A 144,179-nucleotide genomic window follows, 5' to 3' on the forward strand; every position below is an offset into this window, starting at 1 on the left:
ACCTACACCTTCTACGTCAGCATGTACTGCAGCATTTTCTTCCTGACTTGTCTCAGCATATCGCGCTACTTGGCCATGGCACACTACGCGAAGCATCAAAGGATGTTCACTTTCCGACGGTGCATTATCGCATGCATCGGCATCTGGCTGTTTGTGTGCGTGAGCGCGGCCCCCTTCCTTTTGGCAGGGAGCAGGCGCTCTGAAGGTAAGATCAAATGCTTTGAGCCCATGTTGGTGGTTTCCTGGAGCCGCATCGCGAAGATGAACTACTTTGCCTTGACTGTTGGATTCCTCGCTCCCTTTGCGATCATTCTTGTCTGTTACTCATTGATGATAAAGCACTTAATGCAAAGGGGCTGGCAGACACGGCGAGTCAAGAGGGACGTGGCCATGATCGTGCTGGTTCTGGGCGTGTTTTTCCTCTGCTTTCTACCTTACCACATCCAGAGGACGGTGCACTTGCATTTCCTGGTCTTCCACCATCGCACCGACTGCGACCTGGAATATGTCCTCCGCAAGTCCGTCGTGGCCACCCTGTGTCTGGCGGTGGCCAACAGCTGTTTTGATCCCCTACTGTACATTTTCGTGGGGCAAGGGTTCCGGACGTTTGTCAAAGTCTGGCTGAAGAAGAAGGAACCCAGTACCGCATACAGCTCTTCTAGCAGCAAGATGTTCGTCAGTGTGTCGTTCGTGCAACAGGGCCGGAAGCTGGAATCCGCATTGACAGAGAGGCTGAAGGCAGCCGAGACCTTGCCCCACACGGGAGACGAAGGAGAGCAGAACGGGACACACAGCATGGAAAGTGTACTTTAACATCCAGCAAAGCCGCCCACAGTGTCTTCACAAATTCCCACCCATCAACCCTCCCCCCTCCCATCATCCTCATTAGATTATAAGATTTTTATATAAGTTTATTTATTACTGTCACAAGTAAGCTTACATTAACACTGCAATGAAGTTCCTGTGAAAGTCCCCTAGTCGCCACACTCCGGCGCCTGTTCGGGTAACACTGAGGGAGAATTTAGCATGGCCAATGCACCTAACCAGCACGTCTTTCGAACTGTGGGAGGAAGCCAGATCACCCAGAGGAAACCCACGCAGACACGGGGAGAACGTGTAAACTCCACTCGGACAATGACCCAAGCTGGGAATTGAATCCAGGCCCCTGCGCTGTGAGGCACCAGTGTTAACCACTGTGCCACTGCGCTGCCCATTAGGAGAGAAATGGGAAAGATTAGGAGAGGATTCTGCTCTTGGGAAATTGGTTGACTAACCATTTATTTTAAGTGCTTTGAACAATAAATAGCAGAGTGGCAAGGTGTAGACAAGTGGGAAAATGGGAATTTTCCCACAATTCACCACATTGTCGAGAGACCCACATTGCCTGTTATCCAAAAGTGTGGGGATGCAAGGGGGGGAGGGGGGATTAGAAGGGTTGCCATCCTAGTCATTTCTCCTTTTTTATTATTTGTTCACAGGATATGGCTAGGCCAGCATTTATTACCCATTCCTAATTACCCTGGAGAAGATGCTGATGAGCTGCCTTCTTGAATCCCTGCAGTCCATGGAGTGTCGGTGCATCCACAGCGCTGTTAGGGAGGGAATCCCAGGATTTTTGACCCAGTGAAAGTGAAGAAATGGCAATATCATTCCGAGTCAGGATGGGGAGTGACTTGGAGGGAACCCGTCAGCGGTGGTGGCCCCCTGTGCCTCCTTCCCTTGTCCTCCTAGACAGTAGAGGTCACAGGTGCTATCGAAGGAGTTGCTGCAGTGCATTTTCTGGAGGGGACACACTCCTGCAACTGTGTATCAGTGGGTATATTGATTGTACAACCACATTAGCAGAGGCCATGCTGGGGAGTGACTCTAAAAGGACGGAAGATAAAGAAATCTCCTTAATCAAATATGTTCAAAGATATATAAATGTAAAACAAAAACTGCCACATACGTACTTTTCTGTTATTTGTCTGGACATTTTTATGTTTCAGTTCTCCAAAGACATTTAATTATGTATCATTGTTGACCTTTCACATATGAACATACATGTGAACATACAAATTAGAAGCAGGGGTAGGTCACTTGGCCCCTCGAGCCTGCTCTGCCATTCAATAAGATTGTAGCTGATCTGATTGTAACCTTGCCCCCACACTCCTGCCTACCCCGACAACCTTTCACCCCACCCCACCCTCTTGTAATCATGAATCTATCTACCTCCGCCTTAACATATATTCAAAGATTCTGCTTCCACTGCCTTTTGAGGAAGAGAATTCCAGAGACTCACTACTCTCTGACAGAAAAATGTTCTCCTCATCTCTGTCTTCAATGAATGACCCCTTATTTTTTAAACAGCGGCCTTCAAAAGATTCTGTGGGCCAATCTCACCATGTGCTTTGCCTTAAGCCCTACACAACCAAAGAAGGTCTTATGGCGTAGTTGGTAGTGACGCTGTCTCTGAGTCAGAAGTTCTGGGTTCAATTCCCACTCCAGCACTTGATGGCCAAGGAAGGTGCGTTCATAGCGTGACCAAAGAGTTCGAGTATCAACCAAACACACCACTGATACACAGTTGCAGGAGTGTGTCCCCTCCAGAAATGATTGGCAGTAAGAGTGGGAGAGACTCCTGATCGGTCATGCTTGATGCGGTGCGGTGCCGCTGGTGATGGACTAGTGACCTATTCCAGGAGTAACTAGCTGGGGAAACAGACAGAAGTCTACCTGAATGTGCCGCTAGGTGTGGGAAGAGAATTGGAATTGGAATACACAACCAAAGTATTCCAGGTTGAAACCTAGGCTGTGGTGATGCTACTATTCGCCACTAAGGAGATCATTTAGACCCTCAATGTCAGCATACATCTACTGGGCAGAATGGTCTGTTTCTGTGTCATATTACTTATGTAATTCTATGTGTTGCCATCTATAAGAAGTGTTACTAAGCACAAGATATTTGGGGTTTGGGGGGTAATGAATAACTCGCAATTGAAGGGTGAAGCAATCTCTAAATTGTGTGAGCACTGCGGACTGCAGAGAGATTGTATGGAGGGATAAAGGAACCCAGGTCCCCACATTAGATCTACCACCAGAGGGAGGAAGAAGCAACATGAAGGCATGTCTGTACATCACCGAATTAACAACTCCCTATCACCCCCATCTTCCAGAAAGCAGCTGTGTGCGCCAATTAATTAATGTCCTATCAGTGCCTTTACTTCTGAAATGCTTCACATATAACTGGAAAAAGTTTTATTTTTTATGATTGTGAGTGTAACCCAATGATTTTAATAAATTGTTAATTTACAAAGCGTAAAGCATTTTTTTTTCTAAATGTTCCTGTGATATTAAAGTGTTATAGAAACATACAGAAACACAGAAACTAGAAGCAGGAGGAGGCCATTCAGCCCTTCGAGCCTTCTCCACCATTCACTTTGATCACGGCTGATCATCAAATTCAATATCCTGATTCCCCCCTTCCCCGATATTCCTTGATCCCTTTAGCCCCAAGAGCTATATCTAATTTTTTCTTGAAATCAGACAATGTTTTGGCCTCAACTACATTCTGTGGGAGTGAATTCCACACATTCACCACCCTCTGGGTGAAGAAATTTCTCCTCAACTCAGTTCTAAAAGGTTTACCCCTTATTTTCAAACTATGACCTCTAGTTCTGGACTCCCCCACCATTGGGAACATTCTTTCTGAATCTACCCTGTCTAACCCTGTTAGAATTTTATAAGTTTCTATGGGATCCCCTCTCGTCTAAACTCCAGTGAATACAATCCTAACCGATTTAGTCTCTCCTCATATGACTGACCTACCATCCTGGGAATCAGCCTGGTAAACCTTCGCTGCACTCCCTCTATAGCAAGGACATCCTTCCTCAGATAAGGACATCAAAACTGCACCCAACACTCCAGGTGTGGCCTCACCAACGCCCTAAACAATTGCAGTAAAACATCCCTATTCCTAGACTCAAATCCTCTCGCTATGAAGGCCAACATTCCATTTGCCTTCTTTACTGCCTGCTGTACTTGCGCGCTTACGTTCAGCGACTGATGCACAAGGACTCCAAGGTCTCATTGAGTATCCACCTCTCTCAATTTACACCCATTCAAGTAATAATCTGCCTTCCTATTATTGCTACCAAAGTAAATAACCTAACACGTATCCACATTATACTGCATCTGCCATGCAGATGGCCACATACTCAGACTGTCCAAATCATGCTGAAGCATCTCTGCATTCTCCTCACAGCTCACCCTCCCACCCAACTTTGTATCAACTGCAAATTTGGAGATAATACATTCAGTTCCTTCTTCCAAATCGTTAATATATGATGTGAACCGTTGGGGTCCTATCCTAGCACAGATCCCTGTCACTGACTGCCAATCAGAAAAAGACCATTTATACAACTCTTTGCTTCCTATCTGCTAACCACCTTTCTATGTATCTCAAGACATTACCTGCAGTCCCATGTGTTATGTATTCACTTTGTAAATGCAAAACCTCAAAAATTGTTGCTCTTATGTAATGCATTGGATATTTTTGTTTTATACACGATACTAAATTACGAAGGCGTTTATCTTCCTTTGCCAGCTATAGCACATTTTGCTTCTGTAGCAGAAGTTCATGATCTGTACCAGGTCTCATTCTGAATCCTTTGAACATATAATAAAGGCTGACTCTTGATTGTGTCATCCTGAGCCCCAAGGTGCAGTCTTTTGAGATGGAAACAGAGAAACTAGAAGCAGGAGTAGGTCATTCGGCCCTTCAAACCTGCTCCGCCATTCATTATGATCATGGGTGATCATCGAATTCAATATCCTGATCCCCCCTTCCCCCTCCATATCCCTTGATCCTTTTAGACAAAGGGATGTTAGCTGTTAATCTGAGTTCTGCTTGCTAGCCGCTTCGGTGAGCCTAAAGATCCCTTGGCACTATTGCAGAAAGATTATCCTGGTCAATAGGTTTTCCCTCAACCAACATCTGGTTGTTATAACATTGTTGTTTGTGGGATCTTGCTTTGCATATAGTGCACACACAAAAAGAATTTAATTGGCTGTAAAGTGCCTTGGAATGACCTTGAGGTCATAAAAGGCACTATATAAATGCAAGTTTTTTTAACGTACAACATAATTATCAATCTTTTCTACATTAGCCTTCATTTCTGTACATTCTCGATAAATACAGACATGGGAATTCTGCCTTGGGAAAGGAAACAATGTGCTTACCGAAAGTGTGCCTCCCATACAGACAACGCTCCACTGACGGGTGGGGGGAGGGAGAGGGGGGCAGGTGGAGGAGAATGGTGTAAGCTGTCATTAATGGAGTGGCACGGTGGGGCAGCAAAATATGTTTAAAGTTTATTTATTAGTGTCACAAGAAGGCTTACATTAACACTGCAATGAAGTTACTATGAAAATACCCTAGTCGCCAGACTCCGGCTCCTGTTCGGGTAAACCACTGTGCCACCATGCTACTTTATGCACACAGCAAGCCCCCAAAAACAATTTGAGGAGATTTCTCAGAGGTCTTGTGGTGCAGTGGGTAGCGACCCTGTCTCTGGGTTCGAGTCCAAACCCGAAACCTAATGACCAAGGAAGTTGTGTTCATAACATGGTCAAATATGCCAATGGCTGCTGGTGAGGGTGGGAGAGACTCCTGGTCAGCCATACTTGCTGTCTAGTGGTGCCCCTTAAACTGTCTCTGGCAACAGGCTAGCAGCCTGTTTTGGGAATTAGTAGCTATAGAAACAGATGAAAGTTTGCCTCAATGCACCATTGGGTGCGGGAAGAGAATTGGAATTGGAACTAGATTATGGGCAGCACAGTGGCACAGTGGTTAGCACTGCTGCCTCACAGCGCCAGGGATCCGGGTTCAATTTCGACCTGGGGTCACTGTCTGTGTGGAGTTTGCACATTCTCCCCGTGTCTGCGTGGGTTTCCTCCGGGTGCTCCGGTTTCCTCCCACAGTCCAAAGATGTGCGGGTTTAGGTGGATTGGCCACGCTAAATTGACCCTAGTGTCAGGGGGATTAGCAGGGTAAATATGTGGGGATAGGGCCTGGGTGGGATTGTTGTCGGTGCAGACTCCATGGGCCGAATGACCTCCTGCTGCACTGTAGGGATTCTATGGCTCAGCAGGTCAGGCAGTATCTGGAGAAAGAGAGAGTTAATGATTCAAGTTGATGTTCCCTCAGTGAAAGTTGAAAAATTGGTTCTGACACATTGTGACTGAAAAGGCTGACATTGGTAATGAGGGCCGCTGGGTCTCAGATTTAATTAATGAAGGCCATCTCATAAAATTTCAAAGCATTGAGTTTCTCTTGACACAACATGTCGTGAGTGAATCTATCCTTCAGGGGCTTTGAAAGTTCAATAATTGTTTAACAGAAGTAGAGGAAAGCAGGACAGAAGAAAGAGCATTTACTGATCAGGAAAAATGAGTAAAAAGAGAGGAATTAAAATTAACGGCTTACTTCGGTCTTTTCCGGCTAGGGCGATGAAATCTTGGGAAGTAAGTTAAGGGATACTTTGTTAATGGAATAGGGGAGGGGTGCTGGTGACCATGAGAGTGGGGGTAGTTTGGGGGGTGGGGGTTAGCACTGGAGAGGATGATCATAATGGGCGGCCAAAGGCCAGGGTGTGAAAGTTCATGAAGAAAATCAGTGAGACAAAGCAAAGAGAAGACTCACAAGCGTCTCCGAGAAATAAAGGACAAAAGGAATCCCTGTAGGGATTTTAATATGATTTGATTTATTATTGTCACGTGTATTAACATACAGTGAAAAGTATTGTTTCTCATGCGCTATACAGACAAAGCATACTATTCATAGAGAAGGAAAGGAGAGAGTGCAGCATGTAGTGCTACAGTCATAGCTAGGGTGTAGAGAAAGATCAACTTAATACGAGGTAAGTCCATTCAAAAGTCGGGTGGCAGCAAGGAAGAAGCTGTTCTTGAGTCGGCTGGTATGCGACCTCAGACTTTCCCCCAACGGAAAAAGGTGGAAGAGAGTATGTCCGGGGTGCGTGGGGTCCTTGATTATATTGGCTGCTTTTCAGAAGCAGTGGGAAGTGTAGACGGAGTCAATGGATGGGAGGCTGGTTTGCATGATGGATTGGGCTTCGTTCATGACCCTTTGTAGTTTCTTGCAGTCTTGAATAGAGCAGGAGACATACCAATGCAGATACAGGACAGTCAAAGTAAGGGACAATCCTTTAAAATATGGGAAAATTGATCAACCTGCTTCCAGTCCACAATACGCCTCCCAGCAGGTCTGGCCGAACTCAGAGTTCTTGTTGATGTTCCCCAACCCAGGGTCCTGACCAAAATGACAGGTTGGGTCATGATACTACAATGGTGGCCTGATCCCGGGAGGATGCGATCAATACTCCAAGGGGAAAAATATGCGGCACAATGGGGAAAGAGCAGAGGGATTGGGACTAATGGAATAGCTCTGCCTGTGAGCCGATACAAAAACAATGGGCCAAAAGGCCTCGTTCTGTGCTCTATGATCCTTGGCTTCCAAGACCCTGCAGTCTTTCTGCGGATGTCTTGCTCAACACTGGCAGTTTAATCAGAGAGGTCCTCATTGTGTCCATCATGAGGAGGCTGGGAATTCAAATCAGGAGCCTCATACCTTATTTACCTTCTGTCCATAAAGATTGGAAGATTTATACAGGCATTGTTGTTATACACAGGAGTATAATTTAACTGTAACTGTTAGCATTAGAGCAATAAAACTTTAAGAGGTTAAATATTATGAAAGGTTTTGATAGAGTAAATCAAGTGAAACATTAACGATGCAAGGAGACATTGGTTTTCAATAGTCTAGCAATAATATAGCTCTGTGGAGGTGAGGGCCGAATGGTATTATCGCTAAACTATTTATCCAGAAACTCAGCTTATGTTCTGGAGACCCGGATTCGAATCCCACCATCGCACCTGGCTCCAACCGAGAGTCTGCTCTATCCCAGGATGCACGCCCTTGCTCCTGATTGGCCAGGCTTCCTGCGTGGCCACTCCATAGGGTCTGGCCCGATCACGTGGCCTGCAAATGATCACCCTTTAAACGGGCCATGTTACCACACTCTCATTGGCACTGAGAGTGCGCGAGGCAAAGGCAATCAATCTCTGCTGATCTTTATCTGACACATGAGAGATCACAGCTCCTACTCCATATGGTAGAGGCGTCACATTGCTAGCTTAATTTTTCTGCACACATTGAAATGTACAAGCATTGTACCATTTGTTAATTTACAATTACACAGCTGGAATGCTTTGTCACACATCTCTATCCAATTTCATGGAAAACACTTCCTCAGGAGTTTGTTCGATGGATGGAATAAAGTTGCCAAATTTGGCTTGAAGTTACTGTAGCAATTTAGTAAGCCTGAAAAGATCTGAGCTCAGAGATATTCCGAGGGTGAGGCACATTTTCGATCATACAAACATATAAAGCGTGATTTTATGGCCTCGTTCATCCTGAAACTGTAAAATCCCATCCAAGATCGATGGTCCTTTCCATGGTCCGCCCCTCACCCGGTCCGATCCCGTGGTGGGCGGGATGGTAAAATTTCGGCCATAAAATAGGAGCGGATGTAAGCCATTCAGCCCCTTGAGCCTGTTCCATCATTAAATAGGATCATGGCTGACCTGTTTGTGTTTCAGGTTGCACATTCCCACCTACACCTGATAACCTTTCATTCCCTTGCCTAACAAGAATCTATCTACATCAGCCTTAAAAATGTTCAATAACCCCGCGACTACCACCTTCTGAGGCAGAGTTCCAAAGTCACACGGCCCTCTGAGAGAAAAAATATCTCTTCATCTGTTTGAAAAGGGTGAAGGGCGACCCCCTAATTTTAAAACAGTGCCCCTCAATCCTAGACTCACCCACAAGAGGAAACATCGTTTCCATGTCCACCTTATCAATAGCATTCAGGATCTTATAGACTTCAATCAAGTCACTCCTCACTCTACCAAACTCCAGTGGAAACAACCCCAATTTGTCTAGCCTTTCCTCATCAGATAACCCACACATTCCAGGTATCAATCCAGTAAATTTCCTTTGAGGTATGCCTTTGCTTGAGCTGCATGCTTTTTTCAAATACTGGAGTATCTTACTCAGCCAGTCACCTTGGGTTTAGAACTGAGAGACCAACCAGAGAGAGCAAGATTTTACCTGCAAGCAGCAGGCGTACCTAGTCGATGTTCTTCAACTATAACCCTCACAGTGCACAATATCACTCGTTCAGCTCTGCGTCTGGTCAATGGCAACCCCCAGGATGTTGATGATTGAGCGATTCAGTGATGGTACTGCCATGGAATGTCAAGGGATCTCTGGATCAGTAGCCCGCTAATATTACCACTACACCACTGTCTCACCCAGTGCCCCTCGATCTTTACACTCACATTGGACGGCAGAGTTTCAGTTTGACACCTGACCAGAAAGTCAACAGCTGTGAAGTTAGTGTTCAAATTTCTAGGGTGAGACATGAACCCATATTTATGTTAAAGTTCATTTATTAGTGTCACAAGTAGATTTACATTAACACTGCAATGAAGTTACTGTGAAAATCCCCTAGTCGCCACACTCTGGCGACTGTTCAGGTACACTCTGGGAGAATTTAGCATGGCCAATGCACCTAACTGCAAGTCTTTCAGACTGTGGGAGGGAACCAGAGTCCCTGAAGGAAACCCATGCAGGCATGGGGAGAATGTGCAGACTCTGCACAGACAGTGACCCAAGCTGGGAATCGAACCCAGGTCCCTGGCGCTGTGAGGCAGCAGTGCTCACCACTGTGCCACCGGTGGAAGTGTTGCCAACGCCGCCATGGCTGACATTCTCAAGGTGATGCCAATGCAAAGTTAAAGTTGAAGGAAAAATTACTGCCTACATTTTTGCACACAAACCATTGTCTTAGTGTTTCATGTGGTCAGTTAGAATGAGGAACTGGAGAAGGTGAGAGGAAGCAGCACTCAAGAAGGCGCTGTCCTTACTTTTGTATTCTTCCATGGCGTGTGAGCATCGCTGGTTGTAGGCCAGTGCTTATTCCCGTCTCTAACTTCCCTTGCAAAGGAGGTGGCGAGCTACCTTCTTGAACTGCTGCAATCCATGTGGTGTAGGTACACCCACAGTGCTGTTAGGGCGGGAGTTCCAGGGCTTTGAGGAGAATGTGCTGAGGACATAGCAGTTCTGGTTTAGGAAGGAAGACAAACCAAATGTCATGTGTTATTCTCAGCACAGCAACATCACGCAGTGGCACATTGAAGGAAGCCATCACACAGGAAACCAATGCGCACAAACCTGTTTATCACATGACAGTCTTTAAGTCGCAATGTGCCCCATTGCCACCTCTAGAAAAACATAAACACCCAGTGGTTACCAGACCTTAACAGAGAATTCAACATTTGTTTCTAAACCTCAACACATTTACTATAGCTGTCAATTCTTAAACTTTATTCGCTCCTGTACATGCTTCAGTGAAAGACAACTTGCTTTCATTTTTATTTTTGTGTGTGTTCGTCAACATTAAGGATAGGAAAGTCCATGGCCTGGTGATATTATCGCTAGACTATTAACCCAGAAGCTCAGTTAATGTTCTGGGCACCCGAGTTCAAATCCCACCACAGCAGATGGTGAAATTTGAACTTAATAAAACAAAATATCTGGAATTAAGAATCTACTGATGACCATGGAACCATTGTTGATTATCAGAAAAACCCACCTGGTTCATTAATGTTCTTTAGGCAAGGAAATCTGCCGTCCTTACCCGGTCTGGCCTACATGTGATTCCAGAGCCACAGCAATGTGGTTGACTCTCAACAGCCCTCGGGCAACTCGGGATGGGCAATAAATGCTTAATCGTAGAATCATAGAATCCATACAACACAGAAGGAGGTCGTTTGGTCCATCAGGTCTGCATCGACCACGATGCCACCCAGGCGCGATCACCATAACCCCTCATATTTACCCTGCTAAACTTCCTGACACTGAGAGACAATTTAGCGTGGCCAATCCACCTAAGCCACACCTCTTTGGACTGTGGGAGGAAACCGGAGCACCCGGAGGAAACCCACGCAGACATGGGGAGAACGTGCAGACTCCACACAGACAGTGACCCAAGTTGGGAATTGAACCCGGGTCCCTGGTACTGTGAGGCAGCAGTGCTAACCACTGTGCCACTATGCCATCACTGCTGGCCAGCCAGGGATGCTCATGTCCCACAAATTAATAAAAATGAATAATAATAAAAAAGGATGTTAAATCTGGCTACTGTAGTTCTTCACTGGCAGTGCCAAACACAGTAAGAAGTTTAACAACACCAGGTTAAAGTCCAACAGGTTTATTTGTTAGCAAAAGCCACACAAGCTTTCGGAGCCCCAAGCCCCTTCTTCAGGTGAGTGGGAATTCTGTTCACAAAGAGGGCATTAAAGACACAAACTCAATTTACAGAATAATGGTTAGAATGCGAATACTTGCAGCTAATCAAGTCTTTAAGATACAAACAATGTGAGTGGAGAGAGCATCAAGACAGGCTAAAGAGATGTGTATTGTCTCCAGACAGGACAGCCAGTGAGACTCTGCAGGTCCAGGCAAGCTGTGGGTGCCCTGTCTGGAGACAATACACATCTCTTTAGCCTGTCTTGATGCTTTCTCCACTCACATTGTTTGTATCTTAAAGACTTGATTAGCTGTAAGTATTCGCATTCCAACCATTATTCATGTACATTGAGTTTGTGTCTTTAATGCCCTGTTTGTGAACAGAATTTCCACTCACCTGAAGAAGGGGCTTGGGGCTCCGAAAGCTCATGTGGCTTTTGCTACCAAATAAACCTGTTGGACTTTAACCTGGTGTTGTTAAACTTCTTACTGTGTTCACCCCAGTCTAACGCCGGCATCTCCACATCGTGCCAAACACCACCAGATGCAACCTGATATGCAATAAAACTTCCTCAACTTTTCCCATTAGAGATCCTTCAGCACCAATCCCAGACCAACACCCACCACGCTTCCTTGTGCTTTGACCAAGTGGCAATTATCCAGGCGTAACCCCTTTGCACGAGTGGTGTTTTGATATTTGACTGTGAAATGTATCGCATCCCCACCCCCCTGTCCACCACCTGAAATCACATGCACGCTTTCAGCTCGGCAAAGCAGAACAGAAACCCTGGTTTACTTTCCTCCTCACTTTAACCCAGGAATAACGAGGTCCATTGTATAATCTCTCCGACCAGAACAGTTTGGAGAGTCTCAGACAAGACGGTGTAGCTTTCAAATCAGAGCCAGGCCATTTAGGGGAGTAGTTTGGTCAAACTTTCAGTGCTGGTAGAAGCCTGGGACTCTCTTCCACAATAGTGATAGCACAATTAATGAACTTAAACCAGTGTTGGGTCCATTCATTCGTGTGAATAGACAAGGGAACAGCACTGATACGAGTTTAAAAAATGGTTTCTTTTATTGGACAGAACTTAAAAGGATTAACATGACAGAAGTGAAAAGAGAAAGAAAACTTGGATACTGGCCTATTACTGCCAACCCCTGTACTGAGCTTGAACATACTGAACTGGATCTCGAAAACAACCTGAAAACACACACATTAAAATCTAAACTATATGTCAGCCCTTATCTCTTCATTGGAAATGTTCTTCGCACTCTGTCTCCATCTTAGAAAAACAATCCTTGCAGCTGCGGTTATGAAAAACTTGTTTGCCTGAATTGTGTACCCTTCAGGAATGCAGTCAATTTCTAGCTAACCTTTAGCCTGCCAATTCTACATGTAATCACCTGAGGAAGGAGCAGCGCTCCAATAGCTCGTGATACCAAATAAACCTGTTGGACTTTAACCTGGTGTTGGGAAACCATAGAACATAGAATCCGTACAGTACAGAAGGAGGCCATTCGGCCCATCGAGCCTGCACCGACCACAACGCCACTCAGGCCCTATTCTTGTAACACCACATATTTACCCTGCTAATCCCCCTGACACTAGGAGCAATTTAGTATGGCCAATCAACCACATCTTTGGAGTGTGGGAGGAAACCAGAGCACTCGGAGGAAACCCACGCAGACACGGGGAGAATCTGCAAACTCCACACAGACAGTGACCCGAGGCCAGAATTGAACGCAGGTCCCTGGCGCTGTGAGGGAGCAGTGTAACGCTGTGCCACTATGCCGCCCCATGTAGTCAAGTTAGCAGTCAATTTTTCCAGCTTAGCACAGGCACAGGCAGAAATATCTTAAAATGAAGTCTTTCCATGGACAGAAGCAAACAGGACTAAGCATACATAGGATTTCTCAACAGAGATCAATAGGTGCATTGACACGAACAGGTGCCGGACGGTGGTGACTAGGGGAATTTCACAGTAACTTCATTGCAGTGTTAATGTAAGCCTTACTTGTGACTAATAAATAAACTTTTAACTTTAGATGTTTGCTCATCAGACGTTTGAAAGAATATACCTCTAAAACTAGGGGGCATGCACTTAGGTGAGGGAGGGAAGTTCAAAGGAGATGTGAAGGGCAAGTTTATTACACAGAGAGTGATAGGTGTCTGGAACGTGTTGCCAGGGGTGGCAGTGCAGGCAGATAGGATAGGGACATTTAAGCAGCTTTTACATAAGCACATGAATATGCAAGGAATAGAGGGATATGGACCAAGGGCAGGCAGAAGGGATTAGTTTAATTTGGCGTCATGCTTGGCACAACATCATGGGCCGAAGGGCCTGTTCCTGCTCTATGTTCTATGTTCTAATATGGAGCAAAGGTGCCACAATCTCATTGAAGCAGAGCAGTTTTCGGAGTGAATAGTCTACTCCTATACCTACACCCCTATCAGTTAATGCAATATCAGCTGACAGGCTGTTTGTTCAGGGCAATGGCAGCCTCGTGGCTATATCATTAGATTAGCAAGCAAGGTCCAAACAAATAAATCAAAGATTATGGACACAGTTAGGGTTGATAGGAAGAAACCCCTGAATAGAGGAGTCAGTAACCATGGGGCATAGATTTAAGGTAAGAGGCAGGGGTTTAAAGGGGATTTGAGAAAAATCCTTTTCACCCAGAGGATGGTGAGAATCTGGAACTCACTGCCTGTATGTATCACTTGTAAAGGGGTCAATTAGAATCAATAGGTAATAAGGAATACTAGTCCATCCGACCTGGCAACCCTTGACCTGGAAACAGTCCCAATAGCAAGGAACTTAAGACATGGAGGCAGACAGAAGAATTGAGGAAAGGACAGAGCTGGACTGAGGTGTCAAAGCAGGAGGCTGAGTCAGGGAGCTGGATTCCTGAACACTGGCGAAACAAGCTTAGGGCTCGTGCTAGTAAAAATAGAAAGTGCTGGAAAATCTCAGCAGGTCTGACAGCAACTGTGGAGAGAGCACCAGAGTTAATGCTTCAAATGCATATAACTTCTTCAGACTAAGGAGCATCTGTGTTATTTTATCTTTATTGTATGACTGCTACATTTCTTTCACCTTCGAGCGATTGAACGCCGGGAATTGGCTACACTGTGCAAAAGAAACGTTGATGTTGGTAGATCCGTGCTGCCACTTCTGACAGGAGCTGGGAAGGTTCTGGAAACAAGTGTGCCATTGTGTGGAAGATTGTACGAGCGGCACCCTGTTAGAAGTCTGGAAGATGGCGATGATAAATAGGCCAAGTAACTCTGAGCGATCAGCCAGAATTTTACTGCCATGCCTGCCCCAGAATCGGGGCGGGCGAGGCTCGCAGGACCTGCACTCTCCATTGGCCTCAGACAGGATCTTACAAGCCTCGGGCGAGCCGGTAAAATTCCAGCAATAGTCTTTGAGGTATTTGGCATTCCATATATACTGACCAAGGTTTGCCCATTAATTTGTCTAATTTATGCAGATTCTAAATAATTTTAAAGTTACAAAATGTCAAATCTGGTTCGGCAAATGTCTTCATCTCGGGGTAAACAGAGAAACATAGAAACACAGTGATGCACCATCAATCGAGCAAAGACTAGTTTGTGTGCAAGAACAAATAGGCTTTTATTAGCAAAAGACTTGGAGCACACCCATGCCGATGAACTGGTCCAGACTGAGGCAGGGGGGTGGGGAGCAGTCGCCTTTATACCTGGACCAGGGGGGGGAGGAGTCTCGGGTAGGGCCGGCAGGGATGTGTCCAGGCATGTCACATATGCAGGCAATAAGCTAACAGTGGTTTACCACATTCACCCCCTGTTTTAAAAAAGAGTCCGGCGGGGGTGAGGTGGGTGGAACGATATTTACAGAATTACAAATTTAGTCTCTCTGGGGGCTTGATCTGCCGCTGCGACTGCCGTAGTGCCGGTTGTGGTGTCGGTTCCGGTGGCCGCGGTGTTGGTTCAGGCACCAGGTCGTAGTCGCTCGAGTCGTCTGTAGTCCCTTCAAATTGTCGGGTTCGTGGTGGCGGCTCCTGGGGCTCAGGCGTGCTGTATACGGGGGCTAGGGGAGTGTGCTGTGGCCCTGGTGCTGTATGGACAACGTTGGGGGTTGGGGGTGTGGGGTTGTGGGTCGTAGTGGTCCCTGAGGCACCTGCGGGTGCCAGGTCTCGAATAGAGACCGTGTCCTCCCGCCCGTCGGGGTACGCCACATAGGCATATTCGGGGTTGGCGTGGAGGAGTTGGATCCTTTCGACCAGGGGGTCCGACTTATGGGTCCTCACGTGCTTCCGGAGCAGGACAGGGCCTGGGGACATCAGCCATGACGGTAGTGAGGCCCCCGAGGAGGACTTTCTGGGGAAAACAAACATTCTTTCATGAGGGGTAGCATTGGTAGCTGTGCAAAGGAGTGATCTAATCGAGTGTAGTGCATCAGGGAGGACCTCTTGCCAGCGGGTGACTGGAAGACCTTTAGATCTCAGAGCTAATAAAACGGCCTTCCAGACTGTCACGTTCTCCCTCTCTACCTGTCCGTTCCCCCTGGGGTTGTAGCTGGTGGTCCTACTCGAGGCTATGCCTTTGGAGAGCAGGTACTGTCGCAGCTCATCACTCATAAAGGAGGATCCCCGGTCGCTATGGGTATTGCTAGGGAAACCGAACAGGTTGAAGAGGCTGTGCAGGGCCCTGACGACCGTGACCGAGGTCATATCCGGGCAGGGAATAGCGAAGGGAAAACGTGAATATTCGTCAATGACGTTGAGGAAGTATATGTTGCGGTCAGAAGAGGGGAGGGGGCCTTTGAAGTCGACGCTTAGGCGTTCGAAAGGGCGGGTGGCTTTTATGAGGTGTGCTCTGTCTGGCCGATAGAAGTGCGGCTTACACTCTGTGCAGACCTGGCAGTGTCTGGTTATAGACCTGACTTCCTCAACGGAGTAGGGCAGGTTACGGGCTTTAATGAAGTGAAAAAACCTGGTGACCCCCCGGGTGGTAGAGGTCGTTGTGGAGAGTCTGCAATTGGTCTATTTGTGCGCTGGCACATATTCCCATGGACAGGTCATCTGGGGGCTCATTGAGCTTCCTAAGCCGGTATAAGATGTCGTAATTGTAGGTGGAGAGCTCGATTCTCCACCTCAATATTTTATCGTTTTTGATCTTGCCCCGCTGCATGTTATTAAACATGAATGCAACTGACCGTTGGTCCGTGAGTAGGGTGAATCGTTTACCAGCTAAGTAGTGGCGCCAGTGCCATACAGCTTCCACTATGGCTTGGGCCTCCTTTTCGACAGAGGAGTGTCGAATTTCAGGGCCTTCGAGGGTTCATGAGAAGAAGGCCACGGGTCTGCCCGCCTGGTTATGGGTGGCGGCTCGGGCGAAGTCAGATGCATCGCTCTCCACCTGGAACGGGATGGATTCGTCTACAGCGTGCATCGTGGCCTTCGCAATGTCTGCTTTATGCGGTCGAAGGCCAGGCGGGCCTCTGCCATCAGGGGAAAAGAGGTGGATTTGATGAGCGGACGGGCTTTATCCGCATAATTGGGGACCCACTGGGCGTAATACGAGAAGAAGCCCAGGCATCTCCTCAGTGCTTTGAGGCTGGTGGGGAGGGGGAGTTCCAGGAGGGGATGCATGCGGTCGGGATCGGGACCGATGACCCCATTTTCAACCAAGGATGGCGAGGTGGTGTGTGCGGAATACGCACTTCTCCTTATTATAGGTCAGATTTAGGAGTGTGGTGGTGTGGAGGAATTTGTGGGGGTTGACGTCGTGGTCCTGCTGATCATGGCCGGAGATGGTGACATTATCCAGGTATGGGGAGGTGGCCCGCAGCCCGTTCTGGTCTACCATTCGGTCCATCTCACGCTGGAAAACCGAGACCCCGTTGGTGACGCTGAAGGGGACCCTAAGGAAGTGATAGAGGGGCCATCCGCCTCGAAGGCAGTATATTAGCGGTCCTCTGGGCGGATAGGGAGCTGGTGGTATGCAGATTTTAAGTCGATGGTGGAGAACACCCGATATTGCGCAATCTGATTTACCATGTCAGATATGCGGGGAAGTGGGTACGCGTCCAGCTGTGTGTATTGGTTAATAGTCTGACTGTAATCAATGACCATGCGATGTTTCTCCCCAGTCTTAACAACTACTACTTGGGCTCTCCAGGGGCTGGTACTGGCCTCGATGATCCCCTTCCCTAGGAGCCGTTGCACTTCAGACCTGATAAAAGCTCTGTCTCCAGCACTGTACCGTCTGTTCCTGGTGGCGATGGGCTTGCAATCGGGGGTGAGATTTTCAAACAGTGAGGGAGGGACGACTTTAAGGTTCGAGAGGCTGCAGGTGGTGCGCGGTGGGCGATCTAAGAACTGCTGATTGCAAACGGACAGCGGGGGAAAAGGCCCATTATACTCCATGGTGACGCTCTTAAGGTGACTCAGGAAATCTAGCCCCAGGAGTACGGCAGCGCAGAGTTGTGGCAGCACGAGGAGCCTGAAATCTTTGTACACTGTGCCCCGTACAGTCAGGGTCGCCACGCAGTACCCGAGGACATCCACCGAGTGGGACTTTGAAGCCATGGAGATCGTTTGCTTCACTGGCAGCACTGAAAGGACGTAGCGACTCACTGTGTTAGGGTGAATAAAGCTCTCCGTACTCCCACAGTCGAACAAACAGTTTATAATGCGACCGTTTACCTTGATGTCCATCATGGACCTGGCGAGTTGGTGAGGCCTGGATTGATCCAGCGTAATCGAAGCCACCGTTGGATTTTGCGAGTAGTCGCACGCGGCTGACGGTGTCCAAGATGGCGGCCCGCACGGCCCACATGCAGCTGATGGCGTCCAAGGTGGTGGCCCACACGGCCCACACGCGGCTGATGGTGTCTAAGGTGGCGGCCCGCACGGCCCACACGCTGCTGATGGCATCCAAGATGGCGGCCCGCATGGCTCACACGCAGCTACTGACGCCCAAGATGGTGGCCCCCGCGGATCGCACGTGGCGCTACTGGGCTTGGAGGTCGATTTCGCTCTGCATACCTTCACGTAATGGCCCTTCTTTCCACACCCGGAGCAGATCGCATCCTTCGCTAGGCAGTGTTGTCGGGGGTGCTTCCCCAGGCCGCAGAAGTAGCACTTCGGGCCTCCGGAGACTGCCGCAGCGGTCGGGTCATTGGTGGGACGTGGCGTGGCGTAGGCCTGTGGCCCTCCCGAGTACAGAGGTGGCGGCGGCCGCGGTGTCCACGATGCGCCCCCGTGGTCGGGGGTGTAGGCCTCGAGATTACGGAAGGCCACCTCTAACGAGTTTTTTGTAGGTCCAGCCCACCCTGTTCCAGCAGTCGTTGTCGGATATAATTTGACCTGATACCTGTGACATAGGCATCTCTGATTAAGTCCTCAGTGTTCTGGGCGGCTGTGACGGTCTTGCAGTTGCAGGCCCTGCCAAGTGCTCCCAACGCACGCAGGAATTGATCACCCGATTCTCCTGGCTGTTGTCTGCGAGTAGCCAGAAGATGTCTGGCGTAGATTACATTGGACTGTTTGTTGTACTGGCTTTTTAAAAGTTCGATCACATCCTTGTAAGTTTCAGCGTCTCTAATCATCGGGAATACTTGATCGCTTACCCGGGCGTGGAGCACGTGTAGCTTGTCGGTTTCGGACTGGACGACGGAGGAGGAGGTGAGGAAAGTTTCGAAACAGCGCAGCCAGTGATCGAAGCTGTTAGATGCTCCTACAGCTCGAGGGTCCAGTTCGAGTTTGTCGGGTTTTAGTATCTGCTCCATCCCAAAACTTTTGCTAATAAAATTGATGCACCATCAATCGAGTAAAGACTAGTTTGTATGCAAGAACAAATAGGCTTTTATTCGCAAAAGACTTGGAGCACACCCATGCCGATGAACTGGTCCAGACTGAGGTAGGGGGGTGGGGAGCAATCGCCTTTATACCTGGACCGGGGGGGGAGGAGTCTCGGGTAGGACCGGCAGGGATGTGTCCAGGCATGTCACACACACACAGGCAATAAGCTAACAGTAGTTTACCACACATAGAAGATAGGAGCAGGTGGAGGCCATTTGGCCCTTTGAACCTGCTCCGCCATTCATTAAGATCATGGCTGATCGTCCAACTCAAGCGCCTAATCCTGCTTTCTCCCATTCGCCCCAAGTGCTCTATCCAGCCGCCTCTTGAATGCATTCAATGTTTTGGCATCAACTACTTCCCGTGGTAATGAATTCCACAGGCTCACCACTCTTCGGGTGAAGAAATGTCTCCTCACCTCCGTCCTAAATGGTCTACCCTGAATCCTCAGACTGTGACCCTTCGTTCTGGACACCCCTACCATCGGGAACATCCTCCCTGCATCTATCCTCTCTAGAACTGTTAGAATTTTATAAGTGCTAAAGGTGTTTATAAGGGTAGTTTGTTAAATTAGGTTCGTTTGATTTATCCCTCACATGGGGATTGTAACATCGTGTTATCCAGTTATACCAATGAGGTCATGTGCTCTGCATTTTCAGAGGAATGTTTTATCCTCATTCTTCCACCTCCCTCTCCTGGGCAATGCACCACATAAATCCAAGATCAGGCCAGCAAGAGAGACTTCTTTCATCTCAATTAGCCCTGGCTTAACAGATTAGTCCATAAAGTCATATCCTTGGTTACTTTGCTCCCATTCCCATTGTCTGCATAACCATTAGAATTGTCAAATATCTTTCCCAATGTGTGACATTAGTGGTCTAATGAGTACTTTTTTAGGGCAAGGAGGTAATGTTGGAGCTGTACAGGGCATTGGGTAGGCCACAACTGGAGTACTGTGTGCGGTTCTAATCACCTCACTTTAGGAAAGATGTGATTGCACTAGAGGGTTTACAGAGGAGATTCACCAGGTGTTGCCTGGAATGGAACATTTGAGCTACAAGGAGAGACTGGATAGGCTTGGATTGTTTTCTCTCGAGCAGAGAGGGCTGAGGGGAGACATGATTGAGATGTATAAGATTATGAGGGTTATGGACAGGGTGTATAGGTAGCAGCTGTTCGCCTTCTTTGAGGGGTCAATCAGGAGAGTTTTAGTCTATGGAGCAGGAGATTCAGAGGGGATTTGGGAAAAAACAGTCGATCAGTAAATCAGAACTTTGGCAATTCCTTGGAGTAAATCCAACCATGTTAAAGTAAAGACAAACACCAGAATTCCAACATTCAGCCTGCCACGCAATCGGAGTGGGCGAGGGGCAGACAACAGAAATATTTGCTGACCTCAGGCGGGAATTTCCGGTCTCGCTCGAGCGAGGACGTAAGATCCCACCCAAAATGTTCAGTTAGCCAAGACGGGACACTTGATAGAAATCTTGGCTACCTGTTCACTCTGCTCATTATCTGAAGCTGAATAGGAAACACTTTAGCTTTCAGTGTCAGCTCTGTCCCCTCAGGTCCAATCAGTGCGTTAGGCTAGCTGATTACTTAGCAACAATGCAGTTATCCAGTTCAGGCATTGAGGCTTCCACAGGCAATCAACATAGTTCCAATTATGAGGCATCGCGTCTCACAATCAAAATGACCTCAGAGACATTGCTTCCCAACCTCGAAGAGGATAGTCACGAGTAACGTAACTCATTCTGTAGTCCATGATCAAAACATGATGTTGGAAAATCACTTTCGCAACCTCGGATTCCACGAAGGCCTTTGCTCATTCAATTTTTCTAGCCAAAACCCACTTGAGATCATTTTCAGTCAAGCCTCAAGCCACAAGTTCTACAACTAGTATAAATAAAGCAATTGCTTCATATTTCATTTATGCATTCTGGATTAACGTCATTTTAATGTTGTCCTTGGGCAGAAAGGAATTGTATTCTCGTGCATTTGGGTCCTTTTGTGCTGTTGCTGCTCTTAGCGCAAGTTTCCGCGATCTTTTCGACAATGTAAATCTTATGTCTGTCAAAGCCTATCACAGAACATCTCCAGGATCGCCCTGTTAAAGTACCCCAAGTCTCCTCCTTTAACTCCTTTCCTGCTATAATGGCCCATGAGGTTGGCCTCTTAGAGTATGAGCTCCCTGATTGAGGTAATGTTTGCCTGCCCAATCAGAATCTCACCTGTGTATATATTCAAAGAATCCCGACAGTGCAAAAGGGGGCCATTTGGCCCATCGAGCCTGCACTGACAACAATCTCATCCAGACCCTATCCCAGTAACCCCACGTACCCTGTTAATCCCCCTGACACTAAGGGGCAGTTTAGCATGGACAATCAACCTAACCTGCAAATCTTTGGAGTGTGGGAGGAAACCGGAGCACTCGAAGGAAACCCACGCAGACACGGGGAGAACATGTAAACTCTGCACAGACAGTGATCTGAGGTTGAAATCGAATCCAGGTCCCTGGCACTGTGAGGCAGCAATGCTTGCCACTGTGCCACCCAATATATTGATTCTGTATTCTGATTTTGTACCTAAAGCACTCTTAGGAGTGGAAGTAAGTTTGTAAACAAAGGGAATCTGGTGAAGGGACACCGGCTTCTGAGGAGTTATTTCACCTAATCGTGGGCCGAAGGGCCTGTTCTATGCTGTACTGTTCTATGTTCTAGAACAGGTGCATCCTTACCCAGCAGCTTCAACCTATCACACGAGACCACTAAGTGCGGAGTTAAGAAGAACAAAGAACAGTACAGCACAGGAACAGGCCCTTTGACTCACCAACCCTGCGCCGACATATGACATCTTTCTAAAGATCTTTTGTCCCTACGTGGTCCATATCCCTCTATTCCCTGCCTGTATCTGTCAGGATACCTGTTAAACATTGCTATTGCATCTGCCTCTACCACCTCCTCTGGCAGCGCATCCCAGGCACTTACCACCCTCTGTGTAAAAACTTGCCTCTCACATCTCCTTTAATCTTCCCCCCTTTTACCTTAAACCTGTGTCCCCTAGTAATTGACATTTCTACCCTGGGAAAAGGACTCTGACTATCCATTCTATCCACGCCCCTCATAATTTTGTCAACTTCTATCAGGTCGCCCTCAGCCTTTGACGTTCAAGTGAAAACAAACCAGGTTTTTCCAATCTCTCCTCAAAGCTAACACCCTCCAAACCAGGCAACATCCTGTTAAACCTTTTCTGTACCCTTTCTGTTGGTGAGCTGGAGAGGGCACCAAGTTGACCGATTACAGTCTTCCCATGGACATTTTTTGATCCCTTTTTTCATGTTGTTTTGTCACGGACACCTGCATTTCACTTTAATATGGTGTCTTCCACGTCCAAATTGTAGGATGTGCCCAAACCTCACACCCTAACATAGAGCCGGGTTGAGTTTGTAAAAGGGGTGTCTTTCCCTCATGGGTGCAGCAGTCTCTGTTGTCCAAGGCTAGAAGCAGACAGCAAGGCCAAAGGTTTCCACCCTCATCCGGGGCTGAGATTTTCCGGTGCCGCTGCACGTAATGGTGTTGTAGGAGGGAAATAAAATGAGCCGAGCCTTGGAGACCATGTCAAACTTCAAGAAAAGCTTTTATTCCACATGCATGAGGGAGAGCTGATCTCAGGCCTGAAATCTCAGGTTACCTGCGAGTCCTCTCTGCCTTGGTAGGTTTGATACAGGTTAATATACTGTTTTGAGTCACAAAGGTTTACATGAACATATTATTTTTTTGAGTTGGGTACAGAATGGCTCTTTCAATCTCATTATGCAGTCTACATTGTTCAGTACAACTTTGTTACTCAGTCTCTTGGGCAGTTCCGTTTACCCGATTATAATGTCGAAGCGTTGTATCTGCGCAACTGCATTGATGTGTTAATCATTATCCTCCTTTGCTAGATGGTCGTGTTTTATAGAAGACTATACCCTCCCTGGACTATATGGAGCCTGGCAGTCTTACTGCCAGTTCTCCCATTGTTGTGATAATCTCCTGCACATCAAAAGTTGATAGCCTGCGTTAATCATTATCTGTTGGCAGAGCAGGCCTCCAGCTGTCTGCATTAACCCTTTCCTTCCCTCTGCTGAGGTCTGGCTCTCTGGGCTTGCTCTATGTAGCCCTGCAGTGTACTGAAATTAAATAAAATATGAACAGAAATATAAATTAAAGTATAAAAGATACAATCCCCGATATTGCCCTACAACAGTGTTTTGGCTGGAAGGCCAAATTTTCCGTTCTCGCTTACAATGGACCCTGCCTCGGACAAGACTGGAGAATTCCTGTCCTATAGGAGAGAAATCCACCTGCTTCTCCCTCCCTGAGCAAAATGGCCTAAAATGATTGCTCCGAGCAGCTGTGCAGCCAACAGCTGGGTCGCTGTTATGAATAGGTGTATTTTTCAAAATTAAATAATTCATACTTTTAAGAATTATGTCCAGCCCTCTACTACATGGGAATCGGAGCGGGCGGGACACAAACCATGCAAGGTCTGCTGATCTCGGGCGCCATTTTCTGGTCTTGGGGAGAGTGAGGCCAGAAAATCCGGCACAGAGTCTGTAATAATAGGCAATATCCGTAGAACACCAACAAACCACCTCCCATCATGTTTTGATGTTTTCTGAACACTCGTTAGTGTCACAGACATAGTCAGAGCCTAAACAACGACTGACTGCTTTTATATGATTATTTCCTCGCTCGACTGATGCCTGTCTGTATATTCCAGATTATGGCTCAGTGCACAGCACGCCCAACTCATTGCAGTTATGATTATGGTTTCAAAACCATGGGGCGGCACGGCACAGTGGTTAGCATTGCTGCCTCGCAGTCAGGGACCCAGGTTCAATTCCCGGCTTGGGTCACTGTTTATGTGGAGTTTGCACGTCCTCCCCGTGTCTGCGTGGGTTTCCTCTGGGTGCTCCGGATTCCTCCCACAGTCCGAGAGACATGCTGGTTAGGTACATCGGCCATGATAAATTCTCCCTCAATGTACCCGAGCAGACGCCGGAGTGTGGCGACTAGGGGGTTTTCACAGTAACTTTATTGCAGTGTTAATGTAAGCCTACTTGTGACACTAATAAATAAAAAAACTTTAAAATTCCACTCCAGAGGCTAGAACACAACAGCAATGCTAACACTCTCAGTGCAGTACAGAGGGAGTGCTGCACTGTCAGAGGTGCAGTCATTTCGATAAAATGGCCCAAATTGTCCGACTCAAATTGACATCGCCCGGACGCGTTAGGACACTGAGTTCTACCATGCCCAGATTGCTCATAATTCCTAGCACAGGAGGATAAGATGGTGGGCATCACATATACGTGGGCTGTTAGTGTTATATGTAACCTGGCTTTGACAGGGGGCTTTGCATAGCAAGGTCAAAGCCAAATTAGTGAGTGAACAGGATGCCAAAGCATTCCAGCAATCTTGGCAAAGTACACTGCCACACCCACCCCATGCCAACAATGTTCACCCTGCCCCCACTGCCCCCCCCCCCCCCCCACTCAACCCCCTTCCACACCCCTCACTCCCAAATTCCTACCTCTTCTCCAGCCAATATCAGGAGAGTCAACAACGGTCTGTAACTTCCTCGGAATGGCAGTCACTGGTTGGGTTGCCATTCTGTAGTGACTTACCTTTGTTGGAATTCCAAAGCCCAACACATTCCTCGCTCAGGCCCGGGTGAGGCAAGGGCAGCGAATCATCTCCAGGACTCAATTAACATGTTGCCAATGGAGCAGAGCAAAAAACTGACCTGCCCCCTTTCTACAGCATTAGCGACCGTAGAGTTTAAAGGAACCATTGAAAGGGGCAAGGTAAGTTTCAAATGTAAGTGAATGGAGTGTGGGGGTTTGGACATTGGCAGGGAGGTGGGACGGGAGGGGGGGGGTCAGGGGGGAGGCTGTTGAGTCAGGTAGGAGGGTCAGTCTGGGTGTTCAGGTCAGGGGGGGTGGGCTGGGGGGGCGGTGCAGAGTGGAGGGTGACCATAGCTAGTTACTCATAGAATCATAGAATCCCTACAATGCAGAAAGAGGCCATTCAGCCCATCGAGTCTGCACCGACCACAATCCCACCCAGGCACTATTCCCATAACCCCACATATTTACCCTGCTAATCCCCTAACACGAGGGTCAATTTAGCATGGCCAATCAACCTAACCCGCACATCCTTGGACTGTGGGAGGAAACTGGAGCAGCCGAGGAAAGCCACGCAGACACGGGGAGGGTGCGCAAACTCCACGCAGACAGTGACCTGAGGGTGGAATTGAACCCGGGTCCCTGGCACAGTGAGGCAGCAGTGCTAACCACTGTGCCACCGTGCCGCCCTCTGGAGTTAGAAGTGCTTTTGTTTCTTTCTAACTCCTTCAGAGCAACTATGATTCCAAACCTGGTAGAACTTCCCAAAGTTAATGATTTAAATCACTTTGTCAGATGGTTCCCAGCCCAGTGCAATTGTCCAGGGGAAGTAAGTCTTTCTGGACAATCGCCTTATATGGGAAATTCTGAAAGGAATTCCCCAGTGCATCATTGAAGTACCCCCTATCTGCCACACTACTGTTATTCTTGTTGTGAAGTGCAGGGGTCGGGATGGGGGTGGGAGGGGAAGGTCTGTGAGTGGATGTTGAGCAATGTTTATGGTAACAACTCCATTTAAAACGATGCAAGTCAATGAACTGAAGACGTATTAAGCGGTGGGGGGACGGGGGGGGAATTGGTCGGAATCTTCAATATAAGATGAGAAAAAGGGACTTGGTTTCACTGGAGTTACACTCGATAGTTGGCCACCCAATTCTTCATCCCTGCATTGCTGCTGGGGTCAGCATCGGAAGATACAAAGGCTCTTGTGTAAAATGGTAAGTGGGCAGATTAAAATGTCAACTCAGGGTTGGCCATAACCTCTCCAATGCTGAACAGAAGACCTGGGACATAGTCAATGTCATACTGAGGGAACCCGGCTTTTCCCAAATCGCCTTTCCTGCATTACAGCAGCGACCACACCTTAATATACTTCCCTGGTTTAAATCACCTGGAAAGGTCCTGAGGTCAAGAAAGGTCTTTTGTGAATGCAAGTATTTCTCTTTTCTCTTTCCAAGAGTCAATATTAAAATTGATGTGATTGCATTGGAAGGGGAGCAGAGAAGATTCACCAGGATGCTACCTGGGATGGAGCGTTTTAAGTTATGAAAAGAGGTTGGATAGGATTGGGTGAAGTGGGCATGGAGAAGATGTTTCCATTCTTAGGAGAGACTATGATCCGAGGGCACAGCCTCAGAGTATAGGGACGACCCTTTAGAACCGAGATAAGGAGGAATTTCTTCAGCCAGAGGGTGCTGAAACAATGGAACTCATTGCCACAGAAGGCTGGGAGGCCAAGTCAGTGAGAATATTTAAGACCGAGATAGATAGGTTTTTGATTGGTGAGGGGATCAAAGCTTACGGGGAAAAGGCAGGAGAATGGGGTTGAGGAGCATATTAACCATGATCGAATAGCAGAGCAGACTTGATGGACCCAATGTTTAATTTTGCTCCTACATCTTATGGTTTTATTGTCTTGTGGGCTGCTTTTGTTGGAACAGAGAAGACTGAGGGGCGACCTGATTGAGGTGTACGAGATCATGAGGGGCATGGACAGAGTGGATAAGGAGCAGCTGTTCCCCTTAGTTAAAGGGTCAGTCATAAGGGTACATGGGTGAGGGGGCAAGAGGCTAAGGGGGGGAAAGTGAAAAGAAATGTTTTTACCCAGAGGGTGGTGAGGGTCTGGAATGCGCTGCCTGGGAGGGTGGTGGAGGCGGGATGCCTCACATGCTTTAAAAAGTACTTGGATGAACACTTGGCACATCATAACATTCAAGGCTATGGACCCGGTGCTCGTAAATGGGACAGGATAGGTCAGGAGTTTCTCACGTGTCAGTGCAGATTTGATGGGCTGAAGGGTCTCTTTTGCACTGTGTGATACTGTGAATATAAACGCTGATGATTTCCCCCCCATAGCTCAGGAGAGGCATGGCCAATGGTAGCTGCTCTGACCCAAATCAATTGCACCAAGAGGAGAACAGGGATCAACCCTGGGTTCCCCTCAAGTTGCAAATCCCTATGCAACAACGTACAGTTCAGGGCTAGATTATGAACAGGACAGAGGGGGTTTATAGTGGAGAATGCCTGTCCAGTCTTTGAAGGATTCAGGTAACATGTTGTAACTATCGGACATCACTCCAAACAATCTGCAACACTTACTTTATTGCAGTGAAGCTATCAGTAACAACAACGTGCATTTATGTAGTGCCTGGGAGTGTTTCAAAATAGTGAGGGATAAGGAAACCTAGGTGTTGAGCTGATGGCAGCATGGTGGCACAGTAGTTAGCACTGCTGACCCAAGTTCAATTCCCAACTTGGGTCACTATGTGTGGAGTTTGCATGTTCTCCCCGTATCTGCGTGGGTTTCCTCTGAGTGCTCTGGTTTTTTCCCACAGTCTGAAAGATGTGCTGGTTAGGTGCAATGGCCATGCTAAATTCTCCCTCAGTTTGGGTGCGGGAGTGTGGCGACTAGGGGATTTTCACAGTAACTTCATTGCAGTGTTAATGTAAGCCTACTTGTTACAAGTAAATAAACTTCTATATAGAATCCCTATAGTGCAGAATGAGGCCATTTAGCCCATCGAACCTGCACCAACACCAATCCCACCCAGGCCCTATCCCCATAACCCCATGTATTTACCCTGCTAATCCCCCTGTCACTAAGGGAGAATTTAGCATGGCCAATCCACCTCACCTGCACAGGATTGTGGGAGGAAACCGGAGCACCTGGAGGAAACCCACGTAGACACGGAGAGAACGAGCAAACTCCACACAGTCACCCAAGGCCAGAATCGAACCCGGGTCCCTGGCGCTGTGAGGCAGCAGTGCTAACCACTGTGCCACCCAGGAAGAGAAGTTAGATGGAGTGTGAGAAACCTTGGTCAAAGCGGCAGGATTTAACAAGGATCTTGAAGCAAGGGAGGGAATTCAAGAGGCAAAAGGACTTTCAGAGTACAACATCACACTCAAGAGGATTTGAAGAGAAGAGAGAATTTTTTTACACAAAATTTTATTCTTTATGTTGGGTTACAAATTGAACAAGTGAACACATATAGTATGTGTTTATGCACAGTCAGCACGTAAACAGAGAACAAGGTTAATACACAACATGGCACTTGATTATTATCCATTATGTTACAGGTACACCTAGAGCACAGTGACAGCGCTGGAACAGATAGGATAAAAAGAGAACGGGGCAATAATAGTTGGGTTGAGGATGAGAGGCAAGCACAAAGAATGTGCTAATAGGAGCTATCCGACTGGGTTTAGGGGTCAGTCATCCTGGTGCTAAGGGTAATATTCAGAAATGAGAAAAGGAAGATAACATTTTAGAAATAAATTCACATCGCAGCTCCGCTGATACGTTAGTTGATCTGTTCAGTGTCTGGGCACTGCATCATCGATTGGGTACACTGGCCGTGGAGTAGATGCACTGGAATCAATCCAGGCTTTCAAGGGTTAAATTATGAGGACACACTGCATGGAAGAGGCTTCTATCCCTTTACAAGAAAAGGTCTAATCAATTAAGGGGATTACAGTATTTAACAGACAAACCATTTCCTCTTGTGGGGGAGAGTCCGGAATAAGAGGGTCAAAACCTTTAAATGAGAGCCCGTCTGCTCAGAGGGGATACCGGAAGCACTGCCTCACACAAGAGTACGACAATATAATTCCGAGTCGGGATGGTGAGTGACTTGGAAGGGAATCTCCGGGTGGTGGTGTTCCCAGATAGTTTCTGCCCTTGTCCTTCTAGAGGTGGTGGGTTTGGAAATGAAGAAGGGTGCAGCCTCCTTCGATAGCAAGTGTTATGTCACATGAAATAGGGGGAGCAGGAGTAGCCCATTCAGCACCTTGGGTCTGCTCAGCCATTCAATAAGGTCATGGCCGATCTGTTTGTGTTGTGTTCCACATTCCCATCTACTCCCGAGAACCTTTGATTTCCTTGCCCAATAAGAATCTATCACCTCCACCTTAAAAATATTGAATTAATTTCAGGCAACACGGTCAGTGCAGGCTTGGAGGGCTGAAGGGCCTGTTGCTGTGCTGTAGCTTTCTTTGTTCTTTGTTGATCCCGCTTCCACCACCTTCTAAGGCAGAGAGTTCCAAAGTCTCACAACCCTCGAAGAGAAAAAAAAACTCTCCTCATCTCTGTTCTAAAAGGGTGACCCCCTAATTTTAAAACAGTGCCCCCTAGTTGTGGACTCACCCACAAGAGGAAACATCCTTTCCACATTCACCTTGTCAAGACCGTTCAGGATCTTATAGATTTCAATCAAGTCACCCCTCACTCTTCTAAACTCCAATGGCAACAAGCACACTCTGCCCAACTTTTCCTCAAATAACAACTCACTTATTCCAGGTATCAATTTGGTAAACCCCTCCTCCAACCACCCCAATGCATTTACATTCTTTCTTAAATAAGGAGACACAAACTGCACACAGTATCCGAGATGTGGTCTCGCCAATGGCTTATATAACTGAAGCATAACATTCTTACTTTGATGTTCAATTCCTCTCATAATAAAGGATAGCATTCCATTAGCCTTTTAAATTTCACCCATGTCAGAGGCAGGGAGGAGATACAAGGAAAGGAAATCCAACGCCAGTAGTTTATCCAAAACTCAATCATCTGCAGAAAAACCTTCGGGGTGTGGATCAGCCTCAGAAGCCACCTACGTAACCCCACCGGAACCTTTCCAAACACCCCAGGTGATGGACGCGGCCATTTTCACCTCTTAAAGATGAACAACATTCAGCAAGCTTGTAGATGGAGGTCAGCAAGGTTTAATTGGTAGAATAGGCTTGAGGGGCCAAATGTCCTCTTCCTTCGGGAACTGGATCGGGCAAATGGTCACGAGAATGATCAAGTTCCCCGTATTGGTTCCAAGTAATGACAATCAACCCCCTCCTTACTCAGTGATTGATTTTAAGTCTCCCATTTAAAATGATCAAATCTGAGTGAATCAAGTTTACAGTTAAATACAATGATAACTGTGGGGGATGAACATTAAAAAAAAACTTCCAACAATTCACAGGAATGGAAGTACTGCGGGTACTTGAGTGGGATGTCTGGGGGAGGAGGGGGAATATTAAAAATCTATTTACAAATTCTTTCTCAGCCAGTCAATATAATGGCTCACCATTTTCTGGCCAATTGCAAAATCAGTTGGCCACGTGATGAACATGAATGCACCGTGGAAGGAGTCCTCAAAATGCTCGTGCGTGACCTGGACGCCCGCCTTCTTCAGTCTCGTGGCGTACATGGCCCCGTCATCCCGCAGGACGTCAAACTCGCAGGTTGCGATGTAGGCCCGGGGCAGGGCCTTGAGCTTTTCGTCCCCCACCAGGAGCGGGGCGGCCCTGGGATCGAAGACCCCAGGAATCTTCACGGAAGAGTCGGCGTTCCCGCCACCCGGGAGGATGTACTTGTAGTCCTTCCTGAACTTCTCCGGCAGGTGGACGCTCCAGTTGACAAAGTTACTCAAGCCCCTCGATTCGAGGGTGGTGTGGCTGTTAGCCATCATGTCCTTCAGCAGCAACTTGTCGCAGCTGAAGTATTCACTCCAAAACCTGACCATTAGTGTCTTGGGCAGGATTGGCATGTTCTCATTTTGCTGGTACGAAGGGGTGTTAAAGTCAATGGTCTGAAGTGCCGGGTAGATTAATGCCTGAATCTTGATCTCAACTTCAACCTCTGGGTCTTCCTTGATCTGCAAATATAAAACAGATTTAAATCAGTCCACTTGCCCACCAATCACCATGCTTTTCCCATGCAATATAAAAGTTGTTGCTTCCCCTGACATTGATATTCTTGTGATGGGCCTGATGAGTGCACAGTGAAAAGTTTTGACAAAATATATTTTTTTCAGCAATACTCATTTCCAATTTCATGACAGATGGCATTAACTTGGTTATCGTCAAAGATACTTGAGTCACTGGTGTGTTAAGAGTAATATGGTGCATGTTAGCCCTTCTGTTCCCATATAACTGACCTCCCACCTCAGGCTATTTACTGCTATTAGGACCTTTTGGCTGAGTAGACAAGTCCTAATTACCCAAACCATGCCCTGGAGAGACAGCAGAGCAACGCAGAAGCTTAATCAAGAGGATGGTCTAGTTTGGACCAGGGAGCGGCACGGGCTTGGAGGGCCGAAGGGCCTGTTCCTGTGCTGTATTGTTCTTTGTTCTTTGACCACTAGTGGGCAGCAGCACCCTTTTGCTTCCGGACTCGCTTAAATTCAAGAGAGTTCAAGAGAACGGTGACACAGTGGTCAGCACTGCTGCCTCACAGTGCCAGAGACCCAGGTTCAATTCCGACCTCGGGTCACTGTCTGTGTGGAGTTTGCACATTCTCCCTGTGTCTGCATGGGTTTCCTCCGGGTGCTCCGGTTTCCTCCCACAGTCCAAAGATGTGCGGGTTAGGTGGATTAGCCATGCTAAATTACCTATTAGTGTCAGGGGGATTGGCAGGGTAAATGTGTGGGGTTACAGGAATAGGGCCTGGGTGGGATTGTGATCAGTACAGACTTGATGGGCTGAATGGCCTCCTTCTGTACTGTAGGGATTCTATGATTCTATGAGATGAGAACCAAACGTAAGCATGCAGGGATAAAGGGAAAGGTGCACTTATTAGATGGTTCTTTTGAAATGCACAATGGGTGGCATGGTGGTACAGTGGTTAACACTGCTGCCTCACAGCGCTAGGGACCCGGGTTCGATTCCCAGCCTTGGATCACTGTCTGTGTGGCATCTGCACGTTCCCCCATGTTTGCGTGGGTTTCTTCCGGGTGCTCCGGTTTCCTCCCACAGTCCAAAGATGTGCAGGTTAGGTGGATTGGCCATGGTCAATGCGTGGGGTTACGGGGATAGGGTGGAGCGAAGTGCCTGAGTGGAATGCTCTTTCGGAGAGATGGTGCAGATCCGATGGGCCGAAAGGTCTCCTTTTGCACTGTGGGGATTCTATGGTTCTATGAAATGGCCTCGTTCTGTGCTGTAGTGATTCTGTACCAAGCAAAGAAAGGGCCCCAATTCTACAAGAGCCAGAGGGAAAAATAAGTAAATGGTCCCGTCAGGTTGGAGAAACAGGCATTTCAAAAGCATCACTTCAGCAAGTCAGGAATGTGCAGGGTGGAGAACTGTCATGAGCTAATAGTGATACTTGCAACTGTACCTGCTGGGCTACTGCAGCAGCCAAGTTCCCGCCGGCGCTATCTCCTGACACGGCAACTCTACCTGGATCCACGGAGTATTGAACCAGCACATCCCGCTGTAAGAAGTACTTCACCACAGTGTAAACATCAAAGTACTGGTCAGGGAAATGGTACTCCGGCGCTAGGCGGTATCTGGAAAATTAAATGGGTGTGAGGACATGGCTGATACCTATCGGGACTCTGCACAGTACTGATAAATGTTGCATGCTGGCTCTCGAGGGAACGTCACTGTGATCTCACAACAACTTACCACCTATCAACATAAAAAAAAACAATTTGGGTGTTACAGAATTTAACTGCCTCAGTCCTAAGCTCTTGAATCTCTTCACTAACTCTCTCTGTTTCTTTTCCCTCTGATAGGTTTGATAGTTATACAGGGCCTTGGCGAGGCCACACCTTGAGTACTGTGTGCAGTTTTGGCCGCCGAGTATGTAACTACACAGGATTGGTTGTCCAACACACGGCCCTGACAGCGTTTTACCAAAGGCAGGAATGGAAGCTGACCCATCAGAGGAGGTGGGCAGCTGATTTACATAATTAAAGGTCCACCTTTTTTAACAGTGTCAACTAAATGGAGGCAGTCTTTCAGCGGCAACCCAGCAGAAAGGTCTCTTGTAGTTTGGAGAGGTCTTCAGGCAGGAAGGCAGCCCTCGGGTCCCACCCCCACCCGCTGATGGTCCTGGGGGCAGAACCCCAACCATCTCCAGAAAACTCATCCCAGAATATTAATGGTTGCATTGTCTTTATATACTCACAGAATGAATGGGAGTGAACCAATTGGCTTGTTGAATGCAAATGAAATTCAATGACATTACCATGCTGAATTCCCCCCACTATCAACATCCTGGGGGCTTACTATCGACCAAAAACTGAACTGGACTCGTCATATAAATACTGTGGCTATTAGAGCAGGAATCCTGTGGTGAGTAACTCACCTCCTGACTGCCTAAAGTCTGTCCACCATCTACAAGGCACAAGTCAGCAGTGTGATGGAATACTCTCCACTTGCCTGGATGAGTGCAGCTCTAGGTGGTATGGTAGCACAGTGGTCAGCACTGCAGCCTCACAGCACCAGGGACCCGGGTTCGATTCCCGGTTTGGGTCACTGTCTGTGCGGAGTCTGCACGTTCTATCTGTGTCTGTGTGGATTTCCCTCAGGTGCTCCAGTTTCCTCCCACAGTCTAAAAGACGTGCTGGTTGGGTGCATTGGCCGTGCTAAATTCTGCCTCAGCGTACCCGAACAGGCACCGGAGTGTGGCAACTAGGGGATTTTCACAGTAACTTCATTGCAGTGTTAAGGTAAGCCTACTTGTGTCACCAGTAAATAAACTTTAAAACCAACAACACACAAGAAGCTCGATGCCATCCAGGACAAATCAGCCCAATTGATTGCTACCCCTTTCACAAACATTCACTCACTCCACCACTGATGAACAGTGGAAGCAGTGTGTATCATCTACAAGATGCACTGCAGAAACTCACCAAGGTTCTTTGGACAGCACCTCCCTAATCAATAACCACGACCATATAGAAGAACAAGGGTAGCGTATACCTGGAAACAGCGCCACCTGGAGGTTCCCCTCCAAACGACACACCATCCTGACTTGGAAATGAATCCAATTCCTGGAGCTCTCTCCCTAACAGCACTGTGAGTGTACCTACATCACGGACTGTCATGGTTCAAGAAAGCAGCTCACCACCACCCTCTCGAGGGCAATTAGAGACGTGTAATAAATGCTGGCCTTGCCAGCGACACCCACATCCCAAAGATGAATAAATAATATGGTAAGGTCTCCGAACACAAGTGATTACTCAAGGTCTTTAAGTTTATGGAGGGACTCAATAGGATAGGTGCAGAGAACATGTTTTCACTTGTGGGACAGAGAATGCGGGAGGAGCCCAAAGCACATAAATATAAAATGGTTACGAATAATTCCAGTGAAAGAAAATTCAGAAGAAACTTCTTTTCCCCAAGCTGTAGTTGAGGTGAACAGCATTTGTCGATACCCTCAAGGTGACGTTTGATAATTTGATAAGCCAGAAAGTAACAGAAGGATATGTTGATGAATTAAAACAGGAGGCAATTAAATACTGGAACAGACCAGTTGGGCTGAATGGCCTGATTCTGACTGTTCTGTAGATTCCATGTAAAAATTGCACTGTGTCAATGTGCACAAGTCAAGGGAAATGTTGTTTCTTTGTAGAATCAGAGTCCTTACAGTGAAAGGAAGCCATTCGGCCCATCGAGTCTGGACCAACTCTCTGACAGAACATCTCACCCAGGCCCTATCCCCATAACCCCACATATTTACCCCGCTAATCCTCCTAACCTACACATCTTGAGACACTAAGGGGCAATTTAGCATGGCCAATCCACCCAACCTGAACATTTTTGGACACTAAGGGGCAATTTAGCATGGCCAATCCACCTATCCTGCACATCTTTGGAAACTAAGGGGCAATTTAGCATGGTCAATCCAACTAACCAGAACATCTTTGGACACTAAGGGGCAATTTAGCATGGCCATTCCACCTATCCTGCACATCTATAGACACTCAGGGGCAATTTAGCATGACCAATCCACCTAACCTGCACATCTTTGACCTGTGGGAGGAGACCCGGGGAGCACCCGGAGGAAACCCACGCAGACACAGGGAGAATATGCAAACTCCACACAGTCACCCAAAGCCAGAATTGAACTTGTTTCCCTGGCGCTGTGAAGCAACAGTGCTAATCACTGTGCCACCATGCCACACATTTTTGGAGAGGATGGGGGAGAGCTGGGCGGGGTGGCGGCAATGAGTGGTTCGATGGACCAAATGGCCTCTTCTGCGTGGTAGGGATTTTTTGGTTGATCAATCAGATGCCTTTTCTTTACTGCAGCTTCTGTTTCCCTTTCTGAAGAACTGGTCTTTACGTGTTTGAATTATTTTGTCAATTCCCTGATTCACATGTGCCACATTGTTGTTGGCAGTCTGTCATAAATGTTCTGAGCAATTATAATAAAATAAAATCATCCTTCGCAATTTTCATAAATCTATCACAATTGTGCTTTATTGTCTTTTGGTCCTATTCAAATTGTGCTTGACAATCCCGGGAGCCACTTAACAAGTGCGTTTTGAATACTTTGTGTGGTCATAGGGTCCAAAGTAATTTGATCACCCGCTCCCCACCAGTGTCCCATTATGAGAACCAAGTACAACAGGTTCTTACTCAACAGAAACAATGACTGCATTCAGTTCGGCTGCACTCTTTCTCGACAGGAGATCGTACGGCTGCATTTCTGAAAAAGAGATGGAAAGGTTACATCAGCCACAGTATCAAAACCATTTCAACTGGCTCAATTCCCCATGCCGACACTATAGTTAAGAAAGCCCACCAACGCCTCTACTTTCTCAGAAGACTAAGGAAATTTGGTATGTCAGCTACGGCTCTCACCAACTTTTACAGATGCACCATAGAAAGCATTCTTTCTGGTTGTATCACAGCTTGGTATGTCTCCTGCTCTGCCCAAGACTGCAAGGAACTACAAAAGGTCGTGAATGTAGCCCAATCCATCACGCAAACCAGCCTCCCATCCATTGACTCTGTCTACACTTCCCGCTGCCTCGGCAAAGTAGCCAGCATAATTAAGGACCCCACGCACCCCGGAGTTTCTCTCTTCCACCTTCTTTCTTCGGGAAAAAGATATGAAAGTCTGAGGTCACGTACCAACCGATTCAAGAACAGCTTCTTCCCTGCTGCTGTCAGACTTTTGAATGGACTTACTTTGCATTAAGTTGATCTTTCTCTACACCCTAGCTATGACTGCAACATTACATTCTGCACTCTTTCGTTTCCTTCTCTATGAACAGTCTGCTTTGTCTGTATAGCGCGCAAGAAACAATACTTTCCACTGTATGTTAATACATGTAACAATAATACATCAGATCAAATCAAATCAAAATCAATATAACTCGCAAAGAACATATGGACCAACTCCTCCCCCCTCCCCCCCACTCCCACTGCAAACCCAGGGGGTGTAGCTGGATCCACATGAAGCAAGAACCAGCATGTAATCCTCACCCAATGTTTCACATCCATGTCCCGCATGCTGTTAATGAGATTACTGACTAGTTAATCACTCACATGGTCATGGGCATCACTGGTAAAGTCAACATTTACTGCCCTCCTCTCAGAGAGATAATGGCAAGTTGATGACTTGTTAACAGAGTGGCTTGCCGGCCTGTTAAATGGTCAGCGTTGCTCATGGGTCTGGAATCACGTATAGGACAGACAGGGTAACAAAAACAGATTACATTCCCCAAAGCACATGGTGAATCAGCTGAGTGCTTCCAAAAATCCAGTGTCATCATACCATCCCTACAGTGCAGAAGGAGGCTATTCAGCCCATCGAGTCAGCACCAATCTCCCTTCCGACAGAGCATCCCACCCCCTGCCCCATCCCTGTAATCCCACTAACTTTCACATCTGGGGACGGCAAGGGGCAATTTAGCATGGCCAACCTACCTAACCTGCACATCTTTCTACTGTGTGAGGGAACCGGAGCACCCGGAGGAAACCCATGCAGACACAGAGAGAACGTGCAAACTCCAGACAGACAGTGAACCAGGCCGGGAATTGAACCCGGGTCCCTGGTGCTGTGAGGCAGCAGTGCTAACCACTGTGTCGCCATAGATACACGGTCATCAATGCTGAAACAGCACTAGCTTTCTTAATCTGAAATGTATTTAATTGTCTGAATTTAAAATCTCCCAGCAGCCAGAGAGGGGTTTGAACTCACGCCTCGCTATTCCAGGCCTCTGGATTACCGACTGGTAACATAACCACCGCGTGACTGCATCCACAGACTTTTACCTGAACCAGATGACTGAGCGACCTCACAGGTCTTATTCAAACTGCAGCGTGGGATCATTCCCCTCAGGTTTCCTCAGAAACGTGTGTTGCCAACTGCGGTTGGAGTTATTCCAGGAGGGGTCAGCGTATGACCCCCACCTACTGACTACCTGAGGCGTCCTATTTGCACTCTGCCAATTTGTCAGCCAAAAGGAAGGCAAATCGGCTCCTGATTACCCATTTGAAATACCCTCAACTGTCAACCAAGCAGCCTTTTACCCAAAGGCAACATGATTCTTTCCCCATTCATGAACGGAAATGTTCAAAGAGAATGAAGAAAAAAACAAACTCACAAAGAAAAGTACAGCACAGGAACAGACCCTTTGGCCCTCCAAGCCCATGCCAATCATGATGCCTTAACTAAGCTACAAAAAATAACCTTCTGCCTTTACTCAGACCATATCCCTCTATTTCCTCCCTATTCACGTCCATTCAGATGCCTCTTAAATGTTGCTAACGTGCCTGCTTCCACCACCTCCTCTGGCAGTGCGTTCCAGGCACCCATCATGCTCTGTGTGAAAAACTTCCTCCACACATCTCCCTTAAATTTTCCCCCTCTCACCTTGAACCTGTGCCCCCTTGTAATTGACACTTCCACCCTGGGAAAAAGCCTCTGACTATCCATCCTGTCTGCCTCTCACAATTTTGAAGACCTCTATCAGTAGCTTTTTGGCCTCCGTCTTTCCAGTGAAAACAGTCCAAGTTTATTCAACCTCTCCTCATAGTCAATGCCCTTGAGACCAGGCAACACCCTGATGAACCTTCTTTGGACTCTCTCCAAAGCTTCCATGTCCTTCTGATAGGGTGGTGACCAGAATTGCACGCAATATTCCAAATGCAGTCTAATCACGGTTTTAAATAGCTGCAACATGATTTCCCAACTCTTGTACTCAATGTCCTGACTGATGAAGGCAAGCATGCCTTCTTAATCACCTTGGCCACCTGTGTTGCCACTTGTAGGCAACTGTGGACCTGCACGCCCAGATCCCTCTGTATGTTAGTGTTCCTAAGGGTTCTGCCATTTACAGTATAATTCACACCTAAATTTGATCCTCCAAAATGCATCATCTCACATTTGCCTGGATTAAACAGACACATTTTTGTTAACAGCCTGGGGATTGTTCACCAGAGTTGCTGTCAGCAGTGAGCTGAAGCTTAGTTATTGGATTAAGTTAATATTAGATTAGGGGGAAGACCTCAGGGTTTGGCAACTCTTGATTCAATCCGCATTCTGCAAATCAGAGAGTGCGACAGTGGGGCTGAGACCACAATGAAAAGTAAATAGCCAGATATCCGGTAATATCTTTTGCTGCCACTAACTAGCGCTGTTGCGCTTCATCGCGACTGCAATAAGCAGTTTGAGGAAGCAATGTGCAGATATCTGGCAACAGATAGCCATCAGTATGCAAGGAATTCTTCATGGCAAAAAGCTACCAGATCAAATCAGAATGATGCTTCTAAAAAAATGGAATGGATTCAAGGGCAATTTGGCAAATCAAATACAAAATTGGCTTAGAGGCAGAGGGTGATGGTCCAAAGATGTTTTTTGTGACTGGCAGCTTGTGTCCAGTAGTGTACCACAGGGGTCACGACTGGGTCCCTTGCTGTTTGTAGTGTACATTAATGATCGAGATGTGAATGTGGGCAGTATGGTTATTAAGTTTGCAGATGACACAAAAACTGGTGGTGTGGTAAATAGCGAGGAGGAAAGACTTAGATTACAGGACGATATAGATGGGCTGGTCAGATGAGCAAAACAGTGGCAAATGGAATTTAACCCTGAAAAGGTTGAGGTGATGCATTTTGGGAGGACTAACAAGACAAGGGAATGCACAATGAATGCTCGGATGCCAGGAAGTACAGAGGACCAGAGGAACTTTGGGGTTGCTTGTCCAAAGATCCCAGAAGGCAGCAGGACAGGTAGATAAGGTGGTTAAGAAGGCACATGGGATACTTGCCTTTCGTAGCCGAGGCATAGAATATGAAAGCGGGGAGGTTACGATGGAGCTGTATCAAGCGCTTGTTAGACCACAGCTGGAGTACTGTGTGCAGTTCTGGTCACCCACAGTATAAGAAGGATGTGATTTGCACTGGAGAGGGTGCAGAGGAGATTCACCAGGATGTTGCCTGGGCTGGAGCGTTTCAGCTATGAAGAGGGGCTGGACAGACTGGGGTTGTTTTCCTTCAAGCAGAGAAGGCTGAGGGGGAACGTGAGGTGTACAAAATCATGAGGGACATCGATAGAGTAGATAGGAAGGAGGTTTTCCCCTTAGCAGAGTGATCAATAACCAAGAGCCATAGATTTAAGGATAGGGGCAGGAGATTTAGGGGGGATTTGAGGAAAATCTTTTTCACCCAGAGGGTGGTGGGAATCTGGAACTCACTGCCTGAAAGAGAGGTAGAGGCAGGAACCTTCACAACATTTAAGTAGCATTTAGATGCACACTTGAAACACCATATTACAAGGCTGCGGACCAAGTGATGAAAAATGGAATTAAAATAGATAAATGCTCGATGGCTGGTGAAGACATGAAGGCCCCCTTTCTGTGCTGTAAAACTCTACGACTCTATGGCACAATGAAAGTTATGTTTATTCAATGAAGAAGATATTATTCAATGTGTTATTTGCCCAGGAGGATGGTTGATCAGTTTGTGGCTGGACAGCTGTGAGAATAATGGGGCTGAAGCCTGAGAGCAGACACGGGGCTCGACAGGGTCACAATCTGGATTTCAGACTGACTAGGCCCAGCACATGTGCTCCTGAGGATATCTGGCTCCTAGCAATGGGACTATACAGACACAAGTTGTCCTAATGAAGATATCCCCATAAAGCTGATAGGGACGGAGTTTAGGATTTTGACCCAGTGACCACGAAGGAACAGCGAAACATGTCCAAGTCAAGACGCTGACTTGAAGGGGAACTTGGAGGTAGAATCACAGAATCCCTCCAGTGCAGAAGGAGGACATTGGGCCCATCGAGTCTGCACCGACCACAATCCCATCCAGGCCCTATTCCCGTAGCGCCATGTATTTACTTGCTAGTCCCCGTGACACTAAGTGGCAATTTAGCGTGGCCAATCAACCTAACCCACACATCTTTGGACTGTGGGAGGAAACTGGAGCACCCGGAGGAAACCCACGCAGACACGGGGAGAATGTGCAAACTCCACACAGACAGTGACCCGAAGCTGGGAATCGAACTCAGGTCCCTGGCGCTGTGAGGCAGCAGTGCTAACCACTGTGCCACCGTGCCTCCCCTAATGGTCATGTTGTTTCTAAGAACTCTTTGCCTTTGTTTGTTGTGTAGGTGCTGCTGAGGAGTTGCTCGGATTACGAGCAGGAGTCGGCCATTCAACCCTTCGAGCTTTCTCCGCCATTTAGTATTATCATGGCTGATCTGTTTGTGATCATGACTCCACCTTCCTGTCTGCCCCATGCAGCTATGGTGTGTCCGTGCTGGCATGACTGGGTTGAGGCTGTGGATGTATCGATCGATACATCGCCTGCATTGTCCTGGATGGTGTGAAGCTTCTAGGATACTACTGAACCCACCCAGGCAAGTGAACTGTATTCAAGCAGACTTGGCACAAACGTGCAATAAATGTCAAAAACAGCTGTTTTACAGGCATGTTTCTGTTTATCTCAAGAACTGGCTATAAAGAGTCATTGAAGATGCAATATCTGTTCCAGGGGTGTCCGCTGTAACGACTTCAATGAGGCCGATGAGGTTGGACTCTTGGAGCTCCCTGCCTGCCTCAGGTACCCTCACCTGTGTATAAATATGAGAGCACAGGTCCACTGACACTCCGGATTCTGACTTTGTACCTGAAGCAGTCTCGGAGTGGAATAGAGTTTATAAATAACGGGAATCTGGTGAAGGGACACCGGCCTCTAAGGAGTTATTTCATCCACTAAATTCGAAAGTGTATAAAACCTCCTTTTACTTCTAAGGGAACAGGAGTCAGGAAGGGACTGAAAAGTCCCTGAATATAATTAACTTCTTTGCCTGGTTCAACAACGGTGAGATGGCACGGTGGCACAGCGGTTAGCACTGCTGCCTCCCAGCGCCAGGGACCCGGGTTCAATTCCCGGCTTGGGTCACTGTCCACGTGGAGTCTGTACATTCTCCCTGTGTCTGGGTGCATTTCCTCCGGGTGCTACAGTTTCCTCCCACAGTCCAAAAGACGTGCTGGTTAGGTGCATTGGCCATGCTAAATTCTCCCTCAGTGTACCCGAACAGGCGTCAGCGTGTGGCGACTAAGGGATTTTCACAGTAACTTCATTGCTGTATTAATGTAAGCCTACTTGTGACTAATAAATAAACTTTAACTTTACTCTAACATTAAACAATGATTTATCAAAATTAACTTAGCAGGAACTTCATAAATTCCAATTAAGAATAGCCATTTTGTGTGCACATCTCCAGAAAGAACACAGAGGAACAAATTCACAACTTCTTGCCTGAGGAAGGAGGCATTAAAGGATTTACTATTGTTTTGTGAAAGAATCCAAGCAATCTACAAGTGCCATAACCGCAGACTTAGTGAGGAACAGGGAAGCATCTCTCAATCTCTCCCAAAAACCTGCTGAATCCATCTGAAAAGACAAAGCGCTGATTATTCGAAGTCATCACAGCTGCTAATCCCAACCTCGAGTTTCAACCCTTCACTTCGGAAAAAAGGAATTCAAACGACACGACAATATCTCACAGGGATCCATCTGAAATCTAGGGTGGGATTTACCGCCTCGCTCGTCCCATAAAACCCTGCCCAAGGTCAACAGACCTTCCCGTTGTCCACCCCTCGCCCACTTTGACTCCTGTGGCGGGCAGGACCGTAAAATTCCAGCCCTAATCTTTAAGAATCTTTTTATCTTTTATCTCCTTTTTACCTTCGCACCTGTATTTTAGTTAATAACTTTATCACTGACTTAAATAACACACACACACATTCACACACTCTCTTGGCTCACGACCACTTTAGGTGGAGTATTCGCTCTGCCCAGCCGTCCGTACCAATAGCCATGGTGTTTAGATGGCTGGTCTAGTTGAGTTTCTGGTTAATGGTGACTCCAGCATGAGGATAGTGGTGATTTGACAATGGTTAATGTTGTTATTGTCTGCCTGAGTGCATATTGTGTGGAGAACACTTGTATCACATGTTGTCTGAAGGTTAAGTGATTCTTACCTGCACTTAAATGTTCAGATCATTACTGGAGCTCTGATATTCTCTCAGCAATGAAACACCCTTTAGCAGGGGGCAGAGTTTGCACATTCTCCCCATGTCTGCGTGGGTTTCCTTCGGGTGCTCCGGTTTCCTCCCACAGTCCGAAAGGCGTGCTGGTTAGGTGCGTTGGCCATTCTCCCTCAGTGGCGATCAGGGGATTTTCACAGTAACTTCATTGCAGTGTTAATGTGAGCCTACTCATGTCACTAATAAATAAACTTATTCAGCGGCTTAATCCCAAAATCATTCAATTTAATTTCAGACAGTGAACAATTGAGACAAAAACAGAAAAAGCTGGAAAATCTCAGGAGGTCTGATAGCATCTGTGGAGAGAGAATGGAGCCAACGTTTCGAGTCTGGATGATCCTATGTCAGAGCTGTGAGACCGGCTGAGATTTCCCAGCATTTTCTGTTTCAGATTCCAGCATCATCAGTATCCTGCTTTTTTCTTATTGTAGTAAGTCCTTAGAGGCAGAAGTCCCTTCACCAAAATCCCTTTATTTACAAGTCTGACAGCAGCACACAGAGTGCTTTCAATTTGCAGCCTCCACTCGGAGTCCCAGAGGAACTGACACACCTGGTTACGTACAAAGCAAGAGGCTCCCTGATTGGCCCTTCAATTTAGCCTTAAATCAGGGAGTTCATATTCTAACAGGCTCACCCCAATTGCCTGATTAAAGTCGTTACACTTATTAAACACCAACTCATCCATTTTAGCTTGTACATCATTCAGTAAAATTGGAGTTTTGGTTTTTTTCTCTCCATCAGTAAGGGTGTTTCCTCAAGCTCGCTGTTAGCTTTTACTTTCTCAGAAGACCAAGGAAATTTGGCATGTCCGCTATGACTCTCACCAACTTTTACAGATGCACCATAGAAAGCATTCTTTCTGGTTGCATCACAGCTTTGGTATGGCTCCTGCTCTGCCCAAGACCGCGAGGAACTACAAAGGGTTGTGAACGAAGCCCAGTCCATCATGCAAACCAGCCTCCCATCCATTGACTCTGTCTACACTTCCCGTTGCCTCGGGAAAAGCAGCCAGCATAACTCAGGACCCCACGCACCCCAGACATTCTCTCTTCCACCTTCGTCTGTCGGGAAAAAGGTACAAAAGTCTGAGGTCGTGTACCAACCGACTCAAGAACAACTTCTTCCCTGCTGCCATCAGACTTTTGAATGGGCCTACCTCGCACTAAGTTGTTCTTTCTCTGCACCTGAGCTATGACTGTAACACTATATTTTGCAGTCTCTCCTTTCTTCTCTTTGGACGGTATGCTTTGTCTGTGTAGTGCGCAAGAAACAATACTTTTCACTGTATATGTGACAATAATAAATCAAATCACATCAAAATCAAATCAAAATTCTCTTCAGCCACGCATTCAGTCATTGCAACCCCACCCTCAAAACTCGGGGTTCAATACACCTTCTGTGTGGCAGCATGGGGATGTTTAGCCATGTCGATGGTGTTGTGCAAGGCTAACTTGTAAAAGTAATACACATTCGAATTGTCCCACACAACCTGCACAGAAGTGTTAGACATGATGTGGAGATGCCGGCGTTGGACTGAGATGGGCACAGTCAGAAGCCTCACAACACCAGGTTAAAGTCCAACAGGTTTATTTGGGACCATGAGCTTTTGGAGCGCTGCCCCGTCATCAGATGGGTGGTCCACTCACCTGATGAAGGAGCAACGCTCTGAAAGCTCGTGATCCAAATAAACCTGTTGGACTTTTAACCTGGGGTTGTGAGGCTCCTCAGAAATGTTAGAGACATGGCAAAAAGATTCTGCCACAGTGGCAGCAAAGAATAAATTGCAGTGACAATGGGGGAAATGCTTTCGTCAATTACACAGGATGTTTCACCCCCTGGATTTACCAGAAATGGAGACACTCCTACTCACCACTGCACCAGTAATGCCACACTCACACTGCCAGCCGTGCCAGTAACGCCACACTCACACTGCCAGCCGTGCCAGTAACGCCACACTCACACTGCCAGCCGTGCCAGTAACGCCACACTCACACTGCCAGCCATGCCAGTAACGCCACACTCACACTGCCAGCCATGCCAGTAACGCCACACTCACACTGCCAGCCGTGCCAGTAACGCCACACTCACACTGCCAGCCGTGCCAGTAACGCCACACTCACACTGCCAGCCGTGCCAGTAACGCCACACTCACACTGCCAGCCATGCCAGTAACGCCACACTCACACTGCCAGCCATGCCAGTAACGCCACACTCACACTGCCAGCCATGCAACACATTGGGTGCCCGCCCCCATATTTTACATGTTCCAAGGGGCGTTATTCTTCCAAACCTCATGCGCCATCCAAATCGGTACAAAGGTAAACTGTGTGTTGAGCCCCAGGGTGAATTGACTTCCATAATATAAGCAAGTAGACATTACTGAGTGAAAAACAAGCTCCCCATTATCAAATTATGAAATTACTGGGCACATGTCCAGCTTGCTGTGATCATTAACCATTTCATTTCAAAATGTGATCCATTACGCACTTCACTGTAATGCAGCCTGAAAAAATATATCACAGCTAATGGAATCAAATGCTAACACTTAACTTGGTAATAGCTCATGTGAATGTGCAAAATCTTCCAACCCATTATACCACAGACATTAATTAACCTGTTCCAAATAACATCAAAAAGAGAGGCTTCCATTAAAATAGGGATGGAATTTCACAAACAATGCCTCAAGTGTTTTACATAATAAGTAGTCTAACAACACCAGGTTAAATTCTACTCACCTGATGAAGGGGCAGCGCTCCGAAAGCTGGTGCTACCAAATAAACCTGTTGGACTTTAACCTGGTGTTGTGAGACTACTTACTGTGCCCACCCCAGTCCAACGCCGGCATCTCCACCTCAGTGTTTTACATGTTAGTCGGCAATCCTGACCCCTAACACCAACACAGGCTGACTGGTCATTTACGGCACCCAGTGCATGTGGGATCTTCCTGTGCATGAATGGGTGCGAAAAGCACTCCAAGTTCTTTCTTTCCTCTTTCAGACTGAGCCATCCCTTCACCGCCTGTTTACTTTGACCAAGCGGAGCTGGGAATGCAGGTGGGTTCTGAGCCTCTCACAAAGCTCGCAGAACTTGCCTCTTTCTGTGAGAGTGGCACGCCCACTCCTTCCAATGTTTCTCCCTCATTTCTTCACTCACCAATTCCTCAGATGACGGAGACCAGAAAGTTGGAGTGGCGGAAGTGGTGGGGTGAGGGTGGGGTGGGGGGGGGGGGGTGGGTTGGGGGGGGGGGTCGGTTTGTGGCAGAGAGAGGGGGCATTGGGGGAGGAGAAGTGGGGGGCTGGGGCACTCCTGCAGAATTTGATCTTCTCCCGCAGTTATCGCTTAACTGTTCCACAGTTCAGTGGATAGCACACTCACATTTGGGTCACAAGGTCACGGGTTACAGGCAGCACGGTGGCACAGTGATTAGCACTGCTGCCTCCCAGCGCCAGGGCCCCGGGTTCGATTCTCGGCTTGGGTCACTGTCTGTGTGGAGTCTGCACGTTCTCCCCGTGTCTGCGTGGGTTTCCTCCGGGTGCTCCAGTTTCCTCCCACAGTCCAAAAGCCGTGCTGGTTAGGGTACGTTGACCATTCTGAATTCTCCCTCAGTGTACCCGCACAGCTGCCGGAGTGTGGCGACTAGGGGGTTTTCACAGTAACTTCATTGCAGTGTTAACGTAAGCCTACTTGTGACTAATAAATAAAAATTTAAAAAAATAAAGATTAAAGTTCCACTCCACAGGATTTTTCTTTTTTCTTTCATGGGATGTGAGAACCGTGGTAGCTAATTTGCATCCAGCAAACTCCCACAATCAGCAGTGAAGATAAACAAAGTGATAATCATTAGATGCTGTTAGGCTATTAATCCAGAAACTCAGCTAATGTTCTGGGGACCCGGATTCGAATCCCACCACGGCAGGTGGTGGAATTTGAATAAAAAATATCTGGAATTAAAATTCTACTGGGAATGTAGGTGGTTTCTGAGCCTCTGACAATACTCGCGGAATTTGCTGCTTACTGTGAGGGCAGCACGCTCACCTTGGACTTCTTCCAATATTTTCCCTCAGTTCTTCTCTCAGCACTTCCTCAGGTGGGTTTGATGGAGACCAGAAACTCAGTGGCGGAGGTGGGGGGGGAGGGAGGGGAGCATTTATTGCCCAACGCTAATTGCCCTTGAACTGAGGGGCTTGCTAGGTCATTTCAGAGGGCATTTAAGAGTCAACCACATTGCTGTGGATCTGGAGTCACATGTAGGCCAGACTGGGTAAGGATGGCAGATTTCCTTCCCTAAAGGACATGAGTGAACCAGATGGGTTTTTCCGAAAATCAACAATGGTTTCATGGTCATCAGTAGATTCCTAATTCCAGATATTTTTTATTCAAATTCCACCGTCTGTCGTGGCGGGATTCGAACCCGGGTCCCCAGAACATTAGTTGAGGTTCTGGATTAATAGTCTGATGATACCTAATGATTATCACTTTATCTTGCTGCTGATTGTGGGAGTTTGCTGGATGCAAATTAGCCACCACAGTTCCCACATCATTAGATTGAATAGGCTTCAAAAGTTCTTCATTAGTTGCAAAGTGCTTTGGGACACGGTGGATGGGCACACAAATACAAATCTTTCCGTCATTGTTCCGAAGGTAATTTTTACAACTTACTTGCACTTCCTAAACACCATCCGCCGCCGTGCATATAAATCACAGCTCGCCTCAGTCCCGGCCGCTGGCTGCTCGGCTCGTAAACCCGAACTGGGACCTCGTTAAACGTGGTGTCCGTCACGTTGACATTTTCATCGGATGAAGGAGCCACCGACTCAGCCACAGTGAGGACCATCATCATCTCCATGTAATGCTTGAACCCAATGAGTTCAGTCAGTTCTGCCTAGATTCGGACAAAGAGAAGCAGACATGCTGGTTACCCTGACATTCAGAACAGGTGAATTAGCTTCCTCCAGCCCGACAACCCCCCCTCCCCCTCACCGCCCCCCCCCCCCGGCAAAAGATCCGCTCCTCCAATTTTGGCCCCCGATTTCCCTGGCTCTGTTACTGTCTGTGACGGCTTCAGCTGCCAAGGCTTTAAACTCTGGAATTCTCTAAACCTCTCCACCCCACTTATCTCTCTCTCCTCCTTTAAGTCTCATAGAATCATTGAATCAAAGAATCCCTACAGTGAGGAAGGAGGCCATCCCACCCAGGCCCTATCCCCATTTCCCCTAGCTAGTCCCTCTCGTGTAAGACCCAACCACTTTGACCAAGTTTTAATCTTTGATTGGAGTTTATTTGATTTTTTATTGTCCCATGTTTTAAGCGGTACGGTGGCACAGTTGTTAGCACTGCTGCCTCACAGTGCCGGGAACCCGGGTTCGATTCCCGGCTTGGGTCACTGTCTTGTGGAGTTAGCATGTTCTCCCCGTGCCTGCGTGGGCTTCCTCCGGTTGCCCCGGTTTCCTCCCACGGTCCAAAGATGTGCGGGTTAGGTAGATTGGCCATGCTAAATTGCCCGTTAATGTCAGGGGGACTAAGATATATGCATGGGCTTATGGGGATAGGGCCAGAATGGGATTGTGGTCGGTGTAGACTCGATGGGCTGAATGGTCTCCTTCTGCACTATAGGAATCTATGTATTGGTATACAATGAAAAGTATTGTTTCTTACCCACTATACAGACGCCTACTCTATTATCTCCGTATGTATCTCGGTGTCAAATTGTGTTTGTCAGTACTCCTATAAAGAGTCTTGGGACATTTTATTCTAATAATACAGGATGTTGTTGACATGACCTTTGGTAACACAGTTAAAACCACGGACAGAAACAGTATGGGCGGGATTTTATGTCCTTGCTCATCCTAAAACCCTAAAATTCCGCCTGAGGTCAATGGACCTTCCCATTGTCTGTCCCTCGCCCGCTCCGATTCCTGTGGCGGGCGGGGCAGTAAAATTCTGGTGTATGATTTACTTTTCATCTGATTTCAGTTTCCACTATGGTATCAAACAGGCTTCTAATTCAATCATTTCCATTTTGCAAGCCAAGGACCCATTTTATGCCCACCGCCCTACTTACCATAGAATTGCAAGTAACAGTGCAATGAAGTTACAGTGAAAATCCTCCAGTCAGCACACTCCGGCGACTGTTCGGATACAATGAGGGAGAATTTAGCATGGCCAATGTACCTAATCAGCACGTCTTTCGGACTGTGGGGGGAAACCAGAGCACCCGGAGGAAACCCGCGCAGACACGGGGAGAACGTGCAGACTCCACACAGACAGTGGCCCAAGTTGGGAATCGAACCTGGGTCCCTGATGCGGTGAAGCAGCAGTGCGAACCACTGTGCCACCGTGCCGCCCTCGCAAGCAGGGGAGAAAGGAATAAATGGATATGTTGATAAGACAAATTGAACCTCAAGTGGAGCATAAACGGGTGGCACGGTAGCACAGTGGTTAGCACTGCTGCTTCACAGCTCCTGGGACCTGCGTTCGATTCCCGGCTCGGGTCACTGTCTGTGTCGAGTTTGCACATTCTCCTCGTGTCTGCGTGGGTTTCCTCCGGGTGCTCCGGTTTCCTCCCACGGTCCAAAAATGTGTGGGTTAGGTTGATTGGCCATGCAAAAATTGCCCTTTAGTGTCCTGAGGTGCGTAGGTTAGAGGGATTAGCGGGTAAATATGTAGGGATATGGGGTTAGGGCCTGGATGGGATTGTGGTCGGTGCAGACTCGAAGGGCCGAATGGCCTCTTTCTGTGCTGTAGGGTTTCTATGATTCTATGATAAACACCAGCATTGGTGAGTTAAAAGGCCTGTGCGTGTGTGCGTGCATGCGTGCATACGTGTGTGCGTGCGTGTGTGCATTTGTGCGTGTGCGTGCGTATGTTTGTGTGCGCGTGTGTGTGAGATAAAATGCTTTGCAATTTTACATTAATTAACTGGTCCCCTTTTCTTTCTCTTCCAGTGTTAAATATAGTTATTATAAAATGACATTTAAAACTAAATTATGGGTAGAAATCTGATCCAGGCAGCTAAGCGCCAAAACGTGCAATTTTCTTTGAAAAGTCATTACTATTCTTGGTCCATAAGCTGCTATTTAAACCCAAACCATGTATGCAACTGAGAGGTTGCCCACCTTCCAATCCAGTTAATACAATGCCCTGTGGCACCCTGACGCTACAGGCAGGAAAGCACATCTGTGCCGCTCAACAATTTCATGCCTTGACTGTCCCCAAGCCCCGTCACGCAGTCAGGCACACTTGCCACCACAATGTAGTGTGTGTGCAATGCTCTATATGCTTTATAATGTGCTATACCTACGGCAGCATAAAAACAATGCCAGAAAAAGCTCACTGTCAGCTCAATCCCAAGTCAGTTGACGCATGAAACCTGACACGAGAATCATGGGGCGGGATTTTCCCATCCCGCCCGCCAGGGGAACCGTAACAGGCGGGACACGGACCATGCAAGGGTTCATTAACTTTGGGAGGGAGTTTCTTGACTTGGGGCGAAAGCAGCCAGGATGTCCCGCCCATAGCATCCCCAAACTGCAGAAGGAGGCCAATTGACCCATCGAGCCTGCGCCAACAACAATACCACCCAGGCCCTATTCCTGTAAAACCAAATAAAATCAAAACTGTGCCCTGCTAGTCCCCCTGACACTAAGGGGCAATTTAGCATGGCCAATCAACCTAACCCGCACATCTTTGGACTGTGGGAGGAAACCGGAGCACCCGGAGGAAACCCACGCAGACAGGGGGAGAATGTGTAAACTCCACACAGACAGTGACCCGAGGCTGGAATCGAACGCGGGTCCCTGGTCTAACCTGGTGTTGTTAAACTTCTTGCTGTGAGGCAGCAGTGCTAACCACTGTGCCACCGTGCTGCTCCCAGTATTGGTTTTGCTAGTAGGGGTGTTCACAGAATGCAGCTTTTCAGAGGTCTGCCCAGCGGCCCACCAGTGTCTTTATATGAAAAGAAAATTAAATAGAATAATTAACCAATTACCAAGTTAATAAAAGTGATATAGACCCTTAAAGGGACACTGCAACCAAAGACAAAGGGGGCTGTTCTCAGGCCTCATTCGCGCAGACGCGAATCCTGTTATGGCCAGCGACTCTCATGAGTACTCATTAAGCTTCCCCTGGCTGGCGACATAATCTGGTTCATGCCCTCACTGGACATGAATCAGATTTTTCTTTATTCATTCGTGGGACATGGGCGTCGCTGGCTAGGCCAGCATTTATTGCCCATCCCTAGCTGCCCTTGAGAAGGTGGTGGTGAGCTGCCTTCTTGAATCGCTGCAGTCCATGTTCTGTGGGTTGACCCACAATGCCGTTAGGGAGGGAATTCCAGGATTTTGACCCTGCAACTGTGAAGGAACAGTGATATATTTCCAAGTCAGGATGGTGAGTGGCTTGGACGGCTTGAAGATTTAGATGTTAGTACATTTAAATCTTCATTTAAATAGGCAGGATCTGTTTTAAACCGGGTTCAGCTGGCTCCTGGGATTCACTCGGCTGCCCTCTGCTGACCACTTTCGCTCGGCCCAGGAACAGGCCCATCTGCCCTCACAATGAAACAATGCCCTTATACACCCTCACAATATAGTGAACATTCACTGCACAGGTGGTAATGTGGTAAAGTGGATCGCTCGTACATATGGAATCTGCCTGATTTTCAATTCAATCCCATTAAGTTTGTGGTTCAATCATTCACCATCAGTCCTCTGGAGTACAGCCCAATGGAAATCAAAACGGTCTATGTGCCCACATTTCTACTCTTTTAGATGAATTCAAATGCTGATTACCTATTGCAAGCTTCCCCTTCCTCTTGCGCATTTTTACATTATACTAACAGCCTGTAGAATTGTAGGCCGGAACTCTACCAACTCACCCGCCACGGATTCGTCGCGGGCGAGTGCCCGACAACGGTAAACTCCATCAACCTCGGGCGGGAATTTCCGGTCTCGCCCGAGCGAAGCCGTAAAATCTCGTCCATAGAATCCAACTATCTTTCAAACCCAAATGAAATTGTTTCGCAAAAGCAGAACAGTCACTCATTGTTGGGCCTTGTGGGCCCTCCTTGTGGGCCGGCTCTTGAGCCAGGCCAAGGTGGCCATTGACAGGCCCGGCCCAACTGTCTATCCCTCTTCCAAAGCCACGTTCATGGGCAAGTGTCCCTGAAGAGAGACCACACCTGGAAATTTTCATAAGCGTAGGGCACCGAGGGGTCACCATCAGCCTTGGGAATGACATTTAAACTTCATTCATGAAGCTTCCTTTAAACATTTTGCCTTTTGCTGCAGTTTTCCTTTATAAAATATTGAAACATAGAAAACAGAAACAGAAGCAGGAGGAGGCCATTCAGCCCTTCGAGCCTGCTCCACCATTCATTTTGATCATGGCTGATCATTGAATTCAATATCCCGATTCCCCCCTTCCCCCCATATCCCTTGATCCTTTTAGCCCCAAGAGCTATAGCTAATTTATTCTTGAAATCACACAATATTTTGACCTCAGCTACATTCTGTGGTAGTGAATTCCACAAATTCACCACTCTCTGGGTGAAGGAATTTCTCCTCACCTCAGTTCTAAATTCTCAAACTATGACCCCTCGTTCTGGACTCCCCCACCATTTGGAACATTCTTTTTGAATCTACCCTGTCTATGACTATAATTTAACTTAATAATTTGTTCAACTTGGCTAATTAGTTCGCTTCACTGTGTCGTACATTAGTTCTCCTCGTAGCTTAGTAGATAACATCTATCCTGTTAGTCTCACTCGCCTCGCTCTGACCGATGTAGCACGAAGATGTACAAACCGGGAAAGGTCAAGATTCCCAACTTGCACTGGGTCAAAGGGACAACCTTCAATTGGCCTCAGCACCACTGAGGCACAACCTCAGGCTAAAGAGACGATCCTTTAAAACAGAGATGAGGAGGAATTTCTTCAGCCAGAGAGTGGTGAATCTGTGGAACTGTTTGCCGCAGAAGGCTGTGGAGGCCAGGTCATTGAGTGTCTTTAAGACAGAGATAGATAGGTTCTTGATTATTAAGGGGATCAGGGGTTATGGGGAAAAGGCAGGAGAATGGGGATGAGAAAAATATCAGCCATGGTTGAATGGTGGAAAAACTCGATGGACCGAGTGGCCTAATTCTGCTCCTATGTCTTACGGTCTCATGATTTAGGGGCATGGAAAACTTGGAAGCTTTCCTGGATCAGATAATATGAACAACCCAACTGGAAAGGATGCACAGGGGACTTCAGGTGAAGCTAGAGCTACTCTGTTTTCAATATCCTTCACAATTGAATAAATAAATTTATCCCCCAACAGTAATTTCTGGCTTCTTGGTCACAGGATTCTTGCATGAAAAATCAGCACTTGCCTAAGGTTTCTGAAGACCTTGTGCCACCCAAAAACTTTGGCAAAGGAGGGGTAACAACCCCTCTCAGACTTTTGTATCTATTTCCCAATGAAAGAAGGTGAAAGAGAGAATGTCCGAGGTGCGTGGGGTCCTTGATTATGCCGGCTGTTTTTCCAAGGCAGCGGAAAGTGTAGACAGAGTCAATGGATGAGAGGCTGGTTTGTGTGATGGGCTGGACTACGTTCACAACCCTTTATAGTTGCTTGCAGTCTTGGCAGAGCAGAAGCCATACCGAGCTTTGAAACATCCAGAAAGGATGCTTTCTATGGTGCATCTGTAAAAGTTGGTGAGAGTTGCAGCGGCCGAATTTCCTCAGCCTCCTGAGAAAGTAGAGATGTTGGTGGAGCTTCTAACCCAGGCCCACCCCCTGCCCTATCCTCATAACCCGGTGCATTTGCCATGACTAATCCCCCTAAGCTACAGATCTTGGGACACTAAGGTGCAATTTAGCATGACCAATCCAGCTAACCTGCACATCTTTGGACTGTGGGAGGAAACCGGAGCACCCGGAGGAAACCCACGCAGACACGGGGAGAACGTGCAGACACCGCACAGACAGTAACCCAAGCTGGAAATTGAACCCGGGTCCCTGGCACTGTGAGGCAGCAGGGCGAACCACTGTGTCACCATGCCACCATATTAAATTGCCCTCAGCATAACAAAGGCATGGTTCCAAATTCCAAACTCAAACTGAAAGAGCATAAAAGAAAAATCAACAATCTTCCCCTTGCATTGAAATATATTGGAAAAAAATAGGGAGAGAACCAAGTTATAAAAAGAAAGCCGTGCAGATTAAACTTTGATACCATTTCTGCATGGCAGATTGCTCACTCCATTCAATGCAGCTGTTCCTAGAGTTAGCCAACGTGAGATTTAATCTCGGCAATGAGATACATGATTATTTACACCAGCACTGTCACACTCAATTTAGAACGCAACATGGGAACTGGAGCTCACTCAACTTCGGTTGCAAAAAGATGCAAATGCTGGCAAGATCTAATCTTGCGAATTACATATAAATATAAAACAAACGTTTCTTCATGAATAAGGTGGGAGCATCTTCTCCAAAAAAGGGAGGACTGAGAGATGGCCTGACAAGAGGTATTTAAAATGATGAAGAGGCTCAGTAGATTAGATGTAACGCAAATGTCCCCCATTGTGTGGGCAGTCCAATACGAGACACCAGAAAAATAACAGCCATCAATAAACCCAATAGGAATTCAGGAGAAATTAGATTAGAATGTAGACCTCATTACCATATAGAGTAGTTAAGATGAATACATTCAAGGGGAAGCTAGATAAACATGAGAACAGAGGAGAAGGATATGCTGATCGAGTGGGAGTTTGTGTGGAAAATAAACACGACATAAATCAGTGCAGCAAGCTGCCTCATGCTTAAGGTTTCTATTTTTTAAATCCGTACACGGGATCTGGACACCGCTGGCAGCCATTTTGTCCATCCCTAATTGCACGCGATTTACAAAGCCTGTGTGCAGAGTGGACAGGGCAAGCCTTAATCCATCTCATTGCTTGATCCAAAAATCCAGTTCAAATTAAAATTGAATCAAATTTTTTTTGAAGCTTGCCCTCTCTGAGGAAGTAATGTAGGAACATTGGAATTCGGAGCAGATTCAGTCCTTTGAGTCTGCTCCACCATTCAATCAGATCATGACTAATCTTTCCCTGGCCTCAAAATCTACCTCCTCATATGTTCCCCATATCCCTTTACTCGTTTTTTATTAGTGATACATCTCTCTCCTTCTTGAAACCATTTAATGATTCAGACTCCACCGTGCTATGGGGCAGCGAGTTCCACAAATTCACCACCCTCTGTGAGAAGTAGCCCCTCATCTGGGTGTTAAATCTACCACCTCACAACCTATACCTGTGAAGTCTTGTTCTAGATTGCCCCATAACAGGAAATATTTGGTCAATGCTTACTCTATCAATCCCTTTTATAGATCCCCTCTCATCCTTTTAAACTCCAGTGAGTACAAGCCCAAACCTGTTTAATGTCTACTCATACGTCAATCCTTTCATCCCCGGAATCAATCTGGTGAACCTCCTCTGAACTGCCTCCAATGCCACCACATCCTTCCTCAAATAAGGAGACCAAAACTGGACACAATATTCCAGATGTGGTCTCACCAACACCCGACAAAGAATTATTCCCAGGTGGGGACCCGAATCTGTGCCTCAGTGGTGAGAAAATGCCAAGTCCTTACCAGCTAGACCATCAGTGAGGGTGTTGATGAGCTGTGTCATCTTCTCAAAGCAACTCTGAAGGGGCTTGCGATGTCAGTTCAGTGGAAAATCAAGGGCCAACAACATTGCTATGGGTCTGGTGCCACATGTAGGCCAGATTGAGTAATGATAGGGCGGCACAGTGGTTAGCACTGCTGCCTCACAGTGCTAGGGACCTGAGTTCGATTCCTGGCTTGGGTTACTGTCTGTGTGAAGTTTGCACGTTCTCCCCATGTCTGCGTGGGTTTCCTCCAGGTGCTCTGGTTTCCTCCCACAGTCTGAAAAACGTGCTGGTTAGATACATTGACCCGAACAGGCCCCAGAATGTGGCAACTAGGGCAATTTCACAGTAACTTCATTGCAGTGTTAATGTAAGCCTACTTGTGACACTAATAAATAAAAAAAACTTTCAGGGTGACATGGTGGCACAGTGATTAGCGCTGCTGCCGCACAGCCCCAGGGACTCGGAGTTCAATTTCGGCCTCGGGTGACAATCTGTGTGGAGTCTGCACATTCTCCCCGTGTCTGCGTGGGTTTCCTCCGGGTGCTCCGGTTTCCTCCCACAGTCCAAAAGATGTCCTGGTTAGGGTGCATTGGTCATGCTAAATTCTCCCTCAGTGTACCCGAACAGGCGCCAGAGTGTGGTGACTGGGGGATTCTCACAGTCACTTCATTGCAGTGTTAATGTAAACCTACTTGGGACACTAATAAATAAACTTTAAACTTTAATTTTCTTTCCCAAAGGGCATTAGTGAATCAGATGGGTCTCTGCAAGAATCCAGCAATTTCCTGATTACCGTGCCTGATATTAAAGTGTTTTTTTCAGATTTAACTAGTTAACCAAATTTAAATTCCACGGCAGCCATGGTGGGATTTGAAACTTAAGTCTTTGGATCATTAATTCAGGCCCCGAGATTACTAGCCCAGTTGTAGAAGCGACAAAGAGGAGGAATGAGAGGGGTCTTGCCCACCAGTTGAAGCCCAGTGTCACCACATTCATTGGGGTAGGACCACTGGCATTGTGTCCATATGGCACTTTATCGGCCAATGGTGGGCCTTCCCTAGGATTTTGGAACCTGGGGATGGAAATTTTCCCCACCCCCCTGGAGGTGCTAGCCAATCAGAAACCAGCAGCCTTCCGCTGCCCATCGGGAATGAAGCTAACAATGCACCCATCAGAGGCTGAGGATTGTCAAGGGATCCTGGGCACAGACAAGTGAGAGGTCATGGGGTAGGGGAGGGGAGAAGCACTGACTAGTGAACTCCAGTTAGGTTGATTGGCCTTGTCAAATTGCCCCTTAGTGTCAGGGGGGACTAGCAGGGTAAATACACAGGGTTACGGGGATAGGATCTGGGTGGGATGTTGTTGGTGCCGGCTTGATGGGCTGAATGGCCTCCTTCTGCACTGTAGGGATTCTATTCTATGATTCTAGGAAGGTGGAGGGGATCAGAAGACATTGACTGGTTTCAAGAGGGAGGTAGACATATTTCTAATAAAAAAAAGGAAAGAGGGATATGGGTAACAGGCGGGGAGGTGGATTTGAGACCAGGGAAAGATCAGCCGTGATCTGATTGAATGGCAGAGCAGGCTCAAAAGGGCTGAATTTGCCGACTTCTGCTCCTAATTCCTATGTTCCGATGTTCCTTCGTTCCTAAGGGCTAGGGAATGGCTTCCGGCATGACTCCACTTCCTAATACTAAGGCCTTTGGTTAGACACCGATCACCTTTAAATGAGGGACACCATCACCACACCCACTCCCCAGAGAACCCACTCCCCACAAGCCCTCAAGCAAACAGGACTCTCGGGTATCCCATGACAACGCCTACTTAAGGGCCTCAATTAGCAACTAGGTGGGAACGCCGGGAGGGGTCAGAAGGGAACTGAGTGGTTTCAAGAGGGAGACAGACATATTTCTATTCAAAAAAAAGGGGTAAGAGGGATATGGGGAAGAGGTGGATGTGAGACCAGGGAGAGGTCAGCCATGATCTGATTGAATGACGGAGCAGGCTCGAAGGGCGGAATTTGCCTCCTACTGCTCCGAATTCCTATGATCCTATGTTCCTATGCTCCCACTGAGCAGAGCCAGGAAAGCGACAGGGTGCCCACTACTACCCCCCCAACCCACCCCCCCCCCCCCCCCCCCCCCCCCGCCCCCACACACCACCCTCCCCCCGGCCTAGTTAAATGCTCCTCGACTGCCTCACAACTCACTGCTGGGAGGGCATTAAATTCTATTCAGAAAGTGCAAAGCAAGCCTTGCAAAAAGCAGAACGGAGCAATCCATCCCCAGTTTGACTTGTGCATGAGCTCAGCAAACACTCAAACTGATCTCAGCCATGCTTCCTACTTTTGATTCCTGTCCAGCGATCACTGCTGGAAAGGATATGTGTCTGGACATTGATTAAGCGCCAGAGAGGCCTGCCAAAAGCTCACTTGTCAAGTCATGAATGCCCAGCCCCCGCAGGGCCATATGTGACCTCCATAGCTGCTGAAATTGCAAAATATTGAACTAAATCTAATAAATAGCTTCAAAGGAGCTGGCAACTCAGAGAGGAGAACAATATGTGACCACAACACAAATCAAAATCAAACCATTTTTGAAGCCCAATGCTTCAAAGCAACTGACTACATGAATATCCTTTCTCTGGCATTGATTTTCCGGGTTTAAGAGCTCACATTCCATCCTTCAAACTCTTTTTCTTTCACAACTCAGAATTGCAAAATTGTTATATTGTAGAATCCGTTGAATCCCCACGGAGCAGACGGCGGCCATTCAGCCTATCAAGTCGGCACCCTCTCTCCAACATCTTAAATCATAGAATCCCTATAGTATAGAAGGAGGCCACACAGCCCATCGCGTTTGTAGTCACTACAATCTCACCCAGGCCCTACTCCCGCAACGCCACGCATTTACCCTGCTAGTCCCCCAACACTAGGCTCAATTTACAATGGCTAATCAACCTAACCTGCACATCTTTGGACTGTGGGAGGAAACCAGAGCACCCGGAGGAAACCCATGCAGACAGGGGAGAACGTGCAAACTCCACACAGACAGTGACCCGAGGCCAGAATTGAACCTGGGACCCTGGCACTGTGAGGCAGCAGTGCTAACCACTGTGCCATCCAGGCCCTATCCCCATAACCCCACCCGCTAATTCCCCTAATCTAACCTATACATTTTGGGGCACTAAGGGGCAATTTAGCATGGCCAATCTACCTAACCTGCACATCTTTGGAGTGTGGGAGGAAACCAGAGCACCCAGAGGAAACGCACACAGATGTGGGGAGAACGTGCAAACTCCATACAGTTACCCAAGGTTGGAACTGAACCCTGGCGCTGTGAAGCAGAAGTGCTAACCATTGTACCACTTTCCCAAGAAGGGGTGCAGAAAATGGCCATTTGGCCCATTACAACCACACTGCCTTTCCAAATGTGCATCACGGCTTTTCCCGGTGCCCCGGCATACTGGGTGATTGTTCGAATGGAAATAATGCCCTCCAGAATGCCTCAATTGAACCTGCCTCCACCACATTTCCAGGCAGTGAATTCCAGACCCCAATCGCTCGCTGCATGAAAACCTTTCTCTCACATCACGTTTGCTTCTTTTGCAAATCACTTTAAATCTGTGCCCTCGCGTTTTTGTTCAAGCCAAATCGCCCATGTACGGAGATAAGTAGTTACAACGGCAATGCTGCAGGGCATGAACTTACCCTGACATCAGCTGCAACTATAGTAATCACTCAAATCAGTTGCAGCTTAGAGGGGGTACGGGGGTAAACAGGGGAATACAAAAACACATGCAATGACGGATTATAGACAGAAAGTGAGTTCTGATCGTGACAAATTTATTTTGTGGTTTTTGGCAGGGGGTGGGGAAATATAAAGTTCATTTGTTTATTAGTCACAAGTAAACTTACATTAACACTGCAATGAAGCTACTGTGAAAATCCCCAAGTCCCTACACTCCGGCACCTGTTCGGGTACACTGAGGGAGAATTTAGCATGGCCAGTGCACCTAACCAGCACATCTTTCGGACTGTGGGAGGAAACCGGAGCACCCAGAGGAAACCCACGCAGACACGGGGAGAACGTGCAGACGCCGCACAGACAGTGACCCAAGCCAGGAATCGAACCTGTGTCCCTGGCGCTGTGAAGCAGCAGTGCTAACCACTGTGCAACTGTGGCACCCTACAGGCATGGCACCCAGCAGAGAATGTTGATTACTGATGCTTTTTGGTGCATTTCTGCAGCATTTAGAAGTGTACTGTGATTTTTGATTTGATTTATTAGCATACAGTGAAAAGTATTGTTTCTTGCGTGCTATACAGACAAAGCATACTGTTCATAGAGAAGGAAAGGAGAGGGTGCAAAATGTAGTGCTACAGTCATAGCTGGGGTGTAGAGAAAGATCAACTTAATATGAGGTAGGTCCATTCAGAAGTCTGACAGCAGCAGGGAAGAAGCTGTTCTTGAGACGGTTGGTACGTGTTCTCAGATTTGTCATTACTTCAATAGGAATGGTTTAATCAAAATAACATTAGCTAGTTTATGACTCATGAATTTTGCACAGACAGACTCTGTGAGCAAGCCCTACATACTTACTGCTGTCGTAGCTGAATGAGAAATGAAAAAAAGAATGCCTAACTTAGCAACAACAGCTTATATTTATATAGCACCTTCAAAGTAATAAAGCATCCAAAAAGCACTTCACAGAAGCATTATAAATCAGAGCAAGGAGATACTAGATCAGATGGCTTGAAATTAGATTTTAAGGAGTGCCTTCAAGAAGGGCAAAGGGGCGCTAGAAATGGAGAGATGTAGGAAGGGGATTCCAAATCTGAAGGTTGATGCAACTGAACGCCAATGGTGGAGGGATGGAAATTGGGATTCTCAAGAGGCCAGAATTAGACTGAAGGTGATTGGGCGGCACGGCGGCACAGTGGTTAGCACTGCTGCCTCACAGCGCCAGGGACCCGGGTTCAATTCTGGTCTCGGGTCATTGTCTGTGTGGAATTTACTTATTCTTCCCATGTCTACATGGGTTTCCTCCGGGTGCTCCGGTTTCCTCCCACAATCCAAGGATGTGCAGGTTAGGTGGATTGGCCATGCTTAATTGCCCCTTAGTGTCAGGAGGACTCACAGGGTTAATAGGTGGGGTTACAGGGACAGAGCCTGGGTGGGATTGTGGTCGGTGCAGGCTTGATGGGCTGAATGGTCTCCTTCTGCACTGCAGGAATTCTATGATTCTATGACCACAGAGCACGTGGGCTCGAGAATGGAAGGACAGAGATGGAGGGACAAGGCCATGGAGGGATTTGAAAATGAGGATAAATCGTGATGATGGGATCTTGTCAAGGTGGATGTGGAGAGGATGATTCCTCTTGTGGGAGAGTTTAGAAGTAGGGGATCATTGTTTGAAAATAAGGGGCCCATCATTTAAAATGAAGTTGAGGTGAATTTCTTTTCTCCCAGACAGCTGTGTGTCTTTGGAACTATTTTCCTGAAACAGCCGTGGAAGCAGTCTTTGAATAGTTTTCAGGCAGAGGTGGTTGGATTCTTGATAGGTAAGGAGGTGAAAGGTTATGGGGGGTAATCGGGACGCAGGTTTGAGGTTCCTGTCAGATCAGCCCAGGATCTTATTAAATGGCAGAGCAGAGCTGAATGGCCTCCTCCTTCCTGCTCTTTGTTCATATGACCAGGAGTCAATGTGGGTCGGCAAGCATGGGGTGATGGGGGGTACACGTAAGAAATGGGTAGCAGAGTTTTGGATGATCTCAGGTTTACAGAGGGTAGAATGTGGGATACCAGCCAGGAGTACATTGGAACAGTCAAGTGCAGATGTAACAAAAGCATAAATGAGGGTTTCAGCAGCAGATGAACTGAGAAAACAACATCGTCAGGCGGTGTTACTTACATCATAAAATTATTGAAAAGGCTTGAATAGTTGAATACTGGTACAGTGAACAGTACGCATAGGGGCTGGAAATACTGTCATCTTCATTGTGCGCCATACTGACATCTATTGTTCTCTATTAAGCCCCGTCATCATGCCTTTGCAAATCTTCTGGTTGACTTGCTTATTCAAACACCAGACACTATCTCATGGAAGCATCTTGAAACAATCTCGACTGGCTACAAGTAGATAAGACTCACATTTGTCTCACATTCAGTTGTACTTGTGCTATCAGAATTCCTTGCTCAGCTGAAGCCACTGAAGAGTCAGAGAGTCATAGAGGTTTACAGTATGGAAACAGGCCCTTCGGCAAAACGTGTCCATGCCGCCCCTATTTTTTAACCACAAAGCTAGTCCCAATTGCCTGCGTATGGCCCATATCCCTCTATACCCATCTTAGCCATGGAACTGTCTAAATGCTTTTTAAAAGACAAAATTGTACCCGCCTCTACTACTACCTCTGGCAGCTTGTTCCAGACAAACAACACCCTCTATGTGAAAAAATTGCTCCTCTGGACCCTTTGGCATCTCTCCCGTCTCACCTTAGACCTATGCCCTCTAGTTTTAGACTCCCCTACCTTTAGGAAAAGATATTGACTATCTAGCTGATCTACGCCCCTCATTATTTTACAATCCTCTATAAGATTACTCCTAAGCCTCCTACGCACCAGGGAAAAAAGTCCCAGTCTATCCAGCCTCTCCTTATAACTCACACCATCAAGTCCTGGTAGCATCCTAGTAAATCTTTTCTGCACTCTTTCTAGTTTAATAATATCCTTTCTATAATAGGGTGACCAGAACTGCACACAGTATTCCAAGTGAAGGTTGTGGATTCATGTCCTACTCCAGAGCACATAATAGAACATAGATAGAACAGTACAGCACAGAACAGGCCCTTCGGCCCACGATGTTGTGCCGACCTTCATCTGAAACCAAGATCAAGCTATCCCACTCCCTACCATCCTGGTGTGCTCCATGTGCCTATCCAATAACCGCTTAAATGTTCCTAAAGTGTCTGACTCCACTATCACTGCAGGCAGTCCATTCCACACCCCAACCACTCTCTGCGTGAAGAACCTACCTCTGATATCCTTCCTATATCTCCCACCATGAACCCTATAGTTATGCCCCCTTGTAATAGCTCCATCCATAATGGCCGAGTCCAATTAATGAGTAAGAATTCACTGGACGAAAACTATTTGCACCTGTGCCAGTCCCAAGCAAAGAGCCTTTGCATCAAGCTAATGGTAAATCTTCATTGATTTAAGTAGCTGTAAAGATATTGCTGGGTAAAGGCATTCTGGGAAGTTGATTCATCTTACATTTGTATTGAGATCTTTCCAACCTTTTTTGGCTGGTGTAGTATACTTCGTTTTTGTGTTTTAATAAATATTTTATTCTTTTTGTTAAAGGTTCAGCAGTAGACTCCATGGTTTCTAACAAAAGGTAGGATCTATCAAGCCAAGTTTCATTCTAGGATCTGATTCATCCAGTATTATCAGCTGGGATCGTAACAAATGGAACATAAAAAGGTTTTGGTACAATTGTGCAGCTTGTTTGTGAGAATACCTTGGGGTACTGTGTGCAGATTTGGTGTCCTTATTTAAGAAAGGATGTAAATGTGTCGGAAGCAGTTCAGAAAAGGCTCACTTGACTGATACCCGGGATGTGCAGGTGTTATCTCATCAGTAAACGCCAGACAGGCTAGGCATGTATGTGCTACAGTTCAGAAGGCACCTTTCGTAATATGCAAATATTACATTCCAATCATTATTCATGTAAATTGAGTTTGTGTCTTTGTGCCCTGTTTGTAATCAGAACTGACGAAGGGACAGCCTGTTCCGAAAGCTAGTGGCTTTTGCTACCAAATAAACCTGTTGGACTTTAACCTGGTGTTGTTAGACTTCTTACTAGCTGGCAGGAAGCAATGACCAGTGCGTATGGATGCTCTGGAGACCCATGTTTAACGGGAAGATAGTTTAACATGTGAGTGACTGCACTGAACACAGTGAGTGGACTGCCATATTTCAGTAATAACGTATAGCTACTCGGTTGCAGTTTAAAAAACTTATTGTTTGGCCAAAAGATTAAATAAAACTGTTCAAAATATTCAAACTACTCAAAATAATAATATTGTAATGTAGAATGGGATCATAGAATCCTTGCAGTGCAGATAGAGGCTGTTTGGCCATTGAACCTTCATGGATAATTCTCCCACCCAGGCCGTATCCCTGTAGCCCCACGTATTTATCCTGCTAATCCCCCTGACACTAATCCCCCCGGCACGGTAGCACAGTGGTTAGCACTGCTGCTTCACAGCTCCAGGGTCCCGGGTTCGATTCCCGGCTCGAGTCACTGTCTGTGTGGAGTTTGCACATTCTCCTCGTGTCTACGTGGGTTTCCTCCGGGTGCTCCGGTTTCCTCCCACAGTCCAAAGATGTGCGGGTTAGGTTGATTGGCCAGGTTAAAAATTGCCCCTTAGAGTCCTGAGATGCGTAGGTTAGAGGGATTAGTGGGTAAAATATGTGGGGGTAGGGCCTGGGTGGGATTGTGGTCGGTGCAGACTCGATGGGCCGAATGGCCTCATTCTGCACTGTAGGGTTTCTATGATTCTATGATAAGGGTCAATTTACCATGGCCAATCCACCTAACCTGCGCATCTTTGGACTGTGGGAGGAAACCAGAAGGAAACCACGGGGAGAATGCGCAAACTTCGCACAGACAGTCATCCGAGGCTGGAATTGAACCAGGTCCCTGGCGCTGTGAGGCAGCAATGCTAACCACTGTGCCACCGTGCTGCCCTAGATTTGCATATTTTTATGACACCTTTCGTAATATGCAAATATATCAATTCGGAGTGAGCTTAATTTGACGCTTTGAGCCTGCTCCGACATTCAATAAGATCATGGCCTCAACTCCAAACTTATGTCCACCCCGATAACTTTTCACTTTCTTGTTGTCAGAAATCTGCTTTAAAATATTCAATGACCCTCTCGCCACTGCTCTCTGGGAAAAAGAATTCCAAAATCTCAACCTTTTGGAGAAAAAAATCCTCATCTCTGCCTTGAAAGGGAGTCCCCTTATTTTTAAACTGTGTCACACATTTCTAGTCTCTCCCACAAGGGGAAACTGCCTTTCTGCATCCACCCTGTCAAGTCCCTTCCTTCAGGATCTTGTATGTGTCAATAAGATCACCTGTCCAGGGATACGGCCTGGGTGGGAGAATTATCCATGAAGGTTCAATGGCCAAACAGCCTCTTTCTGCACTGCAGGGATTCTATGATCCCATTCTATATTACAATATTATTATTTAGAGTATTTTGAATATTTTGAACAGTTTTATTTAATCTTTTGGCCAAACAATAAGTTTCTTAAAATGCAACCGAGTAGCTATACGTTATTACTGAAATATGGCAGCCCACTCACTGTGTTCAGTGCAGTCACTCACATGTTAAACTATCTTCCCGTTAAACATGGGTCTCCAGAGCATCCATACGCACGGGTCATTGCTTCCTGCCAGCTAGTAAGAAGTCTAACAACACCAGGTTAAAGTCCAACAGGTTTATTTGGTAGCAAAAGCCACTAGCTTTCGGAACAGGCTGTCCCTTCGTCAGGTGGGTGGGAGTTCTGATTACAAACAGGGCACAAAGACACAAACTCAATTTACATGAATAATGATTGGAATGTGAGTCTTTACAGCTAATCAAGTCTTAAAGGTACAGACAATGTGATGTCCTGCCAGCTACACAGGGTCCAATAAAAAAAATCAACTTGACCACAGTGTAGTGTAACGTATCCAAGTTAACTAATGATACAAAGCTGGATGGGAAGGTAAGCTATCAGGAGAACACAAAGCAGCTGCAAAGGGATGCAGACTGGTTAACAGATTGGTCAAGACCATGGCAGGAGTACCAGAACATAGGACTTAAGAGTAGGCCATTTGGCCCTTCGAGCCTGCTCTACCATTCAATAAGATCTTAGTAGATTTGGTTGCTACCACAACGCCACTTTCCTGTCTTTCCCCATTCCCCACCCCATAACCTTTGAGTCCCTTTGTCTATCAAAAATCTATCTAAATCTGCCTTGAATAAATTGAAATGGTCGAGAGCTTCACGTTTTTAGGTGTTCAGGTCACCAACCATCTGTCCTGTTCCCTCCACGCTGACACTATAGTTAAGAAAGCCAACCAACGCCTCTACTTTCTCAGAAGACTAAGGAAATTTGGCATGTCAGCTACGAATCTCACCAATCTTTACAGATGCACAAGAGAAAGCATTCTTTCTGGTTGTATCACAGCTTGGTATGGCTCCTGCTCTGCCCAGGTTGATTGGCCATGCCACATTGTCCCTTGATTAACAAGGGGAGCAGGGGTTATGGGGAAAAGGCAGGAGAATGGGGATGAGAAAAATATCAGCCATGATTGAATAGCGGAGCAGACTCAATGGGCTGAGTGGCCTAATTCTGCTCCTTTGTCTTATGGTCTCTTGGTGTCAGGGGGATTAGCGGGGTGAATACATGAGGTTACGGGGATAGGGCCTGGGTGGGATTATTGTCGGTGCAGGCTTGATGGGTTGAGTGGCCTCCTTCTGCATTGTAGGGATGCTATGATTCTTATTAAATGCCTTTTGAAAATCTAAGTATGACATATTGTTATGATCCAGGCCAGAAAGGTGTTTTACAAAGTCAGCCTAGACCATAAGCTTTGCACTTTGATTTTGGCATTAGGGTGGGCCATAAGGTGTTTCACTCCAGATATAATTCAGGTGACCCGCGAGGAAACCTTTATCAAACAAAGTTTATTTAAGAAAGAACACAGTTAAAATATAAATTAAAAATTTGTGTAACTTCTACCAATTATAAATTTTAAGCATGATGCAGTATAAACCATAACAGCCAGCTAACTGTAATGTTCCAAGTCAAACAACATCCTGTAAGCGTACACCCCTTCTCAGACTTGGCACAAAAAAATTAGTGTGCTCACGTGACACAGGATTTTGCAGCTTTTCAACACTTGCTATGATATATTGGATTACAACTGAGGCTTCCCAGTCCTGGAACCCTCAGCATGCCTCGAGTGAGAGTGAGGGACAGAGACATTGCTTGCCTCCAGCCTCTAGCTAGCAACCCACGGACAGCTGGATTTCTAACACCAGGGAGAGAAACAAGAAACAATACGTCCTGTCTCAAGTCCAAACAGCCTCTCAGCCAAAATAACACTAAACCCTTGGACTTTGCTGTGGAAAAAAAACTGTCCCTCAGGCATCCCCTGACCTGTCAATCATTCACCACCAGCAATTCAAAAGGGTCATTAAAACCCTAGGACACTGCATTAGGCCAGATTAAAAATAAACATTGCTTCAATTATCCTGCTCCAGCAACAATAAAAGATACCGGTTACAGATAACATGGCGTCAAAACAAAAATGCCAGACCTGCTTTTAAAAACCCCTGCAAAGAACATGATTAAAGTACATTTCTTAAAGGCACAGTATTGTCACAACATCTACAGGTTCCCCTTTATCCATAGTGCTTGTTACTTTCTTAAAAAATGTATAATAAATTCGGCAAACATGATTTCACAGTAATTAGGGAAATTGAAAAATATGGGCCGGGATTCTCTGGCCATTCACGCCGATGGATTCCCTGGCCATTCATGCCGGCAGGATTCTCTGGCCATTCACGCCAGCGGGATTCTCTGGCCATTCACGCCGATGGATTCCCTGGCCATTCATGCCGGCAGGATTCTCTGGCCATTCACGCCAGCGGGATTCTCTGGCCATTCACGCCGACGGATTCTCTGGCCATTCACGCCGGCGGGATTCTCTGGCCATTCATGCCGGTGGGATTCTCTGGCCATTCACGCCGGCGGGATTCTCTGGCCACTCACGCCGGTGGGAGTCTCTGGCCATTCACACTGGTGGGAGTCTCTGGCCATTCACACCGGCGGGATTCTCTGGTCCTGCTGCTATGAACAGAGACGTGGATGAACACCAAATTCTCCATCCTCGTTTGCAGCGGCAATGGGGCGTGAATGGCTGGAAAATTCTAGCCATGCATTTTCATCGGAGGAAAAGCAGATTTTTTTAGGAGACAATCTGGTAGGTATTGGTAAACAGAGGGAAACATGAATCACAGAAAGCTAACATGAAGGTGCAGCAAGCAATTAGAACATACAAGCATGTAAATTAGGAGCAGGATAAGGCCATACAGCCCCACAAGCCTTCTCTGCCATTTGTTAAGATCATGACTGACCTGATAACAACCTCAAATCTGCATCCCGCCTACCCCTGATAACCTATCACCTCCTTGTTTACCAAGAACCTATCCACCTCTGCCTTAAATCTATACAAAGACACTGCTTCTATCACCTTTTTAGGAAGAGAGTTCTAAAACTCATACAATGACACCTATTTCTAGATTCTTCCACATGAGGAAACATCCTCTCCATATCCACCCTGTTAAGGCCTATCAGGATCTTAATGGTTTCAATCAAGGCACCTCTTACTCTTCCAAACTCCAGAGAACGCAGGTCTAACCTGTCCAGACTTTCCTCAGAGGTCAACCCACCCATCATTAATTGGGGAGGCAAGTGCATAGTGGCATTGTCACTGGACTAGTAATCCAGAGATCCAGGGAAATTTCCTGGGGACCCGGGTTCAAATCCCGCCACGGCAGATGGTGAAATTTGGATTCAGTAAAAAAAAAAATCTGGAATTAAAAGTCTACTGATGACCATGAAACCATTGTTAATTGTCGTAAAAACCCATCTGGTTCACTAATGTCCTTTGGGAAGGAAATCTGTCGAGCTTACCTGGTCGGGCGTGTTAGAATGTAACCGGTGACAACTTTGTATTGGATATAATGTGACCAATGGGAACATGGTGAGTAAACCATGGAACCAATTACAGAGTGATGTAATCGTCAGCTAACCAGCTGATTCACTATAAATAAGAAACTATGTAGCATTGTGGGGAGCTTGGAGTGGCCCAGGGCGAGACCCCAAGTTTGGAGTAATGATGTTTCTTTATTAAACCCTTTCTTTGATTTATAAGTTGGAATAAGTTTTATTCTATTTTTATTGTTTGCATTTGAAGAGTTACTTCTGATGAAACATGGCCTACATGTGACTCAGACCCACAGCAATGTGGTTGACTCTCAAATGCCCTCAGGGATGGACAATAAATGTTGGCCCAGCCAGCAACGCCCATGTACAAATAAAAACAAAATGAATTAACAGAGGCCCCCCTCCATCTTCTGTTAACTTCCTCTCCTTGCTAAATGTCACATACCCATCAATATTCAGGACCCGATCTATGAGATCCTGTAGCCATGTCTCTGTATTGGCTACAGATTGTACTTAATTTCTATTTGTGCTCGGTTCAACTGTTTTGTTTAGAATGCTACATGTATTTAGATACAACTGGGGAATCAAATAGTACATTAGCCCTTATTGCAGAAGGGTGAAGAGTATAGATTAAGGAAGTTTTGTTGCAATTATCTCAGGCCTTGGTGAGACCTCACGATAGTTTTGGTCTCCTTACCCAAGGGAGGATATGGGTGCTTTGGAAAGAGTGAAACAAGGGCTTGTTGCGCTAATTGTCCTGCGAAGAGAAATTGAGTAGAATTGGCCGATATTCTCTGGAATTTAGAAGAATTCTAATTACATGTAAGATTCTTAAAAGGCTTTTCTGAGAAGCTTTTCCTCTGTTTAAGAGCAAAGAGTCATCGTCTAGGGGTGGCACAGTGACACAGTGGTTAGCACTGCTGCCTCACAACTCTAAGAACCTGGGTTCGATGCTCGGGTCACTGTCTGTGTGGCGTTTGCACATTCTCCCCGTGTTTGCGTGGGTTTCCTCCGGGTGCTCCGGTTTCCTCCCACAGTCCAAAGATGTGCAGGTTAGGTTGATTGGCCGTGCTAAATTGCTCCTTAGTGTCCTGGGATGTGTAGGTTGGAGAAATGGTGGGGTAAATGTGTCAGGTGGTGGGGATGAGGCCGAGGTGGGATTGTTCTCGGTGCAGACTCAATGGGCTGAATGGCCTCCTTCTGCACTGTAAGGTTACTATGATTTCATTTCTATGAACAAGGGATTGGCCATTCTGGATCTGAGGGGAGGAGAAATTGCATCGTCCGGATGCTCATGAATTTGTACAATTATTGATGTATATCGATGTAGATTTTTGAACACGAGGGAATGAAAAGATAAGGCAGAAAATGCAGCTGAGGTAGAAGTTTGATGGGCTGTATGGCCTACTCCTATTTATCACATTCTTTATAGAGCAAACTAGCTCCTTTAAAATCTTGAAGTGCACCAGTTCAGTGTTAAAAGGCATCCCAGTGAAAAAACTGACTCATTAACTTTACATTTGGTCTCAGACAGTGTGTACTGATTCATGCTGACAATCGGACAATGCCAGAAGCCAACAGCTTAGCTCCGGCCTGTTATTCTGATCATATGACCACAGCAAGCTCCCCACAAACAGCAGTACGATAACGAACAAATCATCTGCTTCAGTCAGGTTAGACACCGGGGGAGAGTGTCCTATTCATCTCTGAAATAATCCTGGAATCATCTACCCGACGCATCCCGGACATTCTCTCTTCCACCTTCTTCCATCGGGAAAAAGATACTAAAATTTGAGATCACGTACCAACCGACTCAAGAACAGCTTCTTCCCTGCTGCCATCAGACTTTTGAGTGGACCGACCTCATATTAAGTTGATCTTTCTCTATACCCTAGCTATGACTGTAACACTACATTCTGCACTCTCTCATTTCCTTTTCTATGTAAAGTTTATTTATTTATTAGTCACAAGTTGGCTTACATTAACACTGCAATGAAGTTACTGTGAAAATCCCCGAGTCGCCACACTCCTGCACCTGTTTGGGTACGCTGAGGGAGAATTCAGCATGGCCAATGCATCAAACCAGCACATCTTTCGGACTGTGAGAGAAAACCAGAGAACCCGGAGGAAACCCATGCAGACTGACAGTGACCCGAGCCGGGAATCGAACCTGGATCTCTGGCGCTTGAGACAGCAGTGCTAATCACTGTGCCACCGTGCCTTCTTCCCTGCTGCCATCAGACATTTGAATGGACCTACCTCCTATTAAGTTGATCTTTCTCTACACCCTAGCTAGGACTGTAACACTACATTTTGAGCCCTCTCCTTTCTTTCTCTATGTACGGTATGCTTTGTCTGTATCGCATGGGAGGAAACAATAACTTTCACTGTATACTAATACATGTGACATTAATAAATCCAATTCAATCAAATCAAATCATTCACCAGACTTGAATGAGGAGATGGCCTTCAGCAAATTTCATCTCAATCTCACAGGAACAACTAGATTGCATGGACTAATTAAAAAATATAGTTGAGGAGCTGTGCTAAAACAAAATAAATAGTGGTCTGGGATCAGTATTTGTTAGAAAGATGTGCCATTGGCAAATTCTTTTTTTGGAAAAGGATATGGTAGTGTAATGATTCCGTTACTGTACATTATAATAAAGAGAACATGAGCTTGCTTCTCGGCCTTTTGGCTAAGATTAAGCGTCAGATCGAGCCCAACATGGGGTGCGATGGCATATCTTGTCAGCTTGGATCTTGTTTGTCTCTCTTGTGGGGATTGTGAATTGGATTCAATTTGAATTTGGTTTTTGGAGAAAGCAAGGAATGAATTTGGATCTGCCCGGTCCATTCTGAGCCTTGGCTTTCCAACTTAAAGAATGGAGTAAAAATTGTAAAAAAAAAACAAATCCTGAGTTCAAATCCTGCTACTGTTTGAAACTTTGATCTCAAGTTTATGAAAATCAGATGCTGTGATCAGTAAAATACACCAAGGCGTTACTGGAAGGATATAAAAATCCATTGGCTCACTGCTATCCTCGAGAGAAGGCAACTTGCCGAGCTTACCCAGTCTGGGTCTTTCTTTGTATGACGTCAGGCCCATAGCAATTTAGCTGACTTGGAGCTGCCTGAGCTGGGAATTAGCTATATCGAGACAAGGTCCCGTCAGAGGGTAACTACGGATGGGCAATAAATATGACCTTGCCAGTTAAATTCCCCTGACTCCAGCCATGGGTAATAAAGCTAAGAGGCATTTGAATCACTGCTGACTTTTAAGTGCTGCAAAAAGCTGATGAAATTGGGACTAAATCGGGCAGCACGGTGGCACAGTGGTTAGCACGGCTGCCTCACAGCGCCACGGACTCAGGTTCAATTCCAGCCTCGAGTCACCATCTGTGTGGAATCTGCATGTTCTCCCCGTGTCTGTGTGGGTTTCCTCCGGGTGCTCCGGTTTCCTCCCACAGTCCAAAGATGTGCGTGTTAGGTTGCTTGGCCATGCTAAACTGACCCTAGTGTCAGGGAGATTAGTGGGGTAAATATGTGGGGTTACGGGAAAAGGGCCTGTGTGGGATTGTGGTCGGCACAGACTTAATGGGCCGAATGGCCTCCTTCTGCACTGTAGGGTTTCAATGATTCTAAGATAAATAAAACATACTACCAATAATGCAAAGTTGATGCTGTTTTGATGAATATAAAATGATAACATGTGGCAACCATAGACTGCCATTTGCAAAGATAGACAAACAATTCTCATTAGCTTCACTTTTTTTGCTTCATTAGTATCTGCCACCTTTCAGTTACAAATTGACGCTGCGTTGGCGGGATGTAAACCAAACTTCCAACAAAGAAGGAAAACTTATCAAAGAGTTCTTCATAAGGCTAATGCTCAGATTACAATGTTTACATCCGCTTTCGGAGCGATATGCTACTTTTAGCTGCGAGTACTGGATTAGAGTCTTATGAAATCCTTGTGTCCAATTCTAGCACTGGAAAGCCATGCCAGTTTATCCCATGACATTGCACCCCGCCCTCCTCTTCTCCTGCTGTTGTGAGGCTGTATTGTAAAGGTCAGGTGGGAAATAAAATTGGCTGAGATTCAGCCTCAGAAATACAGAGTACGTTGGGATTTTATGAATTTTCAATTATAAAACAATGCATAAAGAGCTCACTCATTGAGCTGTTCTCCAGGGACTGGTTTGAACACATTTTGAGTACATAATGCTGATCAAAAAGAAACATAAAGAACAATGATAAGTTAGAGCACTGCTGGTTTATTTGAGTAACCCTTTCATTACTTTTACACCAGTATGGTGCTAGGAGGGAGTGCTGTGCTGTCAGGGGTGCGTGCTGTCCCTCAGATGAGACATTGACAGAGGGCGGAATTTTACCAGCACGTCCACCCAAGGTCCGTACAATCCCGCCCGAGGCCAACAGAGAATGCCGTTCTCCGGGCCTCGCCCGCCCCCGGAATCAGGGCGGACGTGTCGCTAAAATCCCAGCCAGAGTTTCCGATTAAGTTGTTGTGAAACAATCCCACATCATTATCACAAAAACATCAGGAGCAAAAATATTCCAGGGTCAGAAGTTAAAGTAAAACTTATTTATTCGTCACAAGTAAGGCTTACATTAACACTGCAATGAAGTTACTGTGAAATTCCCCCAGTCACCACAGTCCGGCGCCTGTTCAGGTACACTGAGGAAGTATTTAGCATGACCAATGCACCTAACTAGCACATCTTTCAGAATGTGGGAGGGAACCGGAGCACCCGGAGGAAACCCATGCAGACACGGGGAGAACATGCAAACTCCATACAGACAGTGACCCAAACCAGGAATCGAACCCGGGTCCCCAGCGCTGTGAAGCAGCAGTGCTAACCACTGTGCCACCATGCCTCCCAGTTGAGCACGGCTTCAATAATTTGGAATTCATCTCCAAAGCAATCTCAGTTTCAGTTTTACTTCCAAAAGATATCCTTCATGGATATTCTTTATGCTTTTTTTATTCATTGATTTGCGGGATGTGGGTGTTGCTGGCTGGGCCCAGCACATATTGCCCATCCCTAACTGCCCTCTATCTCAGAGGTCTTTTTGAAAATCAACCACACTGTTATGTGTCTGGAGTCACATGGAGGCCAGACCAGGTTAGGATGGCAGATTTCCTCCCCGAAAGGATATTAGTGATGCAGATGGGTTTTTATGACAATCTACAATGGTTTAATGGTCATCAGTAGATTCTTAATTCCAGATTTTTATTGAAATCAAATATTACAATCTGCTGTGGTGGGATTCGAACCCGGGTCCCCAGAATATTACCCTGGGTCTCTGGGTTACCAGTCCTGAGACAATAGCACTCCACCACTGCCTCTCCATATACTGGACACAATGGCGGAGGATTGTTTAATGTACTCTGTCTTGCCTTGCAAATAAACGCGGATTCGACAATTCAGAGAGGATGAATGGGAATCTCTGCCAGTGCCATGGCTCCAAGAACATTGGTGCTACAGGAAGCAGATTTGAGGAATTTATCCCCCTGACATGGAGTGTCATCCGTTTGAGCATGAATTTGTGTTTGTGGAGGTCAATGCGAGTTCCACACGATGGAAATGGATGGAAATTCCAAGTTCAGATTCGAGATGTATGCACCCGTAGGTTAACACTGATTGGACACACGCTCAGATGTTTCACTGCAGGACCTCCTGTCTCCAGCCATCCTGTCCCCACATTCTCTCTCTCCGGGTCACCAAATATCAATTGGGAAACAAATAGTTCTCCTTATTTCTTATTTATTTGTGGGACCTGGGTGTCACTGACTTGCCAGCATTTGTTGCCCAGTTCCCAAGAGCATTTGAGAGTCAACCACATTGCTGTGGCTCTAGAGTGACATGTAGGCCAGACCGGGTAAGGACAGCAGATGTCCTAAAGGACATTCGTGAATCACTATGTACTCAAAATGCATTCAAACCAGTCCCTGGAGAACAGCTCAATGAGCGAGCTCGTGAATCCAACAGTCGACAATGGTTTCATGGTCATCAGTAGATTCCTAAATCCAGATTGTTTTTATTGAATTCAAATTCCACCAGCTGCCGTGGTGGGATTCGAACCCGGGTCCCCAGAACATTAGCTGAGTTTCTGGATTAATAGTCGAGGGATAATATCACTCGGCCATCACCTCCCCTTGATTGGAAGACTCCTGATTCTGTATCACACAGCCCTTTAACCCTGTCTCCAATAGTGTTAGAACTAATAAGCAGCAAAATGCTCAAAGGAAATGAATCTTTTTGTTTTCATTCTTCAATGATTTTTCTCCCAGCTTGTTCACAGCGGTGTCCTGGAGATTAATCTTCAATGACTGGAGACTCCAGGAGAATTCTGAAAGGCCGGCAATCCCAGCATTTCTTTCAGGAAAAAATGTTGCAGCAGGATCACATGGATCATATCATATCAGGATCACATGGATCATATTTATCCCCCAATGCTGATTTAACATGATGTTCTGAACATGGGAAAGTGGCAGAACTGGAGTATAATCTCACCAAGTTTATACTCAACTTGAGGAATAACCTCATCAATGCTGGCTGCGCACATCCCATGAAAGAGTAAGAAAAAGACTGGACTCCTTCAATCCTCCAACTCACCAGCCAACCTACTTTGTCATATGAGGAGTGGTTGAGGAGTCTGAGTCTATACTCAATGGAGTTTAGAAGGATGAGAGTGGGACCGAATTGAAACTTACGGAATACTGAGAGGCCTAGATAGAGTGGACGTGGGGAGGATGTTTCTACTAGTGGGAGAGGCTAAAACCCGAGGGCACAACCTCAGAGTGAAGGAACGCTCCTTTAAAACTGAGATGAGGAGGAATTTCTTCAGCCAGAGGATGGCGAATCTGTGGAACTCATTGCCACAGAGGGCTGTGGAGGCCGGGTCATTGAGTGTCTTTAAGACAGAGATAAATAGGTTCTTGATCAATAAGGGGGTCAAGGGTTACGGGGAGAAGGCAGAAGAATGGGGATGAGAATCATATCAGCCAGGATTGAATGGTGGAGCAGGCTCAATGGGCTGAATGGCCTAATTCTGCTCCTATATCTTATGGTCTTATGGTTTCCATAAACTTCAGTGTGTCCAAAACTCTGCTCCGAAGGATGTCATACTTATAAAACTTTGATTAGGCCGCACTTAGAGTATAGCGTTCAATTCTGGTCGCCACATTACAGGAAGGATGTAGAGGCTTTGGAAAGGGGGAAGAAGAGATTTACCAGGATGCTGCCTGGGTTAGAGGGTGTGAGCTATAAGGAGAGGCTGGACAAACTAGGGTTGTTTTCTCTGGAGCGGCGGAGGCTGAGGGGAGACCTGATGGAAGTCTATAAAATTATGAGAGGCATAGATAGGGTTGACAGTCAGAATCTTTTCCCAGGGTTGAAATGTCTAATCCTAGAGGGGCATACACTTAAGGTGAGAGGGGAAAGTTCAAAGAAAATGTGAGGGGCAAGTTTTTTTACACAGAGAGTGGGAGGTGTCTGGAAGGTGCTGCCAGGGGTGGTGGTGGAGGCAGATGCGATAGGGACATTTAAGGGGCTTTTAGATAAGCACATGAATACACAAGGAATAGAGGGATATGGACCAAGGGCAGGCGAAAGGGATTAGTTTAATGTGGCGTCATGTTCCGCACAACATCGTGGGACAAAAGGCCTGTTCCTGTGCTGTACAGTTCTATGTTCTACGTAAGTGCAGTTCACTCATCATCGCTTTGTTCACCGTCTTACCAGCTGGTCTCATTCTTTTTAGACAAGACCAACAAATGCACATATTTATTTATATAGCACCTTTGAGGTAAAATGTCCCAAAGTAAGACACAGAGGCATTGATAAACAATACACGGCTCCAAGCTACAGAAAGGAATATTAAGTCAGGTGACCAAAAGCTTAGCAGAGTTCAGAGGTTTTCAGGGAGTGCCTTAAAGGAAGAAAATGACATTGGAAATCACAGAGGTTGAGGAAGGGAATTCCAGAGCTTAGGGACAGGTAACCTGAAGGCACGGCAATCAACAGTCAGGCAACTAAAACTGGGATGCTCAAAAGAAAATGATTAGTGGAGTGCAAATATCTCAGAGGCCTGTGAGCCTGGGGGAGATAAAAGTAAAGTAAAATTTATTTATTAGTCACAAATAGGCTTACATTAACACTGCAATGAAGTTACTGTGAAAATCCCCGAGTCACCACACTCAGGTGCCTGTTCGGGTACACTGAGGGAGAATTTAACATGGTCAGTCCACCTAACCAGCACATCTTTCGGATTGTGGGAGGAAACCGGAGCACCCGGAGGAAACCCACGCAGACACGGGGAGAAAGTGCAAACTCCACACAGACAGTGACCCAATCCAGGAATCGAACCCGGGTCCTTGGTGCTGTGAGGCTAGTACAGCAATTTTGGATGATCTCAACATTATGAAGAAGAGAATGTTAAGAACATTGAGTTAAGATGCCCCATACGCTCTCACTCTCCCCATTTCTGAAACCTCCAGCCCTACTGCCCTCTGCAGTCTCTGCATTCCTCCAATTCAGATTTCCTGTGCATTCCCAGCATTTATTCCCAACAATGACAGGCATGCCTTCTACTAGCGAGGCACTAAACTCCAAAATATCCTTCACTCCACGCCTTTATACTCCCTAACCCAACTCCCCGAATATCTTCTTCTATTACTCAGTGTCATTTTTTTCTCATATGCTGCCGTGAGGCACCTTTTCGCATTAAATTGGAGTTTGCACGTTCTCCCCGTGTCTGCGCGGGTTTCCTGCGTGGTGCTCCGGTTTCCTCCCACAGTCCGAAGATGTGCAGGTTAGATGGATTGGCCACGCTAAATTTCCCATTAGTGTTCCAAGATGTGTCGGTTAGGGGGATTAGCGGGGTAAATACTTGGGGCTACGGGGAACAGGTCTGGGTGGGATTTCCTCTTCGTGTCAGGGGGATTGCATGGGGTTACAAGGATAGGGCCTGGATGGGATTGTTGATGGTGCAGACTCAATGGGCTGAATGGTCTCCTTCTGCACTGTAGGACTCTATGAATCTACGAAATTATTTTTTTTGTTCCTGGTTTCCTGTTTTGTTGCTTGTTTGTCTGGGCATACAGGGCCACCTGAACTCAAAGGAGGTAATGTGAAACCTTTCAACAATAAAAGTGAAAGCAGTTCACTGTTGATTACTTTGCCACTGTTAGAAATTTTTTTTTTAATACTTTTCCAATTCAATCAAATCAAATTCAGAGTCTCAACAAGTTGAGACATTTCCGATCCAGGCTGACAAGACAGGACGGGAGACCAAAACCACCCTGTCCTGGGCCTGATCTACATGAGTCAAGCTGATTGGAGAAGGGGGAGGATCCTCCTCCAAGACTTGAGCTCATTTGCATCTTAGCCAAAAGGCCGAGATGCCGCTTTTAAAAATTGCTTCACATGAAACATATGAAGCCTCAGCTTAACCTAATGACCTCAACCAAGTGCAGGCGATCCATACTACACTTGATCTTAGCCAAAAGTTGCTGCCACACAGAAGCAGATACGCTGGATGAGAATACAAGTGCAGAGCTCCACTCTCTCTTCAAGTGATGCGGGTTGCACATCTTCATACAAGTGCAGAAATTAATTGGATTCCTTTCAAAGTGACTTTGGCAGCATTTTTACGTGGCTCTTGCCGACTGAATCAGAAGGTCAGAGGTTCAAACCACACTCCAGAGACTGGAGTGCATAATCTGTGATGACATTGCCCATCCAACACCAGCGCAGCTTAACCAGTCACTGTCCACATTGCTGTTTGTCAGACCTTGCCTTTCACATGTTGGCAGCTCTGTTTCTCTGCAGAATAAAAAGGAAAGGCCTTGCAATTCTATGAAAGCCTTTCACAATGCCTGGACCAAAACATTTTTGCAACACTGAAGTACTTTTGAATTATAGTCTCTGTGACTTTTGTAAGGAAAGGATATAAACAGCACTGTACAAGTTCAAGTCCTTGGGGTGGCACAGTGGTTAACACTGCTGCCCTCACACTGCCAAACACCTGGATTCAATTCCCAGTCTCGGATCACTGTCTGTGTGGAGTTTGCACTTTCTCTGTCTGGGTTTCCTCCGGGTAACTCTGGTTTCCTCCCACAGCCCAAAGATGTGCAGGTTAGGTAGATTGGCCATGATCAATGTGTGGAGTTACGGGGATAGAGTGTTAGGGGGATTAGCAGGGTCAATACATAGGGTTACGGGGATAGGACTTGGGTGTAGAAACATAGGAGGAGGCCATTTGGCCCTTCGAGCCTGCTGTGCCATTCATCACGATCATGGCTGACTGTCCAACTCAATAGCCTAATCCTGCTTTTTCCTTTGATCCCATTCACCCCAAGTGCGAGATCCAGCTGCCTCTTGAATACATTCAATGTTTTGGCATCAACTACTTCCTGTGGTAATGAATTCCACAGGCTCACCACTCTTTGGCTGAAGAAATGTCTCCTCATCGCAATCCTAAATGGTCTACCCCGAATCCTCAGACTTTGACCCCTGGTTCTGGACTCCCCCACAAACGGGAACATCCTCCCTGCATCTACCCTGTCTAGCGCTATTAGAATTTTATAAGTCTCTATGAGATTCCCCCCTCATTCGTCTGATCTCCAGCGTAAACAATCCTAACCTAGTCAATCTCTCCTCATACATCAGTCCCGCTATCCCCGGAATCAGCCTGGTAAACCTTCGCTGCACTCCCTCGAGAGCAAGAACATCCTTTCTCAGAAAAGGTGTGATTGTTGTCGGTGCAGGCTCGATGGGCTGAATGGTCTTCTTCTGCACTGTAGGGATTCTATGATTCTAGGGTGGGGAAGAGTGGGCCTAAGAACAGTGCTCCTTCGAGAGTTGATGGACTGAATGGCCTCTTTCTGCTCTGTAGGGATTCTAGGGATTTACAACAAAGATTGCAGATACCAGTTGACCTCACAGTGATACCTGTGGTATTGCTCTTGTATCCCCAAAGACTCAAGTGTGACAAATCACCACAATGCTGAACAACAAAGGGTTACATTTATTTTTAACCTTTCATGAATATGGGATATACCAAGGTGCTTTGTGGTGAATGGACGACCTTTTTCCGAGGAGTAGCTTTTAAAAATTATTTTAAGGGATTTGGATGTCACCCGCTCATATTTTGCCCTCGAGAAGGTGGTGGTGAGCTGCCTTCTTTAATTGCTGCAGTCCCTGAGGTGTAGGTACAACCACAGTGCTGTTAGGGAGGGAGTTCCAGGATTTGGACCCAGCGACACTGAAGGAACGGTGATATATTTGCAAGTCAGGATGGTGAGTGACTTGGAGGAGAACATGCAGGTGCTCCCATACATCTCCTGCCCTTGTCCTTCTAGCTGGCAGAGGTTGCAGGTTTGGAAGGTGCTGCAGTACATCTTGTAGATGGTGCACATGTGCAGCAGTGGTGGAGGGCGTGAAGGTTTAAGGTGATGGATGGAGTGTCCTGGGATTGTGTTGAGTTTCTTGAGTGTTGCTGGAGCCGCGTTCATCCAGGCAAAGGGGGAGTGTTCCATCACACTCCTGACTTGTGCCTTGCAGATGGTGGACAGGCTTTGGGAGTCAGGAGGTGAGCTACTCACCACAGGATTCCCAGCCTTTGACCTGCTCCTATAGTCTCAGCATTTATTAGTCGAGTCTAATTCATAGAATCATAGAATCCCTACGGTGCAGAAGGAGGCCATTCAGCCCATCGAGTCTGCACCACAAACCTACCCAGGCCCTATTCCCACAACTCCAAATATTTACCCTGACACTAGGGTCAATTTAGCATGGCCAATCAACCTTAACCGCACACCCTTGGACTGTGGGAGGAAACCGGAGCACCCGGAGGAAACCCACGCAGACACGGGGAGAACGTGCAAACTCCACACGGACAGTGACCCGAGGCTGGAATTGACCTCGGGTCCCTGGCGCTGTGAAACAGCAGAGCTAATCACTGTGCCGCCCACAAGTACCACCGTGCTGCCCACAACTGTGCTACCATTCCGCACACCTCTGTGCCACCATGCCGCCCAGTTTCTGGTCAACAGTAACCCCTATGATTTTGATATTACAACAGCGCAGGAAATACAGCAGCCAATTTACACACATGTTCCCACAAACAACAATGTGATAATGACCACATCTGTTTTTGTGTGATGTATCACAGCTTGGTATGGGTCCTGCTCTGACCAAGACCGCCAGAAACTACAAAGGGTCATGAACGTTGCCCAGTTCATCACGCAAACCAGCCTCCCATCCATTGACACTGTCTACACTTCCCACTGCCTCAGAAAAGCAGCCAGCATAATCAAGGATCCCACGCACCCCAGACATATTCTCTTCCACCTTCTTCCGTCGGGAAAAAGATACAAAAGTCTGAGGTCATGTACCAACCAACTCAAGAACAGCTTCTTCCCTGCTGCTGTCAGGCTTTTGAAAGGACATAAATTAAGCTGATCTTTCCCAACACCCTCTCTGTGACTGTAACACTATGGGCAGAATTTTCCCATCCCGCCCGCCATGGGAATCGTAGTGGATGGGACAGGACCTGAGGTGGGATTTTCCAGTCTTGGGGCAAGCGCAGCTGGAAAATCCCGCCATATATTGACTCTCTCCTTTCCTTTTCCCCTATGTACTCTATGCATGGTATGCTTTGTCTGTATAGCACTCAAGAAACAATACTTTTCACTGTATCCCAATACAGGTGACAATAAGTCAAGTCAAATTGCTGCAGACCTGGAGTCACATGTAGATCAGGTAGGGCAACAGATTTCCTCCCCTAAAGGCATTAGTGAAACAGATTGGTTTTTACGACAATGGTTTTGCGGTCATCATCGTTAGATATTTAATTTTATTGAATTCAAATTTCACCATCTGCCACGGTGGGATTTGAACCCAGGTCCCTGGAGCATTATCCTGGGTGTCTCGTCGACTGGTCGAGTGACAATGCCACTATGCCACTGCCTCCCTCCCCAGCCAGCAGCCTCGGAAGTCAGAGAGTCATATTGGGAAACGTTGAGGGGAGTTTTCCCGTTCCGCCCGCCACGGAAATCAGAGCGGACGGCGGGGGGGGGGACCACGGAAGGGTCCGTTGGCCTTGGGCGGGATTTTCCAGTTTCGGGGCGAGCGTGGCCGGAAAATCTGTGTCTCTCTCTCTCCACAGATGCCGCCAGACATGCTGAATATTTCCAGCACAGTTTGTTTTTTTCTCTCTCATTACAGCTGGGACCTGCATTGCTGGATCGATTGCAAGCTAACTTGAATGTGAGAGCAAGTAAAAGCTGGGCTACTGCCAAAATGATGGAAGAGGGAGGGGGTGGTGTGAGACAGAGGATATTTTGCATTGCATGCCTCCCAATTTAGGGCATCCTTTTCAGCCGAGGATATTCACGTGCAGGTTTTTAATAGAATTCAAATTTCACCATCTGCACGGTAGGATTCAAACCCAGCTCTCCCCAGAGCAATACCCTGGGTCTCTGGATTGCTACTCCAGTGACGATATCACTACACCACAAATAAATTTGGTCTCAAATAAGCAGGTCGGTGAAAGTCAATCAAACAGATCATTCGCTGCAATCAAGTCTGGAGAAAGTACAGCATGTGCAACCATCCTTGGGGGGTGGGGGGGGGGGGATCTTTACAGACAGGTGTTAGGCACATCTGGAGAGCATTCCTTTGCCTGCTAATGAAGCTGTACACATTTGAAATTTAATAACCCATCCCTGAAGATTGCAGGAGAGATTTATCCTGTCGCTTTCAGCAACGCAGCAATATTCAGGGAAATACTTGGAATCATCACAAAATACAGTGCAGGAGGAGGCCATTTGGCCCATCGAGTCTGCACCTACCACAGTCCCACCCTGGCCCTATTCCCGTAACCCCACATATTTACCTTGCCAATCCCCCTGACACTAAGGGGCAATTTAGCATGGCCAATCAACCTAACTCGTACATCTTTGGACTGTGAGAGGAAACCGGAGCACCCGGAGGAAACCCACAAAGACACAGGCAGAATGTGCAAACTCCACACAAACAGTGACCCGAGGCGGAATCGAACCCGGGTCCCTGGCACTGAGAGGCAGCAATGCTAACCACTGTGCCATCTAAAGGTACCATCCCCACCACTGGCAGGCAAACATATATATATAAATAAATGATGATCTATTAAACTTTAAAATAAAAACATCACACCACAAAATATAAACTCCCCGGTATTTTACATGATTTAAAATATTAGATTGCAGTTTTAAGAATTAAGTTAAAGGGACATCACAGTTTAGGGAGCAGCACCAATTTATAAAGAGTTAATATGATCCTACGGGTATCCCACTGTAGGAATTCTGAAAAAGGGCTAAAAATCTTTCCAATCTGGCTTTCAAGAATATTGTCCACTCACTACCCCGTGCTGTGACAATATCTCACGTAGTTGTTATCTCCAGATAAGAGTTAATCCATTTGAACTGCCTTTATCTCGGAGTTAATCTGGGTATCCTTGCCTAACTGGAGAGGATCTCAGCAGTGAGGGTCTCAGCAGCTGGAGATCACCGGCAGTGCTTTTAACAGAGGGGAAGGAGGGAAGCAAGCAGGAATATTGCATGTACATTGGGTAGGTAACGGGGGGGGGGGTGCGGTCTTGGCACCTACCAGGTGTTCCAAACTTCGAAAACAAGCATCCACCACCATCAACTTCCACCTCTCGTCCATAGCCTCTGGGAGTGGGATGTACACATAATACGCCAGCAGCACACTGACTATCGCCAGCGCAACCAGCTTGCTTCCCATCTCCGCCGGAGGGCTGGCTGTCTCTGCTCCTCGCCTTCTGCGCCGGCGACTCGCCTTTTGCTCTCGATCCCAGATACAGGCGAGGGGATGCAACTGGAGTCACAACTCCCTCTGTCTGCGGGATTTCTGCCTACCGAGGCCGTCCCGCAAGACGTGACAAAGTTTCAGGTCGATGAGTGTGTGTGTGTGTGTGTGTGTTTTTTGCCAAACAGATATAACAACACGTGTTAATATCAGCTGATTTATTCAGCTCTCCCGGGCGATCAGTTTTATTGTGATTTCATATCGCCTTTCTCAGCCTCTCCCCAGTAAGGCAGAGGTGGGTAGTCCCCAGTTTCTGAGCCCATCACAACAAACATGCCGCGCCTTAAGGCACCTGCTTCACCCAGCAAGGTGATCACTGTGCAAAGATCAAAATCCACGTACATAAACAAAGCATTTCATTTCCCAGCAATCCACAACATTCAAACTACTTAAACATTGATTTTTCAAATTTTCTCTCTTAAAGTTTTCTTACTGACATTTCCTTTCGGAATAACCCCCACACATTTCTTTATTGCCCTTCTGCCCCTGTCGCTATTCCAAGAAAATACTTAGACTATTTAGCATTTTATCATTTATCACAATCATCAGCACAGTGGTTAGCACTGCTGCTTCACAGCGCCAGGGACCCAGATTCCATTCGCGGCTTGGGCCACTGTCTGTGCGGAGTTTGCACGTTCTCCCCGTGTCTGTGTGGGTTTCCTCCGGGTGCTCCAGTTTCCTCCCACAGTCCAAAGGTCATAGATCATAGATCATAGAATCCTACAGCACAGACAGAGGCCAATGCACCGACCACAAACCCAATCAAGTTCTATCCCCACAATCCCATACGTTTACCCTAGCTAGTCCCCCTGGCACTAAGGGGCAATTTATCATGGCCAATCCACCAAACCTGCACATCTTTGGACTGTGGGAGGAAACCAGAGCACCCGGAGGAAACCCACGCAGACACGGGGAGAACGTGCAAACTCCACACAGACAGTGACCCAAGCCAGGAATTGAACTCGGGTCCCTGGCACGGTGAGGCAGCAATGCTAACCACTGTGCCACCGTGCCATGGGTCAGGTGCATTGGCCGGGATGTGTCCAGGGATGCATAGGTTAGAGGGATTAGCGGGGTAAATATGTGGGATTACGGGGATAGGGCCTGGGTGGGATTGTTGTTGGTGCAAACTCGATGGGCCGAATGGCCTCCTTCTGCACTGTCGGGTTTTTCTGATTCTCAGGCGCCGGAGTGTGGCGACTGGGGGATTTTCACAGTAACTCCATTGCAGTGTTGATGCAAACCTACTTGTGACACCAATAAATAAAAAACTACATTTTAAACTTGTATTTTTTTAAAAACTTTTAGCCTTTCCCCCTATGTTTCTTTTCTAATGTATGGAGCAATGGAATAAGCTAATTACAAATAAATCTTCTTGGTTTCGTATTGGCTGGAGTCTGCCAAAACTAACAATAATGTGATTGTATAATTCAAAAACATTTCCCATGATAAAGTGATAAATGCAATGTCAGTAAAAAATTGATCTTATCAAAGTCATAAATTATATTGAATGTGAACTGTGAATATTGCATGTGTCACAATTGAGCGGCCATGGGAGTCACTAGACTATTATTCTGGAAACTCAGCTAATGTTCTGGGGACCTGGGTTCGAATCCCATTAAATTCAATTGAAAAAGAAAACTGGAATTAAGAATCTGCTGATGATCATGAAACTTTTGTCGATTGTCGGAAAAACCCCATCTGGTTCACTGAGGTCCTTTTGGGAAGGAAACCTGTCATCCTTCCCTGGTCTGGCCTCCATGTGACTCCAGAACCACAGCAGTGTGGTTGACTCAACTGCCCCCTGAACAAGGGCAACTAGGGATGGGCAATAGATGCTGGCCAGCCAGCGATGCTCAATTCCCACAAATGAGTAAAAAAAGTTGGAACACCTTAGAGTGCAACTTGATCCATTAAAAAAAAACTTAACGACCTTTGCACCATTTGTAATGACTGTTTTGAAATGCCTGTAATGTTTCTTTTGTATTTCTTGAGTGATTGAGTAGCTTGGGCTTGTACTCTCTGGAGTTCAAAACAATGAGGGGGGGTGGGATCTGATTGAGCTATATAAAATGCTAAAGGGGATTGATAAGGCGAACATTGAACAGATGTTCCCCTTCTGGGACCAGTCTAGAACAAGAGGTCTTGGATATAGCGTGAGAGGAGGTAGAATCAAAACTGAGATGAGGAGAAGCTATATCGCTCAGAGGGTTGTGAATCTGTGGAACTCACTGCCCCAGAGTGCAGTGGAGGCAGAATCAATCAACAGGTTCAAGAAAGAGATAGATACGTTCCTGTTGAAAAGCACGATGAAGGGCAATGGGGAGCAGGCAGAGAAGTAGAGTTCAGACCAGGATAAGATCAGTCATGATCATGGCAGAACAGACTCGAAGGGCTGAATTGCCTACTCCCGCTCCCAATTCCTATGTTCCTGTGTTCTTTGACTGCATTGAACTACTTCATTATGCAACATGCTGCATGCAGAGAACCTGAATATTATTGCGCTTTGTGCAAAGGCTATTTTGAAATGTTTGCAATGTTCTTTCTGATATTTTATGATGAAAGTATATATTTTCAAAAAAAGTGACATCCTATTGACTGCGACAAAGGCTACACAAAGGCTCGTCTATTTGGACCTGCCTGTAGCCACTGGCATGTTTGACCACACAAGGAGTGGACCCACAAAAGAAAGTTAAAATCTTCTCATCGTGATCTTCGCGTTCACAGCCAAGAATGCAACAGCTGAATCCTGGACTGACACACACAACTTGCCTTAGATTAGTGAAATTTTAATTATGTTTATTTATTCGTTTCACGTTACAATGTCATTTTAATTTGTAAAACGCACCAGTGGAATGATAGCTGGGAAGAACTGGTGTTTCAGGTTTTACAACATCATGTACAGCCTGAATTCTGCTCAGTGCTTGACAAAATGCCTATGCTTTTACTGGCAAATCTTTTTCCACATTAATCACGGGGTGAATTAAGTCATGTTCCCACTCCCAATGTGACCATGCTGCAATGAAGTTCTGTTTGGAATTATTTGATGTGAATTAGAAGTAGTGTTGCCACCATGTGAGAGAGGGTGGAAGGACTGCCTCTCATTTTAATGAGGAGGTGGTGGCCTAGTGGTGTTATCACTAGACTATTAATCCAGAAACTCAACTAATGTTCTGGGGACCTGGGTTCGAATCCCACCACAGCAGATGGTGGAATTTGAATTCAATAAAAATTATCTGGAATTAAGAATCTCTCAATGACCGTGAAACCATTGTCAATTGTTGGAAAAACCCATCTGGTTCACTAATGTCCTTTAGGGAAGGAAATCTGCCCAACCTTCCTTGGTCTGGCCTCCATGTGACTCCATAGCCGCAGCAATGTGGTGGACTCCCAATTGCCCTCCAAGGGCAACCAGGAATGGGTAATAAATGCTGGCCAGCCAGCGATGCCCATGTCCCATGAATGAACAAGAAAATTATATGGGCTTAATTCTGCGATTGCATGATCCAACCAAACAGTTTACTGCAGGAAATACTCTCACCTCTGTTGATCAAAGCAGATTTTTCATGATATTTGAAAGGGTGAATTGCTATTTCATGGAATGTCTACAATGCAGAAGGAAACCATTCGGCCCATTGAGCCAGCACGAACAACAATCCAGGCCCTATCCCCGTAACCCCATGTGTTTACCTGGCTTATCTCCCTGATACTAAGGGTCAATTTAGCATGGCCAATCCACCTAACCTGCACATCTATGGACAATGGAAGGAAACCAGAGCACCCGGACGAAACCCACGCAGACACTGCTTATGTGCTGACTGCAAATAGCCCAGTCAGACAGGTTTCCTTGAGTTTAAATGAGTAAGGGGTCAATTTTTATTGTGTTAAAAATCCACCCAAGTTAAGATATACACACATGCATGCAAAACATGAGTTGCAAAGTAAAGGAGGTTAGCTTTTGACCAAATTAAGTTTCAACAAGAAAAGGCAAATAAATAAAGAAATTCACAAGTTGTAAGTCCTTTTGCTGCTCACAGTTGAAGCAGTTCTGAAAGCTGTAGTCTGTGGTTTTCCCCCTGGCAATGCTGCTATGAAATTTCTACTCTCTGATTTGTTTCGATTTGATTTATTATTGTCACATGTATTAGTATAGAGTGAAAAGTATTGTTTCTTGCGAGCTATACAGACAAAGCTTACTGTACATAGAGAAGGAAAGGAGAGAGTGCAGAATGCAGTGTTACAGACATAAGTAGGGTCTGGAGAAAGATCAACTTAATGTAAGGTAGGCCCATTCAAAAGTCTGATGCCAGCAGGGAAGAAGCTGTTCTTGAGTCTGGTAAATTCACTCTTTGTCATCCGCAGACCGATATAAAGCAAACAGGGTCCAAATTTAACAAATAAAGAGAGAGTGAAGGGGAAAACAGTTATCTGCCCTGCTGTAAGACCATAAACAGGGCATATAAAGACACAAACTCAATTTACAAAATGATGGTTGGAATGCGAACATAGGTAATCAAGATTCGCATTCCAACCATTATTTTGTAAATTGGGTTTGTGTTTTTATATGCCCTGTTTGTGAACAGAGCTCCCACTTACCTGACGAAGGAGCAGCACTCCGAAAGCTAGTGGATTTTGCTACCAAATGAACCTGTTGGACTTTAACCTGGTGTTGTGAGACTTCTTACTGTGTAAGACCATAAGACATAGGAGCAGAATTAGGAAATTCAGCCCATCGAGTCTGCTCCGCCATTCAATCATGGCTGATATTTTTCTCATCCCCATTCTCCTGCCTTTTCCCCGATCCCCTTATTAATCAAGAACCTGCTGTTTTTCACACTGCTGCAAAAGAAGCAGAATTTTTGTAATGAAACAATTTCAAAAAGCTGTGAGCCATTTGGATCATATACCCCCTCTCTCTCGCTGACTATTGTGTATTCCACAGAATGTAATTGATTAGCTCATGTCTGGACAGACCTTGGCCACTGTGTAATAGCCTGGGTGATTTTTTTTATACCAAAGGTCCGAGCAATCATTTTTGAATGTTCCATTCTTCCATTTGATGAGCTAGGAAGAGAATATCAACATCTCCAGGTTAGCCATTGCCTCGGTAGACTCTCCATTTCTATCCTGATGAAATGCAATGTAGCTATGCAGTGATGACAGTAAGAAGTTTAACAACACCAGGTTAAAGTCCAACAGATTTATTTGGCAGCAAAAGCCACACAAGCTTTCGGAGCCCCAAGCCCCTTCTTGAGGTGAGTGGGAATTCTGTTCACAAACAGGGCATATAAAGACACAAACTCAATTTACATGAATAATGGTTGGAATGCGAATACTTACAACTAATTAAGTCTTTAAGATACAAACAATGTGAGTGGAGAGAGCATCAAGACAGGCCAAAGAGATGTGTATTGTCTCCAGACAGGACAGCCAGTGAGACTCTGCAGGTCCAGGCAAGCTGTAGGGATTACAAATAGTGTGACATGAACCCAATATCCCGGTTGAGGCCGTCCTCATGTGTGCGGAACGTTGGCTGTCAGTTTCTGCTCAGCGACTTTGCGCCGTCGTGTGTCGTGAAGGCCGCCTTGCAGAACGCTTACCTGAATATCAGTGTTTACCCCAATCCAACGCCGGCATCTCCACATCATGGCTATGCAGTGATGACAGCCATTTAGGCTTCAGTTCATTCTTGAAGTAATCATTGACATTAGCTGGTATGAAAATCCACAGGAGGCTTATGTCTAGGTATGTCCATTTGTCATCCAAATTGCAGGCTTCCAGAAGCTTGACCAACTTCAGTTGCAGAATGGTTAGGTGACCTCTGTCAGCCATATTAAATCAGTTTCTTTGTTACAAAAGTTGAAACTATCTTTTAAAAAAACAGTGCCTTATGTGAATCCAGCCAATTTATTTAAATATTTGGAAATCAACTGGGTAACCATAGTCATAGAATAGAATCCCTACAATGCAGAAGGTGGCCATTCGGCCCATCAGATCTGAACCAACTCTCCGGTCTTACCCCCTAACCTATGCATCTTGGGGCAATTTAACGTAGCCAATCCACCGAACCTGCACATCTTTGGACTGTGGGAGGAAACTGCAGCACCCGGAGGAAACCCATTAAGACACGTGCAAACTCCACACAGTCACCCGAGGATGGAATCGAACCTGGGTCTCTGGTCCTAATGACAATGCCAGAGCACCATACTCAATACTTCAGTGACTACATATTCCATTTATCTCGTGGTTCGCCACACAGTATACCCAATTTCATCGCTTACTCACTGGCCACCTTGGCCTGAATTTCACACTCCCTAGCCCCAGTTGAGGCCTTTAAGTGGCCAATTATTCTGTGCCCAGCAGCTCCTGTCAATCCAGGGGCCAGAGGTTGGCTGGCTGGACTCTCAGATGGGAATTCCTCCTGAGTGAGAGGCAGGAGTCCGGGCTGCTGACAACTTACGCTCATTCGACCGTGAAGTAAGACAAGACATTGGTAAGTCCATACTTGGAATATTGTGTACAGTTCCACTCACCCAATTATAAAAAGGATATTATTAAACAAGAAAGAGTACAGAAAAGATTTACTAGAATGCTACTGGGACTTGAAGGTTTGAGTTGTAAGGAGAGGCTGGATAGACTGGGACTTTTTTCCCTGGAGTGTAGGAGGCGTAGGGGTGATCTTATAGAGGTCTATAAAATAACGAGGGGCATAGATCAGTTAGATAGTCAACAGCTTTTCCCAAAGGTAGGGGAGTCTAAAACTAGAAGCCATAGGTTTAAGATGAGAGGGGAGAGATACAAAAGGGTCCAGAGGGGCATTTTTTTCACTCAGAGGTTGGTGAGTGTCTGGAACAAGCTGCCAGAGGCAGTAGCAGAGGTGGGTAGAATTTTGTCTTTTAAAAAGCATTTAGACAGTCACATGGCAGCACAGTGGCACAATGGCCTCACAGCACCAGGGACCCGGCTTCAATTCTGGCCTTGGGTCTGTGTGGAGTTTGCACATTCTCCCCGTGTCTGCATGGGCATCCTCCAGGTGCTGTGGTTTCCCCCCCACAGTCCAAAGATGTGCAGGATAGGTTGATTGGCCATGCTAAATTGACCCTTGTGTCAGGGGATTAGCAGAGTAAATATGTGGGGTGACAGGGATAGGGCCTGGGTGGGATTGTGTTCGGTGCAGACTCGATGGGCCGAATGCCTCCTTCTGCGCTCTAGGGGTTCGATGGGTATAGAAGGATATGGGTCAAATGCGGGCAATTGGGACTAGCTTAGTGGTTAAAAAAAAGGGGCGGCATGGACAAGTTGGGCCAAAGGGCCTGTCTCCATGCTGTAAACCTCCAAGACTCTATAAGTGGCTGGAGGGCAGGTAGAGTTGGTGGGGAAACCCTGCTATTCGAAATACCCTGGCTCTTGTCTTTGGCTGCCCAGGCTGCAAGTTTCAGAACTCCCTCCCTATACCTCTCCGGCTCTCCGGCACCCTCTCTTTAAAACCTGCCTGTCTGACTGAGCTGTTGGTCACCCTTCCTGATATTTCCTTTGACTTTGGTGCCAATTTGTGTCTGGTAATGCTTGGTTAAGGCCACTGGAGACATTTTACTATGCTAAAGGCGCTATTTAAATGCAAGTTGTTGACAGCACAGTCACACTTATTCAGCTGCCAATGAGCTCTTGAATTCAAGCTGTTGACATAAATGAGAAAAGATCAAGGTCCCAGTATTGATTCCTGGGGCACCACGTTCAATATCTCCCTCCTTATTCCATTTCGGAATACTTCTGAACCTTCCACAAGTTTCTCATCTATTCCCAAATTGCTCACATTGCAGAAAGATCCAAGGTCTTAATAAATAAACTTGTTCCAATGTCAGAGATCACAACAGACGCAGCTCCTGATCCCCTGACTGAGAGACAGAAAGCTTCCAACCACAACCAGAAATAGCACAGGATTAATTACGAAAGTGAGCTGCCAGAGTGAATCTAACTCTGCCATACCAGAAACACTTTGCTCGTTTTACGAGACTTGCCTATTGCTGGAGGCAGGCAAAACATGAAATATTGACTATGAATGCAACTTGGCTCTTATCCATCCCCGAGAGCGTTTATTATTACAGGTACAGTCTTGCTGATTGCAAACATTTTGCCAAAGCAAAACACTGCACATGCTGGAAATCTGAAATCAAAACAGAAAATTCTGCAAGTACTCAGCAGATCAAGTAGCAACTGTGGAGAGAAAAACAGAATTAACAGCACAGATCATCCATTCCCCCCATCCATGTACTTCCCAGGTATCCCAGAAGGAGGCGATGGCCTAGTGGTATTATTGCTAGACTACTAATTCAGAAGTTCAGCAAATGTTCTGGGGACCCGGGTTCGAATCCCGCCATGGCAAATGGTGGAATTTGAATTCAATAAAAGCAATCTGGAATTAAGAATCTAGTGATAACCATGAAACCATTGTCAGGAAAACCCACCTGGTTCACTGATGTCCTTTAGAAGGATGAATTTCTTCAGCCAGAGAGTGGCGAGTCTGTGGAACTCTTTGCCACAGAAGGCGGCACGGTAGCACACACAGCTCCAGGGACCTGGGTTCGATTCCCGGCTTGGGTCACTTTCTGTGTGGAGTTTGCACATTCTCCTCGTGTCTGCGTGTGTTTCCTCCGGGTGCTCCGGTTTCCTCCCACAGTCCAAAAATGTGCGGGTTAGGTTGATTGGCCATGCTAAAATTGCCTCTTAGTGTCCTGAGATGCATAGGTTAGAGGGATTAGCGCGTAAATATGTCGGGATATGGGGGTAGGGATTGTGGTCAGTGCAGACTCAATGGGTCAAATGGTCTCTTTCTGCACTGTAGGGTTTCTATGATTCTAAGGCTGTGGAGCCCAGGTCATTGAGTCCCTTTAAGACAGGGAAACATAGGTCCTTGATTAATAAGGGGATCGGGGTTATGTGGAAAATGCAGGAGAATGGGGATGAATGGGTCGTGAATGTAGCCCAATCCATCACGCAAACCAACCTCCTATCCATTGACTCTGTCTACACTTCCTGCTGCCTCAGCAAAGCAGCCAGTATAATTAAGGACCCCACACACCCCAGACATTCTCTTTTCCACCTTCTTCCTTCAGGAAAAAGATACAAAAGTTGGTCAGGCTTGAGTCGGCCATGTACCAACCGCCGCAAGAACAGCTTCTTCCCTGCTGCTGTCAGACTTTTGAATGGACCTACCTTGCATTAAGTTGATCTTTCTCTACACCCTAGCTAAGACTGTAATAGTCCATTCTGCACTCTCACGTTTCCTTCTCTATGAACGGTATGTTCTGTCTGTATAGCGCGCAAGAAACAATACTTTTCACTGTATGTTAATACATGTGACAATAATAAATCAAATCAAGGAAAAAAATCAGCCATGATTGAATGGTGGAGCAGACTCGATGGGCCGAGTGGCATAATTCTGTTCCTATGTCTTATGGTCTAACTGCTGGGTATCTATGGTGCTGAACGCCCAACTACCCATCAACCCCTTGCTAACCTCTCCAACCACCTGACTTCCCCTCCTCCATCCTAACCATTCCACCGACCCTCCCACAACCCCACCAGTGATTAATTGCCATTCCATGGAATATCTTGCCAAACATTTCAGGTTTGTGACCTTTCTTGACTTTTTTTGATCACACACCCGAAAATCTCGCAAAGAATTTACAATTCATTCTTATCGACTCCGAGTTGAATTCCAGTATTTTTTTGATGTTGCACTTGAACATAAATTCTGACTAAATTTTAGAATTGTTTATTTATGGGATGTGGGCATTGCTGGCGCAGGCCAGCAGCCATTGCCCATCCCTAACTGTCCTTTCTCATAGAGCAATTAAGACTGGAAGGCCGAATGGCCTACTCTTGCTCCTATTTAGTATGAGTAATCACATTGCTGTGGCTCTGGAGTCACATGTAGGCCAGACCAGGTAAGGGAAGCAGATTTCCTTCCCTAAAGGAAGTTAGTGAAACAACTGGGTTTTTACGACGATCGACAATGGTTTCAAGGCTATCAGTAGACTTTCTAATTCCAGATTTTTGTTGAACTCAAATTTCACATCTGCCTTGGTGGGATTTGAACCCGGATCCCTAGATCTTGTCCTGCTCTCTGGATTACGGGTCCAGTGACAATACCATCACTATACTGGTACTGTGAAAAGGATGTGAAAAATGAGTGGTTTGATCCACTATTGTCCATTTTCATGACATAAATATGAAAAGGTCACCAATAAATTCATTAAGGAAATCAGGAGAAATGCCTTTACTCGGAAAATAAAGAATGTGGATCCCGCTGCCACAACAAATGATTGAGTTTAATACTTGGGAGATGAATTTTAGAGAAAGTTAAATAAGTATGTGGGGGAAAAGACAGTAGAAGAATATACTGATAAGGTTAGATAGAATCCCTACAGTGCAGAAGGCGGCCATTCGACCCATTGAACCTCCACCAGCCACAACCCTACCCAGTCCCTATCCTCTTAGCCCCATGCATTTACCCTGTTAGACCCCGGACACTAAGGGGCAATTTACCATGGCCAAACAACCTAACCCGCACATCTTTGAAGTGCAGGAGGAAACCGGAGCATAGAACATAGAACAGTACAGCACAGAACAGGCCCTTCGGCCCACGATGTTGTGCCGAGCTTTATCTGAAACCAAGATCAAGCTATCCCACTCCCTATCATCCTGGTGTGCTCCATGTGCCTATCCAATAACCGCTTAAAAGTTCCTAAAGTGTCTGACTCCACTATCACTGCAGGCAGTCCATTCCACACCCCAACCACTCTCTGCGTAAAGAACCTACCTCTGATACCCTTCCTATATCTCCCACCACGAACCCTATAGTTATGCCCCCTTGTAATAGCTCCATCCACCCGAGGAAATAGTCTTTGAATGTTCACTCTATCTATCCCCTTCATCATTTTATAAACCTCTATTAAGTCTCCCCTCAGCCTCCTCCGCTCCAGAGAGAACAGCACCCGGAGGAAACCCACACAGACACAAGGAGAAGGTGGGTAGATAAAGTAGAGTTGGAGCAGATGTGTGGAACGTGAATACCAGCATCGAGAACTGTCTGGGTGATAAATTTCATGTATAAGTTTCATGCAAGATGAATAATGTGGCTATCAACGTTGTAATATATCTGCCTCCCTCACTGTCTCAGGCAATGCATTGCAGATTCAAACCACTTTCTACCTAAAAATGCTTTTTCTGCACGTTGCCATTTCTTGTTTTCCCATCACCTTCACTTGGTGCCCTTGGTTCTTGGTGCTTTTATCAAGGTAGTTATATCTCCTAGAATAACACAGTATCATTTTGTCAGCGATAATCCAATTTCAGTCTCATTGCTGCTGAGATCACCACTTCCTAACCATCTCATTATGATTTAGATTTAGTCCAAAGATGTGCGGGATAGGTTGATTGGCCATGCTAAAAAATTGCCCCTTAGTGTCGTGTCCTGAGATGCGTAGATTAGAGGGAATGGCGGGTAAAATATGTAGGGATATGGGGGTAGGGCCTGGGTGGGATTGTGGTCGGTGCAGACTCAATGGGCTGAATGGCCTCTTTCTGTACTGTAGGGTTTCTATGATTTCTATGATTTAAGTGTACAGGCCACAGTTTCAAAATTTGCAAATGACTCAAAACTTGGAAATGTCATGGATTGTGAAGCTCATAGGCAAGCTGGTGGAATGGGAGGACACATTTAATGTGGAGAAACGTGATGTGATTCCATTTAAAGAATGAAGCGAAATAATATCAGGTAAAGGGTACAACTCGAAAAGGAGCAGATAGACATGAGGGCATTAGTGCACAAAGCATTGAAGGTGTCAAGACAAGTTGAGAAGGTGATTAATAAAGCATTCAGTATCCTGGTATAAAGTACAAAAGCAAATAAGATATGGTCAACCTGTATGAGGGGAGGTGGTGGCACAAAGGTATTGTTGCAGGACTAGTTATTTCGAGACCAAGGGTAATATTCTGAGGATCCTGGATCTAATCCCACCACAGCAGATAGTGGAATTTTATTCAATAAAAACACCTGGAATTAAAGGTCAACGATGCAACTATTGTTCTTTAGGGAAAGAAATCTGCCATTGTTACCTGGTCTGGCCTACATGTAAAGTAAAGTTAATTTATCAGTCACAAGTAAGGCTGACATTAACGTTGCAATGAAGTTACTGTGAAATTCCCCTGGTCGCCACAGTCCGGCGCCTGTACGGGTCAATGCACCTAATCAGCGCATCTTTCAGAATGTGGGAGGAAACCGGAGCTCCCGGAGGAAACGCACACAGACACGGGGAGAACGTGCAAACTCCACACAGCCAGTCACCCAAGCCAGGAATTGAATCCAGATTCCTGGCGCTGTGAAGCAGCAGTGCTAACCACTCCACAGCAGTGCGCTTGATTCTGAAATGGCCTGCCAAGCCACTCAGTTATATACAACCATTACAAAGCAAACACAAAAAAACAAAACCAGAGACACCATCCAGCAGTGACCTGGACACCAAACGTGACAACGGCAAACCCCGCCCTATGGACCCTGCAAAGTCCTCCTGACTTAAATCTAAGAGCTTGCACCAAAATTGGGAGAGCTGTTTTGCGGATTAGTTAAGGAACAGCCTGACATAGTACAGTTGAGAATTCTGATTAATTCTAAATACCCACAGGATAATTAACAGCTAATGTTTAATATGTGGTTTGAGAATAATATAAAATATTTAAGTAACATCTTAATAATGTCTCTAAGAAACGAATGTGTAACATGTCGGTAAAATGAAAGATGTATTCATGAAAAATATCAGCACAAGTCAGGCACAGATTATGCAACAAAGTAAATTACTCAGGCCGGGTGATAATACCAAAAGATAAAGGTGTGTTTTGGTATGAGAGCCGGTTTAAACTGGTTAGAGAAATGCTGAATCATAAGGAGCCATTTTTGGGAGGGACCTCCTGTAAAACGGACAGACGAATGACAGATCAATATTTGAAGGTGCCAAAATATGATTAATTGAAGGACATGCCATTGTTAGATTGACAGGTCAGTGAATGAGTGAAATTGCTTTTAATGAAGTGCTGGGCTGATTAATCTGATAACGAAACTATAACCAATTCTGCTCTTTGGCTTGAGATAAGAACATAAAAAATAGAAGCAGGAGTAGGCCATCTGGCCCCTCAAGCCTGCTCCGCCATTCAATAAGATCATGGCTGATCTGATAGTGGGTTCAGTTCCACTTACCCGCCTGCTCCCCATAACCCTTAATTCCCTTATTGGCTAAAAACCTATCTATCTGTGACTTAAACGCATTTAATGAGGTAGCCTCTACCGCTTCATTGGGCAGAGAATTCCAAAGATTCACTACCCTCTGGGAGAAGAAGTTCCTCCTCAATTCTGTTCTAAATTGACTCCCCCGTATTCTGAGGCTATGCCCCCATTGTAAGTGGAAACAATCTCGATGTTTCTACCCTGTCTAGCCCCTTCATTATCTTATATGTCTCTATAAGATCTCCCCTCAACCTTCTAAACTCCAAAAAGTACAGGTCCAGTCTGCTCAATCTCTCCTCATAAGCCAACCCCCTCATCTCCGGAATCAACCTAGTGAACCTTCTCTGCACCCCTTCAAAGCCAATACATCCTTTCTTAAATAAGGGGACCAAAACTGTACACAGTACTCTAGGTGCGGCCTCACCAGCACCTTGTACAGTTGCAGCATGACCTCCCTGCTTCTATACTCCATCCCTCTCGCGATAAAGGCCAACATTCCATTTGCCTTCTTGACCACCTGCTGCACCTGCAAACTGTGTTTTTGTGATTCATGCACAAGGACCCCCAGGTCCCTCTGCACAGTAGCATGTTGTAATTTTTCACCGTTTAAATAATAGTCCCTTTTCCTATTATTCCTTCCAAAGTGGATAACCTCACACTTACCAACGTTGTACTCCATCTGCCAGATCCTCGCCCACTCACTTAACCTGTCCAAATCTCTCTGCAGACTCTGTGTCTTCCACGCAATTTGCTTTCCCACCCATCTTAGTGTCATCCGCAAACTTTATTACCCTACACTCGGTCCCCTGCTCCAGATCATCTATGTATATGGTAAATAGTTGAGGCCCCAGCACCGATCCCTGCGGCACACCGCTAGTCACGGATTGCCAACCAGAAAAGCACCCATTTATACCTACTCTCTGTTTTCAGTTAGATAGCCAATCTTCAATCCACGCTAACACTTTACCCCCAACTCCGTGCACCTTTATCTTTTGCAGTAACCTTTTGTGAGGCACCTTATCGAAAGCCTTCTGGAAATCCAAATACAATACATCCACCGGTTCCCCCGTCAACCGCACTCGTCACCTCCTCAAAAAACTTCAGTAAATCAGTCAAACATGACTTTCCCTTCCTGAATCCATGCTGCGTCTGCTCGATTGAACCATTCTTATCCAGGTGTCCTGCTATTTCTTCCTTTATGATAGATTCCAGCATTTTCCCAACTACGGATGTGAAGCTAACCGGCCTGTAATTACCTGCCTTTTGTCTGCCTCCTTTTTTAAACAGTGGTGTTACATTAGCTGTTTTCCAATCAGCTGGCACCTCCCCAGAGTCCAGTGAATTGTTTCAGATAAAGCTCGGCACGACATCGTGGGCTGAAGGGCCTGTTCTGTGCTGTACTGTTCTATGTTCTATGAATTTTGATAGAATACAACTAATGCATTTGCTTTGTGAGATCTTTGTGAAAGCCTGCTAGCGCTAGCTGTGTCGGTGGAACCATTGATGTCCCATTTTGGCCAAAATGAGATTTGTCTTATCCTAATTGTATGTTTGTCTGAATATTGTTAATTTGTAATGTTTTTAATTCTAACATTTTAATGTTTTAATAAAAACTAGATTAATTGAAGAATTTCATTGAACTGAATTAACCTTTTTTTTGTCTTTGTGAAATGAAATGTTTAATGAAAAGATCTTTAAATTAATCAGGCCATCTAAAAGAATTTCCCACAACAATTTGGCGACGAGGATGGGATGATCTTGGAGCCGATGGTCGAGTGAACATTTCCCCTGGAACGGTGAGTGCATACTTTATATTGCTCACCATTTTTAGTCGAGGGAGAGGCACTCTGAATCACCAGATCTGTTAGACATCTGGACCCCTTGTGGGTCACAAAGGCAAAAAAATATATTTTTTTAAAAGAGAGAGGTTTATTGGCGCAAAAGTGTGTGTCAGGATAGCAACTTACCCACATACAGCAGGTTCTGCAAGGACACGCTGATTATATAGTAAAGAGCACATAAAACAAGAAACTGAGATAAAGGGAGTTAGTTTCGCTGAGATAGTGGTGCAACATTGCCGCAATCTTATTAGTTAAAACAGACCATTTAAAAATACTGGAGAATTAAATGGTAGTCAAACGACAGATAAGTTGTAAAATATCAAAGATACAACTTAAAGAAAAAGAGAAATAAGAGTTAAACGGTAATTTAACAATGCAGACCTTGTAAAAAAGATTATAACTAAAAAAGAAGTCATTCAAAAAAAATGGGTTTTAAAAGAGACAGCTCCAAGGTCATAAAATACTTTCTGTGTAAAAATAGCATATTTCTAAAGATTTCTGCAAACAAGCCAAGTTTGAGACAAGCAGAAAGTTAACCTATTCAGCCCGAAACAGGGTGAATCTTTGTGTTTTAAAATTTGCAGCAATTAATATGAATTGTTAATGAATTGTTAATCCAAATATAATAGGAAGGGGGAGAATGTCTCGTGGAAATTACACAAAATAGAGTGGGTGGGGAAGTGTGAAGTTTGGATATTTCGTGATAATCAGCGTGTCCTTGCACTAACTAAATTAGGGCTATTCAACAATGGCAGTCACCCAACAGCATTCTGATTAGATTGTGAGGAGCGGAAGTTTAAAATCAACAAACTAATCATGAGAATGAGATAAATAGTCCAACACGCAGAGTACATTTAGATATAAATTTTAAATATGGGAAAGTTGAACATCACAACAGATATAAGGTGGGCTCAAAAGATAATTAATTCAGCAGAATAAATAAACATTGAAGGAAGTAAACAGGGTGATTAATAGACATTAGAAAGCCCATATCACTAACATAGGAAGAATGTGTTAAAACAAGCTACTTTAATACAACAATGTTATTTGAGATGAAGAATGAATAATCAAAATAAGTTACTACCTGGAATCAAATTGAAAGGTTTGATTTCTGTTTCAAAGATTTTATTATGTTATAGAAGGTAGGGGAGTCTCAAACTAGAGGGCATAGGTTTAGGTGAGAGGAGAGAGATACAAAAGTGCCCAGTGAGGCAATTTTTTCACACAGAGGGTGGTGAGTGTCTGGAACAAGCTGCCAGAGGTAGTAGTAGAGGCGGGTACAATTTTGTCTTTTAAAAAGCATTTAGACAGTTACATGGGTACGATGGGTATAGAGGGATATGGGCCAAATGCGGGCAATTGGGATGAGTTTAGGTGTTTTTAAAAAAAAGGATGGCATGGACAAGTTGGGCCGAAGGGCCTGTTTCCATGCTGTAAACCTCTATGATTCTATGACTCTATAAGTCAGTTTCACAGCAGAGAAACTTGTTAACTGCAAAATGACAATTGGCGCCCCAAGAGTCTGATGGTGATATGGATTTCCGGATATATATAGGGAGAGAGTGCTGGAAGGACAGAATTGTATGAAGTTAGTTGATACGAGGACAACTATATCACCAACAGACTTGAATTTACCAACCATTGATCAAAAAAAAGAACAACATGGAGTTACTGGGGGAGTTAAAGTCGCACTGCTCTGTATACCAACAATTAAAAAAACATGTTCAAACCTGAATGTGTCAAAATAAAGAAGGAAGCATTCTGGGGATAGAGTTACTGTCTAGTTATGGGCGCTAATTGATGTCAGAACAGGAAACATCAAATAGCACCACATATTCAAACAGAATAAATAGGGAAAAAGGAAATGTTGCAGCATTTCAAACAGACTGGGAAAAGAGATCAATCTGGAAAAAAATATGGCTGCACGATACCCTCGAATTGGGGCTGGAAATAAACAAGATTATTGAAGTTTAAATGTCCCACCAGAAAAGATTCAGGGAGAATTTCAAGCTGTTAGATGCATTATCACGCAATTGGAAAAACAAGGAGTAGTGACAAAGACAGGGGGCCCGATTTTACCATTGCGTCGGGCCCATTATCGGGCGTGAAAACTTGGTAAACTCGGGCGTGAGGCGACTAGCGCGATCTGCGCCCGCGTTGGCGCAGATGCCCACTTTACCAAGGCACGAAAATGACCGCGATCCGAACTGCGCCCAAAACAGGTGTGACGTCAATTTAAATGTATTTGCATGCATTTAAATTGACTTAATGAGCTGGATGCCCAACCTTACCGGCATTTCCCCCTTTACCATCGCGTTCGCCCGTCCAGATTCGGCGCAAAATAAACATGCTCGGCAAAGGTCTGTTTCGGGCGCTTCAGCTTCTGAAGAGGTAAGTCCAGAGCTTCCGACAGCTCTCTGACTCAGATCGGTGGTGGTGGGGGGAGGGAGGCGGGCCAGATCATTCTCTGGTGGTGAGGGACAAGGCAGGAGGTGGCAGGTCAGATGCATCTCTGACAGGGGGGGAGAGAGGAGGGAGGCCCGATCATTCTCTGATGGGTGGGGAGCGAGGCCAGATCATTTTCTGGATTGGGGGGAGGGGAGGGGGTAGGGGAGGCCAGATCATTTTCTGGTGCGGGCGGGGGAGGAGGGAGGCCCGATCATTCTCTGGTGGGGGGGGAGGGAGGCCAGATGGTTCTCTGGTGGGGATGGAGGGGGGGGGGGTAGGAGGGAGGCCAGATGGTTCTCTGGTGGGGGGTGGGACAGGAGAGGAGGAGGGAAGCAGGCCAGATCGTTCTCTGGGTGGGGGGGGGGGGTTGGGGGGCAGGGGGGTCCGCTGCCACTCTGCGGGCGATCGGTGGGGGGGAAAGGAGACAGGGGGTCGTGATCGGTCTGGGTAGCTGGGGGGAGGATAGATAAGGGGGGCAGTTATGCTATGGGGGTGGGACAATATCTGTGGGGGCCACCGCTCCCACTTTTTGCTCCCGGGCCGCTTTAAGCACATGCGCAGTTCAAAGCTCCGATCAGACCAGCAGCGATTCGGGCACGATAAGCCCCACCCACAGCACAATTCAGTCTGGCAATTTTCTTTTAGGCTGAATGCGTATGGGGGCACCTGAGAACAGTTTTTCAAGTCGGATCTGAATTGTGCCCAGATTCAGCACTTAGAGTGAAAATGGTAAAATCGGGCCCAGTGTCTTCTACTAAATGCACTTATATGGGCGATTAAAATGAAAACAGACGGAAGTTATAGGTTAACTATGGATTCCACATTTCTCAACAGATACGCAACATGGGCACATCCAATAGTTGTAAATCCAGCTAGCGATCTGGACATAATTGGACAGACCAAATGATTTTTACTGTATTAGATGTGGCCAATGGATTTTGGCCTATTCCAATGGCAAAAGAACATCGGTACAAATTTGCCTTCACAGTGGGAAATCAACAATACACTTGGACTCGTCAACCACAAAGGTTTGACAACAGTCCAACCATTTTTCACAAACACATAGCACAAATAATCGAGCTTATTAAATGTGCAGGAACCAGCATTCTGCAATATGTAGATGATGTTTTGATTGCTTCACAAAGCAGAAAAAAAAGTCCAGAAGATCGAAAGAAGTCTTAACACAACCACACAGGTGAAAGGAGTGAGACAAGTGTTAGGATTGTTCAATTATTGTCGGAATTTTGTGGAAGATCATGCAATACCAGCAAAACCACTGCAAGATTCGATCAATGGAGAAAGGCTGAGTAGAGAAAAAATAGATTGGAAAGACAAGGAAATACAGGCTTTTACTGACATAAAATCAGCCCTAGCTAAGGCTCCAGCATTAGGATTACCAAATCTTAGTAAACCATTTCACATTTTTTGTCAAGAAAGTGATGGAATATAAGTCACCAAGAAACATGGAGATAAATTGAGACCAGTAGGCTATTATTCAGCACAATTAGATTCAGTTACTAGAGGAATGCATAGATGCATAAGAGCATTGGTTTGTGCCTCTTGGGCCATAACTGTCTCTGAACCAACCACACTGATGGGAAAAATAATCCTTCGTAGTCCACACAGCATTGTACAGTTATTAGAAGCAGGAAGACTAAAAGGAGTCTCAGATGGAAGGAGATCAAAATGGGAGGCTAATCTCTTACCAGATTACCAGGGGATAAGCATGTAGGAATCAGTAAGGATGTGAGAGATAACCCAGCTGGGGGATTCATAGTACTGGGAACTGAACATGAATGTGTTTCTGAAGTCAACGAAGAAGTTAGTGAAGGCATATTAGAAGAACCATTGTCAGGAAGAGATGTAATTAATCTGTATGTAGATGGATCCAGGAAATACATAGATGGTGCACCACGTACTACATGGGCAGTAGTAAATGAGGAAGGAACAATAGTTGCAGGGAAACAAATTCCCGGAGGAGAGTCAGAACAAGTAACAGAATTGATAGCTCTAACTAGAGCTTTAACATGAGGAGCAGGAAAAAGAGTAAACAAATACACAATCAGCAGGTATGCATCTGGGGCAGTTCATGACTATATATGACTGCATGGAAAAGGCGAGGGTTTGTTACTTCCAGTGGAGGACACATTAAACATGAAAATTTGATCAAAGATCTGATTCAAGCAGCTCACGCACCCGAAGAAGCAGCTGCGATCAAAGTTCAAGTGCATGAACGAATCACTAAAAAGGAACAAGAAGGGAATTACAAAGCAGATTTCGCAGCCAAAAGATTATTAGATCAAAAGTTAGAGGAAACCCAATTAGCTGATATACAAACTAAAGATGACACTGAATTCGACATAAAACAGATTCAAGAACAAGTCTCAGAAGAAGAGAAAAACAGACAGAAAGAATTGGGCGGAAAGAAAGAATGGGATGGAATATGGAGGAAAGATAGGAAAATAATAGCTCCAGAAGCAATACACCAAACGCTGATTAATTTATATCATGGAGAAGTACACACCAGCAGAGATAAAATTATTACCTTAATTAAGAATTGTTGGTGGTGGAGGGGAATGGGACAAATGATTGCCAAATTCTGCCAAAAATGCATTCAGTGTACTCGGGTAGAACCCGGACGACATTGCAAAATAAAAACGGGAAAACAACCCAGGGGCCACGGGAAAACTTACAAATGGACTTTACAGGGCCTTTACCAAGGAAGAAACAGAAAAGTTATTGCTTAGTGATTATTGATCAATTCACTCGATGAACACTCCATGTAAAGATGCTACAGCCAAAACTGTGGCTTTGATATTAGCCCATGAAATCATACCCCGACGGGGAATGCCATTACAATTGGACTCAGATCAGGGAACTGGGAGAGTGCTGGGAGAAGTAGGTAGAATGTTAGGGATTAAACTGAAATTTCACTTACCATATCATCCACAGAGCTCAGGGGTGGTAGAACGAATGAACAGAACATTGAAAAAACAGTTTGGCTAAAGCCATATTAGAAGAAGGAAATAATTGGGTGCAGGCGTTACCTGCAATTCTATTAAGACAAAGAGCCACTCCATCTCAAGGAACAGGATTAACTCCATTTGAACTAATGACAGGTGAAGCAATGCATCTCCCAGAAGGTGTTATCACAGGAGGAAGGGAGTTAATGAATGGAAAAGAAGCAGTCTATCAATGGATGAGAGACCGATTACAATCCTTAAAAAAAGTAGTTGTTCAATAACAATATTAAGATTGGATGAAATTAGCTGAGAAAGAAAATCTAAATTTACCAACTGCAGGATATAGGGTTATGGTAGAATTAATGTCTAAATAAAAGGGATTAAGGACTAGACAGGAGGGGCCATTTGAAATAATCATTGCAGAAGAAACATGTGCTTTGGTTGATGAAAAACATGGCCCTAGATGGAGACACTGGACACAGCTAAAACCTGACACAAAGGATTAAATTAGTAAAAAGAATCTGGATAAATTTGTATTAAAATGTTTTAGACTTTTTAGTCCAATCAGATGGTATAGTAAAGCAACCAAGAAAATGTTTAAATTTCTGATTATTGATTCTAATTGCGAGGCCTTAGGGCCATATTGTGTGTAAAGTTTCAGAATTGTATATAAGAAAATAAATCAACTATTCATTGAAGAAAGAAAACATTAGTCAATAACACGCTAGAATCATCTTTGGACAAGGAACAAAAACAGAGCGTGGTTAAAATAAGTACATTACTGTTATTGACAGAAACACAATTTGGATAATAACGTATGGTAAAAAAAAAAGATTATATTACATCTTGTAACAATATATATGTTTTGCATAGTGCAAGTAGATTATCAGGAGTTTAACAGAAACACTTATCTGTATTTGGTGTACACTTATGCTAGAACAGCTGATGTATCTAAATGTTGGGCATGTACTCATACACCAATTAATGCAGAGAGGAGGTTTCCTTTGCGGACAATCCCTTTAAGGTGGGAGGAATTAATAATATGGGATCAATTAACCCAATTGTTCAGGAAACCTAGAGGAAGGATAGTGAGATTTACAAAGGAGTGTGGATTTTTTACTTGAATAGATACTCACCTGTATTCAATACAGCCAAACGAGCACCCAATTTGATTCTAATTGATACAGGATTAGAGGAACAAGGAATCTTATGCATCAAGGTGTTCAGGGAAGCATAGATATTGGGATTAGTAAATTAAATCTACACCATAGATGTCAGGAACAAGATTTGCTTAAGCCCACCGGAGGATGATCACATGTGCAACATTCAATATGCCCAACACTTAATGGAAGTTATTGGATTTGTGGAAACAAAGCTTACCCAGGGCTGCCCAAAGGTTGGAAAGGAGTTTGTTACTTAGAATATGTAGTTCCACAATTTTACCATACTGATCAATTACCAGAGGAAACTACCAGATGTCGACATACTGCAGTGGGCATAGACTACTTCTTTGGAATAATGGTGCCAGGATATTCACAAGTAAGACTGACAATGGAATTGGAAGATATTGCTTATCTTAGAAAGAGTAGCTAACGACATGGCTACTGCTTTTTTATCACAAATCAATGATGAAATGGTAGCAATGTGTACAGTTGTGTTACAGATGGCGTTGGACTTCATTCTTGCAGCAAGAGGAGGAACATGCGCTTAGATTAGATCGAAATGCTGCACCGACATATCAGATATTTCGGAGAATAACACCAATCTGGTAACTTGTATTCGGAAGGAGGTCAAGAAGTTAGAAAAGCAACAGCCATTCTCTCTGGAAAAATTGGACAACAGGATAGGTCGGAATATTGGGAAACAACATATTAAAAGGAGCTACATATATTTTTGTTTATTTACTGATGATTATTGTGACTATAATGCTACTCAAATGTTGTTGCTCGACCACAAGCCAGACTGTTGCAAGAGTAGCATCGATCAAGGAAGACAAGAAAGAAATACCAATGACTTCAACTTCTTCAGATGTTCCAAATTATGATAATGAATACACTACAGCATCCTTTTAAAACAAGAACTTTTCATCAATAAAGAATCAGTTAAAGATGCATCAACACATTGATTATGAAGGAAATACTTCAATAGGATAGGGTAGGTTACATTGATAGAGTTTTTAGACAATTTAGGCCTTGTATTGCTGTTAGCCAAAACGGCCAACAGGGGGAATTGTAGTTGAGACTTCTGATTAATTCTAAATACCCAACATGAGGATAATTAACAGCTAATGTTTAATATGTGGTTTGAGAATAATACAAAATATTTAAGTAACATCTTAATAATGTCTCTAAGAAACGAATGTGTAACATGTTGGTAAAATGGAAGATGTGTCATGAAAAATATCAGCACAAGTCAGGCACAGATTATGCAACAAAGTAAATTACCCAGGCCGGGTGATAATACCAAAAGATAAAGGTGTGTTTTGGTATGAGAGCCGGTTTAAACTGGTTAGAGAAATGCTGAATCATAAGGAGCCATTTTTGGGAGAGACCTTCTGTAAAACGGACAGACGAATGACAGATCAATATTTGAAGGTGTCAAAATATGATTAATTGAAGGACATGCCATTGTTAGATTGACAGGTCAGTGAATGAATGAAATTGCTTTTAATTAAGTGCTGGGCTGATTAATCTGATAGCAAAAACTATAACCAATTCTGCTCTGTGGCGTGAAATCTTTATGAAAGCTGCTAGCGCATTAGCTGTGTCGGTGGAACCATTGATGTCCCATTTTGGCCAAAATGAGATTTGTCTTGTCCTAATGTATGTTTGTCTGGATATTGTTAATTTGTAATGTTTTTAATTCTAACATTTCAATGTTTTAATAAAAACTAGATTAATTGAAGAATTTCATTGAACTGAATACAAATTTTATTTGCCTTTGTGAAATGAAATGTTTAATGAAAAGATTTAGTCTTTAAATTAATCAGGCCACCTAAAAGAATTTCCCACAACACATAGTCATACTCACAGAGCCATACCTTACAGATAATGCCCAGGAACCGCCATCATCATTGCCGGGTATGTCCTGTCCCACTGGCAGGACAGCCCGAGCAGAGGAGGTGGCACGGTGGCATCCAGTCAGAAAAACATCGACTTTGGACTCCACGAAGTCAATGAATTTCAATGTCTGTCACCAAGAGTGACTTGGTAGATCCACCACAGACCAAGCTGGCCAGGTCCTAATGGACACAGCTGCTAGACTGGGACTGTGACAGGTGGTGCGGATTGCAGGGAATTAGGTGGCGTGGGGGCATGACGAGGATCTTTGGAGCTCACCTTTTAAAAGATCCCCCACGCAGACTGGATCACATTTCCTCTGAGGGATCATGAACCACAACTCTTAAAAAACCTGACCCGACGACATGAGAATTGCGGAGGGTGAGGAAATGCCTATCTCCAGAATGGGAACGGCCAGATTGGGAGTCTCGGATGTGGGCTTTTAACCCGAACCAGCCTGCATCCTTCAAAGGCACTCCCAAAAATCAGAGAGCCAGGGAATGAAATCTGGAGACCTGTAATCGGGATCTGTCTGCCATATTTAAATGTCTCCTCAGTCACCCAGTTCTCTGTATCCAATTCTGGGCACCACACTTTAGGAAAGGTGTGAGGACATTAGGGAGGGTGCAGAGAAGGTTCATGAGAATGGTATCAGGATGAGGAACTTCAGTAATGTGGGAGAAGTTCTCCTTGGAGTATAGACAATTAAGTAGAGACTTAATAGATGGGTAGAAATAATGAGAGGCCTTGACAAAGTAGACAGAGACAAAATGCTCCTCTTGGCAGAGATATCGAGAACCAGAGGGCACCAATATAAAATGATGGGGAAAGGAGGCAATGGTGACCTAGCGATGATCCTTTTTCCAGCAACTGATTAGGATGTGGATCACACTGCCTGGAGTTTTGGTGGAAGCAGATTTAATCGTGACCCTCACAAGGGAATTGGATACTTACCAGAAGAGAGGGCGGCACGGTGGCACAATGGTTGGCACTGCTGCCTCACAGCGCCAGGGACCCAGGTTCAATTCCCAGCTTGAGTCACTGTCTGTGCGAAGTCTGCACATTCTCCCAGTGTCTGCGTGGGTTTCCTCCAGGTGCTCCGGTTTCCTCCCACAGTCTAAAAGATGTGCTGGCTAGGTGCATTGGCCATGCTAAATTCTCCTTCAGTGGACCTGAACAAGCGACTTGGGGATTTTCACAGTAACTTTATTGCAGTGTTAATGTAAGCCGACTTGTGCCTAATTAATCAACTTTAATCTTAAAATTCAGGAAATGGGGAAAGGGCAGAGGAGTGAGGCAAGGGAAGCTGCTCTTGTAGCGGGCTTGCACAAACACCACAGGGTGAATGGCTTCCTTTGGCACAGTGGTTAGCACTGCTGCCTCACTGCGCCAGGGACCCCGGGTTTGATTCCTAGCCTGGGTGACTGTCTCTGCGGAGTCTGTACGTTCTCCCAGTGTCTGCGTGGGTTTCCTTCGGGTGCTCTGGTTTCCTCCCACAGTCCTAAAGACATGCTGGTTAGGTGCATTGGCCATGCTAAAGGATTTTCACAGTAGCTTCATTTCAGTGTTAATGTAAGCTTACTTGTGATACTAATAAATAAACTTATCAAACCTTCTTTGCAGTAACTTTTCCATGATTGTAAAATGTTATGATTCCAAAAGCTTGCTTCCTGACAATCATCCACACACATTGCAGTTTAACAGTACAAAGCACATCTCTATAATATTATCTGTACTCAATGAAAGCCCGTCATGGATAAAATAAACAGTGAAGCTGTTTGGTTTCCACATGCGAGATAATTAAATGATAAAAGATTGAGTGCAGGCTTTGATTTTAGGGCTTGTCACTCGATGGTTTTTATTACTGGTGAACTCATTCCTTGACCTTTAATCTCCAAGATAGATTTACATTCGGTGCTGCAGAGTATAAACAAATGTTGCAACTCGCAGCGACTGTACAGATTACAGTCTCTCTGCCCTGCACAGGGTCAGGCACACCCTTTAATTTGCACATGACTGCCTGCATTGTTCCATTCTATTTGAACCCTTCCCTCAGTATTTTGCACCACCACCAGAGCTAGAAGCCAAAGTTCAAGTCCAGCAACATCTCCCGAGTGTGCTGGCTCTCATACGTGCAGCGTATTGAAAAGTGCAATGTGTATTTTGTCCACTTTCAGTTTCCGTACACACATGTACGAGCAAAGGGGAGTTTGCTAGAAAGAGCCATTAAAGAATCCAAGTTTGAGATCTAAGTGTCTCTTGTGAAATATGTAGCTGTTTCTGTTTCAAGAACTTTGCAGTAAGTGCTGTGAGACAGCCCATTTCCTTCCCTCAACACTTAGAATCATAGAATTCCTACAGTGCAGAAAGAGACCACTTGACCCATCGAGTCTGCACCAACCACAATCCCACCCAGGCCCTATTCCCGTAACCCCACGTATTTACCCTGCTAATCTCCCTGACACTAAGGGGCAATTTAACATGGCCAATCAACCTAACCCACACATCTTTGGACTGTGGGAGGAAACCGGAGCACCCGGAGGAAACCCACGGGGAGAACGTGCAGACTCCACACAGACAGTGACCCGAGGCCAGAATTGAACCTGGGTCCATGGTGCTGTGAGGCAGCAGTGCTATCCACTGTGCCACCGTGCCTCCTCGACCATCACTCCCATCATTATATCATGTCCCCCTGATCTCGGAAGCCCTGCCCTAAGCATTGTAATGACACGGATGTTAATCCCCTCAACCTCGCATCGTAATCTGCTCTTAATTAACTGCTCTTAATTAACAGTTAATGGTTCATTAACATAAAGGATTGACACTCGCTCTAAGTGAACAATTAATAAGGTATTTTATTTAAATAACCAGGAACTTTAACTAAACAAGTAACATATTAATTAAGGTCAGTTCGACTGTGATGCTGTTCAAATAATACAAGGAACATTCATTACCAAAACAGTCATAACGGAATTTTAGTCACTCTCAAAGAAATGATACAAGCAGATTTAATGGAATTTGGAAGCTTTTGGAGTTCTTCTGTAGTTGTCTGCTGACTGTAAGGTCTTTCTGTCTCGGTATCCCTCTGTTAGATGGCTGGATAATTCTCTTAAGAGATATTTAAACTGGCAGGGATGGATAGCTGCTCTAGAGATGAATGCTGGCTTTTTGACTGGCTGCCCTGGCCTCTGGAGATGTTTTCTCCCAAGATGTTCCCTCGTGATGGCTGTTGCTTTGGCCTTCTATACCTGCCATGACCTCACAACTTTCTTATATCAGGATTGGTTTGATGCTGTCAACGCTATCAGTTTCAAATCTGATAGGCTCTTAATAGTTGATGGTCCCTTTTAAACTGATAGGCTGGCAGAACGCAAACTCCTGTTACCAAGTCAATCCTGATGCTTTTGGCCCTTTTGAAACAAGTGTTTCAACCTGGAGTCTGTGTGTATTCTGCACTTAGAACAGAACTCAAACACAGCTTTTAAAGGGACCACGCACTGTTTTCTTTCCCTTTAGCATTTTCTACAAATTCTTTTATATCTTTACAAACATTTTTTTATATCTTTACAAATTCAACTTCACATCACATTCCATGTCTTTCCATTGCTAATTCTCTCTCTCCTGAGGCAGACTCCCTCTCCTGCCTTTCCTCCCCTATGCAGAATCATGACGACATGAGAATACCACGCACGGTTCTGGGGCCAGATTTTCACCTCCCAATGGAGGTGTGAGGTCGGGTCGCGAAATGTGGGCCTTAGTTTGTTTCTTGATGGAAAAGCAATTTTTGCGCTGACCCCCACACAGTTTTTGTGTGACCGTTTCATGGGGTCGGGAAGGCCTTGGGTGCACTGGTTCCCAGGCTGGGGTCCCCACTGTGAGTACCATGGGAGCTTGTATCTCATCCCTGACACTATTTCTGTTTGCTGGTGTGGGCTTTGAAACCCCTAAAGTAGGAAGTACCTTCCTGGAGAGTTTGTGAACACAGAGAAATCTGCTGAGGAACATTCAGGAACATTCTGGAAGGGAAGTGGGAAATATTTTGACACATTCAAATATCACTGTCATGCTGCATTGCAATGGCTGATTCTGGGGATGGCGGGACTGATGTGTGAGGAGAGGTTGACTAGGTTAGGATTGTTTTCACTGGAGTTCAGACAAATGACGGGGGGATCTCATAGAGACTTATAAAATTCTAACAGGTCTAGACAGGGTAGATGCAGGAAGGATGTTCCCGATGATGGGGGAGTCCAGAACCAGGGGTCACAGTCTGAGGATTCGGGGTAGACCATTTAGGATGGAGATGAGGAGACATTTCTTCACCCAAAGAGTGGTGAGCCTGTGGAATTCATTACATAGAACATAGAACATAGAACATTACAGCGCAGAACAGGCCCTTCGGCCCACGATGTTGCACCGACCAGTTAAAATAAAAATAAAAAAAAAAACTGTGACCCTCCAACCTAAACCAATTTCTACGGATCTCTTAAACGTCCCCAAACTAGGCGCATTTACTACTGATGCTGGCAGGGCATTCCAATCCCTCACCACCCTCTGGGTAAAGAACCTACCCCTGACATCGGTTCTATAACTACCCCCCCTCAATTTAAAGCCATGCCCCCTCGTGCTGGATTTCTCCATCAGAGGAAAAAGGCTATCACTATCCACCCTATCTAAACCTCTAATCATCTTATATGTTTCAATAAGATCCCCTCTTAGCCGCCGCCTTTCCAGCGAAAACAATCCCAAATCCCTCAGCCTCTCCTCATAGGATCTCCCCTCCATACCAGGCAACATCCTGGTAAACCTCCTCTGCACCCTCTCCAAAGCCTCCACATCCTTCCTGTAATGTGGGGACCAGAACTGCACACAGTACTCCAAGTGCGGCCGCACCAGAGTTGTGTACAGTTGCAACATAACGCTACGACTCCTAAATTCAATCCCCCTACCAATAAACGCCAAGACACCATATGCCTTCTTAACAACCTTATCTACTTGATTCCCAACTTTCAGGGATCTATGCACACATACACCTAGATCCCTCTGCTCCTCCACACTATTCAAAGTCCTCCCGTTAGCCCTATACTCAACACATCTGTTATTCCTACCAAAGTGAATTACCTCACACTTCTCCGCATTAAACTCCATCCGCCACCTCTCGGCCCAACTTTGCAACCTGTCTAAGTCTTCCTGCAAACTACGACACCCTTCCTCACTGTCTACCACACCACCGACTTTGGTGTCATCAGCAAATTTGCTAATCCACCCAACTATACCCTCATCCAGATCATTAATAAATATTACAAACAGCAGTGGCCCCAAAACAGATCCCTGAGGTACACCACTTGTAACCGCACTCCATGATGAATATTTACTATCAACCACCACCCTCTGTTTCCTATCCGCTAGCCAATTCCTGATCCAATTTCCTAGATCACCCCCAATCCCATACATCTGCATTTTCTGCAGAAGCCTACCATGGTGAACCTTATCAAACGCCTTACTAAAATCCATATATACCACGTCCACTGCCTTGCCCCCATCCACCTCCTTGGTCACTTTCTCAAAAAACTCAATAAGGTTAGTAAGGCACGACCTACCTGCCACAAAACCATGCTGACTATCACCTATCAATTCATTACTCTCCAAATAACTATAAATCCTATCCCTTATAATTTTTTCCAACATCTTGCCGACAACAGAAGTGAGACTCACCGGTCTATAATTCCCGGGGAAGTCTCTGTTCCCCTTCTTAAACAATGGGACAACATTCGCTAACCTCCAATCTTCTGGTACTATACCAGAGGCCAACGACGACCTGAAGATCAGAGCCAGAGGCTCTGCAATCACTTCTCTTGCCTCCCAGAGAATCCTTGGATAAATCCCATCCGGACCAGGGGATTTATCTATTTTCAGACCCTCCAGAATATCCTGCACATCCTCCTTATCAACTGTAATACTGTCTATTCTACTCCCTTGCAACCCAGTGTCCTCCTCAGCTATATTCATGTCCCCTTGCGTGAACACCGAAGAGAAATATTGGTTCAATGCTTCACCAATCTCCTCCGGTTCCACACATAACTTCCCTCTGCCATCTATAACTGGCCCTAAACTTGCCCTAACCAACCTTCTGTTCTTGACATACCTATAGAACGCCTTAGGATTCTCTTTAACCCTATCCGCCAAAGTCTTCTCATGTCCCCTTTTAGCCCTTCTAAGCTCGCTCTTCAACTCCCTCTTAGCCAATCTAAAGCTTTCTAGTGCACTACCCGAGTGCTCACGTCTCATCCGAACATAAGCCTCCTTTTTCTTTTTAACCAACAAAGAAACTTTTTTGGTGCACCACGGTTCCCTAGCCCTACCAATTCCTCCTTGCCTGACAGGGACATACCTATCACAGACTCGCAGTAGCTGCTCCTTGAAAAAACTCCACATGTCGGACGTTCCCAGTCCCTGTAATCTCCTAGTCCAACCTATGTTTCCTAATTCTCTCCTAATAGCCTCATAATTACCCTTCCCCCAGCTAAAACCACTGGCCCGAGGTTCATGCCTATCCCTTTCCATCACTAAGGTGAACGTAACCGAATTGTGGTCACTATCACCAAAATGCACACCAACTTCCAAGTCTAGCACCTGGTCTGGCTCATTTCCCAGCACCAGATCCAATATAGCCTCACCTCTAGTTGGCCTGTCTACATACTGAGTCAAAAAACCTTCCTGCACGCTTTGAACAAAAACTGACCCCTCTAACGAGCTAGAGCTATAACAATTCCAGTCAATATTAGTCAAGTTAAAATCCCCCATAACAATTGCCCTATTACTTTCACTCCTAAGCAGGATTGACTCCGCAATCCTTTCCTCAACCTCTCTAGAACTTTTAGGAGGTCTATAAAAGACTCCCAACAGGGTGACCTCTCCTCTCCTATTTCTAATCTCCGCCCATACTACCTCAACAGATAAGTCCTCATCAAACCTCCTCTCTGACACTGTGATACAATCTCTGACCAATAATGCTACCCCTCCCCCTCTTCTACCTCCTTCCCTACTTCGACTAAAACATTTGTACCCCGGGACCTGCAGCATCCATTCCTGCCCCTGCTCTATCCATGTCTCTGAAATAGCCACAACATCGAAGTCCCAGGTACTGATCCACGCTGCAAGTTCACCCACTTTATTGCGAATACTCCTGGCATTGAAGTATACACATTTCAAACCCTGCTCCACCCCACCTCTGCAATGCCGTGCATTGCAGTCCCCATCCATGCATCCCTCACTTTCAGCCCCACTACTCAGGATCCCTCCCCCCCCCCGAATCAGTTTAAACCTCCCTGCATGGCCTTAGCAAATTTACCCCCCAGGATATTGGTCCCCTTCTGATTAAGGTGTAGACCATCCTTCTCATAGAGGTCACACCTTCCCCAGTACCACGGGAAGTAGTTGATGCCAAAACATTAAATGTATTCAAGAGGCGGCTGGATATAGCACTTGTGAGCAAATGGGATCAAAGGTTATGGGGAGAAAGCAGGATTAGGCTATTGAGTTGGACGATCAGCCATGATGGTGATGAATGGCGGAGCAGGCTCAAAGGGCAGAATGGCCTCCTTCTACTCCCACCTTCTATGTTTCTATGTAGATTTGTTATTAATGCAATGATTCATCATAGGGATCTGTCCTACAAATGTATGTTGATCCTTACATTGATTAGCCTTGTATCATTGTTGTCATGCATTTTGTAAAAGTGCCATTATGCATTAAAAAAGTTAAAATGACCTGTCTGCTCCGGCTGCCATGTTTTCTGCTGTGATTTAAATCAACTGATAGCCCTGGCAGTTAAAAAAACCCTGCTTCTTAAAGTTGAAAAAAAATCTCTGCAACTGATCCCGGCACTTAAATGATTACATTTCCGGCCTCTTTTGCCATCCTTCTGTTCCTGCCAGCAGCAATTATTATGGCCGCAAATCTTATGACCTCATCCCACCCATCATTCGGTGAGGTGAGGTGGTAAGATTGGGTGAGAGCCAAAAAATTGGGTTCGCACCCGGCTTCTCACCTCCCCCAATCTTACCAGCCCTGTTTCTGTCGGTGAAATCGGCTTCGTGCCCAGAAAGGTTGCAAAGCCAATTTCAATACTAATGACATGATTTACATATCTGTTAGCCAATCAAATTGGCTGGCGGCTATCAAGGGAGAGGCTTCCTCACAATGAGGGGCAGATATCCCACTCCCATCTCGCTCATGTCACCTGCAGTGTGCGATTGTTGTCGGGTGGAGCCTTGCTTAATGTGGGTCGGCTTGCATCCAACATTTCTTCTGGTCTTCTGGGGGGGGGGGGGGGGGGGAGGGGGGGTGGAGGGCACCGTGTGTGTGGGCTGGAGGGTGGTGGGTGTGCAATATGTCCCCATGTCCATAAAAGTCAGCCCATGGGGGAGGAAGATGGTGAATGGTGTGCTGACAGGGTGAGATAAAGGAGTGTGGGCAGGGGCTAGTCTGAAGTAAGAACATTGGGCCGAAAGGCCTGTCCCTTTGATATAAGTTGCTTTAAATTCAGTGTAAGCATTCAAAAACGAACGGCAGAGAGTAATCCTCCATGGAGTGAGGAAAATCCCTGGTCGTCTCTGAGAAAAAAAATCTCGCCTTTGAAATGATTTTCACTTTCCCCTCCTGTTCCGACATTCCGAGATTAGTCTGTACCAAATCACTTTGGTCACCTTGGCCCTCAACACTCAGTACAAGCGAGAGGATGCATCACCTGCCCTTTATAGAAATCGCTGAGGAAAACCGTGAAGGTTCTTCAAAGGGTGAGAAATCCATTCTGCTCAATCTTGAGTACAAGAGTTGGGAAATCATGTTGCAGCTATTTATTTGGAGGAATGTGTGCAGTCCTGGTCACCATACTACCAGAAGGACATGGAAACTTTGGGAAGAGTGCAAAGAAGGTTAACCAGAATCATGCCTGGATTTGAGGGCGTTGGCTATGAGGAGAGGTTGAATAAACTAGGATTGATCCCAGTAATGAAGGATTTGTCATATGAGGAGCGGTTGAGGAGTCTGGGTCTATACCCGATGGAGTTTAGAAGGATGAGTGGGGATCTAAGTGAAACTTACAGAACACTGAGAGGCCTAGATAGCATGGATGTGGAGAGGATGCTTCCACTCGTGGGAGAGACTAGAACTCGAGAGCACAACCTCAGAGTGAAGGGACACTTCTTCAAAACTGAGATGAGGAGGAATTTCTTCAGCCAGAGGATGGTGAATCTGTGGAACTCATTGCCACAGAGGGCTGTGGAGGCCAGGTCATTGAGTGTCTTTAAGACAGAGATAGATAGGTTCGTAATCAATTAGGGCTTCAAGGGTTACGGGGAGAAGGCAGGAGAATGGGGATGAGAATCATATCAGCTATGATTGAATGGTGGAGCAGTGCCAATGGGCCAAATGGCCTAATTTCACTCCTATATCTTATGGTCTTATGGTCTTAATCCATTCTGCTAAATCTTGAGTACAAGAGTTGGGAAATCATGTTGCAGCTATATAAAACTTTAGTTAGGTCGCATTTGGAGATTGTGTGCAGTTCTGGTCACCACCCTATCAGAAGGACATGGAAGCTTTGGAGAGAGTCCAAAGAAGGTTCACCAGGATGTTGCCTGGTCTCGAGGGTGTTGGCCATGAGGAGAGGTTAAATAAACAAGGATTGTTTTCACTGGAAAGACAGGGACTGAGGGGTCACCTGATAGAGGTCTACAAAATTATGAGAGGCAGAGACAGGGTGGATGGTCAGATGCTTTTTCCCTCGGTGGAAGTGTCAATTACAAGGGGGCACGGGTTCAAGATGAGAGGGGGAATGTTTAAAGGGAGATGTGCGGGGGAAGTTTTTCACACAGAGAGTGGTGGGTGCCTGGAACGCGCTGCCAGAGGAGGTGGTGGAAGCGGGCACATTAGCAACATTTAAATGGCATCTGGATGGGTACATAAAGAGCGAAGGAATAGAGGGATATGGTCCGAGTAAGGACGGAAGGGTTTTTTTAGTTTAGTTAGGGCAGCATGATCAGCACGGACTTAGAGGGCCGAAGGGCCTGTTCCTGTGCTGTACGTTTCTTTGTTCTTTGTTTTTTGGATCCTTTAGTACCCTATCCTAACAAAAACCTATCAGTTGCAGTATTGAAATGTTAGTTGGCTGAGTCTCAATAGCTTTTTAGGGAACAGATTTATTGCAGAGAAACAATATCCTCCAGTGCGGGAATCAAGAACAAACAAATAGAATCTTAATATTTGAGTCAAGCCATCTGGGAGTAAAATCAGAATGCTCTCATTCATAGAAAGTGTGGTGGAAATCTGTAACTCTCTCCTTCAAAAGGCTATGGATGTCAGGGCAATTGGAGTTCACAAGACTGAGATCACTTGACGTTTTGTTCGAATATCAAGGGATATAAGAGGGAAGAATGGACTTGAGGCATGGATCACTCGTGATCGAACTGAATGTCAGAGCAAGGCTGGAGGGACAGAAAAGCCAATTCATATTGCTACGTTCCTCAGGCCAGGAGATAATACTTAAAACCTGTCTCATTCAATCACTGCACCCCAGTGGACCTGCTTGTGATTAAATATAGACTGATAAAACCAAGAGGATAAACATTGTTAACTGCGGAAAGCAAAAGATTTCTGAAGCCGCACTTTTCCCAGTGTCATAAAAGCCAGGAATGCAGCTTGGCATTACAGTGTAAAATAAAAGGGTGGAACACTGTGGGGAGGATGCCAATGAGTTGCTGGTATGTGGTTCCAAGTGTTGAGGCTCCCCACTGAGAGATCAGTTTCATGAAACATCCCCGAGGAGAAAAGCCAATGCTTGCTTTCTGAAAGGACATAAATTCGGAATGCCCATTTTGCTTCATTGTTTCATGTCATCAGAAATATTTAAAATGACATTCCAACAACTTCATGAAGGTTGCTACATTTTAAATGTACTCGTTGGTGCCTAGAACATCTTCCGGGGCTCTTGGAGAGAAACACTAGGTAGTCCTCTCAGTGTGTGCAAAGATCACGGCTACAAGCTCGCTGCAGAAACTTGAGCGCAGTGACATTTCAGCATGGTACTTCTGGAGGTGCATCCTGTTCCATAAACTATTATTTTCTTTGCCTTTTTTATAATCACTCAGAGATGTTAATGCCATTGGCTCAGCCAGCATTTAGTTCCCTTCTGTAATTGCCCTTGAGAAGGTGGTGATGAGCTGCCTTCTTGAAGCGCTGTAGGCCATGTGGTGTAGGTACACCCGCAGTGCTGTTAGGGAGGGAGTTACAGGACTTTGACCCAGAAGCACTGAAGGGACGGCAAAAATTTCCAAGTCAGGGCGGCACGGTGGCACAGTGGTTAGCACTGCTGCCTCACAGCGCCAGGGACAATTCCTGGCTTGGGTCACTGTCTGTGTGGAGTTTGCACATTCTCCCCGTGTCTGCATGGGTTTCCTTGGGTGCTCCGGTTTCCTCCCACAGTCCAAAGGTGTGCAGGTTAGGTTGATTGGCCATGCTAAATTGCCCCTTACTGTCAGGGGAACTAGCCAGGATAAATGCATGGGGTTTTGGGGATAGAGCCTGGGTGGGATTGTGGTTGGTGCAGACTGAATGGGCTGAATGGCCTCCTCCTGCAAGATTCTATGATTCTATGAGGGTGGTGAGTGGCTTGGACGGGATCATCCAGTTGGTGTTGTTCCCAGGTATCTGCTGCTCCTTGTCCTTCCAGAGTAGTGGTCAAAGGATTGGAAGTTGCTTTCTAAGGAACCTTGGTGAGTTCCTGCAGTGCATCGGGTAGATGGCACACTGTTCATTGATGGTGGAGGGGGTGAATATTTTTGGAAGGCGTTCCAATCAAGTGGGCTGCTTTGTTTGGACAGTGTCAAGATTCATGAGTGTTGATTGAACTGCACTCATCCAGACAAGTGGAGAGCACTGACTTGTGCCTTGTAGATGGTTGACAGGCTTTGCAGAGTCAGGAGTGAGTTACTCGCTGCAGGATTCCTAGCCTCTTACCTGCTCTTGTTCACTTTCTGATTAATGTTAACTCCAGGTCATTGACAGTGAGGGAATCAGCAATTGTAATGCCATTGAATGTTAAGGGTCAATAGTTAGATTCTCTCTTGTTGGAGATGGTCATTGTTGGCACTTATGTGGTGCGATGGTGCAAACGTTTCCCTCAATGTCAGTAAAACGGAGGAGATAGTCATTGACTTCAGAAAGCATAATGGAGAACATGCCCCTTTCTACATCAACGGTGGTGAAGTGGAAATGGCCAAGAGCTTCAAGTTCCTAGATGTCCAACTCACCAGCAACCTGTCCTGGTCCCTCCACGCTGAGGTTATAGTTATGAAAGCCCACCAACGCCTCTAATTTCTCTGGAGGCTTCAGAAATTTGGCATGTCCGCTACGACTGTCACCAATTTTTACAGATGCACCATAGAAAGCATCTTTTCTGATATATCACATCTTGGTATGGCTGCTGATCTGACCAAGACTGCAAAGGGTTGAGAATGAAGCCCAGTCCATCAAGCAAACCAGCCTCCCATCCATTGACTCTGGACACACTTCCCACTGCCTCAGAAAAGCAGCCAGCATAATCAAGGACCCCACATACCCCGGACATACTCTCTTCCACCTTCTTCTGTCAGGAAAAAGATACAGAATTCTGAGATCATGTACCAACTGACTCAAGAACAGTTTCTTCCCTGCTGACATCAGACTTTTGAATGGACCTACCTTATATTAAGTTGATCTCTCTCTACACCCTAGCTATGACTGTAACACTACATTCTGCAACCTCTCATCTCCTTCTCCCCTATGTGCTCTATGAAAGGTACGCTTTGTCTAGCGCGCAAGAAACAATACTTTTCACTGTATCCCAATACATGTAACAATAATAAATCAAATCAAATCTTAGTTGCCACTTGTCCAGGTCTTGCTGCATTTGGACATGAACTTCTTCAGTATCTGAGGAATCACGAATGGTGCTGAACATTGTGCAATCATCAGCGAACATCCCCACTTCCAACCTACTGATGGAAGGAAGGTTATTAATGAAGAAGCTGAAGGTGGTTGGGCCTGAAGAATTCCTGCAGTGATATCCGGGAACTGAGATAGTTCACCTCTAATTATCACAATGATCAGTAGAATGGAAAAGTATCTCGAGACATCTTGATGCCTTCAATGTGCTGCATAAAAGCAAGTTGTTTCTTGTTGGCTTAATTAGCTAGTAACTGCCATTTACACATTTCTTAGGTGAAAGGGTTAATAATCACACAAGTATAAAGAAACACATAAGCTGCTATGAGAGAAACCAGAGGCTTGACCCAGATAAGCATCAAGGCCTAGACACAAGGGGGGAAACCATAGAATATAGATTTGTTTATCTAATAATGGTCCTTATTTTGAGAGAATTCATTAAATCCGACATCTGGATATGGGAAAGGTAACTGGTCCCAACAAATCCAGACAGAAGCTAAGATGTCAAGGACAACTTGTAGCACCAATGAATTAGTTCAGCTAATATGATTTCAGTCTTCACATTGATTGGATATTATAATTAAGCACACGCGCGATGGTAGTGATTGGACTTTAACACTTGTATCTTACGCATGATGTAACCTTAATCAATAATTATGAGTGGGTAGAAATAACTCCTATACCTTGATTGGTATATGTTCATCACTTGTAATCAAATTTGAAACTGTATCTGTTTGTACATTCCAGATTTCTGGATTCTGGCTAGTTACAGACTGTGACCTGTGACTTTCCAGGATCCTCGCTATAGCTTACATTAAAATAGCTGTTAAGAGAACTCCGTGACTTTGTCTAGAAGGGAACAAAGTTGTAATCAGTTTAAAGGCTGAATATCAAAGCCCGCAACATTGGGGGTTCCACAAGTCTGCACATCTTCCCCCATGGTATTGCCCGAGGTAATGGAGAATTGGCTGCCATTCTTGCACTAAGCTCCAGCCCTAGACTCATGTGTTAACACAGCCTGAATACAGGAATTATAGGATTACACCTAGATGAAAAATAACAGTGGAATCAAAGGAATAAAACAGGTAAAATACTTTTCTTATCTGGGTAACTTAATGACATCTGATGGGAAAAATGTGCAAGGCATCAGGAAGCGCGTAACACTTGCAAACCAAACCCTCACAAAATGTCAGAGCTCTTTAAAAATGAGAACATCTCTCTGGAAAGCAGATTGAGATTGGTAAGATGCGCCTTCTGGCCAATGTCACTGTATGGAAACGAGAGCTGGAATGTACAAAACAGTGGAAAATATATGAAAGGCAAAGAGATGTGGTCTCTGAGATACCTGATGGAGATTAGTTGAACAACACGTACTCACTAACGAGGACGTTGTAATGAAAGCAGGCATGCAAGCTGATCGAGAGATGAGTACAAATCCTCAGGCACGTACTTAGGAGAGAGTAACTAGAAACATCTGCCAGTAAACATCTGAGGGTAACAGAGCAAGAAAGAGACAAAGGAGGAAATACGCTAACAGCTGAAATAAAACAGGCACAAGTTTAGAGAGAAGCTCCAAGATGTTGGCTACTATCAAGAACGGTGAAAGGCATGGTAGCACAGTGATTAGCACTGCTGCTTCACAGCACCAGGGACCCAGATTCGATTCCTGGCTTGGGTCACCGTCTGTGTGGAGTTCTCCCCGTGTCTGAGTGGGTTTCCTCCGGGTGCTCCGGTTTCCTCCCACAGTCCAAAGATGTGCTGGTTAGGTGGATTGGCCATGCTAAATTCTCCATCAGTGTACCCGAACAGGCGCCAGAGTGTGGCGACTCGGGGAATTTCACAGTAACTTCATTGCAGTGTTAATGTAAGCCTTACTTGTGACACTAATAAATTAACTTTAACATTAGAGAGCCATGGGCTGAAATTTTACTCAGTAAGAAGTCTCACAACGTCAGGTTAAAGTCCAACAGTTTTATTTGGTAGCAAAAGCCACCAGCTTTTGGAACAGGCTGTCCCTTCGTCAGGTGGGTGGGAGTTCTGATCATAAACAGGGCACAAAGACACAAACTCAATTTACATGAATAATGATTGGAATGTGAGTCTTTACAGCTAATCAAGTCTTAAAGGTACAGACAATGTGAGCGGAGGGAGCATTAAGCACAGGTTAAAGAGATGTGTATTGTCTCCAGACAGGACAGCTAGTGCGATTTTGCACATCCAGGCAGGTTGTGGGGGTTACAGATAGTGTGACATGAACCCAATATCCCGGTTGAGGCCATCCTCATGTGTGCGGAACCTGGCTATCAGTCTCTGCTCAGCGACTCTGCGCTGTCGTGTGTCAGGTTTATGTCACACTATCTGTAACCCCCACAACCTGCCTGGATGTGCAAAGTCTCACCAGCTGTCCTGTCTGGAGACAATACACATCTCTTTAACCTGTGCTTAATGCTCCCTCCGCTCACATTGTCTGTACCTTTAAGACTTGATTAGCTGTAAAGACTCACATTCCAATCATTATTCATGTAAATTGAGTTTGTGTCTTTGTGCCCTGTTTATGATCAGAACTCCCACCCACCTGACGAAGGGACAGCCTGTTCCGAAAGCTTGTGGCTTTTGCTACCAAATAAACCTGTTGGACTTTAACCTGGTGTTGTGAGACTTCTTACTGTGTTTACCCCAGTCCAACGCCGGCATCTCCACATCCTGAAATTTTACTGGCAGATCCTCCCCAATTCCGGGGCCGATGAGGCTCAGAGGACAGCATTTTCCTTTGGCCTCGGACGAGATCGTATGAACCTTAGGCAGACATGCCGGTAAAATTCCGCCCATGATCACTGACATGGTAAAATATGGCAACGGAAGAAGATGATTCTCAAAATCTTCAGGTTGTGTTTGCATTCTGAAATCTCCCCTCAGTTTCTTTTCTCAGCAATTGTTACTGACCATCAACACTTATGGAAAATTATCTATTCATTGAAATCTTGCCAGCTCTTGCAAGCACCATGTGGTGTTGCCACTGAAGTGACTCAACCAGGACTTGTGATGTTGATGCTTCTTCTGTTGCCTCTGGAAATGTGAGATAAGGTTCACTCGCCACAATGGCGTTGCTGAGTTTTGTCATGGGACCTGGCACAGTTCGCAGCAAGTTCACTTGTATCATTTCACTCGTTCATTCCTTCTCAGCCTCTCTTTTGGATAATTCATGGGTGTGCATGCTACAGAGGGAGTTTCTTCCTGAAAGATTATCCAGCACCAACTGGCTGTAAAGAAAGCAAACTGAAAATCCAGTTCACTGATACTTTTCTAACAATGATGTGGAGATGCTGGCGTTGGACTGGGGTAAACACAGTAAGAAGTTTAACAACACCAGGTTAAAGTCCAACAGGTTTATTTGGTAGCAAAAGCCACAAGCTTTCAGAGCCTGTGGCCAAAGGGGCTTAAGGCTCCAAAAGCTTGTGGCTTTTGCTACCAAATAAACCTGTTGGACTTTAACCTGGTGTTGTTAAACTTCTTACTACTTTTCTAACAACCCAGAGACTTACGTTGGAATTCTAGTGCCTCGTCCACCATGGAATCTGGGGTGGGCGTGGCAGTAAAATTCCAACAATAGTGAAGAGGTTTACAGCATGGAAACAGGCCCTTCAGCCCAGCTTGTCCATGCTGCCCAGTTTTTAACCATTAAGCTAGTCCCAATTGCCTGCGTTTGGCCCTTATCCCTCGATACCAATTTTATCCAAGTAACTGTCTAAATGCTTTTTAAAAGACAAAATTGTACCCACCTCTACCACCTCCTCTGGCAGCTTATTCCATTCACGCACCACCCTCTGTGTGAAAAGATTGCCCTGAGGTCCCTTTTAAATCTTTCCCTTTAAACCTATGCCCTCTAGGATTGGACTCCCCTACGGTGGGGAAAAGACCTTGGCTATTCACCTTATCTCTGCCCCTGATGATTTTATTAACCTCTATAAGGTTGCCCCTCAACCTCCTACACTCCAAGGGAAAAAGGTCCCAGCCTATCCAGCCTCTCCATATAATTCAAACCTTCCAGTCCTGGTAACAACCTTGTAAATCTTTTTTTGCTCCCTTTCCAGTTTAATAACAGCCTTGCTTGTGTGAGTTCAAATCTGATCACCGTTCGTTCTGGAAGTGAATTCAATTTTTTAAAAAATCAATTTGCTTTTCTATTGCACCTTTCAAACCTGAAGGACATTCCAAAGCACTTCATATTGATGTAGGTATCATTTCAAGTGTACCTATTGTTGTAATGTAGCGATTTTGCACACAGCATGATCCCACCAACAACAATGGAATAATGTTCAAGTCATCTGCTTTAGTGAAATAAGAGCAGAAAATGCTGGGAATGCTCAGCAGGTCTGGCAGTGACCTTGGTGAGAGAAACAGAGTTAACATTTTAGCTCTGTGAACTCTCGATCTGAATTATTTTTGTTACTCTTGACACAGATGCTGTCCAATCGATTAAGGACTTGCAGCATTTTCTATTTTTATTGCAGATTTTCAGCATTTGCAGTGTTCGGCTTTTGTACCAAAGAATCATAGAATCCCTACAGTACAGAAAGAGGCCATTCGGCCCATCGAGCCTGCACCGACCACAATCCCACCCAGGTCCCATCCCCGTAACCCCGCATATTTACAGTCCTAATCCTCGTGACACGAAGGGGTAATTTAGCATGGCCAATCAATCTAACCCGCGCATCTTTAGACTGTGGGAGGAAACCCCACGCAGACATGGGGAGAATGTGCAAACTCCACTCAGTCACTCGAGGCCAGAATTGAACCCGGGACCCTGGCGCTGTGAGGCAGCGGTGCTAGCCGGTCTTGGTGATATTGATTAAAGAATAAATGTCACTCAGATCATCAGCAAAACAAACTCTGTGCTTCTTTGATTCGACGTACTGTCATGGGACGTTTTACATAAGAGCAAAGGGAAAAGGCGCAGAAGTAGCTCACTTTATTTTATTTATTCATGTCACAAGTAGGCTTGCATTAACGCTGCAATGAGGTTACTGTGAAAATCCCCTAGTTGCCACACTCCGGCACCTGTACGGGTTACACTGAGGGCGAATTTAGCATGGTCAATGCACCTAACCGGCACATCTTTCGGACAGTGGGAGGAAACCGGGGCACCGGAGGAAACCCATGCAGACACGGGGAGAGCGTGCAGACTCCACACAGACAGTGACCCGAGCCGGGAATTGAATCCAGGTCCCTGGCGATGTGAAGCAGCAGTGCCAACCACTGTGTCACCAAGCCGCCCTGTTGCTCCTCTATTCAAGAAGAACATGGCTGATATGATTGTTACTTTAATTCCATTTTCCTGCCTTCCAGGTAGAATAAAATCCCTACAGGTGCAGAAGTGGTCATTTGGCCCGTCGAGTCTCTAACACTCGACTCTCGACAGATCTTGGCCGACAGATCTCCAGCCCATCCAGGCACAGCGCCGTAGCAGCCAGAAGAGGCACTGCAACATTATGTCTGGCTGAGACGTAAGTGTCAGGACATGGAGGCCAGGTCAGTAGCAGGGGTCCTGTGGAAGGGAGATTAGGGAACTCATGGGGAGGTCATGAACGGGGGTGCTTGGGGTTTCAGTGGGTAGAACAGAGCAGGAGGAGGGGCATACGGAGGGGAATACGGAACTTGGGGAGAGGGTGCCTCCAGTCAGTTGGGGGCTTCTGATGAACGCATCCCCCCAACTTCCCGCCTAAGATCTTCTAGATGGAAGTGGTCATGGATTTGGAAGGTGCTGCCTAAGGATCATAGAATCATAGAATCATAGAAACCCTACAGTGCAGAAGGAGGCCATTCGGCCCATCGAGTCTGCACCAACCACAATCCCACCCAGGCCCTACCCTCACATATTTACCTACCATTCCCTCTTAACCTACGCATCTCAGGACTCTAAGGGGCAATTTTTAACCTGGCCAATCAACCTAACCCGCACATCTTTGGACTGTGGGAGGGAACCGAAGCACCCGGAGGAAACCCACGCAGACACGAGGAGAATGTGCAAACTCCACACAGACAGTGACCCGAGCCGATCTTTGGTGAATTGCTGCAGTGCATCTTGTAGATATATGCACTGCTGCTACTGAGCAGTATCTTCCCACACTTCCATTGATCTAGAATCGAAACCTTTCTATTTCCCACCCTGATCTACTTGCTCCCTTAATTGGGGCAAGTGTGGGTTTTCCGTCTGAAATCCTGCCCATCCCACCATAAAATCCCAACCAGTTTGGGGTGGACAGGATCTCAGAGGGAATCCTGTCCATGCAGTTAAATTCCCCTTCCAACCCCAAAAATCCAACGGGGGGAGTGCAGTACCCAGGCCTGAGTCTAAAAACTGGTTCACAAAGTTTTCCTCATTTTCTCACAGGCTTGGTTATAGAATCAGGTTTTGGGTTGTTAAGTTTCAGTTCAGGACTCACAGAAGGTCTTGGGTGGAATTTTCCGGTGGTGGGGCAGGGCTGGAAAATGCGGTGGGCCAATCATTGGTCCATGGAGGGACGAGAAGATCTCACCAGTCGGTGAGGCTGGAAAACTCCTGCCCTTGTTTCTTATTTTTCTGAACATCTGCTGTGCTTGCTTTCTTGTGAACCACTTTGAGATCTTGCCAGTTAATGATCTCAAATAATTTATGAACGACCTGTGCTTGGCATGCATGTTCCTGATTAATTATCTTTCTGTAATTAGTTCTTATATTGTTGAACTCTTCCTCCCTTAATTGGTTCCATTCCAATTTTTTTTAATTCAATTCGTGGAACATGGGATGGGCATTTATTGCCCATCCCTAGTTGACCTTGAGAAGGTGGTGGTGAGCTGTCTTCTTGAATCACTGCCATCTATGTTCTGTAGGTTGACCCAAAATGCCGTTAGGGAGGGAATTCCAGAATTTTGACCCAGCGACAGCGAAGGAACAGCCTATATTTTCTCAAGTCAGAATAGTGAGTGGCTTGGAGAGCTTGAAGATTTAAATATTAGTACATTTAAATCTTCATTTAAATAGACATGAAGAGTGGTTTGGAGGGGGACTTGCAGGGTGTGGTGCTCCCATGTATCTGCTGCCCTTGTCCTTCTCGATGGAAGTGGTCATGGATTTGAAAGGTGCTGTCTAAGGATCTTTGGTGAGTTGCTGCAGGGCCTCTTGTGGACGGTACACACTGCTGCTACTGAGCGTCGGTGTTGGAGGGAGTGGATGTTTGTGGATGTGGTGCCAATTAAGCGGGGCTGCTTTGTCCTGGATGGTGTCAAGCTTCTTGAGTGTTGTTGGAGCTGCATCCATCAGGCAAGTGGGAGTATTTGATCATGCTTCTGACTTGTGCCTTGTAGATGGTGGACAGGCTTTGGGGAGTGAGGAGGTGTGTTACCCACCGCAGTATTCTGAGCAAACTTTGAAATCCTTTCTTTTCCTCGATGACAAGATCTATCTGCACTCTTTGAAATGATCCACTTGAACCATAACCATGGTTGCAAAAGAGTGTTTGGCTGCTTATAGCTGGAATCTTGGCAAGTTGTTCATTTGTTATCTCCCTACACTACCCATTGATTCTGGATCACTGTCTGAACCAGGTCAAAAAGCAAAGCTTCTGGCTATGGATCTCATGCTAACTACGGTCGTATGTTCAGCATGGCAATCTGCCAAAATCTTTGTCTCTTGAAGTACTCGCAACTCTGTGACCCTGCTTGATGCAGCCCCGTTCACATGGCAACTTATTCAGTCCATTGTGGAACATTCTCAGTTCCTTGTTTGTACAACTATAAACTCAACATTTCAACTTGTGAGTTCTTGCTTTAAAACAATTTTTTTCTGGAGTTTCAGGTGCAGTTTCTGATGCAATGACTAGAGATTCCTCACAAACGTCACTCCTGAGTGAAGCTGGGTAGTCAACGTCTTTTCCCAAAGGTATGGGAGTCTAAAACTAGAGGGCATAGGTTTAAGGTGAGAGGGGAGAGATACAAAAGTGTCCAGAGGGGCAATTTTTTCACACAGAGGGTGGTGAGTGTTTGGAACAAGCTGCCAGAGGTAGTAGTTTAGGCGGGTACAATTTTGTCTTTTAAAAAGCATTTAGATAGTTACATGGGTAAGATGGGGACAGAGGGATATGGGCTAAATGCGGGCAATTGGGACTAACTTTGGGGTTTAAAAAAAAGGGCAGCATGGACAAGTTGGGCCAAAGGACTTGTTTCCATGCTGTAAACCTCTATGACCCTAAGATGATTGCAACTTCACACCCACGTTTGAATCCTCGTGCGGGAGACACTCAAGTGCATCAGCTTTGAACTATAATATTCCCCTTTGAACTGGGATTTTCAATGTTGTAATCGTACTGAGTGAAGTAGAGTTCATCACTGCATCCTTCACACTGCCAGCCTCAGTATTGCAGATACCTACTATAATCAGAAACTGGTGTATATTTTCTACCCATTCCTCAAACATCCAATCCCTCCACCACCGACAAGCAATGGCAGCTGCATGTACCATCTACAAGATGCAGGAACTCACCGAGGTTCCTTAGGCAACAACTTCCAAACCCACAACTGCTACCACCTAGAAGGACAGGAGCAGCAAATACATGGGAACACCACCACCTGCAGGTTCTCCTCCAAGTCTCTCACCACCCTGACTTGGAAATGTTGCGGGGTCAAAATCCTGGAATTCCCTCCCTGACAGCATTGTGGGTGTACCTACGCCGCATGAATTGCTGTAGTTCAGGAAGGCAGCTCACCACCAACCACTTTCTCAAGGGCAACTAGGGATGGGCAATAAATGCTGGCCAGCCAGGGACGCCCACATCCCATAAATGAATTTTAAAAATCAGTCAAATCAACCTTCTCTGAACGGCTTCCAACACATTTATATCCTTTCTTAAATAAGGAGATAAAAACTCTACATATTACACTCGGGGGCGAATTTTCCTGTTCCGCCCACCATGGGAATTGTAGCGGATGAGGGGCGGACCATGGAAAGGTCTGGTGACATCGGATGGGATTTTCCGGTTTCGGGGAAAATACGGCTGGAAGATCCCACCCAGGATGTGGTCTCACCAATGCCCTGTACAAATGTGGGGAAATATCCCTACTTTTATAATAAAAACAGAAAACGCTGGAAAAACTCAGCAGGTCTGGCAACAGTTGTGGGGAGAGAAAGTAGAGTTAATGTTAATGACTCATCTTCAGAGGTAAAGTGAGGAAGATGTGATGGATTTTATATTGTAGAAGAGGGGATGGAGCAGCTGGAGCAGGGAGGAAGGTCAGTGAGAGATAGCAACCAAGATGTGTGCTTGACAAGAAAGGAAGTGTTAATGGCAGCATGAAGGGCTGTAGAAGGTGCTGATAGTAAGCACTGACCTCTCTTCTCCCATTAACACATTAACACATTCTACTTCTGCCACTTCCAGCTCCCCACCATTACCCTACAGCCCGAACCCTTCTCCTTCAGGAACGCCTGGGTGAATGTGTACATCCACTACCTGCCTCGAAACCCCCACCCCATTCATATTAACCTTTGCCACCTCTTCCTTCCCATCCCCTGTGGCCATGTTTAACCCCCGCGTCACCACCAATCACTCCCACCGTACTCTCACCGCCCCACTCTATCGGCTCGCTCTGCCCCCCTTTCACACTCACCATTCTGTCCTTCTGTGCCCACCCTGAGTTCACTCTCCTGGCAGCAGTGAGAGTGGCAATGAGCAAACAGTAAGAAAGAATAATTCATCTGGGCTTTGAATCAAGGGTCAATTTTCAGGAGACCACAAAGTTTGGTAAATGTAGCCATGGAAACAGGTTATTGTTTTAGCATTTTCTGCGGGTGAATTTTAACGTTGAAGTTGATAAAAGCAGTCATTGGGACTGATCTTAGCAAAAAAATTCAGAGGATCGAACAAGCGTGGAAACAGGAAAGTTTCAGAACCATTTTTTGGGCGAGAGAAAAAATGAAATCTTATCACACTGAGAAAAAAAATAAGGCAAAGTGTCACCAAAGTGTACACTGTAGGGGAGTGTACAGAATCTATTCATGTTGTGAAGCCGGCTGCTGACTTCTAGAGGCACAATTGCACATGTGCCTGATCTCCCAATGCACTGTGTACAAGAGTACATAGTGCATGAGGAGATTGTCACCCCCCCCCCCCCCACCCCCCGGACATTGCCTCCCCCACCCCTGATTACCCCCCCAATAGTCCCCCCGATCACTGCCTCTCCACATCGGTGCCAGTGCCCCATGAATCGAAACCCATTTCTCCTGAACCAATCTTTGAGTCAAACATTTCACTCTCTAACCTGATTTGCCCGATGCCCATTTGCTCACAGCTCAGGTAGCAGTAATCCAAAGATTACCTTTTTCCATCAGGAAAAAGATACAAAAGTCTGAGGTCACGTACCAACCGACTCAAGAACAGCTTCTTCCCTGCTACCAGGGCCTACCTTTGAATGGGCCTACCTCGCATTAAGTTGATCTTCCTCGATACCCTAGCTATGACTGTAACACTACATTCTACACTCTCTCATTTCCTTCTCTATGAATGGTATGCTGTGTCTGTATAGCGGGCAAGAAACAATACTTTTCACTGTATACTAATACATGTGACAATAATAAATCAAATCAAATCAGATTATCACCTTTGAGTTTCTTCTTTAATTAACCCCTAGCTGTTCATAATCCCTCAGCAGAACCACTTTCCTAGCTCGAACTATGCTGTTGGTACTTACATAGACCAGGACCACAGGATCCTCCCCTTTGCATTGCATGTTCCTTCAGAGCAGATGTTCCAGACCCTAGCACAGGGCAGGCAACACAGCCATCTGGCCTGGTGCTTATCCACCGTGCAGCCCTGTTTTTGTCCATAGGTTGCAAAACCCTAGCTGGAACCTGCTGGATAATTTGAAAGGTTAAGGCTCCTCTGCTCCTACCTTCTAGATCCTCATACTTGCCTCAATCATAGTCACACCCTCCTGTTGCATTTCAGGCAGTAATCATGAGAAATACTGAACGATGCCTGGTTAGGGTTATATTCACTGGAGTTTAGAAGAGCGAGAGTGGATCTCATAGAAAATTATAAAATTCTAACATGGTTAGACAGGGTAGATTCAGAAAGAATGTTCCCAATGGTGGGGGAGTCCAGAACTAGGGGTCATAGTTTGAGGATAAGGGGTAAACCTTTTAGGACTGAGGTGAGGAGAAATGTCTTCACCCAGAGGGTGGTGAATGTGTGGAATTCACTGCCACAGAATATAGTTGAGGCAAGACATTGTGTGATTTCAAGAAGAAATTAGATATAGCTCTTGGGGCTAAAGGGATCAAGGGATATGGGAGGAAAGGGTGGGGGGGGGGGGGCGCGGGTGGTGGGAATCAGGATATTGAATTTGATGATCAGCCATGATCAAAATGAATGGCGGAGTAGGCTCAAAGGGCCAAATGGCCTCCTCCTGCTTCTAGCTCCTGAGTTTCTATGTTTCTATGTTAAAAGCTCGAAGCCCAGGCACTCATTTTGTCTTTGGGCATGGACTATTGCCACTATCTTCTCTGTCATTGGCTGTAGTCAAAGCACCTGATCTCAGGTTGCACAGGTTACTCCTCTTTAACGTCACATTGTGATTATTGAACCTTCTTTATACTTCAGCCAACATTTGAAGATTCTTTTCCGCTGGTGTGATTGCAATCACTGCAGCATCGTGATTGATCTAACAATGCAGCACTCCTTGCACAACCTTCTCCATTCTACCTTGGAAGACTTTTGGAGAATTCTTTACACTGCAGGACAGCTTCATGTGGGGGTGCGGGCTTACCCTGAAATATTGCTGATTCTCTTGGTTTACATTGAGCTGTGCATAGACGAGAGGCAAATCCAACTTTGTGTAAAGCTTGGATCTCACTAACCCTGCATGCAATGCTTGAAACCTCTCATCATCAACTGCTTGGTTGACTATGACTTTGTAGTCTTGGCATAGGCTCATGGTTTTATGTGACTTGGACACTATTGGGGTTGCCGAATCACAATGATAAATTTTGGTTAGTGCACCTTTTCTCTATCTTCTTTAGGACCCCCTTGGCCTGGTTTTTGAGAGAATGTGGAATGGGCCTAGCCTTGCAAGATCTTCAGATGTGTCCTTTCACACTGACAACATCTTCACAAATGTCTTCAAAAATGTGGCTGTAGCTATTTAATAGCTCATCAATCCTCTTGGTCACCTTAACTTGAAAAACAGGGGAAGTGATAGCCTAAACTCAGCTAATGTTCTGGGGACCTGAGTTTGAATCCCGCTACGGCAGATGGTGTAATTTGAATTCAATAAAATAGACATCTGGAATTAGGAATCTACTGATGACCATGAAACCATTGTGGATTGTAGGAAAATCCCATTTGGTTCATTAACGTCCTTCAGGGAAGGAAATCTGCTGTTCTTATTGGTCTGGCCTATTTATGACTCCAGGTCCATGTGGTTGACTCTCAACTGCCCAGCAAGGGCAACTAGGGATGGGCAATAAATGTTGGCCAGCCAGTGACGCCCATGTCCCATGAATGAATTATAAAGAAACATGCTTCCTCTATAATTTCAGCTTATGATGACAGTCTCTTGCCCATTAATCTTGCTGCAGTTGTTTAGTTTCGACTTGCCCTTATATTGGACCTTATATAGGCCGTCTTGAGAATACCATCCACCAGGTACATGGTACATACTCTTGCAACTCGGCCAACATTGTCCACCTGATACGCTGCAGGAAAGGATGTCCCGAGGCATGGCACATTGGCGAGACCATACAGACACTACGACAATGGATGAATGGACACCACTCGACAATCACCAGGCAGGAGTGTTCCCTTCCTGTCGGGGAACACTTCAGCAGTCAAGGGCATTCAGCCTCTGATTTTCAGGTAAGCGTTCTCCAAGGCAGCCTTCAAGACATGCGACAATGCAGAATCGCCAAGCAGAAACTGATAGCTAAGTTCCGCACACACCTCAACCGGGATCTTGGGTTCATGTCACACTACTTGTAACCCCAAAAACTTGTCTGGGCTTGCAAAATCTTACTAACTGTAATTCACACCTCTTTAATCTATACTTAATCCTCTCTCCACTCGCATTGTCTGCACCTTTAAGACTTGATTACCTGTTAAGGCTCACATTATCTTGTAATTGAGTTTGTGTCTATATATGCCCTGCTTGTGAATCCAATCCTCCACTCACCTGATGAAGGAGCAGTGCTACTGTTCGTACTACCAAATAAACCTGTTGGACTTTAACCTGGTGTTGTGAGACTTCTTACTGTGCTTACCCCAGTCCAACGCCACACAATGAATTGACTTCATGGTTGGGAATTCCACCCTTGGAGCATTGCTGTTTTTCACTACAATAGGATTGAGTTCTCTTTCCTGCTTTGGTCTGTGCCCAGCAAGCTATTGCAATGTGACTTATCTTTTGACAGTGTTTCTGTACAGTCAACTTGTGCCCAAAAGCTGTCATTACCGCAATAACAAACCATCAAGCCTCTCTCGCCAGCACTCTTCTGATCAAGCCTTCCTGCTTTATTCTTGGCAGAAGCCAATTTTGGCTGCAGATTGAAACTGTAATAATCACTTGCATGGGATGAAATCTTTGAGTGTTCTTTGATACCATCTCCCGGTAAAAAGCAATCTCACACGCCAGCTCAACTGTAAGATTATTAACTTTGATTGAATTCTTTCATTTCTCAATCCACACACAAATCTGTCTCGTAATGCAAGCTAAGAATGTACCAAAGTTACAATGTAATGGTAAATTCTTCAGTGCCATTATTTACTCAATAACTGACTATTTCACTGGTTTCCGGACCTAAATGTTTCAGAACCCATAGTGGTGAGGGAAGTAAAACTTGATAACTGATGTGAATGACACATCTTTGAATTTGTTGGGAGAAATTTGTTAGCTTGTCACATACATCTGGGATAATTGTGATGCTATTGTGCTTTTAAGAAATGTACTTTAATCATGTTCTCTGCAGTTTTTTCAAGCAGGCCCAGCTTTTTCATTTTGGCACCGTGCTGTCTGTACCGGTATCTTTTATTGTTGCTGAAGCAGGATAATTGAAGCCATGTTTAGCTTTAATTTGGCCTAATGCAGTATCCTGGAGTTTTATGACCCTTTTTGAAGTGTTGGGTGGAGCCTTATTGATAGGTCACATAGTACGTTGGGACAGTTTTTTTTTACAAGTGTTTTAGTTTCAGTTTGTTAGAAGCCATTTAGACTAAAGACTGGGAGCAATCTTTCTTGCCCCTCTCTCTGGAGTAAAAATTCTATGGTCGTTGGTTTGCTAGCTAGAAGCTAGAGGCTCTATCTCTACCTCGAGGTGCACTGGGAGCTCCAGGGCTGGGAAGTCAGCGTTTCAACTCTCCATCCAAAGGACTAAGTCTGTAAAGCTGCATACTTGGAAGACATACTTGCTTTCTGTGCTAAGTCCAGAACGGGGGTATATATTTGTAAGGATGTTTGGTTGGAGCTGTATATTTAGCTGTTAAGGTTTATACAATTTCATGTTTTTTTTTCCTTGTTTGTAATTGAACAAAGAACAAAGAAAATTACAGCACAGGAACAGGCCCTTTGGCCCTCCAAGCCTGCACCGACCATGCTGCCCGACTGAACTAAAACCCCCGCCCCTTAAAAGTCACTATCGTATCCGCTTCCACTACCTCCCCGGCAACGAGTTCCAGGCACCCACTACCCTCTGTGTAAAAAATCTGCCATGAACATCTCCTTTAAACTTTGCCCCTGGCACCTTAAACATGTGCCCCCTAGTAATTGGCTCTTCCACCATGGGAAAAAGCTTCTGACTATCCACTCTGTCCATGCCTCTCATAATCTTGTAGACTTCTATCAGGTCACCCGTTGTTCCAGTGAGAACAAACCAAGTTTCTCCAACCTCTCCTCATAGCTAATGCCCTCCATACCAGGCAACATCCTGGTAAATCTTTTCTGTACCCTCTCCTAAGCCTCCACATCCTTCTGGTAATGTGGCGACCAGAATTGAACACTATATTCCAAATGTGGCCTAACTAAGGTTCTATAAAGCTGCAACATGACTTGCCGATTTTTAAACTCAATGCTCCGGCCGATGAAGGCAAGCATGCCGTATGCCTTCTTGACTACCTTCTCCACCTGCCTTGCCACTTTCAGTGACCTGTGTACCTCTACACCCAGATCCCTTTGCCTATCAATATTCTTAAGGGTTCTGCCATTTACTGCATATTTCCTAACTGTATTAGACCTTCCAAAATGCATTACCTCACATTGGTAAAAGATCTTGCTAATTGTCTTATTATATGTTAAGTGTATTCTTAAATACATTTTGATAAAAGCTCCCTAGTGGGTTACTTGAATCATACCTGAAGTGAAACATCTTATGCTTACCTGCACCAAATTAAAAGTGCAAAACTTATGGCCTAAGTTGACTTCGCAAAAACCTTGCAGTTTCTGACCTGGATTATAACACAATCAACAAAGGCAAAATTGCTTTCTTGTGTTCAAGAGCTGCCTTATTCTGTCTCTGGGCTTCTTCACTTTCATCTTCACATTCCAATGCATTGCAAACGTTCTTTCAATGTATGAGTTGAATGGTTCTTGAATGCTATTATACATGGCTCGCCTTGAAATAGACCCCAATGATGCTGACATTTTGTCCCAATGTGACATTTTTCAAATGTACCGGTGACTGTGTGAACACTTCACTGTGGCTGTCTGTAACACTGGCTTGAAGGAAGTTCAATATCCATTTTTGGGTGACACAGGGTGGTACAGTGGTTAGCACTGCTACCTCAAAGCGCCAGGGACCCAGGTTCAATTCCCACTTGGGACACTGTCTGTGCAGAGTTTGTACACTCCGTATCTGTGGGAATTTCTTCCGGGTGCTCCGGTTTCCTCACACAGTCTGAAAGACGTGCTGGTTAGGTGCATTGATCATGCAAAATTCTCCCTCAGTGTACCCGAGGCTCCGGAGTGTGGGATTTTCACAGTAACGTTATTGCAGTGTTAATGTAAGCCAACTTGTGACACTAATAAATAAACTTTAAAACTTTAAAGAAGCTAAGTCAGCCTAACCAGAACAAACTCACCAGCTCATAGCTGAATCAGATGGACACTCAGTCCCTGCGGCAGCCTATTCAACTAAATGCAGACACAGGTTTTCAGAAACAATGAGGCTCGATGCAACCTATTAACAAAATTCTTCACCAGCCCAGAAGGAGGTCATTGGGAATTCACTGACTTTTATCATCACAGACTCTGCCACCCTTGCTGACGAGTGATTTTGCAATTTATGGGGAGGCGATGGCCTGGTGGTATTATCGCCAGACTATTAATCCTGAAACCCAGCTAATGTTCGAATCCCGCCACGGCAGCTGGTGGAATTTGAATTCAATAAAAAAAATCTGGAATTAAGAAACCATTGTCAGAAAAACCCATCTGGTTCACTAATGTCCTTTTAGGAAGGAAATCTGCTGTCCTTATGTGGTCTGGCCAAAATGTGACTCCAGAGCCACAGCAATGGTTGACACTCAACTGCCCTCAGGCAACCAGGGATGGACAAAATAGCCAGCGATGCCCATGCCCCATGAATGAATATAAAAATGAATAAAAGAAAAATTTAACCCCATTTCATTGCTACAATCCATTCTATGTCAGGACAGAGATGGCAATGTCGTGGCAATGTCACTGCACTAGTAATCACAAGGCCCAGGCTAATGCCTGGGGACATGGATTCAAATCCCACCAGGACAGTTGGTGGAGTATAAGTTCAATTAATAAATTTGATTAGTTAATTTAAAAAACTGGAATGAAATACTAGTTGCTGTAATGGTGCCCAGGAAGTGTTGTTGATTTTTATAAAGAAACCACCTGGTTCACTGATGTCCCTACGGGAAGGAAATCTGCCGTCCTTACCTGGCCTTGCCTACATGTGGCTCCAGAGCCACAGTAATGTCGCTGGCTCTCACCTGCTCTCTGAAATGGTTCAGCAAGCAACTAAATTGTGCAGAGAAGTCAAAAAGGAATAAAAACAGAAGGGTCACTTTGCATCAACTTGGGGTGGGATTTTCCAGCCCTTCCCACTGGCTGGATCTGCCAGTCCAGCCAAAGGTGACCCCCTGCAGCGGGTTCTCCAAGCGGCAGGATGAGGGAGCCACACAAAACATCATAGACATTGGCAGGACCAGAAGATCCCACTGGTGGCCAGTGGTGAACCATCTCCACTGCCTGAGAAATGCTGCAAAGGGTCGGAAAACCTTCCCATGGTGAATGGAAACACTGTAAAGTATTTCTTTCTAATACCTGGGGGCTTTGTTCCAAAGTTGTGAGAGCTGTTCCACATGCTTGTCAAGCAACAGCCTGACATAGTCATACTTACAGTATCATACCTTTTTGACAATGTCCCAGACACCACCATCACTTTCTCTGGACACCTCCTTTTCCACGAGCAGGACAAACCCACTAGAGATAGCAGCACAAGCAGAAGAAAATTGTCCAGGACTCCATGGACCCCAATGGCATTAGAACAAACCATCAACTGTTACCATCTATGGCCCTCCCTCAACTGACAATGCCCTTCAATGTTGAACACCATGGACGGCACGGTGGCACGGTGGCTAGCACAGCTGCTTCACAGCGCCAGGGACCCGGATTTGATTCCCGGCTTGGGTCACTGTCTGTGTGGAGTTTGCACGTACTCCCCATGTCTGCGTGGGTTTCCTCCAGATGCTCCAGTTTCCTCCCACAGTCCGAAAGACGTGCTGGTTAGGTGCATTGGCCATGCTAAATTTTCCCTCAGTGCACCCGAACAGGTACCAGAGTGTGGTGGCGAGGGGATTTTCACAGTAACTTTATTGCAGTGTTAATGTAAGTCCACTTGTGACACTAATAAGTAATAATAATTATAATAATGATTGGAGGAAGAACTGAAGGTGGAAAGGCACAGAATCTACTCTGGGTGGAGTCTTTAGTATCCTTCACCAAGAGTGGCTTGGTAGCACCACGATTGACAAAGCTGGCTGAATCCTGAAGGACCCATCTACCAGACTGGGTCCTCGGCAGGTGATAAGGGAACTAACATGAGGAAAAAACCGACATGATCTTGCCCTCACCAATTTACCTGTTGCAGGTGCACCTGTCCATGACAGCATTGGTCAGAGTGATCACTGCACAGCCCTTGTGGAGACAAAGTCCTGTCTTTATATTGAGGATACCCTTCACCATGCTGTGTGGCACTAACACCATGATAAATGGGATGGATTTCAAACAGATCTAGGAACTCAAAACTTGACATCAATGAGGCGCTGTGTCCCACCAGCGGCAGCAGAATTGTAGTCAACCACAATCTGTAACCCCATGGCCCGGCATATCCCGTACTCTATCGTTACCATCAAACCAAGGGACCAATCCTGGTTCAATGAAGAGTGCAGAAGAGCATGCCAGGAGCAGCACCAGGCATTCCAAACAAATGCGGTATCAACCTGTTGAGGCTACACCACAGGACTGGCGTATCAAAAAGCAGAAGCAGCATGCGATAGATGGCGTCTAACAATCCCAGAACCAACAGATCAGATCTCAACTTTGCAGACCTGTCAAATCCTGTCGTGAATGGTGGCGGACAATTGCACAACTGACTGGAGGAGGAGACTCCACAAATATCTCCATCCTCAATGATGGAGGAACCCAGCACATCTCCGCAAAAGATAAGGCTGAAGCAATTACAAAACGTTTCGGCCAGAAGTGTCAAGAGTTTGGATATTCTCTCAGCAATGAAACACCCTTTATAATGGGTGGCATGGTGACACAGTGGTTAGCACTGCTGCCCCACAGCACCAGGGACCCGGCTTGGGTCACTGTCTGTGTGAAGTTTGCACGTTCCCCCCACGTCTGCGTGGGTTTCCTCCGGGTGCTCCGGTTTCCTCCCACAGTCTAAAAGACGTACTGGTTGGTGCATTGGCCATGCTAAATTCTCCCTCAGTGTACCCGAACAGGTGCTGGAGCGTGGCGACTAGGGGATTTTCACAGTAACTTCATTGCAGTGTTAATGTAAGCCAACTTGTGGAATAAACTTTTTTAGTTGAAAAACAGTTTCTTTTAACTTAACTGTTCCAAGACATTTCACAGGAACATCAATCAAACAAAATATGACACTGAGTCACATAACACAACATTAGAACTGAGTGCCAAATGATTGGTCAGAGGGGTAGGCTTTAAGAAGTGCTATAAAAGGAGAAAGATGTAGAGAGATTAAACGTTTCAGGGGGAATTCCAGAGCTTAGGGCTTTTAGACTGAAGGGACTGTGGGACTCTTGTCCAGTAGAGTTAGACATCTCAAATCTTACAACATGATTATATTTACCAATATTGTTGTAGTCAATAAAAGTCTTTATTTCCCCGAGTACCTCTAGCCTCGTGAGTTATATCGCGCATCACACTATTTATAATCGGAGAAACGCCATCCTTTGAAATCTTGGTATAAACCAAAATCGTTCACCAGGATGCTGCCGGGGATGGAACATTTAAGTTATGAAGATGCTTTGGATAGGCTTGGGTTGTTCTCATCAGGACAGAGAAGACTGAGGGGCAACCTGATCGAGGTGTACAGGATTATGAGAGACATGGACGGAGTGGGTAAGAAGCAGCTGTTCCCCTTCGTTGAAGGGTCAATCACGATGGCGCATAGGTTCAAGGTGAGGGGCAGGAGGTCTAGAGGGACATGTGAGGAAAAACCTTTTTACCCAGAGAGTGGCGACGGTCTGGAATGCGCTGGCTGGAAGGGTGGTAGAGGCGAGAATTGCCTCACAAAAACTACTTGGATGAGCATTTGGCACATCATAACATTCAAGGCTATGGCTAGTAAATGGGATTAGGTGGGACGTCAGGTGTTTCTCACATGCTGGTGCAGACTCAATGGACCGAACGGCCTCTTCTGCATTGTATGATTCTATGATAAGAGGCCGTCATTTATTTAGATTTTTCGAACTGTTCAATGTTTAAATATGCCACTTGTTTTGATACAAGCTTTCAAGATAGCAAGTTAGTATTATATATTCTCCAGGACTGGGGCAAAGTAACACCTGTTGATCATGTAAGGCGCTTTGCAGGATCAAACAAGATTTGACAACGAACCACATAACAAACTGTTGGGGCAGATGCCAAAAGTTTGGTTAAAAGGGTCAGTTTCAAAAAGTGCCTTAAAAGGAGAACAGAGAGACTGGAGGCTGTGGGAGGGAGTTCCAGAGCTTAGAGTCTCGGCAGCTGAAGGCACAACGGAATACCCACAACCTTTGGAAATGCAATTCTAAATTCTTACACAATGATTATATCAACAAACCAAGACAATTGTTATCCCTCCCAGGAACTACTGAACATATGTGCTAAAGAGACAGTTTACTAGACTGGAAATTTTGAGAGGATTGAGTTCAAATCCCACCACGGCAGTTAGTGAATTTCATTTCCTTTTAAAGTATAATTAAATGAAAAGTTGCTATCAGGCCATGAAGCAATTAGCTTGTTGTAAAAAATGTGCGACTGCCTCACTTAGGTTCTTGCCCTTCCTGGACTAGATATAACTCCATTTCTTCACTAATTTGATTCACTCTCACCTGACCTCCGAAGTGACCCAGCAAGACATTCAGTTGTATCAAACCTGCATTGGTACAAGGCCCACCTTGGGGCTTTATCTGCTTAGGACAACTGGGAGTCTGAGTGTGAGTCTACTAGAACCATAAGGCTCATACACAAGGGGCCTGAAAGAAGATGGCTTTGTGGTATTATCGCGAGACTATTAATCCAGAAACTCAGCTAATGTTCTGGGGACCATGGGTTCGAATGGTGAAATTTGAATTCAATGAAAATAAAATTGGAATTAAGAATCTACTGATGACCATGAAACCATTAATATATGAATAGGAAGGGAATAGAGGGATTTGGTTCCCAGAAGGGTAAGGGGTTTTAGTTCAGTCGGGCAACGTGGTTGGTGGAGGCTTGAAGGGCCTGTACCTATGCTGTAGTTTTCTTTGTTCTTTTTCAAATACAAGGCGACAGAACACTCTAATAACATAAGACCTATATCTACATTTTGGCAACAACAATGGACTTGGAAATAGTTTTAAAGAATGTTTACATAGCATTTTAACATTGTTATTCAAAACTTATGAGAAAAGAATGGCATGGGAAGTGAATATATTTGGAAGGAATATGGGAAGAGTTTTCAGAAAGTCGACATGTAACCCTTTTCCAACTTTCAGAAGCACACCGCTATTTCTTGCATTGGATGCTCAGTTGGGATCTGATAGGCAGTGGACAGGTCTTCCGTCCGTCCTTGAAAGGAAATCCCTCCTTGTCGGCAAATCTGATTGGACAACAATTCTCCAACCCATCCAGGCATAGCGTTTCATTGACCAGATGAGTCAGTGCAATGCTTTGCCTGGAACTAGGACCCAGGACCTTGTTAAAGATAAGTCCCAGCGGTCCCAGGGGCAGGGAGGTAAGGAATACCGCGGGGGGTTGGGAAGGGGACAATTATGGTGCCACTGGGTAGCCCAGGTGGGGGGAGGGAGGTCCAAAGCTTCCAGGTCCCAGAGGGGAAGGTGCCCCAAATCTAAAAGGGGCTTGAAGCGTCCCCACCCTCTGCCCTCCTGCCCGAGATGGAGAATTGTTTCATTCTTAGTTTGCCACCCTGCTCCAACCTGTTCCTACCAAACTGAAAATTGGAGCTGGGTGGAACAAGGTACTTAAATGGCCATTAAATAGCCACTTATGAGCATTAGTAGGGGAGAGGGCAGGCTTTCCACCCCAGGCTCTGCCCATCCCACCATGAAATCTGGATTAGGGCGGGATCTTGGAGTGAATCCAACCCTCCCCCTCCTCACCTCAGAACCCACCTGGGGGGAGAATAAAATTCTGCCTTCAGTGTTAAATGATTGACAGCATGATGTACCATTCTGCTGAGGCACCGTGTGTATGTCCCTTTAACGACAGTCCATCACACAAACCAGCCTCCCATTCATTGACACTCTCTGCTGTCTCGGAAAAGCAACCAGCACAATCAAGGACCCCAGGCACCCCGGACATTGTCTCTTCCACCTTCTTCCGTCGGGAAAATGGTACAAAAGTCTGAGGTCACGAACCAACCGACTCAAAAACAGCTTCTTCCCTGCTGCCATCAGGCTTTTGAATGGACCTACCTCGCACTAAGTTGAACTTTCTCTACACTCTAGCTATGACTGTAACACTACATTCTGCACTCTCTCCTTTTCTTCTCTATGAATGGTATGCTTTTTCTGTATAGTGCGCAAGAAACAATACTTTTCATTGGATGCAAATATATGTGACAATAATAAATAAAATCAAAAATGTCAGATTTTGAAATCGATTAAAATCCAATTTCCTCTTGCATACTGCGTGAAATGGTTATTCTTTCGCTTCCCTATAGATAGCCAAGTGCAGGAAGTTTCTTTATCTTTCAAATTTATCCATCATTTCAAGTTGTTTTGTATCCATAACAAATGTCTGACGCATTATAGCTGCAGTGTAGCATATTCAAAACTTTTACACGCGCACCTCCTGTGACATACACTCATGCTAAACTGGATGACTTTTTTAAAAATTCTTTACTCCGTTCTTAAAGTTACAAAGCCAATGCTCAGAGTGGGCCAGATAAGCCCGAATTCATCTCCTTACTTGGTCCAAAACCAAATTCAAATTGAATCCAATTCACGGTCCCCACAAGAGAGACAAACAAGATCCAAGCTGACATGATAGGGAATTGCACCCCATCTTGGGCTTGATCCGATGCTTGATCTGAGCCAAAAGGTTAGATGATGTGGGGGCGGCATGGTGGCACAGTGGTTAGCACCGCTGCTTCACTAGCACCAGGGACTCAGGTTCAAATTCAGCCTTGGGTGACCGTGCGGAAACTCCACGTTCTCCCTGTGTCTGCATGGGTTTCCTCTGGGTGCTCCGGTTGCCTCCAACAGTCCAGACGATGTGCTGGTTAGGTGCATTGGCCAGGCTAAATTCTCCCTCGGTGTACCTGAACGGGCGCTGGAGTGTGGCAAGTAGGGAAATTTCACAGTAACTTAATTGCAGGGTTAATGTAAACCTACTTGTGACTTGTGCCATGATAAACTTTGAAGTTTAAACTTTATAATGGCAACCCATAGCATAGAATGTATAATTCCGCTGCTAAGGTGGCAGCTATGTTGACTTTGATCTGTCCCTTTCAGATCATAGGGCCAAACATAAACTCGCCATATATTTGTGTTGATTACCAGTGAATTGCTGTTGGTGAGGAATGCCTGTGATTTATAGTTTCCAACCGCACAAACAGCCTGGGAACAGAAAATCCATTATATGTTCACAAATCATCAACAGGCGACACAGGTACGTGCAGTCTTCCATTATTTACAACATCTGCTCCCTCTCTTTTTGCAGTTATGTTCTTATCTGGATTCCAATCTCAATTTTAATCCACCATATGTGAAAAATGGTCAAGGGTTGCCAAAGTAAATATTTTGCATTGAGCCGCTCCAGGTTCAATTTTTGTGCCAACTCTTTGCACGATGCGCAAACAATTTTATGGTGGACTTGAATATATTTGGGTAGATTTGGAAGGGACAGCAACTCAGAGGCAGATGGACAAGGGGAGCATTCTTGCCAAGTTCTGCCCTGCGAGGCCAGCACTGGAAAGGGCAGCACGGTGGCACAGTGGTTAGCACTGCTGCCTCCCAGCACGAGGGATCCGGGTTCGATTCCCGACTTGGGTCACTACTATCTGGAATCTGCATGTTCTCTGCATGGGTTTCCTTCCGGTGCTCCAGTTTCCCCCCACAGTCCGAAGTGATGTGCTGGTGAGGTGCATTGACCATGCTAAATTTTCCCTCAGTGTACCCGAACAGGCGCCGGAGTGTGGCAACTAGGGGATTTTCACAGTAACTTCATTGCAGTGTTAATGTAAGCCTTGTGACACTAATGAATAAACTTTAAACTCACATTACAGGATCCAGGTGAGATTAATTCAACAAGGTGCACAGTGCGTTGGCATGTTAAAGCTGTCATGGCACAGGATGCTGGGTCACACCTTAGTGCCCTCATGGTTTCTGATCTCAGTTTAGCTCTCGAGGAGTGGCAGGAGGTTGGGGTGGGAGAAAAGTGGATGAGAGCTCTCTTCCACCACAGGAAAGTCAGATGGCCTGTCACTTGTGGGTCTTGCTTTCGCCAACTGAGGAGCCTCATTGGCAGAGGCCTCGGAACAGATTACAATCAGCCTGCCCTCTTGGCTTGCTAAATGGTTTGTAAATCAATGGTCGTGCAGCCGTGGAGCTTCTGAAAAGGCAACAATAAACCAGCAAAAGCGTGTGTTCCAATGATTAAAATCTGACTGGGTTCAAGGTTTAGCTTTAGGGAGGCGATGGCCGAGTGGTATTATCGCTAGACTATTAATCCAGAAACTCAGTGAATGTTCTGGGCGACCCGGGTTCGAATCCCGCCATGGCAGATGGTAGAATTCGAATTCAATAAAAAATATCTGGAATTAAGAATCTGCTGATG

The 144,179-nt window shown here is 45.7% G+C and overlaps 2 protein-coding genes across 5 annotated transcripts in view; one reads left to right on the top strand and one right to left on the bottom strand.

The window, feature by feature from the left end:
* Nucleotides 1-3,296, top strand: part of LOC144486813 (cysteinyl leukotriene receptor 1-like) — a 10,683-nt gene extending 7,387 nt beyond the window's left edge. The window contains exons 2-4 of one of the 3 annotated variants that reach the window (XR_013496340.1): nucleotides 1-802; nucleotides 1,479-1,770; nucleotides 2,590-3,296. The exon at nucleotides 1-802 is cut by the window's left edge and continues 337 nt beyond it. Coding sequence is in view for 2 of the 3 variants with exons in the window: in XM_078204838.1 (XP_078060964.1) it covers nucleotides 1-802; nucleotides 1,479-1,489 (813 nt within the window). In the remaining variant the exon portion in view is untranslated. The other 2 variants (XM_078204838.1, XM_078204840.1) reach the window with 2 other exon arrangements.
* A 25,016-nt stretch (nucleotides 3,297-28,312) lies between these two features.
* On the bottom strand, nucleotides 28,313-83,142 carry aadac (arylacetamide deacetylase). Of its 2 annotated transcripts, none has more exons than XM_078205188.1 (5): nucleotides 82,823-83,142; nucleotides 47,354-47,576; nucleotides 35,760-35,829; nucleotides 32,506-32,677; nucleotides 28,313-31,045 (listed from the first exon to the last, which is right to left on the bottom strand). In XM_078205188.1, the coding sequence occupies exons 1-5, from the start codon at nucleotides 82,958-82,960 to the stop codon at nucleotides 30,437-30,439; spliced, it is 1,212 nt and encodes a 403-aa protein (XP_078061314.1). In that variant the 5' UTR covers nucleotides 82,961-83,142; the 3' UTR covers nucleotides 28,313-30,436. The 2 variants fall into 2 exon arrangements, with proteins under 2 accessions (XP_078061314.1, XP_078061321.1); XM_078205195.1 differs by lacking the exon at nucleotides 82,823-83,142 and adding an exon at nucleotides 50,501-50,609 and having other exon boundaries at nucleotides 28,319-31,045.
* Between the last annotated feature and the right edge of the window lie 61,037 nt (nucleotides 83,143-144,179).

This window comes from Mustelus asterias, chromosome 3, assembly GCF_964213995.1.
Source record: "Mustelus asterias chromosome 3, sMusAst1.hap1.1, whole genome shotgun sequence".
NCBI classification, from domain to species: domain Eukaryota; kingdom Metazoa; phylum Chordata; class Chondrichthyes; order Carcharhiniformes; family Triakidae; genus Mustelus; species Mustelus asterias.

What these genes read in the sequence shown, in the direction of transcription:
- aadac (XM_078205188.1), bottom strand. Translation starts at nt 82,960, where the DNA reads ATGGGAAGCAAGCTGGTTGCGCTGGCGATAGTCAGTGTGCTGCTGGCG. An exon ending in ATGGTGTTTAGGAAGTGCAA is followed by an intron (nt 35,830 to 47,353) that starts GTAAGTTGTAAA and finishes TCTCTTTTTCAG; the next exon opens with AAATGCAGCCGTACGATCTC. An exon ending in GCAGTCATTGTTTCTGTTGA is followed by an intron (nt 32,678 to 35,759) that starts GTAAGAACCTGT and finishes TTAATTTTCCAG; the next exon opens with ATACCGCCTAGCGCCGGAGT.